Genomic DNA, 128,438 nt, shown 5'->3' with positions numbered 1-128,438 from the left:
GTATAAAAGAACTATATACTAAATGGTAAAATAAATAAGTGAGAAATTATTCTATTATTAGATGGCGTAATATTATCTATTCTTTTTTTCCGAAAGGTGCCATTTTAGAACCGTTACCATACCTTCAAACTGAGTGTTGTAAGATTTACAATTTTACAGTTTATATTCATTTGACCTGTAATTATATTAATGCTCAAGTGTTATTTTTCTTTATTTACAGTTTTACAGTCTATTTAATCTATTATGTAGATTTTATATTCCCCCAAAAAAGTGCAGCCAAGACACCTGCTCTCTTACGAGGATCATAATATCACAAATAATAAAATAAGCAAAATATAGTATACAAAAATAATAAAAGAGGAACATTTTGAGTATTCTGATGGGAATTTATAAAAAACTGTGTGTAAAGTACATTAAATTTACCTTACAACAGAAAAGTAATACTTTCTCAAAACATGAGCATTTTCAGAGCACATCGTATATGAAACTATTATGTGCAAAACATATTTGCAAGGTAGCTAAACACAAAACTTTTACTAATCATCGTGACTTTGATTCATAACCTCCTCTTAAATTTAAAGAAATTTAAAATCAGTACCAAGAGACACTGCAATAATAATGTTTTTAAAAAATCCACTTATTGTAATGCTTAAATTACACAAAATTTTCATTAGGACCTGTCATAGAAACAATACATTATATATGCGGTAAAGGTAAGCAGAACATGATGTGGATCTGTTCATTTAAAATGATGCCAGTCGTTCTGAGGATGCATGTTTTTTAGTAGTTTTAAGGGTGAATCTCAACATTGACTGTACCTGTGTTCTTATGTACCCACTTTGCATCATCCATTGCCGAAGACCGGTTCCGATACTAAGAGCACAACTACAGAGAACAGTAAAAATCCCAGGATGTTGATCTTGCTCCGGCCCAAATATCAAGGATACGTTGGTTGCACCCTTGCCAAACAAGACCAATCCCATGATTCATAGCACCCCAGGTTTATTCTTGGAAGGCACATTAACAAGACTGGTCTTGCCAAAACCACAAATATGGTTTTTGCATTCTTGGAATTGAGATTCACCCTAGTGTGACGGATAATACCATCTCTTTGCTAGATACTGTACCAAGCAAACAATCATTACATTTGTATTGTTGTATATTTTAGCTGCTTGGTAATACAACATCACTTACTGCAAAGAAACTGCTGTGCAGTCCTCTCTAAAAAGAAATAAAAGCCTTCTAACAGGTACCTTGAATTTGCAGAGTTAATGAGTGTACCTATCCTCTCCGCTAGCATGTAGCAAAGCTGAACCAAAAGTCACGCATGAGGATGGTCGTATTTTTAACTTATGGTGGGCTTCAATGGTCTTTCTCATCTTTCTCTTGCGTGTCATTCCCCAAACCTTCAGTGTCAACTGCATCTCCTGTTTTCCATGGGTCAGCCTACAGAGCACCACAAAAAAAGCATTGCTCTCCTGTCCCAAGTCTCTTCTTAACCTCCTCTGCTTAAACAGGACTGTTAGTCCAGTGGGAAGTTCATTATTGGATGGTTGTCTAGGTCCTGATGTAAAATTAGAGCTGGGTCCCAAAAAATGTAGTCCATATGTAAATACTTTATTACCCTTCCCCTAAACCCTGACCAGGATAAGTGGTTAAAAGATGGATGGTTGAATGAATAAAAATCCAACAGCAATGTCCCTTACCAGAATTCATGGCCTGGTTACTCAAAATAATCCACAGACTTTGTAGTGAGCAATTTAATGTACAAACTATTTTCTTCTACTGAACTCCACACCAATCACATCACAGCACAGATAATATCGCTTGGGTGCTCATGCTCGTATCTTCTGCGTAGTGATACGATTGGTGTGTGGAGTTCAGTATAAGAAAATAGTTCCTATATTACTACCACAAAGTCTGTGGATTATCATTAGTAACCATGATATGAGTTCTATTAAGAGACATTGCCATTGAATATAGACAGATAGACAGATAGACAGATAGATAGATAGATAGATAGATAGATAGATAGATAGATAGATAGATAGATAGATAGATAGATAGATAGATAGATAGATAGATAGATAGATAGATAGATAGATAGATAGATAGCAATAAAACCCCTCTGTCTTTTTCAGCTTTGGCATGAACTGCCCCTTTAATTGGGTAAAGTCAGGTAAAAAAAATTGTGATCCTTGAAGCATATTTGTTTGAAATATGTCACCTACAGCAAAATATGTGTGCTATACCTCTTCTAAAACTGAAATAATAATCTTAGAAAATATAACAATAAAACATCTAATAAAATATAATAAATATACATATAAATATATAACATACATACCATAGAGAAATATCTATAATATAATAAAAATATAGCCTTACACCTAAACACATTACAGTCCATTTGAAAACATAAAATACATAAAAAAAATACAGTTTTTAAATAATTCCTAGTAATAGTATTTTAAATAATAGCACTTCTTTGTGATGATGTATTTTTAAGAGCCACAAATGTGTCTGTATTTACAGTAAGTTTTTTTTCCCTGTTTGTAGACTATAATACAACCTGCTGTTATCTTGGCTGTAAAAGCGGTAACCTAATATTCTTCAGCTGTCATAGTACTGGACATGATATTTTTTGCATGTGTGCTAGCAGCATTTTCCTGTTGCATCTGTTTCTGTCTATTTCTAAACGTTTTTGCAGGAGGTCTCAGTGCATTACTTTGTATGCCGAAGCACCCTAAACATAAACTATAGGCCCAGTAATGCTGATAATGAATTTTGGCAGAATAGACAGAAGTGGGGGATCTGTCTCTACCCCTGACTTTGCCCCTGAAATCCCACAACACAGCTATGCTATCAACCTTTTGCTGTGATAGTTTATGCCTCAACTCTTAGAGCAGAGAGTTTTGTCATAACAAATCCTCTCTTCTCTGAATTTGAGAACCACCTATTTAGTGACAGTACAGGTTTGCTTTTCACAGTTGACTATTGTGGGTTTGACTACCATATGAATTCGTAGGGTCATATTTGTTTTCTTTCCCTAAAATGCAATGATAGTTCTTAGAATTTTAATTAGACACATTTAAAATACAAATGGCTCTGTCACTAATTTGTAATCAGACTAAGAGTAAATATCATTATTTATCTATTGTTAGTTTACAGTACTTCCTGGTATTCCCAGTATTCCCCCCCCCCCCCATAATGTTAAATTTTACCATTATAACCCCACTCCCAGTAAGGGAGCTTTGAAATTAAAACTGCCCATGGGCCTCTAACTATGTTAATGTACCTCTGAATGTGCTGATGAATAATCACACAGTTCTCCAATTTGTCATCTACAGAAAATGTCAAGAACAGGATACGTCTGTCCAGGGTAGTTTCCTTTGTCACAGACAGGCTATTAAAAGGAGACTGCTGAGTTTGTCACATATGGACAGGACATGCATCTGTGCCCGTACTCACATTTCCTGAAATATCACAAACCACAGCTCGTTTTCATGGCCCTATACGGAGACCCACAATCAGAACAGGTATCACCTCAGGCTTATGTTTTAATCCAGATCTAGATTATGATTTGTCACACCACAAGACATATGTAATACAGGGAGAACCTGCAAGCCTCACACTTACATAGAGCGGAGGCCATATTCGAACCCATAACCCTAGAGATACAGTATGAGCCAGCATGCTGCCCTACGATTGAAACATACAGAATGAAAATAGCATCTTTGGTTGCTGGTCTGAAAGTTTAACTACTATGTTTTGTCCATGCATTATGGTTTTAGAAACTTAGTCAAGAATTGATCAGGAAATCAGATGAACAGATGATGAACCCAAACTATGCAAAAACATCGCTATGCAGTTTCAGCTTGCCTAACCCAAGTGAGCCAGCCAGCAGCAGCACTATCTAGCCTGTGAAGTTCATTGCCTGATCCCTGACACTGGGCACAATCTTGCACATAAGTGGCATTTGTTTCCATCATAGTTCATACCTGTTGCTGTCTTTCACCCACATCAGCGTTTTTTGACGCATCCCCTCGCATGCCTTCTCCTTCTCTTTTTGTTCTCTTCCTGCCTTGAGCAGCGGATCTTTTTTCGCTCCCTTCATCCTGCCACAAATAGATGCCCCACTATGTCAATGAACGACAGGCTACTACCACTCTGGCTACTACTAAATAGTCGCTCAGCAGTGCCCCCCCCCCTCCACTGGGGTGAACAAGCACTGAGGAAAGTAAAGGAGACGATACCCATCGCAACAACATCACTGGTCATAACATCTACTGCCAGTGGCTAGGACTTATGCTTCTTAAATATTTTAAACAGCATATTTAGAGCATAGTCATGAGTTAAAAGCACAAGAACAGTTTTAAAACATAGATGTTAATGATATATATTTTTTGTCCCTCCCTTGTTTTGCCCCCCCCCCCCCGGCGGTGTGCCCATATGCACCGCATATACTGCATACCCCATTTTTGCACCACTGGTGCCACGCCTCATTTATCTCGTCTAGAATCGCCATGTTATCAGCTCTTTCTAGTTATGTCAATTGCTGTCATATATTTAAGTGCCATCCATCCATCCATCCATTTTCCAAACCGCGGGGGGTCCGGAGCCTATCCCAGAAGCAATGGGCACGAGGCAGGGAACAACCCAGGATGGTTCGACTTTCGACTGAATATTCCAGGTTTCCATCTCTCATGCATCTGGTGTGACGTGTTCTCAGACTCTCAGGCTGGCGCAAAGAAATCTTACGGCCATTGCAGGGCACACTCACACACCATTTACTCACACATGCACACCTACGGGTAATTTAGCAACTCCAATTAGCCTCAGCATGTTTTTGGACTGTGGGGGGAAACCGGAGTACCCGGAGGAAACCCCACGACGACATGGGGAGAACATGCAAACTCCACACACATGTAACACAGGTGGAGACTCGAACCCGGGTCCCAGAGGTGTGAGGCAACAGTGCTAACCACTGCACCACCATGCCGCCCCGTATTTAAGTGCGTTTCAGTCCAATCATTTTGTCAATCCTTCCGGTTGTTCCGTGCTCCTGAGTGTGTCTTACCTTAAATAAACCCTACATTCACCCGGCTTCCCGTGCTCCTGCTTCCCCACTCCGTAACCCGGAAACGTGACAGAAGGACTGGACTCCTCGCCTGACTGAGGAGGACTACCTCAGTCTGGTAGATGAGGTGCTTTATTGGCTGCAACAGCCCTTGCTGCTTGGTCGTGGGATATATTGGAGGAGATTTCCCCATCCAAAGATTTGTACCTTGCGGAGGAGGTGCGACAAAACCTGCTGCAGCTGAGAAGCGGGAGGAGCTTGAAGCATATCCTAGGCAGCACAGGGCACAAGGCCTGTGCCATGAATGGAAAACATCTGTTACATTATAAGTAGCTGAGGCTGACCCCTAGTGAGCCTCAAACCCTGGAGGATAGGGATGCCTGTCTCATAGCTGCAAGCTCAGCCCTCTGAGCCACACAGTAGCCTAGGTAACAAATGCAGACACTAGGAACTGAAACAAACTTTTGAAATAACAGGAGGCAGGATGAACAGTGACACCTGATGGTCAAACAGGGACATGACACATTGGACCATGGCAGGACAGAGACCAGACCTGACAAGGGGAAAATAGCTCACTTTTCTAGTTACAGTTCTAGTACGTGATAATCCAGATAATCCTAGTCTTCATTATGGACACCTGTGATGCAGTAATGCAAGAGAGGGCTGACATACTGCCACATCCATAATGGGGAATGAATTCCCAAAATGTCTCTCCACCCCTCCACATGGCACCCAGAATCTAAACATCTAGGGCTGGTTGCACAAAACAGTTAAAAAAGTTAAGATTTTCCGAGTTAAGGTTTCCTTAAAATAAAGTTGCACAAAACACCATTAAGTCTTCTCCTGAAGGTGTCCTTAAACTTTATTTAAAGTTTAAGTTTTTAAAAGTTTTTCCCTTTATCTTGGTCTTTTATTTAAAGATTCCCTTTAAGTTCCTTTAACGGTTGCACAAAAGACCTAAACAGCCAAAGTAAAGAAAAAAAACTTAAGGTACCTCTGACTATCTTAACTATAACACTGCGGAGTTTATGGCAATAAATAAAGAAAATGAATCCTGAGAAGAGTGTTCTGTGACTGGGAGAACCCAGTGAAGATGATTAATGATGATCAACTGATTTTACCTGACTGACAGTCAATTTAAGGTTTTATTTATATGGCCAGTGACATTTTTATAATTCATTATTAAATCTGGCTAACAGATTGATCTTTTGGTTTCACAAAATAAAAACGATATAATGTTATCCCACTAATAAGTGCTGACAAGTTTCACCCTGGGCACCGGCAATATTAGACAGAAGTGAACTGGTTATGGAACAAATTTTCCGATACAGAAATATGGAGACACATGCAAAAATACATTTAATGTAACTGAGCTACAACAGTAGTTCTGTCTGCTCAGTTGTTCCTATACGACTTCTCTTTACTCTCTTCAGCAGGACAACATGGCAGCGCATATAGACACAGCGGCTCCAAGCTCTTCCTTTTGGTGTAGTTGGAGTCACCAGACGAGGCCGTATTACATCCACTTGCCCATAGCAGCCATTCACAAAGATCTTCACAAAGATCTTTTTAACCAGTCCCTAACTCAGTCCATTCCACCCTGCCTGATGGTCTTCAACCATCATCCCGTCCCAGAAAAGACCCCTATTAGCAACTTGAATGACTTCCATCCGGTGCCTCTCACTCCAGTCATTATGAAGTGTTTCAAGAAATTGGTCAGAAACCACATCATTAAAACTCTTCCATTCACGTTTGACCCACACCAGTTTGTGTACAGGAACAATAGGTCTTCAGAGGATGCCACAGCCACAGCTCTCCATAAGACTCTGACCTATCTGGAGCAGAAGGGGAGCTATGCCAGACTTCTCTTCATTGATATCATCTGTGCCTCCAATACAATCATCCCAAGCAGGCTGGAAGCCAAATTATATTACCTCGGTTTCTCACACCCTACAAAAAACCTTTTTACTGACTGTTGACAGAGAGTCAATGTAGGCTCCCACCTCTCCTCAGCACATCCTGGCTCCCCGGGGGGATGTGTGCTGAGCCCCCTACTCTACACTCTCTATACCCGTGGCTGCATCTCCAGCCACCCAAGTAATGCCATCATTAAATATGAGGACACGAACCATGGTCGGGCTCATCTCGAGGGGAAATGAGACCACATATAGGGATGAAGTAGCAAGACTGTCAACATGATGCAGCAAGAACAACTTGAACCTCAACACCACAAAAACTAAAGAAATCATTGTGGACTTCAGGAGAGACAGATCTGTCCCTCAGCCCATACACATCAATGGCGACTGTGAAGTGGGTCCCAGCATTCAGGTTCCTGGACCTGCATCTGGATGAGGATCTGACCTGGAAAACCAACACTACTGTGCTGATAAAGAAGGCACAGCAACGCCTCCACTTCCTGAGGATCCTCAACTAGAACAATTTATTTGAGAAGTTGCTGCTGTCCTTCTACAGGTGCTCTATAGAAAGTGTATTGACTTCACTGCATTGCCGTGTGGTTTACCAGTTGCACTGCAAGAGGAAAAACTGTGCTGCACAAGGTCATTAAATCAGCCTAGAAAATCATCGGCCGTGCTCTCCTGTCCTTAGAGGAGCTCTGCAGGTCCCGCTGCTACAGAAAAGCCAGCAGTATCCTGAAAGATACATTGCATCCAGCACACCATCTGTTTGAACTGCTACCCTGAGGCAGGCAATACAGAGCAATAAAGGCTTGTACAAACAAACTAAACAACAATGCATATCCCTGGGCCATCGCTGTTATAAATAACAAACTGAAACAAATGATTGACAAATCTCTCACTGTGTAATTCTGTTACTCTGTGCAATTTTGTGCCTTCACTGCAATGTCTGTCTTTCCATATACATTACCTTATCTCCATGTGCAATATGGATTACAGTACAACTTCTCACAACTGTCACAGATTTCGCATAATGCAGTGTAGATATATATGTACAGTGTTGCCGTGGAACAAGGTGGCATGGTGGTGCAGTGGTTAGCACTGTTGCCTCACACCTCTGGCACCTGGGTTCGAGTCTCAGAATAAAAATCTGTCAAGTTGTTAATGTGAAGACACTGCAATTGTCATGTAATGGTAATTTGAAAGGGGACTTTTATTTTGAGACCTGTGGCCTGAGTTTCTTGTTTATGGTGTGTGCAGCCATTTTAGTTTCTCTCACAGAAGAAAAATGTAATAAGTTCTCACAACACAGAAGTTTGCAACACAACTTTATTCCTTTGTTTTCTTGCAGCATTGTCAGTAAGTGAAGTTTGTTCATGAGTCTGAAACTGAAAGAGAAATATAAGTTAGATAGTTAAGGCTATATTCGCATATTAAGTTAATATACTTACCTGTAAGATAAAGATTGTTAGTATCCTTTGGATGATTTTAAATATTTGTATACTTATCTGTGTTATTTGGATTTATTTCAGTTTTACCTTTTCTTCATTAAAATTGTCCAAATTCAACACGGAGCCTGTTCCTTGGAGATGATTATGGGGAAATGAGTTTAAGTATGTTGTTTCATAATCAATGAGAACAGTACAGCAATGTTGTACTCTGTTTTGTAACTGAGTTGGTATTCAGAGTGGTAGTTGCCCTTACACATACTCATCACAAATACAGTATTACACATACTCATCACAAATATAATATAACACAAAGTTCTCCAAACTCCATGGACTGGTCATTTTTGGATACAAGGAAATGGCCTTTTTTATATGATGTACCATGATATATTATGTCTGTGGAAACACTAGTATTAAGTTCTGAAAAGCCAAACTCTCTCACTGCATGTTTAATTGCATCACTGTAAAGCTGAAATAGAAAAGACAACTGTCCTTGACTTGTGGAAGCTGACTGCCGTCTGGACCCGCTGAAGGATATGCCTAAAACATCTGATCTCTTTCAGATAAAGTGTGGCAGATATTTTTGAAGTTCTTCAAGTGCCTAGCACATCTCTTGAAGTAGCCGTGTTTACTTTCAAAACGCATGGTCCATACTCTGATCAAGGGTCCACATTTCAAAATTAATGCTAGATGAAATGATGTTTTAGCTTTAGAGGAGTCTCAGGAAATAAACACTTTCTTGATTCCAAACATTCTTGTATCATAGCATCAAGATTAGGCTCCCTGAGGCAATGAAATATTTTGTGCACAAATCATGTCAACAATATTTTTAAGCTGCGGAGTTAACTGCCACACTTCATTGTCTGGATATTGCATTTTCTCACCAATTGATACAGGCAACAGCGAATTTTGTTACCGAGATTTGTATTCTTATTAAATAACAGACAATTAGATTCCACTTAATGGGAACAACATCAAATCGGTGTTTACTGAAGACTGAAGATAACACCACATGACTCTTGTGGAAAAGGGGGGCCACACTCCCCTGGGAAAACTGTACGAGTTGCTGCAGGAGGGTAGTACTCGCTGCGGGATATCAATTACGATGCAGGGTAGACAAGATGGAGGGAGGTTGTTACGAGTTTTATTTCCTGTACGTATGAATGGATGTATGTATGGTTCTATAACAGATAAACGGAAAACCAATTACTACAATGCTTACAAAAGAATTACCATAACACACCAACACAAAACATAATCGAAGTAAAGGGAATGATTGGATAGGAAATCAACGTAAATACCTTCCTAAGGTATAACAAAACACTCGTCAGCGATAATTGCAACTTATTCAATAAACTCAATACTTACGTTCATCAGTGACGCATACATAACCCACGGAGTGTATTACTTTCAGGAACAACTAAGTTAACTAATTATAAGTTACCGCTCGCTGACTTGCTACCTATCTCTCCGGCTCTCCCGCGCTCTAGTCCTGCGTGCACCCATAGTCCTTTGCACGCACCGCCGTTTCTTAAAGACACAAGAGCCTTTCTAACAACTCTCTTTGCATATTTCTCCAAGACACTGATATCATACTGCTGGAGTGTCAATGAAGCACCATTTGGCCACTGGATGTCGCTGTAAAACAAAAAAATAAATTCCTATGCAGTTTTCCTTGGTCAGTAATACATATTATTTCACACAGTGAACAATTATATTCATTATAGTAAATCAGTTATATTAACAAAGTATTTGTTATATGATGAAACAAGAATAATTGGTTATGAAAGCAGAAATGCGTAGGGATCCATGACATGCAGTACAAATGACAATATGCCTTTGACAACAGTATGATAAGCAGTAGAACTTTTGTATACCAGCGAGTGCAGAAAATTAATAGTCATGTCACTATTTCTGTCTGATAACGATACTGATATCGTACATTTGGATATCTGACAATCCGATGCAGTCTTTTTTTAAACAGAAAACAAAAAATCCGGAAACATTTTGTATACTTTAACACAAATTCAAAAATTATAACTGTGATATTGTCATGACCCGGCTCGTCGGCTCCTCGTGTGTGCCACGCCCCCTGATTACCCACGTGTGCTTCCCTGATCGTCTCCAGCTTTGTCCACTTACTTTGATTAGTCCTGTCTTATTTAAGTCCTAGTCTTGTTTGTTTCCCTCGTCTGTCATTGAAGTTGTTCGGTGTTGGATGGCTCTTGTCCTGCGTCTCCCCAGTAAATCCTTGTTTCCCCTGAATCCAGCCTGCTTGAGTGATTTCCGCTCGCTTGCCTGTCCGTGCGACAGCCCGTTCACCTGCCGATCCACGCGTAGCGTAACAGATATAATAAGGAAGAAACATTGCACAGAGAACATAATTTAGTAGAATTTATTTCTATTTATTTTTACTATATATATATATATATATATATATATATATATATATATATATATATATAAATTATTTTTTTTTTAATCTTTTTATTTAAATGTCCTCAGTACTTATCTGGAACTGCTGTCTCTGAGATAATGTCGGTTTGGTAGCGCGTAAGGAGACTCCAAATGGTTCATTAAGCGCTCAAGCTCAGAACAGAAAGGGGTTGATCATCAAGCACAACAAACTCGACAATTTTCTCTATCAGCTTTGTTTTGTTGCTTTCTGGTAGGAGTGTCTCACGTTTCTGAATTGTTTCAAACAGTATTTGTTGATGCAACACAATTTCCTTATTGGCGCTCGTGGAATTATTAAAAAATTCTGTGTACTCCTGTCCATGATATTTCTGCAGGTGTTTAATCAGATTCGTTGTGTTAAAGTTTCCAACTCTGTTACCACCCCACTGCACCACCATGCCGCCCACAGTTAAGACTTACATTATATAATGTAATACCCCCCCCCCCCCCCCCAAAAAAAAAGTCTTGACAAAGAATACAGACCATTATTTTCCCAAATATATGTATGTTATGAAGATATGATTTTAATAGTTCCCAGAACTGCATGATGTTACGTGCCCTCGGTGTAAAGTCTAGGGATGGAGGGGGAGCAATAACATTTAAGTTTTGGACAGTGGACGAACAACCCAAACAGATATTCCACACACACACTCACACATACACCCAGGGAGTAAAAGAAGGGAAATTTATTTCACCGGAAATACACAACCGGTTGTCAAAGGAAAACAAAGGGAACAATGCAGGGCATTAACTAAACACAAAACTCGCAAGAAAAAAGGAGAGGGGGACTGGACTGTGGGCAGCGCAAAAGTAAAGAACACAATAAAACCAAACAGCTTCCCTAACAAGGCTAGTCTAACTATTCTAACCTTACCTATGAAAACATAAATACAGAAGGTTGCTCCTGCTCCTTTACCAAGGGTGTCTCAACACAGGCTCGAACCTACGTGGTGCAATGTATAGGGGCGACCCTGCTTCCTTGTCCAGTCCTCTGAAACAAAGCTCCAACGAGCCGTGACAAACGTGAATATAACAAACGGCAGGCAGCAGAAAAAAGCAGGTCCTCCTGGGCAAGATTTAAGATGGCGGCTCCTCCTCTCCAGCACGATGGTTGGCCGATGGAGACGTAATGCGGACAGATGAGTGTGACGATTGGGTGACAGAATTGGACAGGACATGATTGCCTGCTAGAGTATTGAGCACTGTCCCTTTTAACAAAAACAATTGAAGCGTGCATGTACAGAACATACAGACACACACCCACACACAAGGAGTGCAGCTATGGGCTCCACACGTAACACGTGAATATACATGAATAGCTGGTAGATGAAAGCTCTGAGAGATGATCTTGAATTGCAACAAACAGGACAACACTAATATGTCAACTATCAGCACACTGTTAAATTACGTGAATTTACATTATGATGCACATTGTGTCTATCAATACTTTATTGTTTTCCAAGATGATATGTCAATTATGCCACAGGGAAATGTGTATATCTCTAGCACACACATAGTGTCTATACATACAACCTTTTTCTCTCCTAGGTTAGTCATTTGTAGATGAAGTCACCATGACCTTCATTTGGCTCAGCCTCGCCTGCACTCTAGGTCCCAGGTTACTTGTTTGAGATCTTGGTTTTAGTTGTTGGTGTTTTTGAGTTCTGTGCAAAAAGAAGGTGTTGTGAAAAATTTCAACCAAGCATTTCAATTAATCCGCACTGATCAGTACAGAGTTGATAAAAATATATGTAAACCTTGGAACTTGGTAGAGTTGTATGTGCTTTAAAGTGTATTATATAATCAGCCATTTGATGGATTTTTTAAATTTCTAGATTATTTGTTTGAGGTCAAAATTCTATAATTTATTCTTTTGAATTACTTTCACAACACTTGGATTTGAATAGATTTTCATAAATTCCATCTTTTGTAACATTTATTCAGTACAGGGTGAAGGTGCTATTTCATTAAATTTAACATCACTAAATTTAACGGGTCTCTAAAAGACAAGCATGCAGAAAGTTACGTATTACCTTTCATCTTTAACTGTGTCCAGTTTGAGTTGTCTGGGCTGGTGTCTTTCAATAAGAGGAAATTTAGCTCTTACCATCGCAGAGGTAAGACCCACATTTGTGCTCCTGGATCAGTTTAAATTAAACAATTCCACAAGTTAAATTCAAATGAAAATCTGCACTACAATCAAAGTAATAAATTACATTTGCTCAGTTATAATTTAAAATGACATCATTCATTGTACTGTTGTTGATAGAACCAAACCTAAAATGATTGTCAATCGTAGTAATGTTTATAATGTGAAAAACACGCATGATTAAAAGTTTCATAACATTAAAAAAAATTATGATTAATGCTTCTTGAAAAATATTTAGTGCCTTGTGTTGTTTTAGTTCATACACTTCTATAAGTCTGTGGTTCTATCAGTGCTCTTTACATTGAGAGCTCTCATTGCAGCTGTGCGGCCCACTGGAACATGTTGAAGGACACTGCTACCTATGGCCACCATATTAACAAAGCATCTGTCACTGCTCACATAAGTGTTTCTTGAGGACCATGTGACTGTCTCTAAGACATTATTTATTATTGTTTACTCTGTATACAACCCCATTGTTTCACACTGTCTTGTATATTTATACTGTTTGTACGTTGTGCCATGGTTTTGGGGCAGTTTTATCTTGTGTCACTGTATATCTGTATGTGAACAGTATAACAATAAAGAGCACTTGTCTTACAGCCCATCTTGCAAATCCTCCTTCAGATCCTCAGGTATTCTTTCCATTGGAGGAGGTGCCATTGTAGGGAGTATATCTTCATTAAAGAGGTCAGACCTTAAAGAACAAATCAAGTTAATTAACATATACCCATGTATCTTGAACCATCATTAAACTTTTAAGATTAAGAAAATTAAAAGACCACAGCACAATTTTTTGTTTCACTTAATTCTCAACTTATGGATGTGCATCTGTGAATATATATATATATATATATATATATATATATATATATATATATATATATATATATATATATATATATATATATATATATATATATTGCAAACTGCAGCCTGGTTCTTGTCTGTTTCTCCTTAATGGAGGACTCCTACCTTGCTTTTTGGAACTTCAGTTCTGCTTCTAGGAGCCTGATATGAACTGTCCTAGCAGAGCACATCACACCTGCACTTAATGTTTCACATTGCCTTTGAAGGTCACTCCTCCAATTCATGAGAAACTGTCAAATAAGTTCATCTCTGGTATTAAAATGTTGCTTCTGCCCTTTACCTGGCTGGTTTTTGGTCATTCCCAGGATTATTCCCTTCACCTTATTTTCATGTCCTGCTGTCTTAGTAATTTTGAACCTGAAAGCATCTTGCTGCTCAGTGTAGCCTTCTGCCAGCAGAACCACAATTAAATCATGATTTAAAAAATGCAGATTTCTTTAAAAATATAGAGTTGTCTCTTAATTTTTTCCATGACTGTATATTCAGGTTTCAGTTAAACGAATACTGTTTAAATTTTTTACGGATCCATTTTCCATACTGCCTATATTAGAGCCGAACCAAGGAAGCAATGGACACAAGGCAGAGGAAGTACAGAATGCAATGCAATACCACAGTAAAACTTTCAGAATCCCAGATTTGAAATGTCAGTTTGCTGAACTGTGTGTTGTTGGACTGCGACAGGAGACTAAAGTACTGTACAAACCCTTTCTGCCTCATCATGGGGAGCATAAGATGAGAACAAGATGAGGTTAATAGTCTGCTTTAGAGAAGAGCCAGAGTGAAGTAATATGTGCATTGCAGAATCGTGGCTACAAGGTGACACACCAGATGCTGCTATTGGACTGGAGGGCTTCCAGTTTGTGAGCACAGACCAGAATACAGTGGAAAGGTGAAAGGTGGTTGGTTAGCTTTGTTATTAACTCTAGATGATGTAACCCAAATTGAATGACTTTGGCAGAACAGATCTACAGCCTGTGTATTGAACTGTTTGCTGTGAGTCTGAGGCTGTACAATCTATCAAGTATTCTTTCCAGTTGTCACCATTACTGTTTACATTCCACCATTGCTAGAGATGGTGTGACATCATACACTTGGTTTTAAGGACGCATACTCAATCAGTCCCTAGTAAAAAATGTTCCTTCCCTTTTTAAACCCTCCAGCATAGGCCCACTGCCCAAGAATGGAAGAAGAAGGATTTTCAATAACCCTAACACCACACATTAGGAAGACCTTTGAAAAGCTAGTTCTAACACCCCTCATGCGAAGTGAAGGACTACCTTAATCCTCATCAATTTCCTTAGCATGCCCATATGGGCATGGAAAATGTCATTCTGTTCCCACTCGACAGAACATACTCACAACTGGACCAGAAAGACAAGAAAGTGAGCCATGACATAGGAGAGAGTTTGATATTGGGGGACACAGCTGAATAATTTATATACAAAGGCCTATTTATTGGGGGGGTGGTGAATGAAGCCAAATGAAATTAATTATTATTGTAGGGTGTTAAACCCCCCCCGTCCCCCCGGTTCTTATGCTACTGGCAATGAGAATGCTCTTGTCTTCTCCGGTTTGCAGATGGTACTGTGGTTTTGGTATAATCAGGACCTCCAGCATACTCCTGAATGGTTTGATGCTGACCTTGAGTACTCTTTACTCTTTTTTCCTTTCTGGTAAGGGGTTGGTCTGTCTGTCCTGAGTGAAGTTATTCAGTTTCAATTTCCTCAAGATCTTGTTCACCATTGATGGTAATAAAGAACATGAGACTGACAGGTGGATTGATTTGGCAGCTATACTTTTGCAGGTACTAAACAGAAGGTGAAACGGAACAGGACTCGCCGTTTACAAGTTAATCCTTGCCTATGGTCATCAAGCTGGAGGAAATGAGCAAAAGAACAAAGTTTTGAGTACAAACGGCCAGAACGAGGTATCTCTGCAAGGTTGCTCTATTCACTGGCAGTTTTGGTCCAGGGGGTCCTTGAAATAGAGCCACCTTTGGATTAAGGAGTCAACTCAGTTGGTTTGGATGTATTATCAAGATGCCCCCTGGTCAAGTGCAAGGGAGCAGGTCTGGGCATGTCTAACTGGACCCAGTGGAGGGACTAAATCTCCCAGCTGTATTGGGAATGAACATGCAAAAGCTTGTGTCCTTGAAAAGACAGGACTGGTCTAATATGTCACCACCATGACCCTCACTAGGAGTCAAAGTGAAGCTGAGATGAGGCTTATTATTTAAGCAAGTAATTCAATAATTCTTCAATAAAAGCAAAAAGGCAGAACACTCCAGATCACTTAACATGCTACCTAATGCAGGACCAGTGTGAAGCTACAGCAACAACTATATTACTAAAACATATTTACGGCTACATTCACAACATGACATCTGCCTCATCCTCTAATAGGAAACTCTCTACTGAAACAAACCAATCTTTGCCTCTGTAATAACTTTCCTTTTGTTTATACCTTCCTTAAACAAAGCGGTATGATGTAGAGCCAGCTGTTAATGACCTTAGGCTGGCACATTCCAAAACATCCTTAGATTCTGCAGAAATACATCACAGACAGGCGGTCACAGTCTTCTGCCCTTTAAATGACTTCTAAATCACTGCACTGTGCAGCTAGGGTGTCTGCCTGTTCAGATACGGTGAGAAAGCAGTGGGGACTCAAAGACACTGTTAGTGTAGAACCAACAGTTCACACTACAGCTATACAGGTGCTAATTGAATCTTTTTGTCTTTTTGTATATAAGTGGTAAATATTGGACTGTGTGTGGGCAGTGGTGTCTTAATGGTTAGGGAAGTGCCTTTGTAATTGAAAGATTGCAGGTTCCTGACTAGCAAGGCACCACTGAGGTACCCTGAGCAAAGTACTGCCCCCATCCACTGCTCCCCGGGCGCTGAATTAGCTGCCCCCTGCTATGTCACATATCAGTGTTGTGCACTGTGTGCTGTGGTGTGTCAACAATGACAATTAACTACTAAATAAAATGCTTTTATTCAGCGCAAACTACGCACCAATAATCTGATACCATTTAGAATGCAACTATTCTGTGTTTTGTTCAAGTCAACTTTAAACATACACATTTCAAAAACCTATTTTCAGAGGTGCTGAAAAATTGTAAAAAAAAAATCACATTACAGATGCTCCTTTACTTACAAACTTTCAACTTACGAACTTTTAGACATATGAACGAAGAGGACTGTAAGTCCAAATTGCTCCCGTTTCTTGTCTGCAATATCAGTTTTTTTTCTGCACACCAATTCCGCCTAGTACGACTTCTCCCTGCTATTCCCACCGCGCAGCAGCGTAGCGTGCGTACTCCCAGCATCCTAGTTCTTAGTACTTGCATATACCCTTAAAAAGATGTTGAATAACGACTTACGAACATTTCAAGTTACGAACTCCCACACCAATCAGTTTGGAAAAGCAGTGTGAATTTTAAGAAGTGACACTAATAGCCTTTTTACAGTTTATAACATGTAACAGATCAAATACTGACAATTAAAAAGTGCAGTCGCATTTTCCTGGAATAATACAAAACAATAAATGAATATTAGCACAATAAATTGTCAGTCATGACCAAGCTGCCAAACTGCAAAACAGTTTATGTTGCACAACACATGCTTTACACTTCCAACAGGTATTTGTATGTGTAATAATATCCTTGCCTCCGTGATATGGTGGCATAGTGGTGGAAGCAATAATTTGACTGGAGAAGGGGTCAATAATGGTGACAATAAATAATAACGTCCATAATGACCCACAACCCTGAGCAAGACAAGCAGTTATCATTATGAATATTTAGTTCACAGAAGATAAATACTCTAAAGCAACAGTCAGTGGCAATAAATAGGTTCTACTGACTACTGTAACAGCAACTGCCTTACATGCATGGGGCCCAAGCAGTGGTCTCAGGGGAGGTGCTGGACAGAGTTGATAAAACTGCTGACTCAAACTTCTTCCAAGTCATCACACCACGGATCACTTCCTGAATTCAACCAAGAGAGATATTAATTAAGAAGAGGAAAAATCTTGTCAGCAAATTGCCCACCTGTTTACATTCCACCATTGCTGGTTCATTTAGAATTAGCATGGTTGCAAATTTGTAAATTGATTTGTACCTCTTCTTTAAGACTTACCGTTCTGTCCAGGAATTTCCTCTGGCTTCTAAGTGAATAAGTGTTGCCTGTTCCCTTGCCAGAGATGCCCTTCAGAAGTGGGCACAGGTAGAAATCAAGTTCACTCTCTAGATAAGGAAGTGGCGGCTTGAAATCATGTAGTCCTGGGGCAGGGTTCTAAAGGATCAGGCAGCATAAAAACTGTTATCCCCAATGTAAATTATTGTTCATACATTAACTTGCAGATATTCCACCAAATGGCCCGGTCTTCTGTTATTGGGAGCCAGTGAAACAAGAGTAAAAATCAATATACAATGGTATTTATGTGAATGAATTATAGTACTGGATAAGACCAAATAAGACATTTGACTAGATTAATAATATCCAAGAACAATGAATTAAAAAAGAATCACTTTCATTAAACTGTAGGGGAGGTCTTTTTAAATAAAGACTTACAAAAACTCTAAGTGGGTGTGCATCTGGTGAGCAGAATATGGCTGTAGGGGCTGTAAATGTCAGGTAAGAACTTCCCTCCAATAATGAAGAAGTCTCATTCTTTTTTTGGTCTTGAAGGTCATGCTCAGAAGGCCTGATTACTGGGGGCAAGAGCTCATCCTGCAATGTGAATATGCAAAGGAACATCAACGATTTGACAATAGATGCCTAACTGTAATCTGTATTTACTTCTGACACCAGGTCTTTTGCTTTGTGGCCACTTGAATCTGCCTTGTGAAGTTTCTGGGTGGGCAACTGGTTAACCAGATATGTTAGTCTTGTAATTAGATATCTCATATCTCAATTAGTAATTATAGATGTCAAATAAGGACCGGCTGAGGGACAACAATCAAAACTGGTAAAAAAAAGAAGTAATTTTTACATACAACAATAACTACAAACCCATGAACACAACGGTTACAGAACTGGTTTTATTCTTATATCATGCCAAGCACAGGGGTCTTATTAATCCCAACAGTATTTGTAAATTTCTATAGAAATTCTGAATGCTTGGATTCCAGTTTAAAGTGGACAAGCTTACAGCACACATTTAATTGGCAAACTACTCTGTCCTGTTGTTTCTGGAATAGAAATCTTAATCATATTTACTACATACTTTCCATTCATTTTATAAAACTTTTAGTCCAAAACTGAATATGATGGGATTGTTACAGAGTGGTTAATGCTGTTCTACATTATAATTTTTTTCCACATATTAAAATGGCCATGTTAAGTGGCATTTTCTTGGACTGCACCTGCTACCTGGCAGACCGATTAACATGAAGCGTAGTCATAGTGCATGAAATGAGAGCACTGAAAGCTGTAAACTGCACTGTACTATACCTGAGCTCCAGTTCTTAGTGGTCTTGCCAGGCTATGGGGAACAAAGCTTGTGAAGGCTTCAAAGGCAGAGACTGGTTCATACCCCTTCAGCTTGTATGGAAGAGGTACCTTCAAAAGCATAATTGATAAAAGATAGTTCATAAAAGCTAAGCAATAATTATTATTATTATCATTGATGTTATTATTTAAATACAGAAATGCTAACCACATGTCATAACCATTGTAGGTCTGAACTTGATTTCCAAGTCATCTACTAATCATGTAATAAGACAATAGCTTTCCCATAGAGTTTCTTGTGACTCATTATGTGATATACAGGTGCAAAAATGCCCATACAAATGGAATAAATAAACTGAAACAACTAAAAGATTATTTTTTTCTTTCCAAATAAATTTACATTTTTAAATAGAATAACTTTACTGCAGCATATGGGTCACAAACACATCCTTATTTTTTGGTGGTGTGGCAGAGATTCTGTATTTGCACACCTTCAGTGGGAAGAAGGGGATTTGCATTTTAGGCTGAGCATTGTTAGGCATCACAGGCACAACACCCAAAGCAGCTGTGTCCTAGGAGGAAAATCATATCCTTAATATATACATTCTTAATTGTTCATTGTTCACAACAGTTTTTCATATCCAACTAAACAGTAAACACTCATTAAGATTAAAACCCTAATATCAGTTAAATGAGTTACATGTTCATTCACCTGGCTGGGGAGAATTTCCAAAGGAAATGTAAATGGGAGGAAGTTGTCTTGGGACAATTTTAGTGGAACTTGCATCTCATCTGGAACTCGGGTCAGGGAGATGACTCCTGCTTTTGCTTTCAATGTGATAGAAAAATACTGCTAACAATTCCAAAAATAAACTATTTCCAGTAAAAATGAGTTATGGGAATATAGTGCTTGAGACAAAACATGCATCATGATTTATTAATGATGAATTAACACGATATCAGTGTGTAACTAAGACTTAGTTTGTGATTAATTAATAGAGAAGTAATAGCATAATGCTATATTATTTTCACCCCATCAAGTAAAGTGTTACCCATTTTTAAAATACATTCTAGCATTTATAGCCAAGACATTTGTTCCAGCACAAACAGACCAATAGATTCCGTCAACATTGGAGTCACAGTACCTTTCAAATACGGATTCAGAAAGAATCCAGTGGGTCCAGCTATAGTGAATGTGTCAATAAGGTTCTATAAGGCACTCACCACTGGACAGTCTCTTCATACTCTGAACTAGTGGCCTCAGAGATGCAAGCATGCGTTCCATACGGCAGCGCATAAGAACCTGAATTTAGGCACAGCACAGAAAGTCAAAAGTTAAAGAATTAACCACACAGAAAGTATTTTAATTTTTGCCTTCTGACTGGTTTCAGTAAAACATTTTTTGTAACATATCTGCCAATACAGCAGCTTTATTTATTGTCTTTTCGCTGTGTCCATTATGTTCCTGTGTGATCCATTTTACTCATGCAAAGGAAAAACCTTTCCACAAATGATTTTCCTAATATTCTCTTTGAAATTCTCCTAGATATTTTGTTTCTTATTTGCCTTATAAAATAAATAGCCAGGCTTATCATCCATCCATCCACCCATCCATCCATCCATCCATCCATCCATCCATCCATCCATCCATCCATCCATCCATCAATCCATCCATCCATTTGCTTATCAGACTGTGTAAAACTTAGCTACAATGCTACAATCATATGCATGTTGCCATTTTACCACTAAACACTACAGCATGCAGTCTAAAAAAAGAATGTTTCTTCGGCTTCTTCACTGCACTTAGCCTGGGAGAAATTTAAACATTTGTGGAAGGAAATCGGGGTTTAAACATTTATGAAGTAGCACCAGTAAAGCTATAATACATAAGTTAAATAGAGGTGTACCTTACGTGCTGCCTGCTGAAAAAGGCACAGACCTCTGTGTCTGATTTCAAAGGAGCTCTTGTGGTAGACAGGGTACAGCGGAACACAGACAGGAAGCTATAATTCACAATGGCTCGTGTTATCAAATAAATCAGCTGGAGGCATAGCAGAAAAGAAGCGAACAGCTACAAATTCAAATCCAGTTCACATTTGCTCTTTTCTGTTCTTTCTTCTGTTAAATTTGAAACAGCTGTCAACAAAGTGCTTGCATACAGTGTCAAAATGCAACCTCTGCATGGAAGAATCACACACCGTGTGTGTATCACAACAAAAAGTAGATTTCTTGAGAAAAGAAAAGTGGTACCTCTTCTTGACTGCGCTGAACACGTCCTGTAGATAGCCAAGGCTGGATCCTGACAAAGTCTTCCTCAAGACCAGTATCTCCCTTTTTCATCCATAAATAGACAGTTTAATAATAATTAAAAAACATTGTTTTGGCTACTAAAAATGCATTAAATTAAATATCACATTGGAATGCTCATCAACCTAAAAGGGGTGGAATTTTGCTATCACCCATAGTTTTTGATGGATGTCATTTTTAGGCTATATTGATAATATATAATTCCTTTTTATGTTATGTATATTAATATTTAATTCAGGAAAAATGGCTTTATTTCTATTTGTTGAATATTTGTAAAACTTTACAGAAGACTTCAAAGTACTGCAAGTCTGTTTTGCCAGAGCTGTAACATGTTTGGGCGCGTTAAGATAGGATCCTGCTCCATCTCTAATATGGGAGAATTATATCAAAGCATATGGAGTTCCAGAATGCTTCATAATTTCTGCTAGACCCTTAAGTGGGGTCTTCCTGGGGCTAAGTACACTTCTATGTTTTAGATGAGTCACTTCTACCATGCGCTTATACTGTATATATATATATATATATATATATATATACTGAACAAAAATATAAACGCAACACTCTTGTTTCTGCTCCCATTTTTCATGAGATGGACTTAAAGACCTACAATTCATTCCAGATACACAATATTACCATTTCTCTCAAAGATTTCTCACAAATCAGTCTAAATGTGTGATAGTGAGCACTTCTGCTTTGCTGAGATAATCCATCCCACCTCACAGGTGTGCCACATCAAGATGCTGATCTGACATCATGGGTAGTGCACAGGTGTACCTTATACTGCCCACAATAAAAGGCCACCCTGGAATGTGCAGTTTTTTGCTTTATTGGGGGTCTGGGGACTCAGAACCGGTCAGTATCTGGTGTGACCACCATTTGCCTCATGCAATGCAACACATCTTCTTCGCATAGAGTTTATCAGATTGTCAATTGTGGCCTGTGGAATGTTGGTCCACTCCTCTTCAATGGCTGTGCGAAGTTGTTGGATATTAGTGGGAACTGGTACACACTGTCGTATACGCCGGTCAAGCACATCTCAAACATGCTCAACGGGTGACATGTCCGGTGAGTATGCTGGCCATGCAAGAACTGGGACATTTTCAGCTTCCAAGAACTGTGTACAGATCCTTGCAACATGGGGCCGTGCATTATCTGTCTGAGTGGCTGGTCTCAGACGATCTTGGAGGTGAACCTGCTGGATGTGGAGGTCCTGGGCTGGTGTGGTTACACGTGGTCTGCGGTTGTGAGGCCGGTTGGATGTACTGCCATATTCTCTGAAACGCCTTTGGAGACGGCTTATGGTTGAGAAATGAACATTCAATGCACGAGCAACAGATCTGGTTGACATTCCTGCTGTCAGCATGCCAATTGCACGCTCCCTCAATGCTTGTGGCATCTGTGGCATTTTGCTGTGAGACAAAACTGCACATTCCAGGGTGGCCTTTTATTGTGGGCAGTATAAGGTACACCTGTGCACTACCCATGATGTCAGATCAGCATCTTGATGTGGCACACCTGTGAGGTGGGATGGATTATCTCAGCAAAGCAGAAGTGCTCACTATCACACATTTAGACTGATTTGTGAGAAATGTTTGAGAGAAATGGTAATATTGTGTATCTGGAATGAATTGTAGATCTTTAAGTCCATCTCATGAAAAATGGGAGCAAAAACAAAAGTGTTGCGTTTATATTTTTGTTCAGTGTATATATATATATATATATATATATATATATATATATATATATATATATATATATATATATATATATATAGCTTAAAGTGTAATTGCGTGTCACTCAAAATCCTTGCGTGATCGTAAAATTAGATACTGAAAAAAAACAAAATTTTGTTTCATGTGAAAAAAATAAAGTAAAAATTTGTTGACCAGTGTTATCAGTATGTCCCAGCACTGTAATAGGTGGCTGACATATACCCACACAATCAGGAAAATTAAATATGGCCTTCAAGACATAAATGGGGCAGCACACTACTTTACATGCTTTAAAACTGACTCTTGCCTTAAATTCCCGATTCACAATATTTCTTTCCTCCAAAATCTGCCTTTTGGTTTGTGGGGAAACAGGGTCCTTCCCACGGTGAACCTGCCTGAACAAATTCGAATTTGGAAAACATTATTATGATGAAAGCTTTAATATGTGTTTTATTATGTAATTTGCTTTACTAGCATGCCAGCAATCATAATGTTGTTTCACTAAATAACTGTTTTTCAAAAAAAAAAAATCTGAACGGCCTGCAGAATAGTATAACAAAGTATTCAAACCATGCTAGATGATTAGCTTTCTCCTCCAGGACATCCTCGTGAACTTTGTTTGCAAACACAGCTTCTTTCTCCTGTCTTCTTTGGGACCCCATCTTGATTTGTGACATGGCTTTGACAAAATGCAAAATGCAAGTATTTAAAACTATAAGGATCCACAATTAATATTATTGCAGTATAGAACTCAAAGCATTTACCAAACATAGGAAAGGTTTCTAGTATACAAGATTAAGATCCTTTAAAATCCATCTTAATAAGCCTATGGTCTCTGTCCTTTATTTTATTTGTGGCTAAATAGTAATTCAATTATGAATAGCTTACATTTTGGCAACAAAGGGGTTCAACTGAATGGCTCTGTTGCCTCACATGTCCTGGTTTATGAGGCCAAATCCCAATCCTGCTCTATATGTGCACATGATCTCAATCCTGCTCTATATGTGCATATTCTCTTTGTTTCATGGCTTTTGGATATTCCAGTTTTTTTTCCACAGTCCAAAAACATGCAGTAAGGTTAAATGGCATCAGTAAATTATTCATGATGTGACAATGTGTGCATGTGCGTGTCCTTTCATGTACTGGCATTCAGTCAATTGTGTTCCCCTGTGTTTTGGTGTATGCTGCCTGGGATATGCTTCAAGCCCCCCTGTAAAGGATTAATGGCTGGAACATAGATGGATAAATGAAGTGTCATACAAATGCTCCAAGTCAATATCAAGTAAAAACTACATATGTTGTGTACCCACATTTATAATACCAAAAATTTACAACACAAAGCATGCTTCAAGCTTGACCAGGAACACATGTGACCATTCGCCCATTTCCTAAAACTGCACATCCAATATAGGACACACAGGGGACAGGGAAGGGGTTACTAGATGAGATGCTACTCAGTTTATCACAGGGTAGCTTATTTCTGGACTGTGTGACCTGTGACCCCATAAATAATTTGATATCGTGCAGATGCTCCTCACTTTATGATGGTTCGACTTTACAATGGTGTGATAGTGATGCACATTCACATAGTCAGCTTTGAATTTTGATCTCTTGCCAGGCTGGTGATATACCATATGATGGTACTGATACCGTGCGATGGCAGCATCCAGCTTCCATCCAGCTGTGCTTCCAGTCTCTGTAGCATAACAACGTGTCATAGTGTTTTTTTTTTTTTTTTGCTTAACCTTTCTCCTATGTTAGCTTTACATTCCTATCTCTTATGTTAAACCTCGTTAGGCTTCCTTATCCATGAAAAGATTGATTTTAATATTTTTGGTGTGGCTTTGTGGACCTTTCTTTTGACAGCATACCTCTTGTTTTCAATAAAAAAAATAATGGTAAAATAAACCTCGAGAATTATATAAATAAACTGAATTGGTTTTATCTTGCCTTACATGTCTTACATTTTTTAAAAATTTATTTTATTTAAATAGAGGTTCCTGAAAAGTCAAAAAGCCATGATTCAGTACACAAATCTATGTGGTGCTTTTATGCATTTTAAACTTACAAATGGACCGGTGCCGACCCTAACGTGACAGCAAAGTTAACCAAATTCCCAAGTCCATTATCTATACTAAACACCTTGGTGTGTCATATAATATTATATTCAAATTTTACTTGAGATATTTTCAACTTATGATGGATACATTAGAACATAAGTTGAGGAGCATCTCTATTGACATCTAAGCCTGTATTTTGCTAAATTTATTGACTCCACTCAGTAATATAACATCCTCATTTATTAAACATTACACAGTTAAACCATGAATGTGTTCTATATTAATTAATAAGTGTGCATGACATTTTTAATTTTTTTATTTTCAGGATATCATATACAGTTTGAGAAATGTTCTTGCTAAGAATGCAATTAATTTATTGAGCATTGCATAGCAGTTCTGTGCTCCTAGACAAAAACAAAGGTGAATTCTGTTACCCTCATGGAGATGCTTTGACTGCATTTTCTCTGGCTGTTGGATGAGAACTGCCACAGTGGTAGGAGCAGACACATCTGCCAGAAGCCTCTGATCCACCTTTCCGGACTCTGGCTGTAAAAGCCAACAGCAAACTGTTACAAATTAGCACATCACCATGATTACTTAAAGACTATGCAATTTTAGTACAGTAAAGCAAATTGCTTAGAATTGGACTGCAAATTGGACAATCAAATTGGACAATCAAATGTTAGCACAAATATAAATAAAAATAAACATTTTCAGTAACACTTTATATTGACTTTCGCAAATATTATATAACACTTAACAGATTACTAGTTCATGTACAGAGGCAACCTACCATCAACTTTCAGCACTGGATATCTTAGTTCTTTAATTATTTTCAAATTATTACGACACAACTATATCTTTCTTTTAATTATTTGATTTTTCAAGTAACAGAGGTTTAACTTGTGAGTTAGCATTACAGCGAGTGTATCATCTGAAGTTTTTTTTGTGGAAAATTGCACTTGTAAAATGCTTGTTAATTTGTAGAAAAATTTTTGGTTGAGGCAGTAGTAGTCTGTAAATGTTACTGACAAACATGGAGTTTTGCTATGGTAGTGTTCTTTTTTGTGCTATTAGCATGCAGCTAAAGTTTTTAATCAACCATTCCTAATGACAGATTGACCCCTTGACTGGGGCACAAACTTTGTCACTTCAAAACTCAATGCTAATCAATTTACTAATAGATAGTAAACTTTTACAAACCTTCATAAGCATAGTATAAATATTTTGCTTGAACATTCATAACTAAATAGATTTTTATTCATAAATAAAAAGATTTGTGAACCTTCAGAAACATGTTTTGAATTCATTAGTATTTCAGTGTCTACTAAAGGTACATCTGAAATACCGTCTACTCAATTTGATCAAAGTCTTTGATTTATCTGTGACCTTTCAATTACTCTTATCAGACATTAGCACATATTCCCCTAGGTAATCATTAACTTCACTACAAACCCAAGCGTAAAACACATCTCTTTTTACTGATTGTTTGCAGTCACTTTCTCATGGGAACAAAGTTCTGCCTGAACAATTCAGGCAGAAATTAACCCTAGAGTGGAATGATCTTGAATTCCGTTTACATATATGCAAGAATTAACAGGTTCTTGTTTTTTTTTTTCATTTCAATTCAGGTATATTCATATTTTTCAGTGATCAGCACACAATAAAGAACTATGTTGTGTTTAAAAAGTCTATCTATGGAAGTTCTGCTATCAAAGTCGTTCTTGAGTCACTATTCATCCATCCATTTCATCCTGTCGGGGTCATAGAACACTGTATCACAGTACAAATACATTATGGGATATTCAGTAATACCTACCTATATGCCTAGGGAATGTTGTGTGAAACCACACAGTGAGAATATGCAAACTCCATACATACAGTGGAGGTAGAATTCAAACCTCCATCCCAGAAGGCATGCCGCTACCCATTGAGTTACTGTGTTGCTTTTGGGTTGGCAATCAACTAAGAATATTAATGACAGACACCAGTTGCATAAATGTCTCACTTGCTGGAAATGGTTTGATAATTGACCCTGCAAGTGGATTTTCAGCAGTTTTTCTGTAAAGATGTAAATTATAGTAAGTTTAAATGATAAAGAAGGCTTTATGTTGATAAAAGTAATTCCAATAAAATCCAGTGTGCAAGCTGGATGGGATGCCATTCCACTGCAGGGCATGTTCACATTCATACTGCATGCACAATTTAGAGATGCCAATTCATCTAATTGCATAATCGAAAAATCCAAAGACACGCATCACGCCAGTTGAAAATTCTAAAAGTGACTGGATGTCACTGGATTAGTGCTTAGTGCTGGTTTGCAGGTTCAGGGTCCCACCCCATTCATCTGAGGCAGAGTCCAGTTTAAGTAAATGGCTAGTGAAAATGAGTGTTATTACAACATAAAAACTGTTTTGTCAAAGAGGCCCCACAGTTACTTACCATAAAGTTGACCCAGTTTCTAAACACAGCAAAATAATCTGATGTACAATTACTGCTACAGAACGCTTATCTAAGGACAATGACTGCGCCAGTGATCTAATGTTGCAGCTGCTATAAGGGAGCTAGATTATTTACAGTGAGTGCTATAACTTCAGCTACAAAACGTATTGAAGCACAAGCCACAATAAGTTATGTAGGAAAATAAAATAGCAAATACATTCCCGTGGGCATCCCCTTGACCTGCTTGAGCCATTTGGCAGCCGAATAACCCTCAGGGAAACGCGCCACATGGCCATAGTGCAGTAACACTCCCTCACAATGCAGGTAATGTGCCTCATTCAGCAACTGGTCATCCAACACAAAGTCAAACAAGCGGTACCCAAGGATTCTCTGAAGAGACACAGTACCAAAGGAGTCCAGTCTTCGTCTCAGCTCACTGGATAGCGTCCATGTCTCACAGCCATACAGCACCAGGACTGTAAAGACTAGGACCTTTGTCCTCTTGCAAAGATATCAGGAACGCCACACACCCCTTTCCAGCGACCTCATGATCCCCCATGCTCTTCCAATCCATCTACTGACTTCATAGGAACAGTCACCAGAGACATAAATGTCGCTGCCGAGGCAGGTAAATCACTTGACAAGGTCGATATTCTCCCTGCAGACAGACACACTACTGATGGCTGTACCTAAGAAGTCATTAGATGCTTGGATCTTGGTCTTTATCCAGGACACCCACAATCCCAGACACTCAAACTCCTTGCTCAGTCTCTCAAGAACCCCAATCAGAGCCTTCATGGACTCCGCTAAGATCACAGCATTGTCGGCAATCAGTAAATCTTTCTTCGTCACTGGACACCTCACAGCTGCTGGACCCCACAACCTGCTGTAAAGAACCTCTGCCGATATTTGTGCTTGCGCTCGCTGAGAATCCTCAGTGGAAGGATACGGTCGATGGGATGGGTAGTTGGGATGACGCTTGACTCCCAAATGGAAGCAAAGATTGCCTGCAATGCCAGGAGGACAGCCATACCACCAGCCTAGAGAAGTTCACCCCGGATACCACAGATCCCTGTAGCCTTCCCTGATCCCAACTGATTCACCACAGTGAGATTGGGAGGTTCACAGCTGATTGGAGGATCAGCTTCGAGAACCTTAGACCCAGAGATGTTTAACATCTTGGCTGGAGGGTCAGCTTTAAACAAATTGACTTCCGTAAGGACCGTCCCATCACCCACCCTGACTGCAGGTCTCCAAGGAACAGTTTCAGATGTGCGTAATGCTTCGATTCCTCTGTAAGCAGGATGTGGGTCACTAGACCACAGATGGTGTGTCACATGCTCGGAAATTTCTCTAACAAACGCCTCCTTATCTACCCTTAGAGCTTTCACAGCTGTTCTTCTCAGTTTCCAGTACAGACTGGAACTGCCACCAAGTCGTGTGCTGTGACACCCCTCGATAATACCCAGGGTGCCCAGTGAGATGAAGCACCTCCTTCTGGGAACACTGGCAACACCAGCACAACCCTCGGCAACCTTCAGGGTCTTATCATGGAAGGTCTCCCACATCACATTAGAGTCAGCAGTCACACCCAAGTCTATAAGTTCCTTACAGAAACTACATGCAAAATCATCAGAAACTGCTTGATCTTGGAGTCTGGCTAAGTCTAGCCCCATTGTCCTAGTAGGTGGTAGCCTACTGGGTCTAAGCTGAATCTTCAGAGTCTGTGGTCAGATTTCATAAACTGTGCATTTCTGTAGACCCTGCAGTTCTGCAGGAACCTCCAACGTCTGGCCACGAGGATGTGATCGATCTCCTTCACTGCACCACCAGTATTGGAGTACCAAGTCCAACCATGCAGCTCAGGGCGTTGGAACCAGGATCCAGTGACCCGCAGCTCCTGACCTTTCGCAATCTCAGAGAACATGGAGCCACTTTCACCATGGTCTCCAGACCCATGGGGACCGACACAATCCTCATAGCCAGCCTTGTCAGTGTCAGTGACCATTAGACCATTAGACTGACCAGATCAAAAGAAGGTACACCCACCTACAGAGATCTGGCAACTCCTTAGCCTGTTTATCTCAGAGAGTGCTGCCACTGAAACGCGGAGTTTACGAAGCTCCCCCAACAGCAGAGGAAGATGGTCATCTTGCTAGAGAGACAAAACAAGAATAAAAGAAAAAACAGTACAAATCAATCACATTTGAAACTACTATGTCTTCCCCTATGTTATCTGTTGTTTCATGTTCAGCCTCTAGATGAGGAAATTTTGGAATGAGTAATTGGTTCATAATGGAAATGCTTCAACTGTGGCTAACAGTTAGAAAACTAAAAAGCTAGCTAGAACAAACTCATGGTGAAGTGTCAGTCAAGGTCAGAGATGCTGGGTGATGTCACAATCCTTTTAAAATAAATTGTCCCAGATACCTTGTTCAGAAATTAAATATACAGTATTTAGTATATGAAGCATTATATGACTCAAAGATTTCACAGACATTTTACGGGTGCTATGGTCATTGTAGGAGGAGCGAGATATAAATACAATGTTAAAAACCCATTACAATATTAACTTAAGCTTGAAATAACTTTACAAAAACAAATATTTATTGTAATCACTGTGCTAAACTGCCAAACCTACATGTATATTACAGGAAATTAAATACAAGACAAAATTTACCCATATGACCAATGCTTTTACAAATTTGACTTGCTTCTTTAAAAAATCCATAAAAGACATACTACAATTGAGGATAAATTATACCTGTCATGAGCCCAGCATATATCAATTTAGTGATCTGGACCTGAATCAGTGGACCATGATCAAATTATGTATTCATTCAGGCCTGCTGATTTTCAAAATAGACATGTTTTCAAGCTTTTTCCACAGTTTAATCATGTGCTCAACCTATCTTGGTCTCCAACACCGTATAGTGTATTTTATTTTCTATACTGCTGTCAGAGATAGTTTTACAACTAGACTATGCAGTTGGGTACAAATGAACATGATATACTAAAGCACACAGAAATTTATAATACAGTTTAATTAAACAGGGGTTTTAAATAGAAGTGCATATAGTTTAAATACTTCATAGTTGCTAAATTACAATGATAACGTATTCATATCCTACATATCCCATATACTGTTATCAGACCTCTGGCCCCATGGAACAGGAGACAAGCTAATGTGTGACAGTTCATTGACGGGATAAGCATGAACAAGAACGAGAAGATTTATATCTTCATGAATAATAAAAACATTAACTCCATTGAGAATATTCATTAAGATGGTTTTATTAGGCTTGGCTGTCCGGTGGGATTGCAGATGCAGCTGACAGGTACTGGCAGACCAAGCGTAGTGTGGCTTTGGCAGCTGCTGAAGCAAAAAATCGGTTGTGAGTGGAGATTGGCAAGGCCATGGAAAATGACTTTCGGTTGGCCTCGAAAAAATTCTGGCAAATCATCAGGTGACTCTAGAGGAGGAAGCAGGGATTTACCCATGCTGTGTACAGCAGGGATGTTGAACTGTTGACCTCAAATGGGGATATGGTCTGATGGTGGAAGGAGTACTTTGAGAACCTTCTGAATCCCACTGATACGTTTTCCTTTGAGGAAGTACAGCTGGAAGAGGAGGACTTTTCCATCTCTATGGGTGAGGTCACCAAAGTAGTCAAAAAATACTTCCCTGGTAAGGCTCCAGGTGGTTTACCCTTAGATTCTGAAATCTCTTGATGTTATTGGGGTGTCTTGGCTGACATGTCTCTTTGCATGGAGGTTGGGGACAGTGCCTTTGGCTTGGCAGACTGGGGTGATGGACCCAATCTTTAAGAAAGGAGACCAGAGGACAACTTTAGGGAGATCACACTCCTCAGCCTCCCTGAAAAGTTCTATACCAGTGTACTAAAGAGAAATGTCTGCCCATTGGTCGAACCTTGAATACAGGAGGAACAAAGAGGATTCTATCCTGGTTGCAGCATGCTGGACCAGCTATTTGCTCTCACAAGGATACTGGATACATGGGAGTTTGTCCAACCAATCTACATGTGTTTTGCGGACTTGGAAAAGGCATATGACCTATCTTGGTATGGGGTACGGGGTCCATTGTTGTGGGCCATCAGGTCCCCATACAAATACAAGGACAGTTTGATTTGCATCACCAGCAGTAAGTCAGAAAGATTCCCAGTGGGTGTTGGACTCTGCTACGGCTGCCCTTTGTCAACAATTCTGCTAATAACTTTTATGGACAGAATTTGTAAGCGCAGCCAAGGGGCAGATGGGGTTCAGTTCAGGGACTGCAGGATTGTGTCCTTGCTTTTTGCAGATGATGTGGTCTAGTTGGCGTTGTCAGGCATTAACTGCATTAGGCACTAGGGTGGTTTGCAGCTGAGTATGAAGCAGCCAAGATGAGGATCAGCACCTGTAGTTCTGAGGCCATGGTTCTCAACCAGAAAAGGATGGATTGCCCTCTCCTGCTGGGGATGAATTACTGCCTCAAGTGGAGGAGTTTAAGTTTCATGGGGTCTTATTCAAAAGTGATAGAAGAAGGGAGCAGACAGATCAGTGCAGCATTGGCAGTAAAGGGGACACTGTACCATTCTGTCATGGCAAAGAGAGAGCTGAGCCGGAAGGTAAAGCTATTGATTTACTGGTTGATCTATGTTCTTATGCTCACGTATGGTCACCTGCTTTGGGTAGTGACTGAGAGAATGAGATCTCAAATACAAGCGACAGAAATCATATTCCTTTGCTGCATGTCTGCACTCAGCCTTACAGATAAGCAGCAGATAATGGATGGATGGATGGATAGACGGATGGATGGATGGATGGATGGATGGATGGATGGATGATGGATGGATTTTACTAGCTGTGCATCCTACATTAGTCCCTCACTCATACATTAATACCCAAAAATTACTTAAGGTAAAGTATACGAAAGACAGATGTAAGCAAAAGTTATAAAGTTTAAACTTGAAATGAGTTACAAATACAAAAAAACGTTAATAAAATAAAAACTGAATTAAAAACATACCTTTTCTCCTTGAAAAGGAGACCATCTTTTCAGTCCGTAGAATGGAAAACTCTTCCCCTTCTAAAAATCTTTGACTGCAATCAAAAACCTAAAAATGCCAAAAGTATTGTGTTTTGTTTGAGTACTAATGCTTAAGGTTAGGGTTTGGGGTAGTTAAGGTTGTCCCTGCAAAGATATGAATACAAACGTATGTGTCTGAGTGTAAGTGCGTATGTGTGTGTTATACACTGTCTTGGAATGGGTTCCGGACCCCCACAACACTGCACAGAACAAGTGGTTACAGTAAATTAATGGATTGATGGATGGTTTTAAAGTATTTAGTCTATGCAAGAACAATATAAATATTAACAGCAGACATAAATCAAAGCATATACAAGCATGAAAATAAATCAGCGAGTAGTGCATGTGCATTTACGTAGTGAAAGTCCAGTGCTAGGCCAGTGCTATTTCATCTATTGTGAAGATGAAATATCGTCCTGACTTGTGTTATGGCTAAAATTAAATAAAATATGCTTTAGTTTATTATGACCAACGTACCATAAAAACAGCTGATATCAAATTTAAAAATCATACAGTATATAAGCACAGTGTGTGTGTGTGTATATATATATATATATATATATATATATATATATACTGAAACTTTTCATAACGAAGGAAGAAATGAGGCTACAGAACATTTCTTTAAAAAAAACTATACAATTCATTGTCATTGTAAAAAGTAACAATAAACAGATGCTTGATGAAGCATCACGATAATCACAATTTCACAATACCGTCATAGAATTATTCTACACAGCCACTAATCATTTCCGTCGATTTTCACTAGTTGGTTCAAACTTTAAGAGTATAACAACATATAACATAATTTAACTAAACTAAACTAAACTAATATATAATAACTAACAGCGACTGACTAGAAAACAAAGCTATTAAACGTTTGAATGACCAAGCTAGCGATACATGCGATCTACTCGGTTATATAACCACTCGCTGCACTGCAGAAGAATATCGTATGTAAACATAAAACATACAAACTACTGTTTATGTTTTTAATTAATTAATTTATACTCGATTGGTAATACAGAGAAAAATACTTGAATACCTGTCTAGTAGTAAGACCGCGCTAACCCATAACAGTGTACACTACCGTCACCATGGTAACCTTCAGTTTTCCTGGGCGTTTACCAAAGCGCTCTTATTCAGTGTTCAACAAACTTATTTTAACCAGCTAAAACCTCCTTAAAACTTAGTGCTTATGGTGCCATTGCACAATATATGTATAATTCGGATTATACCGATATAACATCCCCACTGAGACAACGTCGCCGTCGTTATTATCAATACCATATGTTATAGCAGAGGTGGAAAGTTCAGGTTCAGAAAGTAATATTTCGACCTACCAACTGAATACTCTGTTGATGTGACCCTTTATACTGAACTGGTTAGTTGAAAGAAAATATTAATCTGGATTTGTACTTTCTGAACCTGAACTTTCCACCTCTGCGCAATAGCTTATTCATTTTGCTCAAGGATTTGAAGGTTTTACTTGTTACTGTACGTGCAACGTACATAGTCAGACTATAACCTGCAGTCAAATGCAAGATTCTTGTAAATACATATATCATAGTCTTATTGCTCAGGAAATATTTCTCAGGGAACTGCATATTGCATGTACTTGTACCTATTGTGTACAATTACAATTCCATGTCTATTCAAATCTTTGAAGCACAGAAAAACATAAATAAATGTCACGATCAAAAATATACATTTGTGAATAAATAAGGTCTTTATTATTGAAGGATGGCTTACAGTGGCTAAATATAAGTATGAAGAATTACAATGGACTTACAGTGACTATAAATAAGTATGGATAATTACAATGTAATCAAATTTAAATCTTGGTAAAGCCCAGCGTAAGGCACCGTAAGGGGTGTGCTCTGGGCAGACCGACAATCAAATTGCATTACATATGACATGACGTGAGTTACACATAACATAATTTAAGTTTTCTGCAGCAAAATGCGTTAAGAAATTAAATCAGAAAAACAAACTAGCCGCGGTTCTATTCTGCCAAATGCATACTGTATGCTTCAATGTCGAAATATTAACCTCCGCATTTAAGCAAAATCAATAAGTCAAGAATAAAATATATTCTGGAAAGGACTGATTGCAAAAATAAGATTCCATAAATGGAAGTACGTATGCATAGCCTGAGGCAACTGAGAAAATCGATGCGGTGTCTTTATGGTTTTCTTATAATGTAGTTTGAGCGACTATGGACGCAAACTCAGTATTCCGTAAATGATGGCACGAAAGTTGTAGGCTGTTCATCAGCGAAGAACGGTTGTCGGGATCTACACTTCCGTAAACGCGCAGTTGCTTCAGTATCAATAATTGTTGAACAACTTCTTCTGTCGGTTTACTGAAGGTACCATTAAGTATTTAATACGCAACATAGCATGTATGCGTAGATGAAAAGAAAAAAAACTAGGCATTAAATCGCTACCCAGAGTAAACCTGTTTTTTTCCAGCGAAAAAAGAGAAGATATCGGGCATGATGGGGAAACTTGCTCTACTGACTGTTATTCTTGACGTTTATGCACAGGTAGGTATATTTCATTCAATAAATGATACCTGCGTTTGCTTGTTTGGTTCCTTAGGATTTAAATTCTCCGTAGAGAAAAGGGGGATTTAATTGTTTTGTTAAGTCATATTTTTGTGCCTATCTGATGTCCATTACTACATCAGCATAGACAAAAATCTGTATAGAAATTTACTCGGTATTTAAAATTTATATGTGACAATGTGTGTTTTACAGTTACTGTTTAATCGCGCCTGTACTGCATTATCTGTATTTCATAACTGAATTTGTAGAACCTTTTTTGAAATTAATTTCTAATCATACATCACAGATAAAAGCTCTTCCCCCAGAATGTGATCCTTATATTATTCTTCTCAAAGAAGAGGAAAGCTGTCATAAGGCGTTGTGGAAACACAACACATCAATCTCTGTCGATTTCCAAACAGGTATGTATATAAGAACCTTGTTGAGAACAGCAATGCCATTGAAATGACAAAATGTATTTTGTTAAATGTTTATGAAGATCATGTTTCTTACAAGATTATTAGAAACGTTCATATGGACTCACTATCGACATGGATATGTTTGAAAAACATACATACAGACAATTGATAATTTATTGAAGGATAACATTCTGTACTAAATAAGGAACTATTGAACATGATTTGTAAAACAAAGTTTAGAAATAAGATGGTTTTTTTTTTCCGTATGGAACTGACTCATAGCAGTTTCACTAGATTAAAACAAAGAATATTATATTCTGCAATATAGCATGTTTTGGAAACCATTATTTTTTTATTTAGAGTATTGCATGACATAGCAATTGAGAGTATGTGATATCATCCTTTGCTGGGACTGCAAACCCAACCAAGTAACACAGAAGCTTCACAATGAATGAAACGTGTATTGTTGTAGTTTGAAAGCAGGCACTTTCAAATCAAAGTTTATTTATAAAGCACTTTTAAATAACCAAGGTTGATCAAAGCGCTGTACAGATTCACATGATTAACAATAAAAAACATCAAATAAGAAACATGAAATGAAGAACAACAGACTTTTTATGCCAACTCATCCTAAATTACATGCCATTGAGAAAAGATGTGTCTTAAGAGAAGATTTTAAAGTTTCCATTCCAAAGTCTAGGGGCAGGACGCCCCAAAGGCTCGGTCACCTCTGGTCTTCAACCTGGACTTAGGAACTTTTAGCAGAAGCTGTCGGGACGACCCAAGTGCTTTGGCCGGAGTATAAAAGTGTAGCAGTTCAGTGAGATATTCGGGTGGCAGCCCGTTCAGTGCTCTAAAAACAATCAACAGCATTTTAAACTCAATTCTAAACCTCACAGGTTTACGAGCTGAGGCGTTTTGCACTAACTGCAGACGATGAATTTGTGATTGATCAATTCCAAAATGTAATGAATTGCAATAATCCAACCGGGAGGTTATAAAAGCATGGATAACCTTTAAGGGGGAGATGACCTTTGACCTTAGCTATAAGTCTCAATTGATAAAATTGTTTTTATGACAGAAGCTCATCTGATTATCACTTTGACAGGGAATAAAACAAATTCACCCAAACCTGTCATATGGGTTGGGATGAATGAAGCATACTGTACACTGCAAGCAGTGACTACAGGAGCCCGGATAGTCATTAAGATTGTTGTGCTGGTTACTAGGGGAAACGCAAAACAAATCAAGCCAGTATATACAAATCACCTCACGAGAGAGGAAGTTATAAAAAAGTGAAAAAAAAACTAGTGAAAGCCAAGTAAAACAACCATTACTGTCCGTCATCCGACGGAGACACTGAAACAGGGTTTGGCCGGAACAGATGGCAAAGAGCCAATGAAGAGATTATTGCATATGGACAGAACTACTCATTTGATGGCTAAGTATTTATATTTTACGATGATGTCCCAAGTTAAGTGTGGCAAGTTATGTATGACTGAACAAATGACAATTACAGTGACCCTGTTCAGAGATATACCTCAATGACCAGCAACACTGCTTGGCAGTGTTTCATCCAATGGAACAGAATTGGCGCTCATTTTCATTTTAATCCAAATTAATTACCTGCTTTTTGCAAAACTGATGCAAACAGGCAGCATTTTCTACTGATTTATTCTATGAGGATCCCCAGATATTGTATCAACAACTGGCAAATTACACATTTCACGGCATAGAGAAAGTCAGTCTTATTTGTACTGTATTGGGAGTACATTTCATGAATGCCTGTGGCCTGCATGGTGTAAGTCTGTTATGAAGTTGATTTTGTTTTCAGGATGCAAAGGGATGTGGGACCATCTTAACTGTTGGCCCTATGCAAACATAGGGGAGACCATATCACAGCCCTGTCCAACATTCCTCCACACCAATGGTAAGAAAGAAGCCCCAGAATGCATTGTTGGGTTTAAACAGTCCACCAGGTTCACATTTGGCTTTTATTTTGAAGTCATTAAGAGGAAGCATGTAGTTACATTTAAATCCACTTAAATTCTGTAACTTTTGTTAAATTTACAGCCTGACATCGCAACATATTACATTGTTCATGCATTTATACACACTTTAACCAACAATAATTAGTTCATATTTTCAAAGTTCATTGAAAACTAATAAAATCTGGTCGAGTAATTGTATACCATCCCAACAATAATTTTAATGGGAGATACAAATTTCTGAATACAAAAAAACTATTTTGCCCTGTGCCAGAAAACTGAAATTGGGAAAGAAGTTTATCTTTGCAAGATTTTCTCAATATGCTCAGTAAACAGATCTGTTATATTAGGGTTAGAGGAAAGAATGAGAAATTTTACTTAGGGTAATAGGTTTCACAACACGGATGTATACAGTCAGCTCTCTATATCCATGGGGGTTTGGTTCCAGGGTCCCCTGCAGATACCAAAATCTGCGGATGTTGAAGTCCTTTATATGAAATGGTGCAGTATTTGCATCTAACTAACACAAATCCTCACTTATACTTTAAATTATCCCTAGATTTCATATAATACCAAATACAATGCAAATGCTACGAAAAGAGCTGTTATACTGCATTTAGGGAATAATAACAAGGGGGGAAAGTCTGTACATGTTCAGTACAGGCACAACCAGATACACCTAACTACGTAGCACACGTCAGCAATAATACAACAAACATACAAGCCTTGTTGTTTCAGAGAGGCTCTGACCCAGTCATCTGGCCATAATAATTTGGCTTATCAAAGTCACTCAGATCTTTATTCCTTCCCATTTCTTTTGCATTCAACCTGTCGACTATGAGTACTAAATGTTGGCTGACCGTGTAATATATCCCAGACCTTGAACTGAGCTGTTTTTAACAAGATAGTCAATGTTATTCATCTCGGGTGTGTGGGTGGTCATAATATTTTGGCTCATTGGTGCATGAATGTATGAAATGCTTTCTTCCATTCCCAGGGGAGGTTTTTAGGAACTGCACTGCCCAGGGCTGGACAGAACCCTACCCACCACATGAGATAGCCTGTGAATATGCCTTCAATGAGAACTTCAACTTTCTTGGGGAAGTAGGTGGCAAATTTATTTGAAGAAAAAAAAATATTTATTAAAAATTTCTAATTTATGCAAGCAAATTTAATATAATTAAAGAAAGCAAAATGAAAAGAAGGGGAAAATCATTACGTGCAGTGCTTCCTGTTGTTTGCACTTCTGACAGACTAACAAAAGACAAACTAAATGTTAACAGAGCATTAACAAAATAAAATAAGCATGTTAAATGAACCATTAAACATAATTAACGGCTCCTGTCTATATTTTGAAACATTAGCGTTTAAACAATAATTCTCCACTTCCAATGTGATTTCGTGCTGGAGGCAGTAAAATTTTATTAATTGAATAAAATTTGAAATTTATTCTGAGTAATATGGGCGAATTATCCAAGATGGTGTAAAGCAGCAAAAATAAAGCAGAGGGAACAATGGAAGATTCAGAGCGCAATGCCAACACGCTCATCCATAAGACAACAAACATGTTTTCTTTTCTTTGTGACAGGTTCACAGCCAACTCTATTTTTTCTATGTGAAGACCATGTACACAGTGGGCTATGCCATCTCTCTTATGTCCCTGAGCCTTGCCATAGTAATACTTTGTGTGTTTAGGTGAGCCGTTATCAGTCTTGTTTTGTTTTTAATATTCCTTTGTTACTATTCAGCTTGTCATCTCTTTCTGCAATGGTGAAATAGACGACTAAAAGTAGTTCCATAATTTTTTCAATACAGGAAGCTACACTGTACGCGTAACTACATTCACATCCAGTTGTTCCTGTCCTTCATCTTACGTGCAGCTTTCATCTTTATCAAGGACTCGGTCCTCTTTTCTAAAGAAGACTTTTACCACTGCAACTACTATCCTGTATGTACAATCATTTTATATTTAACTCCATCGGGCCTTCAGTCCACATATTGAACATCTGTGTTAGGAAACAACACAATATTCTGTAACTTTCTGATTGTGTATCAATGATGTTATAACAGATTGATAACTGCAGTAGATTTTTACTAATAGTTTTTCTTTGAGCAAAGGACCATTCAGGAAGACAAATGAGTTGACTTGTATGACACTCATACAATTGTATGACCCCCCCCCCCCCCCCCCCAGGTAGGCTGCAAGCTTGTCTTGCTGTCATCACACTACTGCATCATGGCCAACTATAGCTGGTTGTTGGTAGAGGGTCACTACCTTCACACTCTAGTCTATGTCTCATTCTTCTCCAGGAGATTGTACTTTTGGTTGTACATGACCCTAGGCTGGGGTAAGTTGACTGGTCTTCATTTAGGCTATTTTTATGACTCTACTCCTTTCTGTTCTGCCTCTTTGAGAACATGAGTTTCTGCGTCAAAATTAGATTTATAGAATTTACATCCAACATACTTGTTCAGAAATTCTATTTCTTTATTCCTATATCTTTTCTTACCCTTTGATTCATGTCCACTCTTTCGTTGATATCTCTTAACCAGTATTTTTCAAGTATGGTAATCTAATGTCTGTAAGACATCTCTTAAAATAATCAATATTCAGAAAGTGTATCTGCATCAATTATCTGCAGGGTCACCGGCAGTCATTATAGTTGCCTGGGGCTTGGCTAAATACTTCTATGAAGATGAAGGGTAAATTTCGAGCATAACACTCATGGTTTCAGGTATCCTTACATGTGTTCAATCAAGAATGAGCATTACTTGTTTTCTGTGGCATGTCACAGATGTTGGGAAACCAGGAAACACACCGGGATCTGGTGGATTCTCAGAGTCCCTGTCCTCCTGTTCATCATTGTAAGTATGGGAAATTTCATAATTTTACACATAAACTATGCATATACAGACACATAAGGAAAAAATTTAAAACACCTTTGTTGTTGGATTTCTTGATCTAAGTCGTAGAGAAAAAAGAACATGAAAACTAAAATACATGTTCACAGGTTAAAAAAAAGTTTTTGAGAGATCTGGAATATTTTTACTGATAAGTACTATGTATTTCCCATTTTTCTGTAAACAAGCTTTTTAAAAATGTACATTTTTGTAAACTTCCAAAAAAATCATACAACAAAACCATGAAATCATATAATTATTTACTTTAGCAATAAAGGGGTGTAACCATAAAATGTTTTTGTTCCTTTGTCATATGTGTAAGTTCATAAATTGACAGAAGAGAGAGAGAAGGAAACACAAAAAAGAGGAAGCAACATGCTTGCATAAAAATGGTCGGGAATTATCTTTATATAAATATTTGTTCATTTAAACAAACCTGATTGAGACTAGAAACACTTGAATGTTTACACATTTTTAATGTACGCTGGCAAATGTATGAAAATGGTCGGGAATTATCTTTATATAAATATTTGTTCATTTAAACAAACCTGATTGAGACTAGAAACACTTGAATGTTTACACACGTTTAATGTACGCTGGCAAATGTATGCCAATGGAAGCCCAAAAGACGTTCTGTTTAACAGTTCAAATTTCTTTTGTTTGCAGATTAATTTGTTGTTTTTCATTAGTATTACAAGAACACTAGTAGGAAAACTCAGGACCCCAGATGTGCGTGGGAATGAGTACAATCAGTATAAGTAAGTATTTGCCTGTCAGGCGTTTTGCATGTCACATTTTAATGATATTATATTTTTTTTCAAATATTCTGCTAAACATCGACAAATTCATAGCACAACAAACCGTTTACGTTGAATTTCTGTGTATTCAGAGTAAGTTTCTTTATTTTGTATTTTAAATGAACAGTCACTACTAATGAGGATGTGTGTACGTAAATATTCGTGGCTGTATCATATGCATATATATGCAGCAATTAACCTGGCAACCTGGAGCAAAATTATTTGTCAAATCAATTTGAACAGCCAAGCAGTATGAATATGTGCAAAAATTAAAGATTAAAAATGATCGAATTCAGCTTTTAACACCTTAAAATTGTCAGAATAAATGTCCTAAACACTAGTTCAAAGTATCCATTGGATTATTGATGTTCTGTGACTACATAAGTGAGTAGATGAACTAACCTCCAAGAGGAATTAAGTTAAAGATGAAAAAATCTTTTCAATATTTAATCAAGATTGTTGCATTATTTTTGTTTTGAACAATTGTATAGGGTAAAAAAAAAGGAAAAGAGCACCATGCAAAAGTTTGGGCAGCCCGAGAGATATGAGCTTTGCAGTAACTTTTACCAAGGACTTAATTAATTAGCTGTTTAAGGCTATGGTTTGTTCACAATCATCATTAGGAAAGGCCAGGTAATGCATTTATGTAAGCTTTATAAATACTCTGATTCCTCAAACCTTGCCCCAACAATAAGAGCCACTAGCTCCTCTAAGCAGCTGCCTAGCATTCTGAAAATATAAATATGAAGATAGCAAAGTGTTTTCAGGTAGACAATTTCTAATTCATAATGTAATTTAAAAATGCTAGTTAACAGGAATGGTGGCAGCTAAGTTGAAGGCTGGAAAACCAACAAAATTTTCACACAGAACTGCTTGTAGAACTGGTAGGCAAATCAGACTCCCTGTTTAACTACAAGGGAGTGTCTGGAAGATTTAGCAGTCTCTGGAGTGGTGGTGCACTGTTCTACTGTGCAGTGACACCTACACAAATATGACCATGGAAGAGTCATCAGAAGAAAACCTTTCCTGTGTCCTCAGCATAAAATTCAGCATCAGAAGTTTGCAAATGAACATCTAGACAAGCCTGATGCATTTTGGAAACAAGTCCTGTGGAGTAATTATGTTTAACTAGAACTTTTTGGCTGCAATGAGAAATTTTATGTTTGATGATGCAGAATTTTATGGAAACAACACGATCTCTCCAACTGTTAAGCATGGGGGTGGATCCATCATGCTGTGGGCTTTGTAGCTAATGGCATGGATGGATAGATGGATGGATGGATGGATGGATGGATAGATGGATGGATGGACTAATCTTCTATTAGTTTTGTCAAATAAAATTTCTTAATTACTTATCTTTTTGAAAAGTTTCTTTAGTTGCTCATGTAATGTTGTTCTTAAAAACTTTTAAATAATATTTACCAATATGATTTTGATAGAATATATTGCCACATTAAATAATTCAGTTCCGTCCGGTCCTCCACAAAAATCATTTAGTTAGATTTAATTAGATTAAAAATCTTCATATTCCTTAGATTAAGCATAAAAAGCTGGATTTCTGGTGGTTCATCATCAACCTTTTAATTGACAATATTAAACATTTATGATTGCAATATTTTTGGAATTGACTATTGACATTATGGTGCCTGTATGTGTCCTTTTTCTAGAAAGCTTGCCAAGTCAACCTTCCTCCTTGTGTCCCTCTTTGGTTTGCAATACATTCTCTTTGCATTCTTCCCTGAGAAAGTCAGCGACTTAACATACAAGATATGGAACTTTGTGGAACTTGCCCTTGCATCTACCCAGGTACAGACTGTGAATATTCTTCCCACAGATAATGAAGTGCTGTTTGGATATTTACTTTGTTCTTTTCTTTGTTCTAGGGATTTGTTGTAGCAATTTTGTATTGTTTTTTAAACGGAGAGGTAAGTTGTCATTTTTATATTTTCTCCAGTACCTTAAGGAGACTAGGCCCTTTTTTGTTAAACATTTTGGGATAGATATCAATATCCAGACTAAAAAAAGACATTTCCCATTTACCCTGATTGCTCACCCTTCTCCTGCAAGGTGCAACACGAGTTCCAGAGGAAGTGGAGAAGATGGAGGCTGATGCAGTCACGCCAAGGAGGCAGGCAGTATAATTTTTCCCTTAGCCAAAGTGGTACCCCCCTTACACAAGTGTCTCTGCTAACTCGAGGTCCTGCTGCCAGTCAGTCCTAGTATGAAGAATACAACTTGTGGCAGCCTGAAAAGCCGTCACACAAAGTTCTAAAAACTGGTAGACACTGAAACAATCTCCTTCTATTGATCTGTATGCCATTTTCCCAGAGCTGTTGTATGAACTTATAACCTAGTTCTTCAGATTTTTTTTTTTAAATCTGCTCTTTTCCTATATAAATCTCCATTCTAGTTTTATATTTTCATATCAAAGTGGCACAGTGGTACAGTTAGAGCACTTTTGCCTGATACCTCGAGGTCTGGGAGATTAGATTCCACTTATACTCTGTGTGTGTCTGTGTGAAGTTTGTATATTTTGCAATACAAATTATAAGGAAGGCAAACCTTTTGATTCCTGCACCACATTAAAAATGTCTTTTATTACATGTTTTTCATGCATGGTTCCCCAATGACGGTCCAAACAAATTAAGACTACAGCGTCCCTTACAACCTTCGAGAATGCACCAGGAGACCTGTCTCTCCTGGCACCACTGCTCCTCACTAGCTCACTCTTTGTTGATTGTTCTATTGAAATGGCATCACTTGTCTCTTCCAAATGCTCAGTTTTGTATTTAGAATTAGTTCCCAATAGATTGTCTCTTGATATTTATTTGTATTTTGCACTGGCCACTCATTAGAAACTTAGTTTAGCAGCACTTGTGGCTCCTTGATGGCTGTATGCTTGTTATGTATTATCTATGTCAATTCACTTTGGAAAAAAGCTTCTGTAAAATAAAATGTATAAATTGTAAATTTAAATGTGTTTCTTCCTCCAGTCCAAGAGCATGCATCTCTGGATTGCCTAAAGTGCACATGTAGAGATGGACTGGAATCCCATCCATGCACTCTGTAGAGAATAGGCTCCAGCTCCTACTTGCAAAAAAAAAACTGCAATTTGAAAAGCCCAATAAAACACCCTTCATACAATCTAGAACCTCTTAAAAGCAAAATTATTTATAAAGAAATGTCTATATCAAGGGTAGGCAATCTCATCCAGAAAGGACCATTGTGTGTGCAGGTTTTTGCGGAACACCCCTAATTTTATTACTAATTAGAGGACTGCTTAGCTAAAGAGTTCTCAGGCCTGGGTTTGAACAGCTGACCTAAAAGTTATCCCAAAAATCTACCCCTGGTCTTTATGAATAAACAAAATGCATAACTGCATTCTTTGCAATCTAGAATCTAGAATTTCGATGCACAAGTTTTCATCTATTGCCTGTTTTCTGAAACCATGACAGGGTCAAAATTATAGCTATAGGGTCAAAAATATACATACACCTACTTAGACAATTGATGTAGTAGTGCTTACAGTCTTTTAACTCGGTGCCTTTAATTAAATATTAGTGATCATGATTGACTAGAGTAGCTTCTCTGTGCAAACATAAAAAGGTCTCATTTGACATCACTCATTGATTTGAACAAAACGTGTTGCAATGGGGAATTTCAAGGAGCTCAGTGCAGATCTGAAAAAGAGTAGAATGGTACCAAAACATCCTGTGAGCGCAACTTCTCCCAACCATCCAAGAACATTTTGGTGGCAAACATGCATGATGGAGTACCGTGCCATATGGGAAAAGTGATAACTAAGAAGCTCAGGGAACAAAACACCGACATTTTGGGTCTACAGCCAGGAAACTCCCCAGGCCTAAATCCCACTAAGAACTTGTGGTCAGTCTTCAAGAGGCGGTTGGACAAACAAAAACCCCCAAATTCTGACAAACTCCAAGCATTGATTATGCAAGAATGGGCTGCTATCAGTCAGGATTTGGCCCAGAAGTTGATTGACAGCAGCCAGGGCGATTTACAGAGGTCTTGAAAAAGGACCAACACTGCAAATATTGACTCTTGCATAAACTTATTGTAAATGTCAATAAAAGCCGTTGACACTTATGAAATGCTAGTAATTATACTTCAGTATACCATAGAAACCCATCCATCCATCGTCCAAACCGCTTATCCTTCTGGGTCACGGGGAGTCCGGAGCCTTTCTCGGAAGCTACAGTATTGGCGCGAGGCAGGGAACAACCCCAGATGGGTGGCCAGCCCAACACAGTACCATAGAAACATCTGTCAAAAAGATCTACAAACACTGAAGCAACAAACTTTGTGAAAATCAATACTTGTCATTCTCAAAACTTTTGGCGATGCCAGTACAATTCATTCAGTGTAATGGCATTGAATATATTATTATAGATATATATCTAAACCACTGTGACTGTTTTCATTATTTATACTATCCCCCAAAGGGTGTGGAGGATCCTGACTGGCCTGCACAGAGCCCTGACCTCAACCTGATAGAACACCTTTAGGATGAATTAGAGCGGAGAGTGTGAGCCAGGCCTTCTTGTCCAACAGCAGTGCCTGACCTCAAAAATGCTCTCCTGGACGAATGGTCAAAAATTCCCATAAACACCCTCCTAAACTTTGTGGGCAGCCTTCCCAGAAGAGTTGAAGCTGTTATAGCTTCAAAGGGTGGGTCAACTCCATATTAAAGCCTATGTATTAAGAATGGGATGTCATTAAAGTTCATGTGTGTGTAAAGGCAGGTGCCCCGATACTTTTGGTAATATAATGTAGATCGTCATGTATAAGTGTGTAAATTTGCATGGTGTTACTGAGGTTCAGTTCAGTTAAAGTAATGGTTGTTATGGGGGGGGTGAGGTTCAGAAATGTCACTGGGATAGAAGCTGTCTTTCAACATGGTCATGCAGGCATACAGGGTTCTGTAGTATTTGCCGGATGGTAGAGGAGCAAAGGTGCTGTGGCTGGGATGGGTGGGGTCTTTGCAGATGTTCATGGCTTTGTGGCAGTACTGGATTCTGTGAATTTCTTCCAGTGATGCTAGCTGTGAGTCAGTGACTTTCTGTGCTGCAGGGCTTTCCTGTTCCCAATGGTGCTGCCTGGGTAACATGCTGTAAAGCAATATTGCAAATTGATCCTATTGTGCCTTTCAAGTGGTAAATGTAAAAATAACCTAATCATGGGTGTTGTTGCGTCCAATCCCTCGGGGGTATAGCCTGAGTTTTTCACCCCCGATGCCAGTCTTCTTGTAAAAAAACAAAAAGCCCTGGGTAAACTTGACACAGCTCCTGATATTTTTCAATAGCTAGACATGCCCCTGAACCAAATATACAGCTTGAATACTTCAAATTCCATACTTTGCTTTCACTCTCCCACTTATATCTTCCACAATATATTCCTTCATGCATATATAATAAAAGCTATGAACAGACGTTTCCTTCAATTCTAATTAAATATTAAAGCAATAAGTTGTTATTCTGTCCCAAACTGAATCAATTTCCTTCCATCCATCCATTTTCCAAACCGCTTCTCCTACTGGGTCGCGGGGGGTCCGGAGCCTATCCCGGAAGTAATGGGCATGAGGCAGGGAACAACCCAGGATGGGGGGGGCAGCCCATCGCTGGGCACACTCACGCACCATTCACTCTCACATGCATTCCTACGGGCAATTTAGCAAGTCCAATTAGCCTCAGCATGTTTTTGGACTGTGGGGGGAAACCGGAGTACCCGGAGGAAACCCCACGACGACATGGGGAGAACATGCAAACTCCACACACATGTGACCCAGGCGGAGATTCGAACCCAGGTCCCAGAGGTGTGAGGCAACAGTGCTAACCACTGCACCACCATGCCGCCCCTATATATATATATATATATATATAAAAACACATACACACACATTTTACTTTTATAATGCATCTGTATCTGTATTTATAGTTAATTAGTTTATCCTTAACTAACGGGTTTCTACAAGCTTGTTCTAAATGGTATCTTACTGTATTCCTACAGTAACAATAAAGATATCTTTTCCATCTTATAATAATCAGCATGGCCCTAAGAGATGAAGTTTGGCTGGAGTGTGGTCTCTCAACTCCCCACTGTACATGCTGTGCACCCTGTGAAGCAATGGCTTACTGATTAGAGTGTTCCCTGCTTGTGCCCTTTGGTTTCTGTGAGGCTACATACTCACTGGAAACCTTGACAGTACAAGCAAGACAGATTACATGCAGCAACGCAAACATAAAAAGATCCCAATCTTTTCACAGGCTACTGGAATTTAAACAAATAAAATGACGAATCTTGAAAGACAGACAAAAAATATATAACTCCTTGTTTTCAAACACTTGGTGGTATTCCAGTGCAGGACAAATCAATTCAAAAGTCAAGGGTTACGTCTTAACAGGCAAGACTTTATTTGTAACCGCAGGTTTAAAGTAAAACATTTGTAATCAGAAGTGTTCCATGGCTGTGGAACCTTGAGGTGTTTAAGGCATAGTAATTAAGGTAATGAATGAACAAGGAACATTCTGCTATGAGGGTGGTTTCTTCCAATCAGTAATACTTCAAAATCCATGCTTTGTTTTCAGCTCTTCCACTTTGGCGATATATTCCTTCACTGCATCTTCTTTGCTCATACCTACAGAAAGGTAAATATGAAACTCGATGAAAGTAAAACAGATACTATTTTAAATAATCACATTCAATTTCAAAATGCCATTAGATTAATGTGCTTTAGATCTTGCCTTTCTTTGAAGACCAAGCATCCCATTTAGCCTTGCCTGTGAAGTCAAACATACCAGGACGAGCTGCAGAAACAAATCCCAGGCGAATGTGATCAAAAGCAGCAGTGAAAATCAGTCATCGAGCTTCTTTGAACGGTTTATGCCAACTAACAATTGCATCAATACCTTTATAGATAAATTTAGGTGAAGAGCAGCATAAATGCAAAAGTACTTCACATCAGCTATGAACACCTCATTCAGTTCAAACCTAGTATTAAAAGCGAAGAGTAGATTCTGTGCCAAACTGAACCAACTTCCATAGAGCTTAAAATTTACGCTGCTACAAAAACTGCATGTAAAACACATCTAGGACTAGGATTTAGGGTTAAAAGTAATGTATAATGTATGGCAGGGGTAACAAATCTCATCCAGAAAGGGCCGCTGTGTATGTAGGTTCTCACTACAACTCCTTAACTGACTGGCTGAGGAGTCCTCACACCTGGATTTGAACAGCTGACATAAAGGTTACCCTAAAAACCTGCATACACATCAGTCCCTTGCATACAATATTGACCACCCCAGATGTATGAGGTAATGAATGTTTCTAAAGCAAACAGTCTATAGATGGTTGGATGAGGAAACCAAAAACTTAAGCACATACATGTGTTTACGTCACCAACTGTAGCCTGTTTGAATAGACTGTAGATCTCAAGCATCTCTTCATCATTAGGTTTTTCCTTTAAATTCTTCACCTCTTCTGCAGCCTTGTCAAAGTCAGCCTAGAGAAGTTCAAACACGATTAAACATAAAACAAAACACATAGCCTCAATAATTTACAGTACTTTCCCAGGCAACAGGAACACAATTAAAATAAAACCAGAAAATAAGGTAAGCAGGTAATAAGCATAGCTGCCCCCCTGGGAAAAAGGAACAAAAAAACATGTAATTTGAAAAGCAAGTCCACCATTCAAACCAAGCGTGAAACCTGAGTGTTTTATGTCATAAAGCCATACCACTGGTATTTAGCATATATGGGGAAAACACATAGCACACCTACAGCACATCCTTAAATCATTGAAGATTTCCTGAAACTGAGCTGAAATGTTCAAATTGCAATTAACCTAGTCAGGGTCACAGGTCTGAAGAACATACCAGGCAGCATATGGAAGGAACATCACAGGTGTACTCCCAGCATGGGATCGCGCGCACGCACGCACGCACACAATGGGCAATTTAAAGGCACTAATTAACCTAGCTGCATTTTTGTACTGTGGAAGAAAACCCACAACACAAAGAAAAAGACACCTCCACACACATAATGGATGTGAGATTCAAACCCCCAACCCCAAAGGTATGTGAGAAGAGTGCTTAAATTAGCCATTTAATTATTTCTTACTCACACAGGTTTCAAAAAAGGCACAGCGGAAAAATCCAACCTATCAATCATTTTTTTATGCCTGCTTGTCCTATGCAGGGTCATGGAGATCTGGAGCCTAACCCAGAATATTATGGGTACAAAGCAGGGAATAACTCAGGATGAGACCCCAACCAATTTCATTACACACATACACACATTCACACCAACAGACAATTTGGAAACTCCAAATCACCTAAGCATGTTTTTGGACTGTGGGAGGAAAATGGAGAACACAAGGGAGACCCCACAATGGCGGAGAGAACCTGCAAATCCCACATGCTGAGACTTGAACCCTGGTCCCCAACAGTGCAAACTACTGTGCCATTGTGCTGCCCCCACCCTAAGAACAAGCACTTTAAAATGATGTTTTTCCATTTCTTAAACCCATCTGTATTGGTGTAGGTGTCAAACTAGCTGTAAGGCAATGGGAGGAGGTATGCAGCTCTCTGAACAGAAGAGGAAGCAATTTATATCATCCCACAATGAACTTTTTGATAAAGACAAGCTCAACTTGTTTCAACTGATGTGCCAGTGGGGAAGTTTTTATTTGCAATTTAATTTGTTAAGGATATTTTTTTCAGACAAACTGACCATTAACTAAACAAGCTGGTTAGAAGCAGTACATAATTTCTGGATGATGTTGAATAAAAAGATTCTGAAGGTATCCTAAATTAAATATACAAAGGACAGAGGATTCCCAATAAAGCAAAATAACTGATGATAATAATTATTAATTAATAATAATAATAATAATAATAATAATAAACAATAAAACACACTAGTGCCTCTGTTCACGACTAAGGACTAGTGATTCAGCACTACTAATATTGGTGAACTTTTGGTAATGAAATGCGCATAGCCTAATTCAGGGCACAAGAGCAGTTGAATTAATCTCTTAATTAAAAAAAAAAAAAAAAAAAAAAACAGACTAATATACAATAATCTACTTGCAACCCCCTCCAACTTTGACTTGATTTTCGACTTTTTATAATAAAAACCAACCCACTCCCTATCACGACGTCCAGAGTATGAAATCCTGTATTAAAAATGAAGTTCCAATAACTCAGAATTAAAACATTCAGTTAGAACCAAATTTCATTTCCTTTTGCTTACAATAACCTGTCGTACTACGAACGTTGCAATGTGTGATGAAGAATCAGCATTACGATTGCAGAACAAGGCTGCAATCTAATCTTACTTGCACAACATAATGCACTTAAAAAAATACAGACTATTGCTTTGGGGTGTCGCGGTCAGTCTAAAACAGATATATCTTGTGGGTATTTCGACATAATTACACATAAATTCATTCTCTATGCCAAAATGCATTTACAGCATATAAATCTGTCATACGGAACCGGCGAAGAGGCATCTTAAAAAGGCAAAGCTTTAATATGTTGGCGAAGACGGAATGTCGCTATCAGGTTCAGTCCATCTTTCAAAATCGATTCCAGTGCCATCGCACATTATGGGCAGTTTCGAAATAGGAGTTCATCTAACATGCAGTCTTAGGTTTGCAGAAATAAACCCGAAGTATCCGGAGAACAACCGCGCATCACGGAATGCACATACAAACTGCACAGGCACACAAAGCAGATGAATAGAAAGCTCCAAACTGACAACCCCACCCGTAACACAACTGTCAGACATAACGCAAGCTCAGTCACTCAAAGCAAAACGAATCAACACTTTTGGTAAAGTTCAATGAAAAATCTTTGGTCATAGATGACATTTTATTTTAATAATAAAATTCGGATCAAAACTACCATTAAACAATACAAATTCATTTGGCCACTTAAAAACAGAAACGTCCTGAGCTCCTTTACGAAATGCTTTCACCGCCCGAAAATTTAAAGCGGAGCTAATATAAAACGTGGTTTTCTAAAATCTACGTAACACGTAAAAACGTGAGACAAAGTTCTTCAGTCGAATCTTGATTCCAGCATGATGAACATAAAGGTCTGTTGCAGTTCGCTTAGTTTATTAATATTTTACGGTACAACACGCAGCTAAAGCAGACATAAACATACTGCTTGTGGATATGTTTAAAAAGAACTTATATAACATGCAGACCTGAGACATGTTTCTTCCAATCCTTTTTGACCGCTATACGTTGACTGTTACAAAACACGATTCTCCTCCTAGTTCTAAACCCACAAAATCGTTACCGCCTCTCTTTATATACTAGAAGTAGCATGGATATCTTCTAGAGGCCAATCGTAGTTATGGCATGTTCAGCGGTAAGATCACGCAGTTTTTCGGGATTGGCTGTACAACGCCCTCAAATCTCCTACGGGAGATCTGAAAGGATCCTACAAAATACGCGGAAGTTGGTCCGGCCAAGTGGGGCGTGAGTTAAAAAAAAAAAAAGTACTGAAATATCTCAGCCTTTTAACGCACATTGGGTATGCCTGTTTATGCAAAAAAAAAAGTATTTTCATATAGGGGAGAGTTAAATAACGACAAACAACTAAGCATATGATACAGTTGCAGTTAAAGTGTAAGTTTTGTACTGGTGGTTAACGTAGGAGCGAGCGTGTTAATTGCAACTAAGTGCAAGTAACATCCGGCATACAGAAACGATGACCTAGTTGGGCTTGTGAGCATACCATTCAGCCGCGGGTAGGACAAAACTGGGGCTAGCCTAACTTACGCACTTATTAGTAGTAATGGGATTTCCGGCTCTTTTCTGTGATCCAGATCATTTGGCTCAGCTCAGCAATAATAACAGGCTTTTTTGGCTCCCAAACTGTTTCTTATTTAGAACAGTTGTTGTGGCTTTTATAATTAATTGCTTTGACCTATGATTGGTGTGCACGTAATTACTTAAATTATTCAATGTAGTTATACTAAACCGTATAATTTCCAGAATACGATGATTTCACATTATGCTTGGTATAAAAATATTACTGTAAAAACATCACACACTATCACAGATATACATATTGAGCGTTTTATTTGTATTGTATTGATATTGTAAATCATTTAATTTATTTATATTTTATATGAGCTTTTTGCTACAAACTTTAAACACAATGCATCTAGTCCTTGTGCATTAAGGTATGTTACAATTCTAATGCTACTGTGATGTTCATATAAAATAAAATTAAATAATTAAATAAATAACAACCTATATAAAACGCAAACCATTCCAAACACCCATGATTGAACACTCTGGCGAAAAGATCATCCTATGCATTCATGAAAACAATGAAAAAAGAAAGAAAAAAATTAAATCGGTTTTCAGATGGATGAGTATTAGCGCTGACTTGTTCGTGACTGCAGTGAGCACTCCACAAGCCTTGCTGTTTTGAAGATGCTCTGACCAAGTCATCTAGCCACAACAGTCTCGCCCTTATCAATTTGTCCTGCGTCAACTACAAGTACTAAATGTTGGCTTATTGTCTAGTATATCCCAGACATTGACATGCACAATTTGTAAGTCAACTTTATTCGTTGCACACGGGCTGGTCGTAATGTTTTGGCTCATTGGTGTAATACACTATATTTACAAAAACATTGGTACACTCGTCTTCATCACTGAATTCAGGTGTTTCATTCAGACCCATTGCTAAAGGTGTATAAAATCAAGCACCTAGCCATGCAGTCAGGTTTGCAAACATTTGTGAAAGAATGGGTTGTGAAGAGCTCAGTGAATTCAAGCATGGAATTGTCGTATCATTCCATCTTTGCAATGAGTCAGTTTGTGAAATGTCTTCCCTGCTAGGTATTCCACGGTCTTATTCCACGGTAAGTGGACTTATTGCAAAGTAGAAGTGTTTACAAATGACAGAAACTCAGCCATGAAGTGACAGACCACTCAGAGTAACAGTGGGGTCACCAAGTGCTGAGGTGCATAGTGTGTAAAAGTAGCCAATGATGTGTTGAATCTACAGAGTTCCAAACTTCCTCTGGCATTAACCCCACTACAAAAACTGTGCACTGGGAGCTTCATTGAATGGGCTTCCGTGGCTGAGCAGCTGCATGCAAGCCTCCCATTACCAAGTGCAATGATAAGCGTCAGATGAAGTGATGTAAAGCAAGCTGCCACTGGACTCTGTAGCAGTGGAAACATGTACCGTGGAGTGACGAGTCACACTTTTCTACCGGCAGTATGAAGGAGGATTCTGGACTTGGTGGATGCCATGAGAATGTTACCTGCCTGACTGCATGGTGCCAACTGTAAAGTTTGGTAGAGGAGGGATAATGGTATGGGGTTGTTTTTCAGGAGTTGGGCTAGGCCCCTTAGTTCCAGTGAAGGGAACTCTTAATACTTCAGCCTACTAAGACATTTTGGGCAATTATATGCTTCCAGGTCTGTGGGAACAGTTTGGGGAAGGTCCTTTTCTGTTTCACTATGACTGTGCCCTAGTGCTCAAAGCAAGGTCCATAAAAATATGGTTGGGTGAGTTTGGTGTGGAAGAATTTGACTGGCCTGCATAGAGCCCTGATCTCAACCCTATCAAATACCTTTGGAATGATTTAGAATGGAGATTGGGAGTCAGGCCTTCATATCCACCATCAGTGCCTGATCTTACAAATGCCCTTCTGTAGGCAGGACCAACTTGTTATTGATGCCTATGGATTTAGAATGGGATGTCATTAAAATAAACCTTTGTAAGCACCAGTAGGTGTAATGGGCAGCTGTCCCAATACTCTTGTTCATATAGTGTATATAAATTTAATTCAACTGCAAGGCAGCACAGTCACACAGTATGTAGCACTGTGGCGTCATGCCTCCTGGGTTTTAGAATTTGATTGTTACTCTGGCTGTGTGTTTTCATGTTCTCTCTGTTATTCATGCTTTTGTATCTAATTAAGAGAGAAAGAAACTGATATTAAAAAAGTGAGTTTCATATGGATGTGAATTCTCTCCTAAAAAAAGTAATTTAACGTTACCCCATTAGGTGGCGCAAGATACACACTGTTAAGCTATCACTGTCATGACTTTCCAGCCCACCTGCAGCAACCGTAGCAGGTTAAAGTTTCTTCTTCATCTGTCTAAAACGCTTATTCTAAAAATGTACATTAAACAAATGAATGATTAAATTGTTCAGCAGTTGACCCTCCATGGACCACTTTTGACAGGTACGCTGAATACTGTATACTAACACATCAACTTCAAGAACTGACTGTTCACTTCCCTAAGATAATCAGTGGAAAGAATGTTACTATATCAAGATAATCAATGTTATTTACTTCACCTGTCAGAGTTTTTAATGTCATGGCTGATCTGTGTATATCCCCCCTATAATATGATCAGTGGATGGTCTCCTTGGGGTCAGAGGGCACCACCTTCCTGTGTGCCCCGATGGTAGCTTACCCTGAACCAACAGCTGGCCCAAGGAGGGCCAGAGCCAGGACAAAGATGACTATAGACATACTCAAGGCCCAGTTCCAGTGTCTGTGTGGGTTCAGTCACCCCGGAGAGCCATTACTGTGGCCTGTGTAGGCCACACAACACAATATTGTCAGTAAGGTGAGAGTCCCATCCTCTTGTACTACACTGAGCAAGAGGAAAGTACTCTCAGATAGTTATCCACGTCGGCACTAATGATGTCCGATTGAGGCAATCGGAGATCACAAAGGCAAATTTTAAAGAGGTGTGCAACATTGCGAAGAAGATGTGTGTGTCAGTAACGTGCTCTGGCCCCATCCCTGCTAGACGTGGCGATGAAATTTACAGCAGATTATCGTCGCTACATCGCTGGCTGTCGGAATGGTGCCCGATAAATGGTGTAGGTTATATAGACAACTGGAGGATGTTCTGGGGTAGGCCTGGGCTTTTGAAGAGGGACGGTATTCACCCCTCGCGGGCTGGTGCCGACCTCCTGTCTAAAAGCATAGCTCGTAGTCTACAGGCAAATCGCTGACTAACTAGAGCCAAGTCCAGGCGGCAGGCAAACCGGCATAACCGACCGCCTGCTAGTCGCTTAGAGTCGTCGCCTAGGGTTCATTTCATTGAGACTGTGTCTGCTCCCCGCGTCTTTAATCATGGAGGACTATTCCACCGTGGAGTGTGCCATAATAACTTAATTAAAATCACAATGAATCCGTTACTAGAAAACAGTTGTGATGCAATATTTAAACTTAAACTTGGACTTCTGAATATAAGATCACTGGCCCCTAAAGCACTATTAATAAATGAAATAATTACTGATTTTAGTCTTGGTGCCCTGTGCCTTACTGAGACCTGGCTTAAACCAGATGAATTCATGGCACTAAATGAATCTACTCCAGCGGAATACAGTTATAAGCATAACCCGCGACCAAATCGCAAAGGTGGTGGTGTTGCTGCAATTTTTCAGTCCAACTTAGGAGTGTCTGAGAAATGTGGTGTGAGTTTCAGCACATTTGAAACTCTTGTTCTTAGCCTTGCTGGCTCATCTCTTTCTAGTTCATCACCCCAAATCACCATGGTTATTGTGTATAGACCGCCTGGGCCGTACAGTGATTTTCTTAAGGAATTTGCTGATTTTTTAACAAACCTGGTGGTCAGTACTGACAAAGCCGTTATTGTGGGTGATTTTAACATTCATATGGAGAAGGATAATGATCCCTTAAAAACAGCGTTTGCAGCTATTCTTGACTCTGTAGGTGTATGTCAGAATGTAGTCGGGCCTACTCATGTCTGTAACCATACCCTTGATTTGATCATTAGTCATGGCATCCTGGTAGAACATGTGTCTATTATGCCACAGAGTCCTCTGCTCTCAGATCATTACTTGTTAACATTTGAAATCCAGTATAGCCTCCTGTTGACCACCACTCCAAAGTATAGAATCAGACGTTCTATTAAGGCACTAACTACAACAACATTTATGAAACAACTTCCACAGTCCTTTAGCCTTACATCTGAAGCATCGTGTGTAAATGAACTTGAACAGGCAACTTCAAACATGGAAAAATCCCTTCGCAGCACTCTAGATCTTGTGGCTCCACTTAGGAGTATAAAGCATAGCAATAACAAACCTGCCCCCTGGTACTCTGATAATACACGTGAACTCAAACAGGCATCACGCAAGCTAGAGCGAAAATGGCGCTCAACTAAACTGGAAGTTTTCAAATCTGCCTGGAAAGAGAGCCTCTCTAAATACAGACAAGCACTAGTAACTGCTCGGTCTGTGTATCTCTCCAGATTAATAGACATGAACAAAACCAATCCTAAATTCCTATTTGAATCCGTGGCTAGGATAACACAGAATTCCTCATTAAACTTGCAAATCCCACAAGCTCTTAAGAGTGATGACTTTCTTACATTTTTTAATGGTAAGATAACTACAATTAGACAGACTATACAGTGCACACCTTTACCTACTTACGGCTGCCTGCCTCCTGCTAGTCTTATGCCTACCAATAATGAGACCTTTGAATCATTCATTCCTATTACACACTCAGAACTTTTGAGCTTAATTTTCTCCTGTAAATCCTCTACTAGCCTTGTAGACCCAATTCCTACAAAATTCTTCAAGGAAATTGCACCACAGATTGGCACTACCGTGTTAAATGTGTTAAACTCTTCTCTTAGGCTTGGATATGTTCCAAAACCTTTTAAAATGGCTGTTATCAGACCCGTCCTAAAGAAACCAAATCTTGAACCCAGTGTTTTAGGAAACTATAGACCTATCTCAAATCTTCCTTTCATTTCAAAGATCATGGAAAAGGTTGTAGTTCGTCAGTTGTCCTCTTTCCTACAAAAAACTAATGCCAATGAATTATATCAGTCTGGCTTTAGACCAAACCATAGCACAGAAACTGCTCTAGTCAAAGTAATGAATGATCTACTTGTGGCTTCTGACCGTGGCTGTGTATCTCTGTTGGTATTGCTAGATTTAACTGCAGCGTTCGATACTGTGGACCATAATATCCTCTTGGACCGGTTAGAAGGTGTAGTTGGCATTACAGGGACAGCGCTCTCTTGGTTCCGCTCATATTTGTCTGATCGCTATCAGTATGCCCATGTGAACAATGAATCATCCAAGGCCACTAAAGTTGAATATGGTGTCCCACAGGGATCAGTCCTGGGCCCGCTACTGTTTACCCTATACATGCTACCTCTTGGTAACATTATTAGAAATCATGGTATTGGGTTTCATTGTTATGCAGATGATACACAGTTGTACATATCTGTTAACCCTGATGATATATCACTGCTATCTCGGTTAGAAGACTGTCTATTAGATATCCAGTGCTGGATGGCAAAAAATTTCCTTATGTTAAACACAGAAAAAACAGAAGTTCTGGTAATTGGTCCCAAGGCTGCTAGAAATAAGTTCCACCACCTCAACGTTGGTAACCTTCCTACACAACCTAACATGGTAGTTAGAAATCTTGGCGTTCTTGTCGATTCAGATCTATGCTTTGATGCTCACATAAGAAGTATTACTAGAACTGCATTTTATCATCTACGGAACATAGCCAAGCTTCGTAAGATGCTCTCACTTAATGATGCAGAAAAACTAATACATGCCTTTGTAAGTTCCAGACTGGATTACTGTAATGCCCTCCTATCGGGTTGCCCGTCTGGATCCTTGCATAAACTTCAGATGGTACAGAATGCTGCAGCCAGAGTTCTAACAAACACTAAAAAATTTGATCATATTACACCGGTCTTATCCTCTCTTCATTGGCTGCCAGTTAAGTCTCAAATTGACTATAAAATACTGCTATTAACTTATAAAGCACTAAATGGCCTTGCACCAGAATACCTTAGTGAACTGCTGACCACATACAACCCTCCACGCTTGCTTCGCTCTCAAGCCATGGGATATCTGTTAGTGCCTAGGGTAGAAAGAGCTACGGCAGGCTGCAGAGCTTTCTCCTACAAAGCTCCTCTGCTGTGGAATGGTCTTCCCCCGGATGTGCGGGTTTCAGGTTCACTCTCAATATTCAAGTCCAGACTAAAAACACACCTGTTTAGTTTAGCGTATAGGGACACTAGTTCTAGCCCTAGCTAACTCTTCACTCCCAGTCAGACCTGTAGTGTGAGGTGTAGAGCTGGGTGGGGATCGGTGCCATTGGCTTTGGATGAACTGGATTGTCAGTGCTGTCACTCTAGCTTTGCAATCTCTTGTGGAACTGGAGTGCTGACATTTCAGGGACTCCCCATGCCGGCATTCCCATTTGCCTCTCCCTCCTACTGATGCTGCCATAGCCATATCTGCCGGAGCTTGCAGATTGCACTTCATATTGTACTCACCTAGCTTTTAGCACTGCCAATAGCCTCCTCTACTATGCCTAATTGTACATTTATTTCCCCTACTCCTCCTGGGGGTGATGCCTGGAGACCTCAATCTATCAAGATATCCAGCACACCCGACCACCACCAGTGACGTCCCTGCATCCAGCTCGCCGTCCTGATCTTCCATGTATGACCCGCTGCCTTACCTCTGGTTGCCTGGCAATTGGAAGAAGACTCGGCTTCGGCATTGGCTTATCTTCCTTGCTCTCCTCTCTCTATTTGACTATCCCTGCCGGCCCCTGGAGGATGGGCTTCCCCTTTGAGTCTGGTCCCTCTCAAGGTTTCTTCCTTCTAGGGAGTTTTTCCTTGCCACTGTCGCCTATGGCTTACTCACTGGGGGCTTTGGGTGAGGATACTGTAAAGCGCTTTGAGACAATGCAATGTTGTGATAATGCGCTATATAAAAATAAATTTGTTGTTGTTGTTGAAAGGCAACCCCTCCACCTTTCAGACCAATAGCAGAGTTCTCAGGGATGTCTTTACAAATAACCATTTTTCTTTGTAATCACTCACAATCATCACGCTGTCAGAAAAAAGGATATAGCCTAGTACAGTATTGTTCCCCAAGGTACAAATAACATTAATGTACCTCCAATGGTACAAAATTCTTCCTCAGTCTATTTCTGTACCTTAAATTAGACTAAAAGGTACATTTACGTACAGCTAGGGTATAATTGGCAGAGCCTTGATGTTACAGCCTGAGTGACAAGTAATTGTACCCTCAAAGGTATAGACTGGTACTTTTTTTTCTGACGGTGCACAATAAATAAAAGACAAATTCACCATAGTGTCATTCATGCGCACTTTATTGCCTGCACATAAAAATGACAAACAACCTTCTTGGTCATTTTACAGCAATTAAGAAGCATCCATCTTTTGACAACCACAAAATCCAGATTTAACAAGGATTTGAAGCAGTTCAATTTATGAACTAATCTTTCCTTTTAAAAGGTGAATAAACTCCATTTGCAGATCTTATTTGCTTCTCCTAATGGACCTTGCGTATTTCCTTAACAGACAACTAGGAAAAGAACATTTTGTTAATCTTGAAACTATTTCATACTTTCACTTATGCACATAGGCATATATTCATACTGTACTCAGCAGTGTTGCTGAGGTCGATAGACCCTCACCATCTTGGGATGGGTCAGCTAAACTCTGTTAGAGGACAATATGGAAGTGCACATAATCATACAATGATATGCAAGACACTCATGCATGAACTTGTCACAGCAGTTCTCCCTGTATGCCCCCTCACTGCAGCTCCTCATTTTCTTTATGTAATGCATTTAGCACCATCAGGCAAAATCTGAGGAACATTCAATCACCTACAAAAGCATGGGGCTGTACTGTGACAGGAGAACCCACTGGGTAAATTTACCATTGCTCACTGGAAAAAAAACCACTGTATACATTGTAAGTCAGTGTTAATAATTTGTGGACAAAAATTTCGGACACCTCCCTCCCACATTCCAAAAATGACATTTTTTTAACTGTAAATATGACAAATCGAACATTTATGTAGGAACTTGTATCCTGGGGTGTTACTACCTCCTGGTTTTCCTCCAATTATAGGACGCCGCGACTGCAGTGCTCCTTTTTTTCTTTATAATAAATTCGATAAATTCATACTCTTCATACGCTACGCTCATATGTCTGTTTCCATTTTCAACGACGTAAAGAGCAGAGCGACGAAGTTGTTCAGAATGCAGGTCTTGCAAACTTTTTAAATTAAAGAGGCCGCAAAAACCTGTAGCTCACCTGGAACACCAATAATTTCAGACACCCTGGTCCACGCTTCGTTTTTATGACCCCAAACGCAAACAGGGAAAGGTCATAAATAACTGGGAACCCCGCTACTATAGTTCCCAAACTGTGCATAACAAGTCCGCGTCGCATCTTAAATTGCGTCAGACACTGCCGATTGATTTTTCACAGCGTCTGCTATTTATTACATTCGCGTTGTGACGCCCCCTCCCACAGAAAATGAATGACTTTGGTCGACTTGCTACCGTAACACGTGAAAGGAAGTTGAATTATTTTATCTATGGTATTTTGGAATAGTACTTCCGGGTACATCCTGTTTATAAAGGTAATGATGATCAGTTATATTGAATTGTTACAATAACTCGAAATGTCATTATAGTATATTCCCCTTTCGTAGGCATGTCAAGCGAAGCTGTACTAACCGTACGTTTGGTGCGATCTTTCGAGCATTGCAATTTCAAACCTGTAGTTTTCTGTGGCGTAGATCTCAATCAAACAGTGGACGAATTCATTGCGCACGTGAGGAAAGGTAAGCTCTTAATATTCTTGGGGTCATGCGCATGCCATGACATGTTTTAAGAAACATATCTTCTTAACAGCTAGACAAGTGTTATTTACACCTGTTTTGCTATACTGTCTCCTTTAGTTATTTCTTCCAAAGATGGACTCCCTCCCCCCTTCAAGAAATTTGGATACGGTAATACTGCTATTATTGTTGTCCCTTTTGTTGTATTTTGTTTCAAATATTGCTATAGTCGGTACATTTTATTGGTAACTATCTATTTGACGGGGCACAAATACCTAGTACTGAATCAATTACCACTGAAGTACACAATTACGAACAAATCATGAATAAATATAGTCGCTACTTGAAAAAGATGCGCCATGATTCATTAATGATGAACAAACATGAGATCAGAATTTCACCTGTGTTACTCATGACTTGTTCCTTCAGTAGTTCATAGAAGTTTACAGAATTAATAGACATAGTAAAGTAACTGCTTAAGATGAAACATGCATCACGATTCATTAATGATAAATTAACATGAGTATATATACATAAGATTTAGTTTGAGTTTAATTAATACGCAAGTATAATACAGTACTATATTATTTGTTCTCAAATCCATCAAATAAAGTGTTACCTCTTATTCTTCAAGAGATCTTTGCAGGACAGACTTTTTCAATGCACCATATCACAAATGTTCTTCATAATGAAAATAAGGATCTGACTGTGGTGCAGTTGAGTTTTCAGTCCTGGTTTAGTTGTGGTAATTCTTTCAGTAATTGCTTCAGTATTTCACAAAGGTTTCCAGAATTATCAGATATAGTAACAAATACAGTTACTCCTTGGGATAAATATTGCGCCCCATTCATAAATTATGAGCAAACATGAGAACAGTATTTAACTTATGACTTGTTCCTCCAGTAGTTTACAAAGTTTTATAGAATTAAGATATAGTAATAAATATATTAACTGCTTGAGATAAACCATTTGTCATGATTCAGTAATGATGACATGAGATCAGTATATAACTAAGTTTTAGTTTGTGGTTAATTAATGCATACGTAATAGCATAGTACTATATTATTTGTTCCCCGTCAAGTTGAGTGTTACCATTTTGATTTATGTGATGCATTCACATGATACATTGCTCTTGTAGACACACTGAAGATCATTCACCAAGCACATGGTGCAAAGGTAAAATGCTATTTCTTTCACCAGGAAATGTTTTCCTATTTTATCCAGACAATATCTTAAGCTCATGTTTTGCAGTATATGCCATATTACTATTTTCTTTTTCAGACAAATGAACTGGTGATGAGTTTGGATGATGATGACAAGCTAATACTGAGGCAGGGAACCACCCTCAAATCATCAGGAGTAGGTGGGGCATCATTCACACCTCTTATACAAGCTTTGGTATATAACTTATTGCCTTTTTCTTCGTGTATGGATTTTTAGTATGCGTCGTTTCTAAATTAATAAATTCATGCACATTGAGAAATTGTAAAACGGGTAAACCAGTGCAGTCTACCACATTTTCTTCTTTCCCGTCCTGATTGCAGCCCATGAGACAGAGCTGGCCTTCTTTCACAATGAGGATTATGAAAGGTTTAAGGCCAACCCTAAAACGTTTTGGTGAGAGACCGCACTCATGAAAACCATGTCTGAAGTCATGAAAGATGAAGACACTGGTGCATTCGGAGATTATTTTTGAACATATATTTTTTTCCAGAGACCTCTTTCATGTACAGTAAAAATATTTAATCATCTCTTTGACTACTGGTTTATTATTGCCTTTAAAGACGGTGTGGATTTGGATCGTGAAACAAAGGAGGAGGTCGTTTTTTTATTTAAGTAGAAGCACTGCAGAGGTGTGTTACAATTCAGTAAACCACAAGTCATTTAATGCATGAAAATCAACATTCAATGTAACAAAATTGATGAAATTACATTTCATCTCTAATATTCGATTGGCGATTCATGTAAAGTTGTAGAGTGCTGCTTTTAGAAGGAAGTAATACCATCTAACTACATCACAACAGCTTTTCATAATTTTGGTTGTTGTTTCAAAGACAATAACCTTGGCAGCAGAACAGACAGCAGAATAGGTGTCTGACAAAGGCACTTCCATTTTGAGCATAAAGAAGGAGAACTTTAAATTTCCAAAAACTTGTATGTACAAATGCTGGTGACTCTACATCCTGGATTAATTTGAAAAGGCAACTGTCACACAGTGCTCACACCCTCTAGGCTAGAGTGGCACCCCTGTTGCTGAAAGTGTACTCGGGGGCCCATCTCCCAGCCCCTACGAATCCTTTCCAGGCGGTGTGAGACACAGGGCAGGGCTAGGCTGAGGCGGGCCACCAGCACAGCACAAGGAAGAATAAGCACCAGCACAAAGGTGGGTGGGAGGTAGAACCTGTACTGGGTTTTGTCAAAGGCGCGACCCCAGCCAAACATCAAGGTGTGCAGGATGGCAACTGTAAGGGCTATGCACCCCAGTTTGGACTGAAAGACATAGAACGAAGTAAATGAATCAGCATAACTATTCATAAAAAGTAAAAAACTAAAATATAGATGGAGAAAAATCAGTAGGAGATAATGAAGACCAACATGTCTTTATCAACATAATACAACATATCACCAGTCAACATTTTCATGTACTTGTGACACCTTGTTCTGTAGCTTGCATGAGCACAAATATTCACTTTATATTGCAAATATTTATTTTGACACTTGTTTTATATGGCACACTTTAAACTTCAATATACTTGTGCTCTTGTTTGGGTGAGGGTAATTTTCTACGTTTAAATGAGAATTAGAAAAGCATTTGTCCATCCATGTTCCATAGTTACATTGTGCATAGTGCCGGGTTGAGCTGAGTGGGAGTTTAAAACATAGAAACATGCACACTATGGGTGATCTAGAGTGAAGAATATTGTCCTTGAATATTCTCACAGTCCAAAGATATTCAGTTAGCTGAATTGCTGTCTCTAATTTGCCTACTTGGTGGGAGTGTGTGCCCTTTGAGGGGGTGCTACTCTGTAACGAGTCACTCCATGACCTAGACTGGAAAAGTAAGAAGGTTTGAAGAACAAACCCTGAACGTGAGCAGGATTACACTTTTCATAATAATTAGACTTCAGTGATGTCACCTGTGACTAGAAGCAGCAGCATGTCCTTCATGGTACAAACTGAGGTGAGAATGTCATTGAAAGCCATGGTTGTTATTGGCTCAGTTTACCTTTCTCTTGGGTTTGTCTGATTATTATACCATATATGGTATGGCTGAACAATTTATCAATTTCAAATCGAAATAATTTTAAATGGCGCAGTTAGCAAAACTGCAAAGGCTGCGATTTAGGATATGCCTTATACAGCACGTATGACCCAGGGTTTATAATTGTCATGAGTAGAGCTTTATAAGTTCATGCTGACCTCCTCGTGTGACAGTCATTCTGACCAATCAGAAGTGGCCCAAGGTGACTGCGTGTACATCCATAAACAGCAAACATGTCAAACCCAAGGAAAATGTTACATTCAAAGTGAGAAAAAACATTGATTCCGCTCCTGAGCGATAAGTGAATCAGCTACCTGTTTCAGGGTCAGATATTGTTTACAGTAAGGTTCTATTATAAGGGGTCCAAGCAGCAGTAGCTATAATACCATATGTAACGGTTTTCCTTACTGAAATAGTTTTATTTTTATTACTTTAAGGCAGTCAACTTTAGTGATAATTGCTTTATGTTTGATTGTTCTCTTAATTTAACCTTTGTTTACATGAGACATTCAGGAAACAGTTGTTTACTAAAGGTAAAAATGCAGTCAGGCACCGTTTGCAAACACAACACTTAAAATGTGGATGTAAAAATACCATGTTCAGGTCACTAGCAACCTGGCACTTGTTTGGCAAATAAATGAACATAAAACAATAATTTTAAGCTGTTTTGCCTTAAACATAGTACATTGTTGGGAGTAAATCAGGGAGCCAGCTTCTTGTGTATAATTAAAATTCCTTTTACTTGCAACGATAATCAGCATGAAGAGTTCTCAGGTAGCTGTGACTGTAAACTAGTTTGCACCTAATATACCCCAGTTTAGTCGGTTTTCAAGAAAATAGTTGCTTAATTAAAGACTTGAGGTAAAACTGAATTAAGGCAACATTTCTTTAAAAATCATCAATCTGCCCCCTCTTAGGGTTATTACTACTGAGGCAATCACCTTGTACATGGACATTCACTCAACACAGGATCTTATTGGGGAGGGCCTTACAGGGTATATACTGTAGGAGGGTATCGACCTGTCTGTATGTTGTATTTAGCTGCCTTTCGCTACCTGATGTTTGACTACACTGTATCGTGAATTACTATGCTGTACGATAAAGTCATTTTGTTGAACCCATTTTAGTGAAAGATTCTGCAAGTATATTCCTCACACTCAGTAACTTCATTTATATAAATGAATAAAAATGGATCTCCTTGGGTAAGGGTCCATTAAGCAAACAAATGATGGTTGCCCACCATACCTGCAGGTTCAAATTGTATCTTGTTATGGTTCAAAGGTTCACTGCTGACTCCATGTAGAATGGACCGATGCTGAAATTTGATTGGAAACATCGGCTTCTTGATTTCCCAAGCATACCTGGATGAAGCTGAACTCTCTCCAGTTGAGTGAGTTTCCAAGAGAGGGCAGGGAGGTGACTGCCAGCAGGGAAAGCAAGCCCAGTGCCAGGATGCCAAGAGAGACATACAGTTCCATCCTCCAGACTTCCTCTTCTACCCAGGAATTTTCCTGCCGCTCCTTCACCTATTGAAAACACACAGAAGTGCAGCTATTCAGCTATTCCAGCTATTCCAGCAACTGGAATGACCCTTGTCAGGGCAGACTCTGTATAAATTCACGTAACTTATTTGCAAAAGCTAACATGAGACCTAAACGCACATTATGATTACAAAATGATATACATCCCTGTCTTTCCAAACTTCCTGAGAGTTAGATACAATACATTGCTTTTCAAAGTTAAAATCAGACAGGAAAACATGAAACTCAGTAGGAGATGGGACATTTGGATGTATTTTGTCTCTTAATGAGTAAAAAAATGTACTCTGCAGTAATCATGCTGTTTCAAAACCACATGGGGTGGGAAGATCTTGAGTTCCCTGCTGGCCAAGAAAAGAAACCGATATATGGAGAAAGGCAAAGGAAGTTTCTCTATTGGAGAACAGTGACAGATTAAGATCTTCCTAAGTTTTCCGAACTTAAAGCCTATCACCACTGAATAAGACACACTACATAAATCTTTGGTAGCAACTTTGCAAAAATGCTTCCTGGATTTCTTGTCAAAAGCCCCTGGTGATGGACACCCTTACATTTATCTTGGCAGAACTGAAGTAGAGATAAACTTAGAATAGGTGCATCTGTATTTGCATTAGTCAGCTATCGGTATTGGCCGACAGAGCAACAATCGGCCATTGGTTAAAAATGGGGCGATATTTACCACCGATAATTCCTTTTAAAATGATAACCCATATTTCTTTCACACCCACATTCTAAACAGTTAAAATAATTCCACACAGCAGACATTTTTCAAAATTTTCTGCAAAAATTTCATGAGGAGTATCTACTAATAAACGTTAACACAACAAATTTGATTGGTCACCTGAAGGCGAGACAGTGAAGTTTCTGAAAAACAAATCCGTTCCAATAAAGGATGCTGCATTATTGCAGGATAATGTCTTTCAGTAATGGAAGCATTTGACAGCAAAAGAAAAAGATATTACTTGGAAAATTACTGATTTTCACATTTGATGATCAGCTCTTCTCTGTTATAAATATGATAAATATGTAAGATGTACACAGTTATAACAGAGTGCCACAGTGTTTTCTTACCTAAAATATATTCCAAAAATACGAAAAAAGTAATTTTTTTTTTTATTTATTTATTTGGGTGGAGTCTCCCTTTAAAGCTATTTAAGCAGAACCTCCCAAACAACCGGTATCGGTGTCAGATTTCAATGATTCCCTATTGGTATCAGCCAGAAATTTTCTTATTGGTGCTTCACTACTTGGAGGTTACACCTCAATAAGCTGTACAAAGAAAACCCAAAATTGATTACATTTGGTGTTCTGCATTATATGACATACTATGCAAGGGAAAGAAGGATAAAGCTCATAATCTAGTGAATTGCTTTACTTTTATTTTATTATTAGTGAAGCAACAAGAAATGTTAATGTACATTTTGCTTAATGAAACGAAGTATATCTATGTATTTAGTATATAGTATGCTTCAAAGCAGTATACAGGTGAGGAAAGAGCAGTGTTAGCATCTCTAGAACAGTTTGGGTAAAAAGACCAACAGTGATATGGTTAGTCTGCCAACCATAGGATCCGAACCCACAACCTTATCGACATGGACACCAATTTCTAACCCATAGAGCTGCACGCCATTTCATATGGCCATATCTATAAACACATACAACTATTAAATAATCTAGGAGAGTATCCTCGCACCAAGTGATTATTATGTGTAAACAAAACCTTATTTGATAATGAAAGTTTGCCAAGAACGATCTTCAGGAAAGGTGCTAATTAAACTGTCAGACAAGCCAGCACTGCAGCATACAGCAGGGAATGAGCCCGAACCCCTCTGCAAGATCGTGTGGGAGTGTGAGAAAGCTGGGACAACTTCTGGCCGGAAGGCTGCCGTTAATAAGCATCCAGCATAAGCTTAGTCAACATGAGGATAAAAAGCAGTAGGAGAAAAGGTAAACAAAACGGAAAACATCAACAACACTTCCAGTCATGCATTCTGGAGGAACAACCTGCTGGCTTAAAAAAAATTTTAAAAAAAAGGAGAGTGGAAGACAAACTTTAAATGATTGGCAAAATCATTTTTCTTTATGATTCCTAAATAAAGAATAAAGAATTTATGCCTCTTGATGACAGGTTGTATGTGTATTATTATTATCACATGATTATACTATTCGATTTGCTTGCTCATTGTTATGCTTATTCTATTTATCCTGGCATTCAACAGTTCATACATTAGCTATATTGATAAAGTGCTCAATGCATTCTACTACAGGGAAAGTTACCACATCTAAACCAGGACTGAGAACCCTCAACTGCAGTGCAATCGGGCCCCTATTTTCATTATGAAGAAAGTTTGTGATATGGTGCCATGAAAAAGTCTGTCCTGCAAAGATCTCTTGAAGCATAAGAGGCAACACTTTACTTGATGGAGCACAAATAATATAGTATTGAAGAAACAAGTAATGAATAACACAAGTGAAATACGGATCTCATGTTTCTTCATCATTAATGAATCGTGACCCATCTTTTATCTCAAGTAGCAACTATATTTGCTCATGATTTTTCCATAATTTGTACTTCAGTAGTAACAGAGTTATTTACGTATTTGTTTCCTGTCAAGTGAAGTACTACAGAGTAAGATGCCCCAAATGATTCATAACATCACGTTCACTAGGTTCATATTAGTGAGTGTGGCACACTTATTTACCAAATGAGTACCATATACGAGTACCAAATGAGTATCATGAACCTCTCCCATGATCTCCAACCACCTGGGCTCGGATATGATCACTGATCATGTGATCCAATCTGTGATTCTTTTTCTTAAAGATTCTACTTTGGTTCTTTATGTTAAATGAAATATGAACTGTTACACCTTAAATGCATTCCTATTCTAGAACCATTAAATGCTTCACTTTTTAGTTATCAACAGTGAAATCAAAAGGGAATTCTCACCTGCTTGAAGGCAGCATTAAGCAGCGCATAACGTGCAGACCTGCGCATGGGCAGGCACAAACTATACACAGCATGCAGGGCTGCAGAGAAGAAGCTGAGTAACCCAAGTTGTTTCCGCATACACAGCCAGCGATCTAGCCAGTCAGGGAACTGCTGGTACTTAGTGCCCCGTCGCAGCTGCTGGACAGAAGCCAGGAGGCCTGGAAGATATACTAAGCCCAGCATCACCAGGGACACCGAGGGAAATGTCTCATTGACAGTTTCCACTGGAAGCTTGTAGAAGACATTTTGGCCTTTGACGACATAAGGCAACAGAACACTGCGGACAAAGTTGTACATGTAAAAGAGAGAGAAGAGCCCAATCCAGCAGAGGACAGGGGTACTCCATGAGGGGAAGAGGCGGAGGGGCACGTTCTCAATATTCCGGGCAGACGAAAGGCAACCCATATCCACAGGAATGAAGCCCATCGTACGGGCCAGAATTATCACTGTGTTTTTGGCCTCACAACTGTCACTGCAGATCAAGACCTAAACAGAAGGGCAGGCTGTAACTCTTCCATCAGAAAAATAACATGGCAGAGGAAACAACAATTTCAACACTGAAAAACGTGATTAGTATTTGCCAGATATATTTCAAATGCTGATACTTTCCAACTGATTTTATGTTTAACATGATACTTAGATCATAGTTTCAAACTTAATTAAAGGTCTGAGCTGCCAGCAGGTTCAGTACTATTTTAAATAACATCTACTATCAGCCCAACCTTAGCAGTCCCTATCATAGCCATGATTAAAAGAATGTAGCAACATTAATTTGTTTATTGCAATTCAGCAATATAAGCTATAATTTGATTTTCATTTTGACTTACAGAATAGAAGTAGAATGCTCTTACCTGTTTGTTGCCATCATGTGGTCTGTTGAGCAAGGCCCAGGCAGATACTACATTAAAGCCCTTGACCACTGTGCTCTCTGGGAAGACGGTGGCTAACAGCTCAGCATTTGAGGGCCGATCATGGTTCAGCTTTGAACTGTTGCTGACATCTACCAGCACCTTGCCTGCAAGCACCCCCTTCAGGGAGACCAGTGTAGAGTAATGCTCAGGGAAGAGGGCTACGAATATAACATGTGCCTGTGTACTTGCCTCCCAGTGAGAGGTGACTTCCACCTCCTCTGGAAAGAGTCCGGTGCTGCGCTTGGGATCGCGGCTTCCCACAACCACACGCACACCTGAAGCTACCAACCGCCATGCCAGTGAGCGTGAAAAGTCTCCTGATCCCAGAATACCCACTGTACAGCTGCCCAGATCACAGAGTGGTTGGTTGGGCCCCCTCAAGTCTCCCAGTAGGGGTTTTCTCATCTCCCCTTGTGGCATCCTGACAGAGTAAGAAGGGATAAATAACATTACAGAACACCACTGAGCTTTTTGATTAGATCCTATTCAGGAATTTTAACTGAGCTCCATAAAACTAAAATATTTTGAAGATGATAAAAATAACATACAAAAAAACTTTCATACAATGATACTGCTGTACATTACTTTAAAATGTGCAAAGTAACTAACAATATTAATAGATAATTAACTTGTAGTCAAGAACTATAGCTGTTTTTTTATTTCAGTGTTTTGCTAAAGATCTTGTCAAATGAATGCCCTTGAAGAAAATACCAAATAGCCAAACGTGTTACCTTGGAAAAAATTTTCCAAAAAAAAAGTGAGAGAAAACGTCCAACAACTCAACGCTGGTAACTGTGCACAGGGAGGTTAAAACTGAAAACTCGAAGAACATTTAACGTACGGCGGGAGGCAGAGAACAGTATCTGAAGAGGCAGATAAGAAGTAAGGCTAGGAGAACCACCCACTTCCTGTTTAAATGCTTTCAAAAATAGGTTACATAAAAGTCTTTATTTCAGGAAAGTTCATACAATTGGCATTGTTCATACAACTGTAAGAATGCAATATCTCTACTGTAAATAACAATTGAATCCGAACTGTATATGTTACAACCGTGTGCTAAATTCTCCATAAACACATGTATACCTTAAGTTCGTAAAAATAATACAAAAACCACGCATAAAAGCATCGAAACGGTTATCATTTCCGACCAGTTTCGAAACACATTTTTATGTTATTGTTTTGTCGTATTAATTGATTATGATTCGTGAGAGCGCATGATTATAAATTCGGACCAACGATTTCTAATACTTTAAAAGGGCTTTAATTTTGAAATTACTCCCGGGTGCACCGGAAGGTAAACCTTCGATTTACTTGTACCCTTATAAATTACAGTAAGGAGAATAATGAAAGATTCTGCAACAGCATGTTACAAAAACAGGCCACACGCGTGTCTCTTGTGCATTACATGCCACAAATATGTCATGTCCCTATTTCTACAGCTTGTATCACTCACGTCCCGAATGGGTTTATCACCAGGCTTGGGGAGTGACTGAATGCATGAGACTAGGTTACGTATTCGCAATACAATAAAACAACACTAATCTATTTTGTTACTGTTACGGGGGGGAACACTAATCTATTTTGTTACTGTTACGGGGGGGGATATGTAATCATATTATCGATACATTTTGAATCAACGGGGATTATTACGAGGATTACACTAAACAAATGTTAAAACGAACAAAAACTTTTCAGCAAGTACAGTACAGTACACGTGCACACAACACCTCTCTCAAGAAATCACTCTTCACCATGACAGCCACTACAAAAAATGCTTTTACTGCGTGGAATTTTACCACTGTTTATATCGTTGCAGATGTGTGTCTGTGTCTGTTTGCACGTGCCGTCGTGTTGCAATGTCCACGGTTTTAATGGTAAAAAATAGACATGTGTTCGTATGATTTTTGTGATCCGGAAAACGCGGGACAAATCAAACACAGACAAATGAAATGAAAATTGTCGGTAAAACGCGAAATCTAATAACATGTAACATGTTCTAGTTCAATTAATCAAAGGCCATTATAAATTATTGTGAATGTCAGTTATCCTCTGTGGTTTCATTAATTGATTCCTAGGTTTTTATAAAAATCCTAATGTCAAACAGTTAATAGACAGCATTTAGATAAAATGCAAAGGTATGGAGCACAAAGGTTAGTGCACAGCAGGGGTGCTGTGCCAACCCAGAATAACCCAATTAAGTTAATGATATTTTAGGACCTCTAACTAACTTTCCCTCCTATTAGAATTTGTTGCAGGTGCTTCAGTTGGTAAATGATTTCTGTACCTCATAACTGTGTAACCCTGCAGCTTCATCCCACATTTATTTTCAGGGTTGGCTTGTGTGAGATGCACTCTGGTTTCCACACTGAACAGAACGTTATAATAAGATTTAATTTCCATGTTTAACAGGAACTGGGTCAAAACAAACACAAAGAAGCTGTTTATGTGAATGTACCCCTGGAAAATCAGTCTGGGGGGTTTGTGCCCCAGGCTCAGCTCTTGTCTGGGAGCCTATGATTTCTTCCCTCACTCCTGCCCCTGGCTCCCAGATTCCCCCGGTTTGTAGTTATTATACATTTATTTGATATGTTAGATAAAGGATTTGAACTGCCATAGTACCTAGAGAAAAATTGTGTGACTCTTAGTAATGCACTTTGTCTTTTCTATTAAATATTTCTCTTATGTTTGTGATGTGTTTGAATGGAGTTGTATAGCTCTTCCTCTGATGCATGGGGGGGGGGCATCCAGCCCCAGGCCCATTACTTTAGGGGGATGTAGCCAAATTTTCCCAAGTGCTCCTTTTGTTAACAGACGATCACGCTAAATTTGTAACAATTTACCAAGAACCAGTTGGCTCCTTGGTAGTTGTAAGCTTATATCATGCCAAGTGCCTCGCTTGTATGCCGCTGTGGACAAAAGCCGTGGAGATGTAAGGCAGCAGCAGTACTCACTGCTCATTATGCCGCCCATTTCTGTGACAGGCACTCTGATACTTTACTTTCAATTAATTATTATGCAAATTAAGGAAATATAGCTATTCTTGGTATTATACTGCATTACTGTGGAATCAAATGGACGCTCATAGGTTTTCAGAACCTGGGCAAATACCAGTATGTGTCGAAATTTCTTGAAATGCCTTCAGCTAATCCACCCGCTACAACAAAATTTGTGAAGTTCTTAGAAAAAAAACCCAACTGGCTAGTCATTTTCATGTAAAGTTTTTTTTATGTTTTGTCTGAAATCTGGCACCAAAATGTACAGCTTTCCTGTTTGCATTGTGAAGCATTCTCGACAAGCAGTTGTTTTGTCTTCAACAATCACTCTCCATTTTTATTTTTGAAAGGCGTACTTTTCTCTGTTGGTATGTTCTGTCAGTCTGTGGAAACAAGGCACGTAATGTTCCAACTATAAAGTATAAATGAAAAACAAAAGAAGCAGTAAAACCGAAGGTCACAGGCTGTCAGCTCCTTCTCATCATTCTGCCTTTGCTGCTTGTGGAAGGTTAAATCCTCCAGGCAAGCAGCTGCACTGGTACTGCTTTCACTTTTTTCCTTTCTTTTATTGATGGGCAAACAGAAAAAGGTGATTTACCTAAATATGAGATCAGTATAAACCTTGTGTGTGTGTGTGTGTGTGGGGGGGGGGGGATTAGGATTGGTGCAGGTCACTGAGTACCGCTTTTTGATCACCAACAATAGTAATGAAATGAAAGAAAATGGTGTGGTAGTGGTTGCAGCTCAGACAAGTGAACCTGAAGCTTATGTTTTTAAAGCTAGAAAATTATTGTCAAATTGCTGTTTTTCTAATTCCACCCCTTTAGACATACTATTTCTGATAAATAGGAAATTTTACATTCAGGTTCAAACTTCCATTCATAGCAATAGATAAAATACGGGTGCTTCTCTACTGTATTTATGAATGAGTTACATTCTGTACGGCCATTCGTAACTTGAAATGTTCGTAAGTCGTTATTCAACATCATTTTAAGGGCAAACGCAAGTACAAAGAACTACAATGCTGAGAGTTCGCACGCTATGCTGCTGCGCTGTGGGAGTAGTGGCCAGAAGTCGTACTAGGTGGGAAATTATGTTGCGGACAGGAAACGGGAGCCCAAGGAACACAATTTGGACTTACAGTCCTCTTCGTTCGTATGTCTGAAAGTTCGTAAGTTGACCGTTTGTAAGTAAAGGAGCGTCTGTACCTATATATTTTAATATATATTATTATACCATCCATCCACCTTCCAGTTGCATATCCTAGACAGTGTCATGAGTAAAATATATAATTTTTCCCCTTAAAATTCAATTTATCATTAAATACATATATGTCTATAAACATAGTCAACAGCTGCTGTTGCCAGTTAGTGGGAAAAACATCTGCCAAGGGGCCTGTGTTAGAGTGACAACCTTGTCAATACCTTCAATTCATTGAAGTTCATTGTTCCATCCGCTGGGCAAGGATTTTTTTTTTCTAATTTAACACTGGGATTGGGGAAAGGTAATAAAAACCAATTATTGAGTGTTTTCACTGTGTGCTTTCACTTTAATATATTCTGCAGATCTGAGCTGTGCATTATGTGAGTATTTGAATGCATATGTATGTTTGTATGTGCATTTTAAGATGGAAATAAAACATGTCTTTTGTGTATAATATTGTATGTACTTCTAGGAATATAATAAAGCTGGCTGTAAATCCGGCTATATCTTTTTTGTTATATTTGCATTGTTACAATAGTTACATTAATTGTACCTACATAATGCCTTTAGAATGCATTCGTAGAACATCCAGTATACCTTTACAATGCATTCATAATGCATTCATAGAACATTCATTTAAGTATATCGTAACATCCTAACATACCTTAACATCTTTATTATACATTAATAACAAACATTATATAATAACAAGCATAATCGTATATGGACGTATGATGAGTCATAATATTTGTTATTCTTTCATGATAAAGTTGTTTCCTTAGATCAAACAATTGTTGTAAAGAATCAGATTGTGCTTGACCTATTATATCTATGATCTAGCCTATTCAGACAACCATTCTATTTAATAATAATTAAAAGTGTAATTTTGTTTTGTTTAGCTCTAAGACACACGTGCAGATCCCATACCCTTCCCTGGACCTAATGACCACTTTGTTTCCTTTTTTATTCCACCTGTACAACAGCCAAAATGCTTGTATTGTCTTCCTCTCCATTGTTTTATAAAACCTGTTCCTGTTCCGTCCTCTTGTCCCCTAATCTATTTGCAATCCTGGTTGGGGAAAGTTTTACAAAAAATGAACGAATAAATCTTCATAGTTTGGAAGGTGTTTAATTAAATTTAAACTCTTATTAATTACTCCTTGTTTGAGGCAGTCTTAAGGGCTGCAAAGTAGCCATTATCTTTGTCAGATAAATACATCTGGTGTTCTCTCGCTCTATAAATCATCACAAATCTGAACCTTTGCATAAGGTACCATGTCGAGTTAATACCAGATGGATATAGCAAAGACTTTTTCTCTTCATTTGTTGTTATCATCGTGACAAGCCATGGTGGCACCAGAAGTAACCTTTCCATAAAAGAGGTGTCAGTCACCATTATCCTTTTGCACAACCATTAGTTGTGTTACATAAGTTGGACATTTTGAGCTACATTGATCTGCCAGATCCAATATTTCAGCTCAAGGATTGTCTTTTACTCAAATCATTCTCTCTGTAATTCCACACAACTGATAACACCATGAAAACTAGAAAGTGTGCTGCACCTTTATATTATTTATATTCTTGATATGTCAACACTTCCAGTCTCTGCAATTGCTAGAATTCCTGGATGGATCAACTGGAAATGAAAAAACCAATAAATGTGTTTTTTCTTGAATCTTCTCATCATAATTTTCACTCGTGATATGTAACTCTGAACATACACATTAATTCGTTGCACATTCCACTGCTATGTGTTTGCAGAATCTTATGTTATTCTTAACATAAGGCCGTTCTGCCTGTGTCATCTTCCATGTATGACCTTACCTCTAGTTGCCTGGCGATTGGAAGAAGACTCGGCACTGGCTTGTCATCCTCCCTGCTCTACAGTTATTTCTCAGATCTTATGCTTGGGACAGTGTGACTTTGCACTTAACCATCTCTGGCACTTAACCATCTCTCCTATTTGACTATCCCTGCTGGCCCCTGGAGGATGGGCTCCCCCTTTGAGTCTGATCCCTCCCAAGGTTTCTTCCTTCTTGGGAGTTTTTCCTTGCCTTTGAGTTACTCACTGGGGGCTTTGGGTGCGGATGCTGTAAAGCGCTTTGAGACGATGTAATGTTGTGATAATGTGCTATACAAAAATTAATTTGTTGTTGTTGTTGTTGTTATTTTTTATGTTTATATGTACATTCTATTAATGACTCATTTGCGCTATTACTAACATTTTCCATTACATAAGATGCGGTTACACTTGATGTATTTATATAAAAAATTTGCACAGTGACAATGGAAACGTTTTCAGCTTTCTTTTCATCATTGATTTCAGCAAAGGTAAATATGAATATTGAAGCACAGAGAGGTCTTTAGTAACTGTAGAGAAATATTACATCTATCAAAAAGGTTACCATCAGCTCACAGCTCTGTCCTTGCTGATTAATATTAGTCTAGCAACAGGCCACTGAAATCTGCTCACCCGTTCCCCCCATGTACTGTTTCCATGTAGGTGACCTCATACAATCTACTGAACCCACGGGCTCCTGTAAATCACTACCTATTCCTTCACAGAAAACTTGCAAAGGGAATCATGCCTAATTTAAAACAGAATGGGTTGTAGCTCGATTACCTTTTGGAGCATGCCTGGATCTCAGAAAAATAATCAGGCCAGGTTATGACTGTCACGATCAGGGAATACAGGTGGCGGCGATCGTGCCAGAAAACAGGCAAGGGAAGCCAGGTACGGGGAATAACGGGGTTTTATTAAGGAAACGAGGGTTAGGGAGCATCGGACAGGGATCGACAACGAATCCACAATGACGGACAAGGCAAACAGGTAAGACCAGGACTTAAATAAGACAAGACCAATCAAAATAAGTGAACACAGATGGAGACGATCAGGGAATCACACGTGGGTAATCAGGGGCGTGGCACACACGAGGAGCGTATGAACCGGGTATCACAACGACAAGACTGCAAACCTGGCTAAATTACTTTCTGTCATATCTTTGTCAGGGCACTGTTGAGGGAGCCAGAAGGCACCAGGGAGTAACCAAGAGTATTAGTCTTCTGGAAACGTCCATTTTAGGATGTGACCCCATGAACACATCTGCAGACAATCACCTGCTCATTGGGCATTATTGGAGTTTGCAGAGTACATGGCACTTTTTTTTATAATTTTTATATTTTTTTAATCTTGAACTTGATTGGTGACAGATTCAGGCTATTTTGGACCTATGTTTGTTGTTGCTTCTGTGGGGATGCATTTGGATTTGAAGACCACTGTGAACCATATACAGACGCTCCTCTACTTATGAACTTTCAACTTACGAACTTTCAGACATACAATCGAAGACGACTGTAAGTCCAAATTGTGTACATTGGGCTGCCGTTTTCTTTCCGCAACATCATTATTTTTTTCTGCTCACCAATTCCGCCTAGTAGTTCTTTGTACTTGCATATACCTTTAAAATGATGTTGAATAATGACTTACGAACATTTCAAGTTACGAACGTATCTCGTTCGCAAGTAGAGGAGCGTCTGTACTTACCTCTGAAATTCTCCATAGTTTGTTGCCTTACATTTTTAAAATGCTTAATCTATGTCAAAATCATACCTGGCAGTTCTTTGTGACTGCCTATATGCATAAGAACACAAGAAATTAACAAATGAGATTTGTCTCAAATTTTTGTTGCTTTCTGCACATGTGCTTGGAAGCCCTATCTGACACTTCATTAGAATGTCACCCAAAGAGATCTATTGTGAGAACTTTAGTGTTCACATTCAGAGGAATATAGTTGCTTCAGAAAAAAAACAGATTCAATCATTCCTGTGCAGCAGTGTTTCCTAGAGCAAGACACTGAGGTATTATATATGTTGTTTTTCTGTAATGTTCATTGGAATCCTAATTTTAGAAAAGACTGTAAAACTGTAAAACTATGCCTGAATGCCCTTGTCTGCCTGGAGAGAAGTAAGCAAACAAAGGGGCTTTTAGGAGATCAGAAAAATAATTCTTTCCAAGCCATGAAACGTCACATCACAGTGACACCTGGTGGCCGAATGCTGCTTAATAAAGCACAATTTTTCAAGACGATCTGCCTAAAAGATTCAGCGTGACACCACTGGAACACTGTTTTGGAGAAACAGAATGACTGTAGTGTTTTTAACTAAATATTCAAACATTGATTTCATAACATGACATTCTGTTGGGTCTTATGTAATTCTTTGCTTAGAAATTGAATATACTGTATATTCAGGCAGGCTTTATTGATGAGAAACATAAGGCTTTATAAGTTAATGTGACCAATGCCAGTTGGGGGGAGTATTTCAGCAATGGATAGGGGATGAGATGGGCAGCACTGTATTTGGTATCACTACCTTGGGGAAGAAGCTGCTGCTGAACCTGGCAGAAATGCTTTGGATGGTCGTGTACCTTCTGCCAGAGGGGAGCAGGATAGATAGTCCATGGGAAGGGTGTGAGTGTGGGGGTGGGGCTGGTTCTCCACACTGCTGGAGGCTTTATGGGTGCAGTGATTGAAGAATGTGTCCTGGATGCAGGGGAGGGAATTCCCAGTGATTTTTGTCCTGTTCCATGCACTATCGACTGCAGGGACTTGTGTTCCTGGACTTTCCATACCCAAGGCAGACAGTAATGCAGCTGCTCAGAGCACTCTCTACAGTGCCCCTGCAGAATGTGGTGAGGATGGGGGTGGAAGTCTTGCACTCCTTCCTCAAGAAACGGGGATCCCATTGTGCCATATTGACTAAAGTAGTGGTGTTGAGAGTCATTGATAGAGTGTTGTTAGGATGAGGTGTCGACAGTTATGTTTGTTTATTGAAAGGTTTTCATTTTTTCATTATCAGTTATGATTTGTAGGGAATATGCATGTGAGTTTGAAGAATTATCAAGTTTAAGAAATATGATCTGTTCAACTGCTTGGGCTAAGACAGTTTCTCCTCAAAAAGTCTCCTGATTTTTGTGAATACTCTCTCACAAGGCTCTGAGGTTATTAGAATAGAAAGATGTTTTTGCCGACTGAAACAGATCAGGAATTATTTCAAAGTGTCTGGCCCAGTCATGTCCTCTGGGCAGATAGTGTCCTTCGCGGCGGCACCAGCAGAGTCACTCAGAACCACGATGGCTTCAGCCACTCTGCTGTCAAAAAAAAACAGAGACTTCGTCCTTAATGTCACAGTCCTGAGGTGACAATCTGCTGATTGCTGACAAGACCTACTTCTGCATGGAATGTTGAATGAATAAGGTAACATTTGCCCATTTCTGGAAGGTGATATTCACCGTACTTTCTCAGATTTGGGTCTGGCTGTAGTATTCGATTGCGACAAGGCTCAACATCTTCATCGCTAGAACCAGCCATTTCACCAATTCCATTCAGTCATTCATATCTCCGCCCAGGGACGGATTACGGACCGGGCCAGCGGGGCCGCTGCGCAGGGGCCCTTGGGGTGCAGGGGGCCCGTGGGGCCCCTAGCCCAAAACAATTTGCAACGCTTATCAACAATGTATTTTCGTTTGTCTATTTTAGAGGGCCTACATTCTTTGATCCTCTGCCTACAAGGGCCCCTGACCCTATAGGGAGGGCGTTTGGCTGCCAAGGGCCCTTGAATTGTGGTGGTTGTAGTGGTGGTGCTGGAGGTGGTGCTGGTGGTGGTGGGGGGGGGGGCCTCGTGAACGTTTTGCCTAGGGGCCCACACAACCCATAGTCCGTCCCTGTGTCCGCCTCTGTGTTATCCTTTGCTATGTCAGTGTCATGGAGAGAGGAACAACGCAGGTGCAGCCTTGGAGCAGGTACAGTATGAGGGGGTTTTATTAAGGCAAACAAAACAGGACCATGCAGGGTGTAACAGGGAACTAACGGCAGAGGAAGACATGGACCAAATACAAGGTGGTATTGGAGCAAAGAAGCAGGGATCACACAGGCAGCAACATGGGTAACGACAATGACTGAACTGGGCCTGAGGAGGTACAAGTCTAATGACTGCATAGCGAGCAACAGGCATGGCTCATTACGCTCATGTCAGGGAGGAGATGGGGGTGCCAGGCAGGCACACGATACTCAGCTGGTGTATGTGCTTCTATGGTCTTATTTTCAGTATAACTTTCTGTTCGAAATTAATTGAGTCAATCAGCTTTAGTCTGATTTCATTTTAAATAAAACCCTCTTCTACATCTTGTCAGTCCTTAGCACAGCACTTTCTGCAAAATAATTGAAGACAGGACATTTTCAGTTATTAATTTCTGCTACTGATTAAATTTCCCCTTCCTTGGGCAGAAATGCACACATCTGAGGTATAATTTCAAAAAATCTTCTTCACATGACAAATTATTTTAGTTAGAAGAGCAAAAATACGTTCCTTCATTGAGACGGCACGTGACGCCTGCGACCCGATTTATGTGATCATAAATTTAAATGAGTCCTTATTTTACGTCATATAGTCTCATCCCTCCCTGCTATGATTTTCTCAGTATAGTTTAAAGTGATTTTCATTACTAAGATCCATTTTTTTTTATCGTGGAATATGAGTAACATCAATCATGTAAAGAAACATTTGGAAAATAAATATATAATTATGAAATTAGAAATTCATGCTGAGATAGTATGGGGCAATATGTGATTAGAATTAGAGAAATCAGAAATACAATTCAATAAAACAATAATCTAGATCCAGATCAATTTAATGCCATATATTGGATTTATATAACATATAATGGTCAGGTATGTAGTTTTACCTTCTGATATTTTTCAATTTGTTAACTGAAAATTGGTTGAAATTTAATTTTACACAACAGTTATTTCTTTAGAATAAGAAACAAGAAATAAACTTCCTGTTTTGGGCAGACGTGACATGAAAAGCCAAATCCCATCACTTTATAAATTAAAGATTAATTATTATTAGGTCTATTTAAACAAACTTAATTTGCAACAATTTTTACTCTGGTCTTATTACGTGAGCGTGTCTTTTATCTTTTCACCTGGATACGATCCCTTAGCGCTTCTTTTTTGCCTCAGCATCACCATCTTTCGCTGCTACAGTATGTCATGTCAAGATTATTTTACGTCTCTCTCTCTCTCTCTCTCTCTCTCTCTCTCTTTCTCTCTCTCTCCCCATCTCTCTCTCTCTCTCTCTCTCTCTCTCTCTCTCTCTCTCTTTGAAATGTGGCGTTTGTAGCGCATCTTAAACAGCACAAGGCAGAAGGGGTTTACATTGAAAATAATTCCATTTTTGGGAGAAAAACACAATACATTACGTTCATCCACTTTCTTTCTACTGGAATTTTGATGCACTGAACATTCCACCATTACTTCCCAAAGCAAAGCAGACTTTCTAGCGCTTTCTCCTCGGTTCGTCCAGAGGAAGCCATTCGCTGCAGCTGCAGGTATCGTCATGGTGTTGGCTATCATTATAGTATTACTACTCCTGTTCGAAACTTCAAAGACTTCGGCTCATTATGAGATGATGGGAACCTGTCGAATGATCTGCGATCCATACAACCCTAAATCCAGCTCTACTGCCATGGAGGTGATGCAGGATCTGAGTGTCATCCCGCCAACCTACGTTCAGGGAACTAGAGGTGAACCAGGGCGACCGGGGAAACCGGGACCTCGGGGTCCACCTGGCGAGCAGGGTCCGCCCGGTCCAAAAGGACCACCGGGAGAGAGAGGCGAATCGGGGAAGCCAGGGTTTACAGGTCTAACTTCGGGGACAGCGAAGACGGAAACGGGGGACGTTAGTGCAACAGTGTTCGGAACAAAAATAGCTTTTTATGTCGGTCTGAAGAACCCTCACGAAGGTTATGAAGTTCTCAAATTCGACGATGTAGTAACAAACCTGGGAAACCATTACGACTCGTCCACCGGAAAGTTCTCTTGCCAGGTGCCTGGGATTTATTTCTTCACATACCACGTTTTAATGAGAGGAGGCGATGGGACCAGCATGTGGGCAGACCTTTGCAAAAACGGACAGGTAACTGTTCATGCTCAATCTTGCCAAAAGTGTATCGCGACTGGATGCGTAACTCTAGTAGTAGTAGTAGTAGTAGTAGTAGTAGTAGTAATAATAATAATAATAATAATAATAATAATAATAATAATTTGCACCATCCAAACTAAGACATGTGGAATATTGCCTACATTAACTTTAATTTCCTTTGTACTTTAAGAACTTTTTAAGTTCAGGTTATGAATGAAAAAGATTAAGATAAGCCTACTAACATTTTAAAAGCTGGGTTAATTCCATTGAACATATTCTCTTTCTGAAACATTTCTATGAAAGGCATTTAGCGGAAAATATGTCACTATAGGAAACTGCTCATTTGAATATTTGGTCAGCACCTCGAAACTGCAGTCATTTTTCATCGGTTATCATATGCAAGGCTCCAGATTACTTTAAAATATTTATCATTCGCGTCTTGCCGATTTTATAATTTAAAATGTAACCCTATCATGCATTTTTTTAAAAACTGAGTTTGATTTCACAGGTCCGTGCTAGCGCCATTGCCCAGGACGCTGATCAAAACTATGATTACGCTAGTAACAGCGTGGTCCTGCATCTGGACTCTGGGGACGAAATATACATCAAACTGGATGGTGGCAAAGCTCACGGAGGCAACAATAACAAGTACAGCACGTTTTCGGGCTTCATTTTGTATCCTGACTGATGATATCGCCGACATCTCAGACTCTTACAAGTTAATGTGCTCGTGAACAAAATGATTTATATCTAGGCTATTATCTGTCTACAGAATTTTTTGGGGACAGTAACACATCACATGCGTTTCTTGTCCACTGGTACATGCAAAGACATAGTTTTGAAATCAATATGTTTGGTTGTGGTAATTTTTGTTTTGGTATAATGTGGTGTGAAAACGAAAAAGCAACATATGCAAAATATAGGAACTAATTATACAAATGTAAAAACAAGGAGATGGATAATTTTAATGTATAGCCTAATACCTCATGTGTAGTCAATGTGACAGATAAGTCAGGTAGATTGTCTGCGTTATTACATTATTGTCCGTAAAGTGTTCAAATAAAATGATGTTATTGGAGTTTATTTTTATTTATTTATTTTTTTGATATTTTAATTTATTGGCTTGCCTGTATTAAATCAGTGATTCATTTAAATCTTAACAAATGCTAAGTTATACACAAAAATATAGAGGGAAGCATAGAGGTAACATGCATTGTAGATGTATTTATTTATTTATGTATTAATTTATTACTTTCTTATTTTTCTTAATATTTAACTATATCATTCTTTTTATTTTATTAAATGTACATTAAACACATTTTCCTCAGGAAAAAGTACCATTATTACCATATTAAGCTTTGTTCTTTTTAAAACTAAAGAATGTATTGAGTCGGTCAATTAGTCGGTTCTGAATCACGGCAACCTTTATTGTGCTTTTTTGTAAGTAGTAGACCCATAGTTAATAATGTCTTAACATGACCATACTTCAGCTTCTTATGCAAACTTCCAGTTTTCACCTTGGCAAATGGGAAGTGATGTTCCAGCCACTAGGTTACATTTGCGAAGTGGCAGCATCAGACAGTCCAGTAAGGGTTGTATTTCTCATTGCTACCACATTTCACGCAAAGCTGTGTTTCTGTCTCATTGGATGTGGAAATGATTACAAAGATAAGGGGTGGTGTGTGGTTCAGTGGGTGAGGCCATTGTGCTTGTGATCACAAGATTTCTCCTTTGAATAATATCCTCAGCAGAATAGTCACATTTCTGTTGGGCCTCTAAGCCATCCTTAACCCCCTGAAATGCTCCCAGGATACTGGATAATTGGCTCCCCTGGCACTAGCACCCAAAACTCCACTTTCAACTGTATATATGTCTGTGTATCTCATAGGAGCACAAGATGGGAAGTGCAAAAAAGCATAGCAGTGTACCTGCAAATGGCAAATAAAGCAGAATTTCTACCTGTGGAATTTAGGACCGGTGACTCTCTCTTGCACAGATCTCTGAGGGAATTTAGTAATATTTACCTTTTTAGCACAAAATGTCGGTCTTTTAGAGTTGGAGTTGGCTCCCAGTAAATTTGTATCTTGTCTTTTTTATGGACAGGATGTCAAAGTTCAGTATGTTTCATTCTTTAATGCATTTGATATTCAATCCCATTTCAATTTTGAAACTTGAAAGCTTGAAAAAAATTACTTGATTTTAGCTGACAATAAAAGCCAGAGGCTATGGGCAATTTCATTTAGTACAGACGCTCCTCTACTTATGAATGAGTTACATTCCGAATGGCCGTTTGTAACTTGAGATGTTTGTAAGTCGTTATTGAACATCATTTTAAGGGTATACGTAAGTACAAAGAACTAGGATGCTAGGAGTACGCACAGTACGCTGCTGCGCGGCGGGAGTAGCGGCCAAAAGTCGTACTAGGCAGAATTGGTGCGCATACATTTTTTTTAAATGTTGCAGACAGGAAACGGGGGCCTAAGGAACACGATTTGGACTTACTGTCCTCTTCATTCGTATGTCTGAAAGTTCATAAGTTGAAAGTTCGTAAGTAGAGGAGTGTCTGTACTAGCTACTGTCTCTTGGCCAAGTTCAGCAGTGAATGAATACATCTATTTGTCACTCCTTTTTATTGGTTATATCAAAATTTAACTAGATGTTTGTCTCTGTGATACCAAGTCTGTGGTATCAGTAGTGGAAGAGCTTCACATTCCTAGTCAGTCTCCCCATTCTCCGCTTGAGCCAGGAGCTCTGGGGGCTTGGCATGACATATTGGTTGGGGTTCTCCATGGCTTCACTGCAGGGACTCTCTGTTGGATCCTCAAAGCCAGGCCAGTCACACCCTAGCAGAAGTGCCACTGGTAATTGTGACAAGCCACTGTCCTAGGGGGTCTGCAAAGTGTACTGTAGCAGCAGGGATAGTTATCACACCCCACGTGGACAGGGAAGGGAGGCCTCCCTCTGTGTGGCAGGAGGGTCGGGCTAGGTTAATGATTCTCCTAGAATCAAGTAAGGCCAGGGTGACCATGAGGATGTGAACCATTTTCATCCCAGAGCTAGCCAAATAGGCTTTGGGTCCAGTGCACACACTGGGGAAGGGGAGTATGGGTTCATCCAACAGAAAGATGTGGTTCTGGGTCTGTCAAGGCTCTTCACAATGGTCTTTCTTGGGTCCTTGTCATTGTTGCAGTCATTGGTCACTGTTGCAGGGTTGCTGGCAGTTTGTCTTGTCTTTTAGGAACAAGATCATGGCAATGGCTCAGTCCCCGACATGGCCTATTTTTGGTAGGGGTTGGTCGTCTGCCTGGCAAGCCACCGTTTGGCACAGGGAAAGGGACTGCAAGAAGCAGTCGAGGGGCTCTGTTTTTTCAACTTGATGTATGGCGCTCCATTTGCAGTCATCACTAGGGTCTTTCTATGGAACTGGAGTGCCGCAGATATGTGAGAGCGACTCAGCCTTTGAAGGTGTCATAATCTTGGAAGGCCAGCCAGGACAGCAAGCTGTAGATAGTATGTGCTTCCCCTGTAAGACAGGCACCAGGACTCAGTCCTAGACTAGGTGCAAGCCACCATTCCCTCTTGAGTCCTCTGAAATACAGAGAGATATGCTTCAATGTCATCCCCAGCAATGAGCTTAGTAAGAATCAGGTGAATGGTATGCTGGGTTTCTTAGTTTTTCTGTAGCCCAGGACAGGGATGGACTGAACTGTCTGTCAAAGTTGGGGACCAGAATCAAAGCCCACAGGCCTGGAGGTGTGAGACCACAGGGCCATCCACTGAGACACTGCATCAATACTACTGACTCTTTTCCACTGCCACCAAGACCTGAGTCTTGTCCAAGCCATACTGCAAAGGGGTGGTTCTCCATTGTAAAGTATGCGAGCCGTACCTGAGCTATAACCATGCTGACATGGCCCTGCTTACTAGCAGGACTGAAAGCGTGACCAAACTGAGCTGGTTGCACCAGCACCATCTGATTGGTCTAAATGCATGGAGATACCAGTGTTCTGCACGTGGATTATTTGAAAGAAAAAGGGTATATTCTGTAATTTATTCATTATTAGTAGTATTATACATCTCGATGTATTGATGCATTCCTGATAACTCAGAACATGAAAATCTCCTGCTTCCTAATTAAAAAAAGTACTATAGAACTACAAAATGGATTCATAATGCAAATTTACGCAAGTGAATGCTATTCCTGCTAGTGTTGGATGCTTGCATAACACAGCGATTCTCACAGATGTGCTAGAAAATTAGGATATTGTAAATCACAATGCGCATCGTGTGAACACTAAACAAGCGTCTCTTCGGTTTTATGTCGCTGTCGCTCTCCAAACCCAATAATACCTTCTGCAGTGGAAAACCAACGCGAGCTACAACCATGCTGGAACTAGTTTCTCTTCACGGTACAGCTCAGGTACAGCTTGGTTCCTGAATACCAGTGGAAAAGCATCATGAGTAGTAATGATCTTCTCCGTATACCTATTAATGCTTTCATACATTAACTATTAATAATTAGAGTTTGCATTTGAGAATTGTTTCATTAGTTTTATCATCAAGTTGGAAATATATCTTTTATTGTCACTTTTATTTTCTCTGCCACCTTATCTGGATGTCCCTCAACCATATTCAAAGCAGATAAACATACTTCTGCTGCTTTTGACCTGTGGGGGGCACTGATTATTAAGGTTAAAGCCATGTAAACTGTTATGGTGGTACTGATGCATATTTCTCCAAAAGCAACTTTTTCTTTCTGAAAATCAAAAGTTTAGCTCATTTACACTTTAACACATTTAACGTCACTATAACAAGCATCCTGAACATAAATGCAGAAGAAAATGTCTGTCCCTCTATGAAGGTCCTGAACTGTATGGCCATTACGTGCAAGCTCTTTATTTCCCGATGGGGTGGGTGTCACTTGCCTTTGCCCCAGGCCTCTGGGTGGTGGAACGTGCTCGCTCAGCGGTCACTGACCAGCCCATGTGCTGTCAGCTGCATGACAGGCGCGAGGAGACGGTCAACACCATGGAGGCAGAACTCAGGAACCCACCATCTGTCCCTCCATTTCACCAGGACCTCCTTTGACCTGAAGCTGTCGGGCTATACGTCAGTTTTCCAACAATTAAAGGCTAGTGCTGCAGCGTTAACATTCAAAAGTCATACTGCACTATAGCAATTTAGCCCCAATGTTCTATGACCATATGAAAACAAGTCTCTAGGATCAGAGATTTTAATGGCACTGAAATATTGTGGAATAATAGAAAATGGCATTAAATATATAAGTATGACAATTAATTAAACCCGTACTCAGACTGATCAGGGGTCTGATGTCAACACCAATGAACACATTTGTTTGTCCTCTATTTCAAGTCCGTCAATGGCTGAGGTTAGTAGTTCCATCTGTAAGCATATGTGAGACAAAGATACTTTTAGACAGTCAAAAAGAAAAAAAAATATCCTCAATCCTAGAACAAAATTTGTTAGATTTATAAATAAATGATAGCTACAACCACTTACGCATTTTTAAAATAGTTTTTCTGCTATATTGTTCAATGGTCATTTACACAGATATGTTATATGTTTTATATTGCTTGTTTCTCTAAGTGTGGCATGGTAAGCCCTTGGATAGCATTGTGGCCAGACATCTCAGAAACTGTGTATTTGTCCCACCCTTTCTGTGTGTGGAGATTCCATGTGTGCATGTGTATGTGTGGGCAAGGGGATAATCCTCAATCCAAAGAGATGCTGCTCAGATAAACTGGTGTCTCTTAATTGTGTGTGTGGGGTGGGGTCTGTACACAATGACCCAACTTTTCTTTGGGGATAGGCAGCTCCTGAATGAAATCTTCAGGAATGTCTTAGTCTTAAACCCCAAGATTTTAGGTGTGGAGGTTCCATCAATGATATTTGTTTGGTTTTTACATTCAGCACTGAACCCCTGCCCCTGCATCATGGTACTCCCACAATATTGCCAGGGACATTTCCCTATGATCTATACTCAAACTTATGCCCTTGGTTTGCATGCTCTCCTTCCATTTGTGTGGGTAATTACAAATAATATAGTATACAGATAATTAAGTATGTTTCCTATTATTATATGGAAGCAATAGACTCATATAATAAATTGCAACAAGAAGGAATTGACTATGAAACACATAATGGAACATGGCAAATTTATTTTAACCTTTTATTTTAACCTATTTATTATAATGTTCTGCAAAGCCCTTCTTTCATAGTTGTTTGACATTTTAATTTTGAAGGCACATATCATTTTGGTGGCATATTTTTATTTACAAAATGGGGCTGGTTTTTATGAGTTCCATTGGTTACCTTTGAGACAGTGACTATCTCAGTTCTTTCCCTAGCTGCCATTCTAAAAATGGGCAAATAGGCTGTTGTTTACAACAGCCATCTCAGAGCAGTCAAAATGTCCCGTCCATCCACTAAATTAGATGCAGCAGCTTTTACTGTGATGAGAGAAAAGCACAATAAATGTACAAACTCATTTGTTGTCCCTCACTCCATTTGTTTGCCAAGCCTTCAGCAGAAATGGAGTCAGGTGTGTTTTATACCACTCTTTGACACTTCTGTGATGACTTGACAGACACTGGTGTCCCTTGTAGGCCTGACTAATAAAACAATAAGATGTCTGTCACCAGAGATGTCCTCTCTCTCCGCTCTCTCACTCCTGGAAGTCTGATTAGAGGGTGTTGCTGTGGGACTGCAGATGGATAGATGGTAAGACCAGTATTTTTTTACACACACAGACACACACACAAACACACACACACACACACACAAAATGTAACTGTGTTATTGTATGATGACATTGAATGTCAAAGTATATATATGTATATCATACATATCATATATAGTACATACATTACATATATATGAAGTATGTGTGTGTGTTTGTATGTATATACTGCATATGTACAGAGCAGCGAAATGTCATTTAGCAGCACTCAAGCCAGCAGTTACAGCATATACAATATGCATAGACAAGAACAGTAAATATAGAACACACGGATATACATAGAAATACATAATGTACAAAGAAATGTGAGACCAGTAATACACGCACAGTGGTTGTCTTTTATAATAATCTAAATAATTAGAAACTTGAAATGGGTGTGTATATATATTTTACAGCTGAACATTCCTGTTATTGTCTGTTATCAGAAACATATTTTGTATTTACCAGATTTCAAGAGAAATTAGCAGGAACATGTGTCCCTGGGTGTGGACATTGGTTCAAGCTGTGACCATGGAGCACTGATGATGATTATTACACAGTGGCACAGTGACAGCTGAACCATTTCCTAATGAGATTGGGGAGCTCTACTGCAATGCCAAGAGCTTCTGTTGCATTGATCTGGCAGTGTATGAAAAAGTAGATCTGTGGAATTATCATCACTTACTACTGACACATACACAGTAGCTCACTGCTAGTAACACCTCACTTTTCTCTCTTTGAATGCAATGACAATAAAACACCTGTATATTTTTTCTATATAGTAACTTTCTTAAATTATATAGATAAATCATTTGTTCATTTTGTCTTCTTTAATTTGCCAGTTATACTATTCAAATAAACTAAAAAAACTGTTTTGCTACATATACTTAAGTACAATGCCCTGTTACTCAGGCAGTTTAATACTTTGTATACTCACTTTAAGAGTCCATATGTTGTGTGGATTTTCATTTAAACTACATTGTATTTTCCAAATGGACTAATAATAATGAAAAAACCAGTGGTACATTATATTAAAAAAATAGACCAAGATAATTGTACCTATTCTAGTTGTAGAGAGTAGCAGCAACATAGACTGGTTAAATAACCAAAGGGTTTGTTTAAATGTAGTTACTGAGACATGCAAAGCATGCAATTACTACATATCCAGGAGGACAATCTCCATAAGAAACAAGAATAGAGTACAATGATAAATGAATGAGAAAAAAATAATGCTAAAAGATAATAGTAAAAGATATATAAGTTTTTATAACATTAAGGCAGTGGGTTAAAATATAAAGGCTGGCTAAAGGGCAAACTTTTTTATAGTAAGGAAAACACAACCCAAATTCCAAAATAAATGTTGATGTTCTCATGGCTTCTTAAGTCTTGTAGGGTTGCAACATCAGTCATAAATGCATTGACCCTCCTATGATATGGTGCATTAGGATATTCTGTGGATTAAAAAACAGATTGCATGAAGCCTGCAGTACTCTTCCATACACAGGTTTCTCAGTTATAGCTAGAGGTCAGTTTCAGTGAGAAGTGTCAGTGAGTGAAAGAGTGGGCAACAGTGCTCTGATGTGATGTTTTCTGATACCTTATCAGGGTTATTACAGCACATACCCACCAGCCATTCCCTGATACTGGCTTTAGCCAAGCATAAAAACATTGCTCTTATCATCCTTATTGAACATATTCCTGCACTACTGAGGACAAAGGATTTTGATTATTTCTTAAATGTTCTGTATTTCATGAATTACTTTGCAAAAGGGACAGAGCGGTGGCTACACATGTCGGTATATACTTGGGTTAAGTATATTTAATACTTGGGTTACACGATATAATTCATTTCAACCCACCAGCTAGAAAATATAAATTGCGAACATCTTCTGTGACCTCATGCCTCCATGGTTTGGGGTTTGAATCTTACCCCTGGCTATATGTGTACATTTTTCTCCAGCTACTTTAATTTCTTCCAGCAGTCCAGTGACACATAGTTAGGTAGCTGCTGTTGAGTGTGTGCCCTACATAAAAGGCTGGCATCTCCTGTCTTATGCCTAAGTTTCCTGGGATAGGTTGACCACACCCATGTGCTACGGGATGATGGATCTCCTTTGGACAATGTGGAACTGCAAATCAAACCTGGACAATTCAGAAAGAAATTAAGTTTTATTTTCCAGGTACAGGTACATTGGAAGGCTTCTTCTTGTGTATCCCATCTTGCTCTCCGTTGGGTCGTACACACAAATATACAGCTGCAGAAAAAATTAAGAGACCGCAGCACATTTTTTTGTTTCATTTCTCAATTTATTGGTGTGTGTCTATGAATAATATATATTTTTCTGCAAACTGCAGTCTGGTTCTTTCCTGCTTCTTATTAATGAAGGGCTTCTTCCTTTATGGGACTTTAGTCCTGCTTCTACACAGCAAAATTCGAAGTGTTTAAATAACACTTATAGAGTTAAATTTAACACTGTTCACGAGTCTATTTGGTCCCATTCGGAAGTGGTGTTAAAGTCACTCTTTCCATAGTGTTAAATATTTAGAGTAAAATTGACTCTAAGTTGAGTAGAAATTTAACACTGAGTAACACTGCATAGTGTTACTTCAATGCAACACTACTAGTGGTGTCATATCATTTACTCTTTCACAGTGATAAATTACCTCTATTTGAGTAAAATCCCATTGATTTTTAACACTGAATTGAGTTATTAGAAATGAACACTGGAGGTTCGAATAATTCTGATGAGAGCTGATGTTACTCTATACTGTGTTATTCATACACTAATCTCTGAGTAAATTTTTAAAATCATTTTACATCAAGTAGTGTTATTTCAACTCTTCCTGTGGTTTTACCTTTACACTTCTGTCACTGTTTTGCAGCATGAAAAATGTTGTCTTTAATAATGCTTTTACATGTAAAACAAATGAGCAAAAACCACAACTGACTTCAAAATAGGTTTAACTGCTTTATTTTAATGTCAGGCTAAAAATATTAAAACATCTCATGTAGTATATAAAACACTTTAAAACAATGACTTTAGTTCTACATAAAATGACAATATGGAACAACATACAGGGAGGAATCTGACGTGCCATACTTCAGTTGAAGATCAAGTGGTTTGAAGTAACACAGCTCATTTATGTTTAACACTTTCAGAACCATATTGGGATGCATTCTGACCCTAAATGCATGGTAATGGTCATCCAAACACAGGGTTTCCATCAGTTTTCCGCAAAGCAATACAATGTCATCTTTCACAGCAATACTCTTGATCTTACAAAACACAGGCATCTCAGACACTACCTCTGTACAGATGATAAAGTCAGGGCGGTACTCTGTACCATGATGTTTTATCCATTTAGCTGAAAACACACTGGTAGACAATACAGCTCCAATTTTTAAGGCAATTTCTGGACCTTCTTTCAGCTCTCCAAGTGTCACCATCTTTCCTGGTCCTAAGGCTAATTTTTCCAGACTAAAGGACTCCCAATACATTGCCATACAACTTTGGTGTTTTTTGGCCAATGTCTTTGTAATGTTTTTAAAGCTTTTTAATTGTTTCTTAAAGAAATTATGTTTGGCTTCGTATCTCATGCACCACATGTGCAGAATTGGGCCAATGTTTCGGATACTGCGAGGGTAATGTATCATGAAGTGATGCTTTGGTAGGAGACTGATTGTAGGAAATAACTGCTTAAAGAGCTGATGATGATCAATAATTAAATGTTTGAGGTAGATGGTCATACCTTCTGATAGCACTGGTGAAAATATAATATTGACAATTTGTAGAAGCAGAAGTAGAAGATGCCAAAGCTTATCATCTGTCTGTACTAAATCACCAAACAGCAACGGAGCGTTACGCAATAAGCACCAAGACTGAATTGCATTTAACCCTAAATCATTACTGCCATCAAACAACTTTACCCTTGGAGGGCGGTTTCGTCGCTGATTGTAGCCATAGTCAAAGGCATGTATTCTACCAGCAAGCTGTTCAGCACTTAGGAAGTTCTCCTGAATGTACTGCAGAACAAGTTTCACCTCTAACTGAGCAACTCCCTCCAAAATGTCATGCATGATATCTACAGAAAAATTGTTAGCTGTGTTGAAATATTTAAGTGAATTCAAGAGACAACTGCGTTTCACACCACATACATGAGGTAGCGTAGGATCTCTTTGTAAACTTTCACAGTGCTGCTTATGCATATCAAGAGTTCTTAGTACAACACCAGAATCATCTTCACAGAACACACTTTGAAAACAATCTTTCTCAAGCAGACAGAAACGACAACAATATCGAGCTGCAAACGACTCCACAAACCCAAACAGACTATGTAAGCCAAGATTATCCCCAGTGACCTGGACTACAGTGCCATGAATCAAGTGTTTAAACATGGGAATTTTCAGGCCCTCTGTCTCAAGTACTTTCAGATCATTGACAAGTGGCTCAAGTATTGAATTAAAGCCATAACGCTTGGAATCTTGTGCATGAAAAAGAGCACACAAATGAATATTAACCAAAGAGGAATTAAAGATTGGGGGAAAATTCCTTAGTGTAAAGTATATTACACCTAACTTATGTACACCCTTTTTAGAGCCCAAGGGATTTGCAGTTTCAAAGTCGTCATAAAATAGTTGAATTTGTAAGGCATCTTTTTCTGTAGAAAATAGGGGACTTCCTTTAACATAGGCAGCATCGTGTAAATCTGTATACACACCTTCTCTGGGTATATTCCTGGACTTGAATATGTCAACAACATGGTGGTTTTGAAAGATTTGTTTCAGTGTTTCCAAAATGGGAACATATGCAAACCTATCAGTTACAATGACTTGATCATAAGTCCCTGTAATCTTGTTTCTTCTACCGTCAAATCTTGTGCCAAGCACAATTTCAACAGGGTCAACAGTTGCCCATTTTTGTTTAAAGTGTTTATTTCGTTTAGCTTCTGAATTTAACAGTGTGAATGGGTTTTCAAAGTTTTCGAATGACTGCTCAAATTTGTTTTTACTTGTGGTGTCCTGTGAAGGTAAGCTCTGTAAGGCTGTATCTTTAGCCTGAGTATGAATCTCAAAAAACAGTTCTTCCATTGAGGAGACAAAACTATTTACAGTAGATTGGCTTAATCCCGCTGCCCTGAGCTGTGCAACAGCAGAGGCACACATATCCAGAGTGCTTTTATTTGACTTCAATATTTCGGATGTTGTGGGTGTCTCTTCTACATTAGTTGACACCACCTCCCCTGCACTGCTAACTTGTTTAACTGCCACATCAGGCTGGAGATTAACATCAGTGTCAGCCTGTTGGTCAAAATAGTTAAGGTGTTTGGTATTTAAATGTTTTCTAAAACCAGAAAAAGTACCAAACACACAGCCACAGCCACGCTGGGCACATTTAAGGCGAAGATTTTTTCCAGGTAAATAACCATGAACTAACCGTAAATGCCTAACAAGCATTTTTGAACCAGTAAACTCAGCCTGACAGACAAAACACTTCATGGAGGAATTCAATGGGATTCAAACTTCAAGCACTAATGAAGCAACCTTGCCCTTACTTCAGCAACTCGGGGACTTTCTTTGACTTTGCCAACATCTATGTTGTACACAGTGGTTTGGATGAATGTGTACATGTTGTGAAGCATGGTGTTGTAAGATGTACCAAACACAAAATGTGCTTTAAACAATTCATCAAAAGAACCTAGAGAAGAGGTTGACTTGCATGGTATGGCGTTCTTGTCAAGAATAATGAAGTACTGGTGGATGTCATTCTTCTTCACCCCAACAGCCAAGAGGTAGGGTTGAGTGCTAGTAGTGATGGCATCAAGATGCTCTTGGATATTTGTCCCAGTCTGAAAAGATAAATACAGACAGACAATAAGAACCAAGTGGTTATAATACTTAAACTGGTAATTCATACCCTAAAAAGAGAAAACACAAACCTTTTTGAAGACCACAAGATGCTTTTCCGCTTGGGAAGCTGACACCTTTCCTGGTCTTTTCCGACCCTGTCCAGATGGTGGAATCAGATGTAATAGCAATAAAATTGTTGAAAGGTCACTGTCCCAACCTGCAAAAGATTTGTTTTTAATAAAGTTCAGTGCATCTGCATTGACAAAATGTTTAAGACCCAAAATACAAAAAGGATAGCTGTTCTGTGACAGATTTTCTCCTATTTAAAAAAAAATATTACAGCTGATTCAATGCCTGTATCTCCAGCAAGTTTTAAATATTATATTGATATGTAGATAATGAAATTTGATGCCAATACATTTCCTATCAAACAGTATGTATAAAAAATAAGCAGCCACACAAAATCAAAACGGGTAATTTTTGATTTTGGTCATTTAGAGCAGCTTCTGTCTGCACCCTGTGAATGTGCTAATCAAATTAAAAGAAAATATACAAACAGCTCACCAATGTCAGCATTAACTTCAGTGGCATCCTCAGGAGGGTCAGCTGCCAGCAAGAGTTCTTCCAGGTCACTGGCAGAAGGAAGCTTTCTGCCTTGTTGGATAATCTTTCCTTTGAATGTTGTTGGCCACCTCTCCAGAAACCTGCCTGATACATCCTCACCAAACATCAGTACAAAATCCTGTTCAATCTGTAACAGGGATAGATGGAGAGTTATACCTACTGTCTACAAAATATTAAAGTGTATTTATATTGTCAAATTAATGACAAATATTTACCAAGCCTTTGATATCTTTAAAACGTGGAAAATAGGACAGTATGTTGCTTGACAGCAAGGGGTCAAGGACCATGTTGCGGCGATAAACTGCTGTCAACTTCATCTTCTTCTTGACTGTGTCTTCATCAGCTGAATGTTTCATCAGTGAGATTGCTTCCTTGCACTCATCCTCACTCAGCACCTTCTCTGTAACAAACTGCAACTCTCGTCTTCCAGTTGGTCCTCCACACTGGTTTTCACCCGATGATCCATCTCCTGATGATAGACAATATGAAATACACCTTTACCAAAACTGATGACATTTGATATACATTATTTATGCAGAACCACAATTTGGAACTGCATTGTGCATTTCCACTGAATTACAAATGTTACCTCCAAATGATAATCGCCTGTCTTTAGCACTGCATCTCTGTATGGTTTTAATCCTCCAGGCCAAGTACCCAGTGCCACTCTCACCATCATAATAATGTTCCTTGGAGGGCGACATGTATGGACATTTTGTTTGCTAGCAAGTTATGTTACAATGAAGAGTTGATAAGGACATGCATTTTGGCAGAATTTAAAATGCTTAAATCTGATTTTAGTTGTATCAGTTATTACTGTGAGCTACTTACATAGCCATTTTTGGAGTACGGGTCACTGAGGTAGGGGAATAAGGTTACAATTCCTCTGGCATACATTTCTTTTACCTGGCGTGGTGGTGATGTTCTGCAAGATCAAAAGGCAAAGAACTTGTCAGCTTTCCTGGAATTAATACAGATTTAAAATAATTTAACAACTATAGTAAAAGCAAAGGGCCTGAAAAAAATTACCCATTTTTTTCTGTCATGTCAGCTACCAGTATGTTCACCATTTTTCTTCTGGTTTCATCCACCAAGGACTTGGTTCGAATGTATTCATTTATTATACGTTCTCCGCCAGATTTGCTGGTGAGAATGGATTCCACCAACTTGAAAACATAATAAAAACATTCTACATGTTATCATAACCAATGCAGTTCAGAGTACATAAACTACTCACAAAATAAGGTGATATAACAATGACGCTGTTAGAATATATAGAAGTCAGTTAACTCTTACTTGCTTAGCTTCTGCGTCCAGCTTCCTGCGTTTGCTAGAAGGGCTGTCTGAAAGGATGACCGTGTCCTGTGAATCTGAAGAATGTGACGATGATAACTGCGACTGCTCAGGAGACACTTCTGTAGCAGCTGTTTCCAAACCTCAAAAACGGGAGCAAAACAAATCAATTTATACTGTATGGTTCCTTCATAGACACATTTTAAACACTCAATAAACAATATAAAACTGATAAGAAAAAAACTTGCTTTTAATGAAACAGACATCACTCAAACAAACCTGTGTCATATTTGATGGTTAGTACCCCAGTTGAGGGATCCGTTACTATATCTTCAAATACATCATCATCCAACTCAGTCCCTGAACTGTCAAAAACTTTCACACCTTCTATTATGGCTGGCACACCAAACTTTGCAAATGCTGGAAAAGACGCACACAAGTGTGTGTAAACAAAAGGATTACATGACATTTAATAATTTTACTTTACCTAAATGAAAATCATTTCAAGATACATTTTCAAAAGTGACTCAGGTAAATAAAAACAAAATGAAGAACCACTAACAGATGCTTGATACGTGTATAGATGGGCACAAGATTAAAACGGTGTGACTCAGATTATGCTGTTTTTCCACTAAATACACATTCATAACTAAGAAGAAATTAAATGCAGATCATTTTCAATTAATCTTAAAAAGCAGTTTGAGGAAACTAAGTGACTAAAAGAACTTGAAGCCCCTTGTACAATGTTGGTTTCTTACCGGCAATCAAAAATTCCTTAAGGCTTGGCTCAGAAACTCTGACAAATTTCTGCACACCTCCGAGTTTTGCTTTAAGCAGCATGCTTCCTGTAGACAGTAATTTCTTATAGTCAGTGCACTTCATTGAACAATAAACAGAAAAAAGTGAATATTAACAGTCCCATAAATACGAGCAAAACAGCCCTGCAGTAACCCCTCCCTATGTTTATGGTGTCTTCCATGTTACATTTATTTGAGTATAACAGGTGTTTCAGCTCTCTGGCTGTAGTTTGCGGTGGTTGGCTAACTTCATTGGCCTATACTAACTGAGTGTTTCATCTACATGAGAATTACTATCCATCCATCCATCCATTTTCCAAACCGCTTATCCTACTGGGTCGCGGGGGGTCCGGAGCCTATCCCGGAATCAATGGGCACGAGGCAGGGAACAACCCAGGATGGGGGGCCAGCCCATCGCAGGGCATGAGAATTACTAGTACTTCTAAATAACTACCGAAAATCCTGCTTCACTGTATTGAAACCATGTCATGTAATGTTACTCTACTCATAACTTGAAACTAGAGGTCGACCGATATGGGTTTATCAATAGCCGAAGCCGATAATTAGGAGTCAGGGTCAGCCGATGGCGATACATGCTGCCGATTTTTTCTGGCTGATAATTGGACGTTTTCCCCTCTATTTGCATGGTAAAATATCACACTAACAATAACAAACGATACAAACAAAATCTCAACTCGGCATTTATTGAATACTGACTTGAGTAAATTTAAATATAAACTTAAATAAAAACACAATACAACTTGTAAACAATAAAAATAGCAGGATCAGAATCTCTTAGTGCACAATATAGCGGCAAACTCATGTTTTTATGTTCATGTTATCTTCAGTTTTAATCACACTTCCAGTCCATTTTTGTTCAGCCATCAGACAGCAATTACTACAACAGAAGAAAAAAATGCAACATTAGCATTTTCATTATAGTGCCTTCATCTTCAATTCATTCTACAATTCCAGTATTCCATGCACATTAAAACAATAACACTCATATTTTGAAAGAAAAAACACTAGTAACCAAGTGCATCATGGTATGATGAGTAGTGTACAAGGCTGTTGTTAGCAGACAGACAGCTAACAAGCCAAATTCACAATCATAATGCAGCCATCGCAGAAAATAATATAACTGTTGTATTAGACAGCCTTGTATGCAAGGACAACGTCGGCCCCTAGAGATAGTTTCCGTCGACAACGTCACAAACTACGCAAACTCGTGCACTTTTTATCTAGACATCTGACAAATCGTTCGAATCTACGCTGTCAGATGTAAACAAGTTGCAAGGAAGGACCATTGTTAGCCTCGGCTAAAGTGAAAAGTTAAAATAATTTTTGATTAAAAAACGTCCGTGAGCCCACCAACAAGTCCACAAAACTGTCAGTTGGTTGAAGACTCATTATCATCACACCAGTTCCCCACAGCGTAATTCACGCTCTATTTCAGTAGCGCTCCCGTTTCTTTTAGATCAACATTCCATAGCAAACCAGTTAAATAAATAGGTCTTTGAAAGATCAGAATTTAAGCCTTACCGTTTTCTCCCTGGATTCTTTCAAAACTTCTGGCTGGGGCCCTGCACGAGGCAGCATGGGTCACGTGTTCCACAGTAACAATAACACCGGGATATCCGCAGACTTGCCTGTCTGTAAATCGGCGTACTACACTCGCATATCGGCCAATGCGGATACATTAAAACAATGTCAAATATCGGCCCGATATATCGGCCGATATATCGGTCGACCTCTACTTGAAACCAGAGCAAAAAAACAAAAACACAGTTAAATTACGTTTACCTTCTTCAGTACAGTGGTGCAGCAGCCTCCCCAAACCTTCCCCATGTGTCTGTTCTTACCACAGTCTAATCGCTAATTTATCTAACTTAGCACTAGAGAGTCAGCATTTCCTTCAACGTTAGCTTAACATACTGAAGTCTGGCAATTGCAAAACAGCAAAAAGGAACAGATAACGTTACTTGTGTCAATATCACCATTCAACATTAGTAACGTCACCATCAAGTCAACTTATTACAGATACAAATGCTGTCATCTTAAGTTCAAATAACTAAAAGAAAGCATTATAAAATGGATCCTGGACCTTTTTTTTTTTTAACTTTATCAAGCTTATATCGCGTGTTGGTTGTAACCACGCATCACTAGTTGAAATAAAACAATAACCCTACTCAAAACGTCCTCCATAGAAACCAAAAACAAGTGAAAAAGACGTAACGTTAGTGTAAAATGTTAACTAGTTAATCGTTACCTCATTTAAAATGTAAAGGTAACGAGCGGACTGCCCGCGCACCTAGGTTAGCCAAAATGCTAGTTAGCTAGTTAATGTTAATACGGAGCTCCCAACACATGGAGGGTTTAATTTAGCAGAATTTCGAACATGCTAGAACACAACACAATCTCCACTACACACTGCAATAATTTTCGAACACTGGCCTTACAGTCTTAGCCAACACCGATAGCAGCCAACTTGTTTAGCTAATTAACGACTTTACGTTTGCAATTAGACACGGTCACATTTGCTTCTGGAACAAAATGAAATATTTCAGAAATGTGGACAGTCAGATTGTATCGTTATTTTAACATGCTGCCTGTTGTTGAAAATGTCCAATTGTTGGTTTAATAACCAAATATGAAAAGCTTACCGTTGTAACTCGCCTGCAAAAATGGCGCCGTGAAAACTCCTGTCGGTTTGAAAATGAGTCTGTGGTGGGAGGAGCTTTCCAGCTCCAGATTGCAATAATTTATTCAAAGTTACCACTATGTCAATAGTTTTCACTCAGCTGCGTGACTTACAGATGTTATACCAAGCATTTCTGTATGTAGCATAGTCTTTCCATATTGTGGTTTTCTTTGTACAGATCTCTACTCGGATTTATCTAGACCATTATTTATATTGTTCTTGTGTCTCTGTGTCTTTGTGTGTTGTGACAATCATCACATAAGCAATTTCCTCCGGGATCAATAAAGTTATCTGATTCTGATTCAGAGTCATTCTGACACTGCGTCTTTTAACTCCGCGAATTAACACCAGCACTGGGGGGCGTTTTACTTCAGCTGTTGTTATAATGACTCTGATAGAGTCAATACACTTTAACACTGCAAATTTAACACTGGGAATTTTACTGTGTAGGAGCCTGATACGCACTGTCCTAGCAGTGCACCTCACACCTGCACTTAATGTTTCCCGTTCCTTTTGAAGGTCACTTGATGTCATCCTTCGATTCATGAGAAACTGTCAGATAAGTTAATGGTCATCTCTGGCATTTCAATGTCACTTCTTCCCTTTACCTGGCTGGGTTCTGGTCCTTCCTAGTGTCTCCTGCTTCACCTTAATTCTTGTGCACTGAGGTCTTAGTAATTTTGAACCTGAAAGCATCTTGCTGCTCAGTGGAGCCTTCTGCCAGCAGAACGACAATTAAACCATGATTTAGAAATGCAGATTTGTTTAAAAATATAGAGTGGTCTCTTAATTTTTTTCCAAGGCTGTACACCATTTTTCAAAAGTTTGAGGTCACTTAGAAATTTTCTTGTTTTCCATGAAAACGTACATGAAATAAGTTTGAATGGGAAACAAACAAACAAATAAATAAATAAATATGAAGTAATCATTGAAAATCATTTTTGAAATTAAAATAATAATTGTGTTCTTCACTTTGCTTTAGTCAAAGAGTCGTCCATTTTCAGCAATTACAGCCTTGTATACCTCGGTCATTCTAGATGTAATTTGTTTGAGGTAATTTGATGAGATTTCACCCCATGCTTCCTGAAGAATCTCCCAGAAGTTGGATTGGCTTGATGGGGACTTCTTGTTGCTCCAATAACAGCTCCAGAGAACTGAGACCTGGTGACTGTGCTGGTCACTCCATTATACACAGAATACCAGCTGACTGCCTCTTCCCTAAATAGTTCTTGCACAGTTTGGAGCTGTGTTTGGGTTATTGTCCTGCTGTAGGACAAAACTGGCTCCAATTAAGCGCCGTCCACAGGGTATGGCATGGCGTGGCAAACTGGAGTGATAGCCTTCCTTCTTCAAGATCCCTTTCACCCTGTACAAATCTCCCACTTTACCATCACCAAATCAGCCCCAGACCATCAGATTGCCTCCACCATGCTTGACAGATGTCATCAAGCACTCCTCCAGTGTCTGTTCATTTGATCTGTGTCTCATAAATGGTCTTTGTGATCTGAACACCTTAAACTTAGATTCATCTATTCATAGCACTAGTCTTCCTCTGTCCAGTGTCCATGTTCATTTGCCATCTCAGTATTTTCTTTTTATTTTCCACTCTGAGATACAGCTTTTTCTTTGCAGTTCTGCCTACAAGGCCAGCTTCCTGCAGTTGTCTCTTCACTCTTGACGTTGAGACTGGTCTTTTGCGGATACTGTTTAATGAAGCTGCCACTTGAAGACCTATGAGGCGTCAGTTTCTCAAATTACACACTCTAATATATTTATCCTCTCGCTCAGTTGTGCACCAGGGCCTCCCTCTCCTCTTTCCATTGTGGCTAGAGCCAGTCTGTGCTGCTCTGTGAAGGGAGTAACACACAGCATTGTATGTGATCTTTAGTTTTCTAGCAATTTCTTGCATGGAAAAGCCTTCATTTCTCAGAACATGAATAGGCTGACAAGTTTCAGAAAAAAATCTTTGTTTCTGACCACTTTGAGCTTGTAGTTGAACCCACAATTGCTGATACTCCAGATACTCAACTAGTCCAAAGTAGGCCAGTTTTATTGCTTCTTTAATTAGCACAATTTTCAACATAATTGCTAACATAATTGCCAAAGGGTTTTCTCATGATCAATTGATCATTTAAAATGATAAACTTGACATAGACATTAACAATGCTAATGTCAATCTGATGTTATTTTAATGGACAAAAAAAAACGTTTTTTTTTTTTTTTTTTATGATCAAGGAAATTTCTAAGTGATCCCAAACATTTGAACGATAGTGTATACAGTTGAGAGGAAAGCTTTGGGTCCAAGCACACAATCAACCATTTATCTGGTGCCCCTGCAGCATTTTAGGGAGTTATGGGGCTTACTCTACAGACATATAAATATTCTGCTGACGACAGGATTCAAACCGGCAACCTTCCGATCACAGACACAGAGGCGGGATGATGTACAAAGTAGAAAACTGCAGAACTTAAAAATGTATGAATTTAAGAAAGTAAATACATTCATTTTGGGAAACATTTTAATGAGCTACCACATTTATTTGATAAATGTTCCCTGTTTTGGAGTAAACAGATTCTCCAGTAGGTCAGGAGTTTTTTTTTCTTCTCAGGATTGCCTGCAGATGGCGCTGTTTTAACCAATGGAGGATTTTATTTTTTCCTCTAATACTATATGAAAAGCCATACATTATGCAAGTTATTGCGATGTCCTAATCAATTAAAATCTTTCTTCGCTGATATAAGATATAAAGAGTTTTTTGCCTGAAACAATATTTTTTGATAACTGGGTAATTGTCTTTGCTGTACAAAATGCCAATATCAGTAGTATGTAACTGAACATATATGTTATCGGTTCACAAGAGGTTCTAGAATAGGTTATTAGTTTGTTAATAAGTGCAATAAAGGCAAAAAAAACCCATAACTTTCAACAATTTTAACACATGGGTGTGAGTCACAGATAATGAAAATCTTTAATGAAATTACACTCAGTTTATTGACCTACAGTAGTACAAGCAAACAGACCTAAGAGACAGGCTTTGGGAGAGCCAGTGTGAAGTTTTCTCTTCTAGCCATTGCCCTCCCCCCATTTCAAATAAAAGCTTTATGCTGCATCACAAGCCCAACTTTGGCCTTTTCCTTCGCCTCCCATTTACCTTTCACTGATGAAACCTTCCCTTGCATTCATGCAATACATTTTAATAAGGGTTGAAGCCCTGTTAGGTGCACAATGACAGATTTTTAGTGGCTCACTGGCATGCATATTAAATGAAGATAACCCAGCAAGTTACAATTAATAAGCCAATGAATACAATTATCATGCCTTATTTACGTTTAAGTTTATACATGTATACAGACACACACATGCATACACAGTCACATAGATACATTCTGACATGTATTAAAACCTTCATGGAGAGTAACATTAAAGGGAAGCTCCCTCCGGTGTAGAAACCCTAAAAGTCCACTACTGGATCATAATGAAATTAATGCCTGTACAGCTACTCACTTCCCATTAATGTACTGCTCCTAATTTAGTGAACATTTAATTGACAAATGAACTATTTCACCAAAAATACCTCAGGGTTCCTCAATCATTGGTTTATATTGAAATTAAAATATTCTGTCTGGCTTCATATATACTAATATACATCTCTGAACTGCTTATCCACTCCAGGGTTGTGATAAAAAATGCAAAGAACACAAAGTTAGGTAAAGTAGCAACTTTTTTTCCATTTATTCCATTTTACCTTTCCTTTGATGGATTGGAATATTGTTGTTGGCATCCTCTATCAGGGGCATCAGAAATAGGGGGGATAGGGGTGATGCACCCCCTTCTTTCCCAATAAATAAAAAAGGAAAAACAAACATGCAAATAATTAAAGTACATATATCTATTCTTTTCTTAATTTATGTAAATTATATATTAAATCATGGACAGTCCTCCCATTAAGAATTCCATGCATTACTGAGGCCAAATCCCTTCACATCTTCACATTCAGAATGTGAGGATGAAACATACCTAATGAAGGTTGTAGTCCTGTATCAGACAAAATCTTTTTATCATACAGATCAATTTTTGTTTAGTTAAGTTATGTTTAGTTGCAAAACTGCACCCTGTACCGTGTTAGTAGTATCTTTAATCATGAAATCTTTATTATTTCAAAATTACTTTAAAACACATCACATCCTTTGTGTCAGAAAATACAGCATCCACCCCCCCTCCCAACCCTCGCTGCTGGGGCAAATTCAGCACCCCTCCCCCAATGTCAAGCTCCCTCTGACCCCACTATGCCCGATGCTTTCAACGATAGGCTCACTATGGTCCTGTGTAAAATGGACGGATATGGAAGCTATAAAATTATACAAAAAAATAAAAAATGGGTGTCAAAGGGACAACTCATGTGTTCACCTGAAATTATGAACTTTGTTACTGATCACTTTTCCGAGGTGGTGCACGATACAGTATATGTGTTACAAGCTCACGGCCAGGCATGTAGATACCATCGGTTGGCAAAATCTACTGGGAGGGACATATCGGTGTCTAGATCAGCTCCTGTTGTTCCACTCTGTGTCCCTTCCCCCCCTGTCCTAGTCTGTAGTGTTTCCACTTCTCCCAGTTAGCTGTATGGCTCGATGAGCAGAGCAAGGGGCTACCTGTTAATTCCTCTGTTTTGTGTTTGAATCCCGCCTCTGTTTTTGGATTTTTGTTCCCTAGTGTTTCATTTGTATGAGTTTTCTAGTTCCCGTGTCTTGTGATTTGTACTTGGTTTTGATTTCATGCTTTGTGCCCCTGCTTGTGTTTTTGCCTGTCTGTAATTCCCCAGTGTTAGATTCTATTTTCCCTGTTTCTTGGTTAGTTCTTAGTTTCCCTGTCTAGTTCCTTTGAGTTAATTCACCTGTTACCTGTTTTCCCAACCTTGTTGATTAATCTCACCTGCCCCTTGTTAGTCTTCTTAGACTTGTTACCCTTCTGAATTTAAGTCCCTGCCTCTGTTTAATTTGAATTTTGTTCATCGTGGTTGTTTGATACTGATGGTCTTGTTGCTGTGGCTGCCGTAATTTTTTTTTTTGGTAGTTAGTTTCTCTTTGTAGATCATTTAGTTTTGTTAGTTACTTATCCCCTTTTTAGTTTCAACTCCTCGTGGTCTCATTTTGTTTTTTACTGTTTCCCTGTATTCAGTTCTGTTAAATAAACTCTTGTTGTCCCGTGAAGGTGCAAGTGGGTTGTCCACCTTCGTATATGCCTGCATCATGCCTCGCAATCGCACCAAACCCATCCGGATCCCTAACAATCGGTGTAGTTGCCAGACACCACATGGCATTTATTTCTGACTATGGGGCTGCCATAGCTCTTTTAGTCCTTCTTTCTAAACAGATGTGTCCAGTGAATTTTTGTTATATAACATTTCTATTTATTTGTTATAAACATTTATGAACCTATACAGGATTTTTGTTAGGGAATGTTTAGGGAAATGGAAGTTAAAACAGTTACCAAACATTCATGAATGGTCTATGACCCCACGAGAAATGTTGAGTTTGCATTAGTCAGCATTTTCAATTTTATGCATGATGTTGTAAACAAAGTGTTTAATATTACGGTTCTTGAGGATAATTTGTTAATTTAGAAAACGGAAGTGTTTCAGAAGGTAATTGTTGCAGATTATGTTTAAATGTTTTTGGAGTTTTTATGGAATTATGAGCTTGATTAGTAATTTCTTCAGGAAGAAGATTTACATCTTGATGTGAATCTTAGATTTATATCAGGCCATCGAACTCATTTCTATGGGAATTTTTTTACTTGTGACATAGTGAAATGCTGACAATGCTCAATGGATTTCAATTTCATCAGACAATACTACATAAGAGGAAAGAACTCGGCTAAATCAACACTTTTCAACAGAAGAGGTAGTTTCTGCTTTTGGTAATATGTTCTTTCACAGGAAATGATGCACAGCCACATCTCTGTTGACCTGATTTACATACATATTACTTAGCAGCACATTTAGGGATAAGAACAAGGTTAAGATATGAAAATGGCTCAAAAGTAAGACAGACTTTACAGGGAAAAAATATTTTCCCCAAGTTCTGAGAAAATAAGATGTCGTTTGCTAAATATTCTTTAAACCTTGATGTTTCAGCAGATATGTCAGGAAGCACAATGAGGAAGAATAGGGCAGTGCATATGAGGATTTGCCAACAATTCTGTCTCTTTGTTAAAGGACATTCAAATATTCCACCACAGCACGGCAAACAGGACACCTTAAATGTAATTTTAGTAAAAGCAAAGGCCTAACATTGTCTCTGACATTTTCTGCCCTTCAAAGTCAGCTCTTGTATGTTTTACCATCTATTGTGGATGTGGTCACCAGAGTATTTGGTATCTCTCAAGTTCTCCATAGTATTTCTAATGGTGCTTTAATGTGTGGAGGGCCGTTGCTTTAGAAATCACTGGGGACTCTTCTGAATTCATTATCCTGCAACGATTTCAGGATCATAGCGCCTTCGTGAGAATTTAAATTCAGATTATTGTTGCACTGCAGATGTTCACCATGTCCATTTTCTGTTTGAGGGGCTTCAAAGAATGTGTCACTGAAGATTGTAATACAATCAAATCCAAAGAAACACATATCTTCAAAAAATGACTAGTTTATCTCCTTCACATTCACTAACTGACTGAATGTAAACACTGAACGTATTTGTGTCAAACTAATCTATGACGTACTTCCAGTGACAACGATTTTGGTATGTCATTATGATGTTAGCTTCTCCTGTTGTGTCAGGAGTAGAATACTTGCAGATATGTCTCTTTTCAAGTGATTTTCAGAAACAATAGTGAATATAGTAATTAATGAATAAAACTAGCCTCTTAAGGAATTCTACAACAATTAATATTCCTTGGTCATTTTATGCAGCGGTCTAAAGTGAACTGAATAGGTCAAACATGACTTAATTTGAGGGTAACTGAAATAAAAATAGCAAACAAGTAGCTCCACCTTGCAATTTTGACACAGCAAAAAGAACTTTTTTGCTTGATTTTCTTATAATGCAATATATAGGCAGCCAGAAACTATTAATGTTATATTTTGCTTGACCCTTCATCACTAAATCACTCATTTAGCATGTCCTTGGCAATGACAGGCTTTTGTTGAGGCAGTGCTTTGTTGATTTTTTGTAATCTCAAACAAACAATATTTTATAGAAAAAAATGCTCACATTTGCATAAGAACATACTTTGTCCTTTTTGTGTGACCGCAAGTAAATGTTTTTGTATAAAGGCATTGACTTCTAGGATTATTCATATATGCGGAAAAAACACACTGTAACCTCTGTGTTAAATTTGGTAAGGTTGTTCTTGTCGGGTTAAGCACAATCAAGAGAAATGACTTCCAAGCAGAAGATTCTGTTACAGTAAAAAATTCTTTTGTATATGATTTAATACATACATTGTACGATATAAGTATTCAGACAATTTAGCTGAGGTCCATCCCAATTGATCATCTTTAAGGAGTTCATATTTGGTCAAATCATTTGATTGGACATGATCAGAAAAGGCAGACAATATTTTGTACATCTTAACTGTTACTTGAGAACTGCTCCAAAGCAGGTGAGAAAAAGTCTAAACCGCTCACTTTGGGTGTTTTACAAAATTTTGGGACATTGAAAAAAAAAAAGTGGTTAATGTTGAAGGTGACAGAACACTGGCAAGGTTTGCCATAAGGAGACGGACTATGTCTATATTTATATTTTTAAGGCCTGTGTGTGTGTGTGTGTGTGTGGATTATGTTTATGTCACGTTGTGGGGGGGGGGGGTCAAATGGCCCTCACAATGTGAGAAAAACCTGTCATTTTGATGTTGTGGGAACCATTTTTAATGTCCCCACAAAAATCTGTGAATGCGAACAAAACAAAAAAAAAGTCAAAAGTGTCATATTTTGTTTGGTTACTTATGGTTCAGGATGCTTATACATATATAAATCCAAGCCACCACCTCATATTTTTATTTAAATTTCATATGCAAAGCACTGCCATGTGCCATAGACCTTTGTCAGGGACTAGAGGCTCTTTTCAGTCAGGCTCATTAAATTATGCCTTTCTTACGGTGGGATCAGCATTAAAATTCTGGGACGCATTAGCATTTTGGCCTACAGTGAGAGCATTCATCAAACGCACACAAGCCCACTCTGGGCATCTTAGGATATAATGTCCCCACTGTGTCCAGTCCTGTACTGCTCATCTTCTGCTTGACTTATGTTTCTATTTCTCCATATTTAAATTTGATTTAAAATGATGATCTTAAAATTCATAGGCCTGAAGAGAACTACATTACATGCCCAAATGTCAGAAGTATATTATTTGTCTCTTCGTGGAACATGCATTGAAATTAGTCTTTTCAGAAAGCCCTAATACACAATTGTATTATTTTTTAGATAGAGAAGACTTTAATTTCTTCTTGTATTTTCACATCCTCCTTTACTACTTTTCACAAACTGAGAAATGTTATGCTCATTCTACAATATCAATCAGTAGACATAAGCATTGAGAGTTTAATGCTGTGGCACTGACCCACGAGCTTTCATTTTTTTATAGATATCAATATTCCATGTTCATGTATCTCATAGTTTCTGAATTTAAAAGACTAAACAGACAAAAAAAATGGAACAACTGGAACAAGAAAAAACTATGACTGTGTTTAGAAAAACATTCTCGGTAATGAAGATCCAGGACTAGAAAAGCATACTATTTATCCACATGATCATGTTGTATCCCCCCCACAAATATAACTAATGATATCAGAATAATGCAAGGGTATCTAAGGCTTTGGGTTGAGTTAAAAAATAACATTAGACTTGCTAACAGGAATGATGAAAGGAATACTGCACTCGAAGCTAATGGTAACATTAAAAGTTTCTTCCGATACTTTAACTCCAAAAGAGCTCTAAAGCTGAAATCACTAATCTGCAAAATCGTAAGGGTCTTAAAATTGAAAATGAAATAGTTTAAATATGTGATATATTGTTAGTAATAGTGATACAGTTATGTGTAGTTAATGAGTGATATATTTAATGAGTTTAATGATTGTAGAGGACACGGGTAACATACTGACTTTTATTCCTAATCCAGCTTTGTCTTTGATAAATATATGTATAGTATAACTGAAGCTGATGTGCTACAAAACTGAGCTAAGCTCAAAATAAGTAAAACGCACAATGTCTCAGTGGGCCCACATTCATAGTGGGGTACCCTAGGGTTCAGTTTTAGGACCACTGTTTTTCTTATTTTGCATTAATGAAATTGACACCAATATATACTGTAAATTGGATACATTTGCATACCATGCCAAGGTGGTTAGTGTAGTATATATTGTATTAGCAGCTTAGAGGCTACAGCAGGATCTTGATTTAATCAGTGACTAGGCTGATACCAATCAGATGAAATTTAATGTAGACAAACGTAAGGTACTCCATCTAGGGAGCAGAAATATAAAGTACAGGTATTTCATGGGTGTCACTGAAATAAAGGTAGCTGATCATGAGAAAGACCTTGGTGTGTATGTTGATGCTTCCATGACTCACTCTCTCCAGTGTGGGGAAGCAATAAAAAGGCCAATAGGATGTTGGGTTATATCTCTAAGTGTGTGGAGTTTAAATCAAGGGAGGTGATGCTAAGATTATACAATTCCTTGGTAAGATGCCACCTAAACTACTGTGTGGTCACAATATTGTGTGGATTGGTCACCCTACCTTAAAAGGAACATTGCTGTCTTAGAAAGGGTGCAGTGTAGGGCTACAAGAATGGTTCCTGGTCTTAGAAGAATGTCATATGAGGAGAGGTTAGCTGAGCTGAATCTGCTCAGCTTCAAGCAAAGGAGACTACACTAAAAAAATTAGTCGTGACCCTAATAAACATTAATAAATAGTAAGTAAAATGTAACAAATATTATCTTAAATCAAGTGTATTAATGGAAAGCACATACACATAATGTGAATTTAGTTAACCCTTACTAAATCTAAATAAACCAGGTAAACTATATTCGACTGGATCACATAAGGAGTGACATGTATTACACTCCAGCACAGTAGGTGGCGATAACGCAGAAATTCTGCGGTAAAAAAATTATTGTTGCCACGGCTCCACGAACATCTGACATGATTTTGGCTGAAGCAGACGGGTGTCGAGGAGGTTGATTCGGTGAGTTTTTTTTTTTTAATCCTCTATAATCCTTGTTGTTTTTGTGTTAACAATATGTCTGTGTTATTTATGATACAGCTTGCATATTACTAAAAACATTTTTGTCACTTTAACATGTGTCTTCTCACCAACTTTGCTGATTAACGTTACCACCTGTGTAGTGATTGCTTTGTGGTCACGGGCGCACCTGTCGGTCTTAAAAGTTGACCTTGTAGCATTCAGAAAAAACTTACAGCACCAACTTAGTTTTTAATTATTAATCGGCTTTTGCTAGGTATGTGAATGAGTGTATGGGAGTGTAAGGTGTGTGGATTGACAGTAATAAGTAGATATGAATTACCTAAACATTGCAAGCTAAAACATGGCAAATATAAAAAAAATTAAAAGCTGAGTTCAGCTTCGGGTGGCATGGTGGTGCAGTGGTTAGCACTGTTGCCTCACACCTCTGGGACCCGGGTTCGAGTCCCGCCTGGGTTTGTGGAGTTTGCATGTTCTCCCCATGTCGTCGTGGGGTTTCCTCCGGGTACTCCGGTTTCCCCCCACAGTCCAAAAACATGCTGAGGCTAATTGGAGTTTGCCCGTAGGTGTGCATGTGAGAGTGAATGGTGTATGAGTGTGCCCTGTGGGCTGGCCCCCCATCCTGGGTTGTTCCCTGCCTCGTGTCCATAGCTTCCGGGTAGGGCTCCGGACCCCCCCGCAACCCAGTAGGATAAGCGGTTTGGAAAATGGATGGATGGATGGAGCTCAACTTCTTCCCTTCCTTTCGTGGCAGTGAAACAAGAGGGAGCCTTGAAGGAGACAGAGTAGCTAAGCTGACTGAAATTAAGAAAAGAATCAATGAGGCTGTGGTCAAAGAGAAAATGCAGACGATCTTCTCCTACAGGCGTCAGGAGATTGTCAAAGATGCATCTGTGATCTCTGAAATTGTCAAAAGATGGCCTGCTTTGGAAAATATTAAAATTTGTCATTTTATATACTTTCTTTTGCAGAGTGAGAGCACTGAAGTCATGAGGGCCTGTATCTACCTCAATGAAGACAGCAACACGCTCATCAAGGAGTACTTGGTCAGCAGTACCATTTTACTGTGAGATTTTAAAATTTTACTTTTAAAATGTTTGCTTGTTTTCTCCATGAACATGTTCGTTTTTTTCTACTATTAGGATGTCAATGGTGAGGAACATAAGAACATAAGAACTATACAAACGAGAGGAGGCCATTCGGCCCATCAAGGACGCTTGGGGAGAACTTAACTAATAGCTCAGAGTTGTTAAAATCTTATCTAGCTCTGATTTAAAGGAACCCAAGGGAAGCTAAGAGGGAGATCTCTCAGACCATCATGGGGATTTCTGTGAATCATAGTGAAGGTGCTGGTAAAGAGGATAAACCAGAGGATGTCGGAGTGGTGATTGAGGGTGTGGAGCTGCTTAGCAAACTGAGAAGTATTTCCTCTGGGTGTATCATGTTTTTTGGAATCATTTACACACTCAACCTGAGCTATCTCCAGGAACTTAAATACACATTTGAGTTCTTCCAGAAAGTGCTGAAGAACTTGGATGGCAACAAACTATCCCCAAAGATTCAGACACTTAAAATCAAGATGCTTCAGTAAGTGCTCACAGAGAACGCACTGTTTATTGTATTTGCCAAAAATGTCAGTGTTTTGTTTTCCATAAGATATAACAGAAGTTTTTTTGATTACCTGCATTACTACAAATGGTGAAATATCCTTATGCTGTTATATTAGTACTGTTAGGTTTGCTGTACTTGGAAAAATGTGTTTTTTATTGTTTTTGATAAATCTGGCGTTAAAGGTTATGTGTCTATTTAATTATTACACAGTTTACATAGGAATTTACATTAAGTTTATTTAATTTACTTAAGTATACTCAACATGATAGAAATCAGACCCTTTATATTAAATTTATCTAATAAAATTACATGGACAATTGTCATGTAGTTAAAATACATAAAGTAAGTTTTTGGTATAATTATTTTTTTGAGTGTAAGGGGGGACATGTTCCAGGTAAAAAAAAAGCTTCTAATTGGTCTGGATGCTGTTCAACCAAATAGTTACTTCATTATTTGTTCAAATGTAAGAACTCATGGCCATAGGTGGAAATTAGCAGGACCATATTTTAAACTGGATTTCAGAAAGCACTTCTTCATACAGTGTGTAGTGTCGGTGTACTGCAAGATAAACCCTTGAGTTCCTTTAAATCAGAGCTAGATAAGATTTTAACAACTTTAAGTCACTAGTTAGTTTTCCTCAAGCGAGCTTGATTGGTCGAATGGTCTCCTCCCATTTATTTTTTTATGTTCTTATGTTTCTAACCATTGACCTGCTTCAGGTGTCAGATCAGTAATAACTGCTTGTTTTAATCATGTGTGTAAAGCAGAAAGACCTGTGTAATCTACATTGACTAAAAAAGTAAATGCCTGACTAATGCCTTTTCATTTCTTTAGTTAGCTCATAAAATGTTGAAGTTTCAAGTTGAATTGTATATAAATGAGTAATAATCCCTCAGGACTGTACTCAAAGGTTAGTGGCAGCATTGTGTCTGCAGGCTTAAATCTTGAGTGTACTAATGAGTTGAAGCTAAAGGGTAAATCAATTGAAAAGCAATTTAGATCATGGTGCAGCTCCATAATTGTGGATGCTACAGTATCTTGAGTTGGTTTAAATAGCAAATTCAAAGGCATAAACGCAGGAGTTTATTCCCACTACAGCCTCTCCCAGCTACCTTGGGAGACCGACAAGTTTAATTCCCTATAGTAGAGAAACACAGTCTTGCCCCCTTTTTTAAAAAAGAGACAACCCTGTTCACGTATCTAGTGGAGTTTAGTCTACCTTTGCTGCAAGATTTAAATGATACGTCAACCACGTCACCCCAACAACATCTTGTGACGTCAACATTTCTGAATGGATTTAATGTACCCGTGCAACATTTCCACCAAAGAGGCATTTCAGCAACCAGATGTACTCTGAATGGTTTGTCATATTGTATGTTGGCCCACCCAATGTGTTCCTTCTATTATTTATTAAGTCTCAAAAGAGCATCAGCCAAACACAAACAAATTGCAATAGTGAAGAAGAACAGCAGTTACAAGTCAAAGATCACTGACAGGAATAGAAAAGTTGCTACGCTACACTACAACAGTACAGCTTCTGTACCATTGAACTGAATCAGCCCCTCTACATGATCCAGTCTCAACTAAAATTTTATAAGATTCAGAAAGCTGGAGCTGCTGTTTAGAAAATGATTGTATCCTTAGCCAATGCATAAAGATAAGTAAAGGAGGCACAAAGCCTGGATCCCTGAACAATTGAAAAAGGTCATATGGTCTGATGCATCATCTTTAAACGTTTTTTTTACATCTAGATGGGTTTATGTTTGAAGGACATCAAAGAATGCCTTCAACCCACAATGTTGGTGGGAATGGGTAGCCATTTTGTGTGAATCTATAAGTATGCATCCATCTGTCCAGCTATCTTTTAACTGCTTATTCTGATCAGAGTCATGATTAAGCCTGTAGCCTGTATACTGTATATCCCTTTTAAAATATTATATAATGAAACACTTTTTGTCTGTGAATGAGTTGGCCTGTTTCATGTGGGCTAGGTTCTGCTATTCGAGTTACCTGCTGCCAGTCCTCCCATGTGATCACATCCACCTAAATGGTTTCACTTAAGATTCATCCTTACCTGCAGTTTGGGCTCATGGACTTCAAATCTGAGTGGGGTCACAGGGTGCTCTATATATGTTTTTAAATGAAATGTATTTGCATTTTAAAGCCTGTGATGAACTGGTACCCCATCCATAGTACACCTCAGACTTATCCCATATTAGGGTTAGATATCAGTAATTGAAAGCATTTTATCAAATGTTTACTTATACTGTATACTGTATATACAAGGTTCCAGGGGTACTTTAATCATATTGGATGTTGTTAATTCAGAAACAAAATGAACAAATGTTCACCATAGTGAAATAAATTCTGACCACATTTGTAGATAGTAGAAGTGACAGATTTCAAAAATGCAATATAAAGAAACATGAAATAAAACTGGCTGAGATTTCAGTGAGATTCAGTATAACGAAATATTCCTGATTAACATTTTTGTCACGTCACCCTTACCTAAATAATTTATTTACATTTCTTTTCAATTATACATGGTGTGCCAAGGCCAAGGGTCATTCAGGGATCACCCCAAGTTTGGCTTGTTAATAAATGCCGAAGAAAGACCTTCATGTTTTATTTCCAGGATGTGCTAAGAACCGGGGCTCTGGAGGGAAGGAGCAGACTGTGGAATTATAATTGTCATTTTGTATTTAAATATCTCTGTGACTCCTTCAGCATAGTGATGTCTGCCCTTGCATTTGATGAATACATCTTCAAGTAAGGTAAAGGATGGCAGAAAGAGCAATTCATACATTCCCTTCAGCAGTGAGAAACTGGTGATGAATCAATTCTTGCATGTATCTATAAATTCACATAATACCTAGATTAGAGTATCATTACATAAAACATCTTAATACATATTATATTGAAGTTGCATAGCTTCACATCTCCGGAGCTGTGGATTTGATTTCCATGTACCCTGAGCATAGAAATTGCATGTTTGCTCTGGGTTTGTGAGGGTTTCCACTCTGGCTGTACCCTGGGGTGGTCCTGAAATGCAAAATAAACTTTTCAAAAGTGGTTTTCCATTTTCTGTTCCACTTATGGGGAAAATGAATTGGGCCAGATTTCATTTGATTTTGAAAACGTTTAGCACTGTCACCTTATGGCACCTTATTTCTTATCTAACTCTCTTAAAAGAACTAATTTCCTATCCCGATTCAGAGATTGTCGAAGCCAACAGCAAAACGTTTGCCAGTCATTTGTGGTACATCAGTGAAGAGCTGGCTGGACTTGTTTAGTTTGATGCAAGTGATGAACTTGACATCAAGTATATGATAGTAACTGCAGGTCCTTGTACGAGACCCTTACCCTCCTTGGATTGCTATTAAGTACTGACAAAGGACGAACATCAACGCCAGTACCTGCTGCAAATTGTTGAGTGGCATAACCATCAGTTTCCTGACACAAACAGGATTATGTATGGCTCACCACAAAACCGATTAATCACTGGACTGGATGACAGTGAATGGCACTGCCAGTTTATGCTGATTGTTGTGCACAACAGTGTTACTGATAAAGGATAGATTATAGTTGTTTGTGTTTTAGTGTTAAACAGTTGCACTGCTGCATTAATAGCATTTTGTGAGCATCAAGACTTCAAAATTGTAATTTTCAATCAAAGTGTGACAGTGGTTAATAAAGCCACATAGAAACAATATTTTACACCAAGTTATCTTACCAGCAAGCGTCTCAAGACAGTCCTCTGGTTTATGTGCACTTTTGAGGACCACCCTACTGTAATCATATTTTGTCAGTCAAATCGAATTATGCTGTTCAATACCAGTGCCAGTACCAGAATAAACAACAAATGGGGCCAAGATTTTCATGGGGGGGGGGGGGGCGGGCATGTGGAGTGGTGACGCATGTAGGGCAGGGCAATGCTGATCAAAAACCATACCTCAGTATTTTTAGGCAGAATAGCAGTACACAACGTATGTTACAGACACACACACACACACACACACACACACACATATATTTCACATTGCTTTTAAAACAGAAGGTGACTATTTATGAACATTTAAGTGCTTGGGTCTTTGACTCAGCAACCAGCCTCACTCAGGTGTTCCATGCTAACAACGACAAAGACACGTATCTCACGTTTCTTACAGTAACTTTTAAACTTATAAGTGCTATTAAGCTCTGTTGTTGCTTACAAACAGGAAGGAATGGTATAGTTTGAACAAATAATCATTTGTGTTGCAGTTTCCCTGACTAAAATCAGCTTTGTTGCAGCAGGTTTTGCCACTCAGTCCATCTGAGGAGCATGTTCTGGTGGGAAGTCCTGCCCAAAGCCAGTTGATTGACAACTTAGCCCTTCAAGAAAAAATAAAAGCAATACGAAAAAAGTAATATGGAAAAACAAAAAGCAATAGGAAAAGCATTTATTTTCTTATTCCTTTATTATTATTTGTATTTATTTTACTTTTTTATTCAACATTTTTGTTCAGATGTATTCATTTTTAATGACACTCCTGTGATTTAAATATGTTGCAGGTCGTCTGAATAGATTATAAATAAAAGGCATCTTGTGTCTTGTTTTAATCACAGTCTCTACCCACTAATAACTGACAAATAACTAACAAACGTGTTCCTTCTTTGTTTTGGGGTGGTGGTGTAGTTTTGAATTACATATGAGAAGTTTAGCCTATGACCATTTTTGTATATTGCATGCTTATTCAGCATAAAGTTTCCAGTTCTGTTATGTAGTATAAAAGCGACACATGAAAGTGGCCAGGAGTTTCAAAAGTCTGCCATCAAGACAACCAAGGAACTTGTAACCAAGGACCATGTTCCGGAACTTTGGTGTGAATGCACCTTTTGAATATTTTGTGACCTGTACCTGTTTGTAAACCCCATGTTCTTTCTGTTTATCTTTGCTTTTAGTGTTATTGTTCCTGGTTAGTCCTGCCTCTGCCCAGTTTGTTTCCATGTCCTGTTCCTTGTTGTTCCTAGTCCGTAGTAGGTGATTTCACACTGCAGGAGCTTTTTTCAGGAACCCAAACCTTTTTCCAGAACCAGGAACTTTTGCCGTATTCACAACCCAGTAATCATTAATGACCCGCACCTGTCCCTCACTACACCATGTTACAGGCCTAGATTAATTCCTGCCTGTTCGCAATTCCCTCATCAGCTATTGTCTGTGTTGCATGTGTTACCTGAGTGTTTGCTGTTAGATGCTCCTCCACTGAAAAGCTTGTTCTTAGTCTGTGTAACCACTCTGTGCTTCCTTGTGCTTAATTTATGTCTTTGTTAGATCTTGTGTTACTTGCCTGCCTTTCTTTAGACCCCTCATTGTCCCATTTGTTTCTGTTTCTGTCGAGGTCAGCGTACAATGAAGTTCCCCTTTTTATTTTATAAACCATATTGTGTATCCTCTTAAATGCCCAGAGTACCATTATCGTAACGACTTTGCAGAGATGGGCACAAATACATCAAAAAAGATCTTGTTATATATTCCAAATACTACATCAAATGTAACAAAATTAAATAAATTAGTACTGGTGTGAGAAAATGTATTTAATTGAAATCAAGCAATTTTTAATTTGAAAACACAAAAATACATGTAAAATAGTAACATTACGTATACCATTAAAGCCATAATAATGTGTAATGTTTACAAAATTTACAGCTTGCCCTAACTTTTACCAGAATCATAAATTTGTGTTAGGCTATAGTGTTAAATGAGAACTGAAACGGACTTTTGTAACATTGGTAATGTAATGAGAGCTCAGCAGGCTGCACCTAGAGGTACCACAGTACGACATGAACATTTTCTGAACATTTGTATCATGAACTTCTGTATCATGGTGTTGGTCTCAGTTTCAGAAGTGTTACACCCTTAATTTATACTCCAGTGTTTCCCACAGACAGGGTTGGCTGACAGGGGTACCAGTGTGTGCATGTGAGGCACAGCATTTCTTTCTTAAATTGATTACCATAATGTATGAATTTCATACTTTCCCATCTTACAGTAGGGTGCCAAACTTGCACAAACTCAAAGAAGAAACTTTTTTAGATAAATGCTCAAAAATTAAAAAAAAAATAGAACCTGCGACTGTGACTCATATAATATGTATTGTAAAGTTTACCGGTCGGTTCTCCCTTTGATGAATTTTGTCCATAAGGAACAAAAGCAGCTAGCCTGATTTATCGTTAATGAAGTCTATATATATATGACAAACCATAAGATACTACTGACTGAGCATGCCTGTTGAAATTAACTAGAATGTCACTAGCAAGCTAGCAAGTTAATTTACAAGTTCTAGAGCACAACACTGCTGTTTGCTAATTGCTCTATTTTTCTGTCCTATAATGACATTCAGCTAACAATATCTGATGGATGGATGCTTTATTGTCATTGTAAGTACAATGAGATTTAGTTTGGAACTCGCCAGCAGATCTGCAGTATATTTACAATTAAATAGATTCTGAGGCATACATAGAATCGGAGGTATGTACAGGAACTAATATACATACATATATATGGGGCGGCATATTGGTGCAGTGGTTAGCACTGTTGCCTCACACCTCTGGGACCCGGGTTCAAGTCTCCGCCTGAGTTACATGTATGTGGAGTTTGCATGATCTCCCCATGTCATCATGGGGTTTCCCCCCACAGTCCAAAAACATGCTGAGGCTAATTGGAGTTGCTAAGTTGCCCGTAGGAGTGCATGTGTGAGTAAATGGTGTGTGAGTGTGCCCTGCGATGGGCTGGCCCCCCATCCTGGGTCGTTCCCTGCCTCGTGCCCATTGCTTCCGGGATAGGTTCCGGACCCCCCGCGACCCAGTAGGATAAGCGGTTTGGAAAATGGATGCATGGATATATATATGGGGGTGAGCAATTCACAGAGGGAGAGTTTATCAAGTGGTCTGAATACACATAAATATGGATATTGGACATGTTGGGGTATTGCATCAGAATGTTCGAGATCAGTGCTGTGAGTTCAGAAGTGTGATGGATGTAGGGTACAAACTGTTCCTCAGCTGTGTTGTGCAAGTGTACAGGGTTCCGTAGCATCTACCAGAAGGCAGAGGTATAAAACATTTGTGTCCAGGGTGGGAGGGGTCCTTGGTTATTTTTTCAGCTCTGCAGCCGCACCGGGTGCGATGGATTTCTTCCAGTGATGGAAGCTGCATGCCAGTGATCCACTGGGCTGTCCTGATGATGCGCTGCAGGGTCTTCCTGTTCTCCGACGTGCATCCAGAGTACCACACAGTGATGCAGTATGTGATCACCGACTCTATGGTGTGCCTGTAGACGTTCACCAGGAGCTGCTGTGGAAGTTGTGCTTTCTTCAGGCTCCGCAGGAAGTGAAGCCTCTGAAGTCCTTTTTTTGCTATGACTGACGTGTTTCTGGTGCAGCTAATTTGAATCCCGAGGAATCGAAAGCTCTGAGCCACCTCCACCTTCTCACCACCGATGCTGATGGGGTGGTGGACCCCGTGCTGCTGTCTCCCAAAGTCCAGGATCAGTTCTGTAGTCTTTTTTGAATTCCGGGCGAGGCTGTTGTCCTGGCTGCAGTACTCCAGGTTCTTGACCTCTTCCCTGTAGGCTGACTCGTTGTTTGAGATCAGACCTATCACAGATGTATCATCTGCAAACTTAATGATGATGTTAGAATCATGGGTGGATTTGCTGTCGTGTGTGAAGAGGGAGTAGAGGAGGGGGCTGAGCACACAGCCCTGAGGTGCTCCAGTGTTGAGAGTGATGGAGGTGTGGTGAACTCATGTGCAGTGTCTGTGGTCTATTGGTCAGAAAGTCCAAGACCTAGTTACACAGATGTGTGTCCAGTCCAAGATTGTGCAGTTTGATGGCCAGCTTGGTAGGATAGTGTTAAATGCGGAGCTGTAGTCGATAAACAGCATCCGCATGTAGCTGTCCTGCTGCTCCAGGTGTGATAGGGCAGTGTGGAGGGCCAATGTAATGTCATCCTCAGCTGACCTGTTTGACCGGTAGGCAAACTGGTGTTGATCCAGGGAGGGAGGTATGTTATTCTTGATGTGTGCTAAGACCAGCCGCTCAAAGCACTTCATAACAATGGGGGTCAGGACCACTGCACGGTAGTCATTCAGGGTCCTGACCGCTGCCTTTTTAGGGACAGGGGTGATGGTGGCAGACTTGAGGCAGGTGGCCTTATTATTATATTTTACTACATACTTTACTGTAAGACAATTTGCACCAAACACCAAAGCAGCTTCTTTGTATTACTGGAGAACAACGTTTACAACGAGCAAGTTGGACCAACAGAAGATGTGACATGATTTACTTGCATCTAGCCAAAGATGGTGATATGACAGCTCTAAGTGGCTGGAATAAATTTCCTCTGCGGGGTGTCTGGGCTCAGCCTTAGAGATGAGGAGGTGAGGAGTTCGGACATTAGGGGGGGGCTTAAAGTAGAGCCTCTGCTCCTCTGGATTGAATGAAACCAGTTGAGGTGGTTCAGGTATCTATGTGGGATGCCTCTTGGGTGCCTATCTGGGGAGTTGTTGCAGGCATGTCCAACAGGGAGGAGGCTCCAGGGCAGACACAGGACACGCTGGAGAGATTATACCTGGCCTGGGAACACCCTGGTATTCCCTGGTGGAGCTGGAGTAGGTGGCTGATGAGAGGGAGGTCAAGGCATCCCTGCTTAGACTGCTGCCCCTGTGACAGGACCCCAGATTAGAAGTTGAAAATGAATGGATGGATGGATGGATGGATGGATGGATGGATGGATGGATGGATGGATGGAAGTTTTAATACTAGGTGTGATGAATTGTGATTAATCACAGAAAACTGCGCAATTAGTTGATTTTTTTTAAGCGATTCCCATGTGAGATAGTAATATTTTTTATTATTATTACTATTATATTATTATTAATAATGATAATAATATTTTAATACACATTTCCTTTTATACAGCCCTGTATAAACCTCTTAATTCCATTTAAAATTAATATTTAACCATCATCCATAATCACTTATTTTGTACAAGGTCATGGTGAACCTGAATTCTGTTAGGCCAGAAACACACTCACACACTATGTGCAATTTCCAGATGCAAATTTATTGAAAGAACATGTCTTTGGACTGCAAGGACAAAACAGAATATTGGGGTCAAAAATGAAGGCACAATGGTACTAACTGAGTTACCATACTGCACTACCCACCTACCATAACATAACACTCACTATTGTAATGGATACCATCTTCCAGAACTTCCTGAAGTCAAATGTTAGGGATGGAATTTTTTCAAAAATCTTTTGCTCTGCATACACCCATTTCAGTAGTGTAATGCTCTGGATTTTTGTGGAACCTTTAATTAAACAGAAATGACTGTGAGCTCAAATTGTTTAGCTCAGTATTATGCTTGCAGAAGAAGAGTTGTGATGGTGATTCTATATGAGGCAGGAGGGGAATTTCATTGATATAAAATTATATGGGTTTTTAAAAAGCAATTCACCTGATTAAATGTATATTATTACCATTATCAAGGAATATAAAGCTTATCTTTAGGTAGATAGTGAAGGTTATTGAAAGTGTATTTTACTTGTTTTTCCTGAGCTACTGTAAGGCTGCTGGACACATAAATATGACTCCTTTGGTCCTGCACTAACTGTCAAGTCAGCTCTCACAATGCTGAGCTCACATGCATTCTGGCATAATAGTTGCACCCATCTTAACCCCCACTGAGCAGGAAAAATTGCTAAACCTAGTGCATTTTTCTGGAGTGGTGCATTTTTCGCAATTCCTACATTGCTAAATACTAGATAATTAGTTGTAAGAACATTGTCACAATCTAGTGACCCTATATGTTTGGTAAAATAACTTGGATAGTTTAAACTGAAGGTGAGCAACATTATTTCAGATACTGATTAACTGCCATAAGGCATTGAGTCCAAGGCAAGGCAAGTTCACTTATATAACACAATTATGAAGCAAATTGCAAACATGCTGAGTAACCATGTAGCCTCTGACTTGAATCAATTAGATATACTGAAATTAGGCAGTCCCTGAGTTAGACTGAATAAACAGGCTGATATTGTGCTAATCTGTAGCTTCTCTTTAGTCCCTGAACTGTGACCAAAACTGATTTCACATTTTTTTCTGTGGATATCAATGAATCAACCAAAAGCAAATCCTGTGCAACATTACAGTCCAGAATGAAAGAGCTTAGAAGTAGGTTGTCCCAGATTAACTCAAAACTATGGCTAAATTGTTCTAAAATAATCCCTGAAGCAAGGTGGAGATTTAATTCAGTTTAAGTAACATTTTCAGAAATGCAGGAAAAGAAAATCTACCCACAATCTATGCCTTTGACTATTCATTTTAGAATCTGTTTTTGGATCAGTGGGTGGTTCTTTACTCTTTAATGCAATAGATTAGTTGTCATAGCTACAATAATAAAGCCATATTGTCTCTTTACACATATATATTTGAACTTTTTTCATTTTATGTGCAGAAATAACTGTGTGATGTTTACACATGACGTGATTGTAGGTTTCCTAAAATCATGGATGCAATAGGCTTAATTCTTAGTTAGATTATGGTTAAATAGTTTGCTAGATCATTCAGTTTGTTCTGTCCATTATGCAGGTTTGTGTCACTAATTTTCTCTCAGAGAAATGAAGGCAGGCCTCCTAGCCTAAAATACTGTATGGTTTTATTGCTGAAATGTTCCCTTTTATATGGCTGTCACCATTGAAAATTTTGGGGAAAGGACAGCCATATAATAATATAATGTGAATTCTTCATTTATCCTATGAAATCAATAAAAAAAAAAATTGATTTTTTTTTTAGAATCACTTTACGAATACTATCACTCAATAGATCAAGGTGCATTCACTTTAAACATTACAGTTCTTTCTTTAAATAATTCCTCACAATGGAAATATGTCATATCTGATTAATCTTTTAAGCATTACAAAAAATATAGCTCAACCAAAAAAATGTCTAAAAAGCGTGTGACTGATTAAATGAGCAGGGGCATTAAAGGGGGCATTAAACGTGGCTTTGTAAGCAATAGAGCAATTTACTAAAGTAAAAACCTGACATAAAAAAACAGTATAGAATGCCTAGCAAAAAAATAATAGTGGAATGAAATGTATGAAGAAGCAATTTAAAATATGATGTATATGTATGTATATATGCACATACAAACATGCATGCATACATACAAATACATATATAATACACATTTATATATTAGACACATGACACGGCAGCATCTTCACTATGGGAGCAGTTATGAGTTGTTGTGCCCCTGCAGTCAAAAATTGAGGATTCACTACCAGTGCAGTTCAAATCATCCAGCCAGATTCTTCCAGACCCTAAAATTGCAATGGAACATTTCATGAGATGGTAGGAAAGCGATGAGCTGAAATAAACCTCAAGCAAAGTAGAATTATCAAAATTCAGACACTTGAGAAATTTTGCTTAAATAGGTTCTGAATGTTTCTTAATATATCCACAATGAATGTTTAAGCATTTAAAAGTATATTTTGAGAATATAGCTCAAACAATAGGGTCCCCATTAAAAGATGTACCATAAAGCGGATTAAATCTAATGTAATCTTAAATCAAATGTTACAGGCAGTTCCCAGGTTGCAGACGAATTCTGTTCCATAAGTCAAACCAAGTCGAATTTGTAGGTAAGTGGAACAGGTTCATGCTATTCTTATTTAGCACCAAATAGTCAGATGGTTGTCTTAGTGTATAGTACATATTCTTGAGCTGACGCAATGTTTTCATATACGTTACAAAGTAATGCTTTCGTTATTCAAATTTTTAATATCAGGCTTCATAGCAGTCCGTTCTTAAGTACGAGTTGTCCGTAAATCGGACGTTTTTAACCTGGAACTGCCTGTACTAGGGCTTATTTTTTCAACCCAGCCTCAACTAATTGCAATTAAAACAGTGTTTAAAACTTTGCTTCACTGTTGACTCTATTGAAAACAACAAATCTGACTTACTTAATATGACAATTATTATAAAGCATTGGAGTAAGGTAAAATAGCAAGTATGACAATTCTCTTCTGATAATAGTTTTTTGTTACAAAAAAACACATGAAACCAATTGATTATTATTGTAAGTGATAATCTTTTTGACCTACCTGCTGGCCCAGTAGACACAGAGACGGCTCTTTGGTAGCCTAACATCCGACAGATTACTCCTCCATCTGTGATGTCGAAGCTATCATCACAAATAGTACCCCACTCGCCTTTGTAAAACACCTCCACTCGTCCTTGGGAGCCTCCACCGACAATTCTTATATTTGCTGCTGATATTAATACAGAACATTCACAAAGAGTCACAAAGACTCTTTGACTGTTGTCATACACGCAGTATACACATACCTGCTGCTTTGTTAGGTCATACAGGTACAGGTCACAGCTGTACACCTGCTTGATTATAAACACATCTAAATCAATCAGTCTTGTGGCAGCAGCTCAATGTATAAAATCATCCAGACTCAACAAATAGTCTACATGGCTATCAAACTCAATAACATGGCTCAAACTTCCCCAGGACACTAATTCGCCCAGCATCTGATTTATTTATATATACTGGTTCTGTATGACCAGGTCATTATTTATTTTAATCTCTAATGTCTTCCTTTTATTGCTCTTTTGCACAGCTTCAACCTCTTTCCTTATTATCAAATTTTCTGGGTGAAACTATTATCTATTGTATGTTTCTTTAGTGTTGTTATTTTTCTTGTTTATATTCTTGTGACTGTACTGACACACTATGACAAATTCCTTGCATGCACATATGTAGCTATGCTAAATCTTACTATCATTCTGATACTTCTTTGAAGTATTGTATATTACTGTACTTCTTGGTACTTCAGAAACTTGAAAACCATTTTTCAATATAACCATATAGCTGTATCCTGAAATTACTAAATGCAGCTATATTTTATCTTGTTTCTCCTCAACACAGACAACATCTCTTCTTATTTGTGATTGAGCCTAGAACTGAGGAGAAAATTTCCAAAACTCACTCAGTCCACGTTCTGTTTTTGACATGAAATGTTAACAGGGGGTGTTCCCCGAATTCTAGTCAACATTATGTAAACGTCTTCTCAAAGCTGGCAGAGAATCTTCTTACTGTGATGTTAATGGGATGTTATTTCCACATTTTACATTTTAACAAAGATTCTCTCAATGTTAGCACAATGACATTATTACCTGGACATCCTATTAACATCCATCCATCCATTTTCCAAACCGCTTATCCTATTGGGTCGCGGGGGGTCCGGAGCCTATCCCGGAAGCAATGGGCACGAGGCAAGGAACAACCCAGGATGGGGGGCCAGCCCATCGCAGGGCACACTCACACATCATTCACTCACACATGCACACCTACAGGCAATTTAGCAACTCCAGTTAGCCTCAGCATGTCTTTGGACTGTGGGGGGAAACCAGAGTACCCAGAGGAAACCCCACGACGACATGGGGAGAACATGCAAACTCCACACACATGTGACCCAGGCGGGTCTCGAACCCGGGACCCAGAGTTTTCACTAAATTTCTAAAACTGTTAAAATTTCTTTGGAATCTTATTCTGTTGACTGTACGTGTGATATTGGAAGTTTTCCACATTACACCCCTTGGCTAGTATAAAAAAATCCTGTGTCTTAAACAGCTTCATTCTTCATTATGAAAAGCAGATCCTGCTTAGACTTACCCGGCAGTCCTCTCTGTCCCGTTTCTCCCTTTTCTCCTTTTACTCCTTTCTCTCCTTGCAAACCTCGGGCCCCACTGGTGCCACTAATTCCCTTCTCTCCTTTGGCCCCTGGAGAAAAAGAGATGCGCTACATTGAATCCAACCTAGAGGTGGGGTTATGTTACACCCTCTGTGTGTCCCTTTGGAAAGTATAGTATATTATACAAATCGATGCTTACGCCTCCTCCTGAGATTTCGGAATTATTTGCATTTTTCCCATCAAGTTTAATTTGATAAATATGGGATTTTAAGTAAAAATTTCCTCCACACATTTTGGACATCTTTATGCGCGTTCGCAACTTCAGTATTTTACTTTATTTCCCCTTATACTCTTGCAGACTCACTAGCAAGACATTAACTACACTGCATTAAAAGAGAAAAAAAATTCTAAAATAATTTTCTGTATTTATCTCAGTGTTTGATAAATACAATATCTAGATAAAATGTGCTCACCTGGTTCTCCACGTAGCCCTTGTAGACCTCGATCCCCTTTTATGCCTGGAACAACATCAGTAAACACTAGACCATCAAAGAACCATCTCACATAGATATATACTGTAAGTCCTCACAGTATTAATGGCATTGTATTGTATGTTGGCATTAGCACATTAATAAACATTATCCATTTTACACATATACATAACATGGATGGAGAATTTAAGATTTCAATTGGCTGGCAGGATTCTGTGAATTCGCTAATTAGCAAAGATAACTTTCTTGTTAAAAGATTAACGTTCCCAGGGTTGCCAGTACTCACGGTGTGACATTCCATGCTTTCAGACTCTCATGTTCGTACAAGAAATCTTATGGCAAATCTATATTATTCCATTATAAACCTAAAATTAGGTACGTCAAAAGCGCAAACCTGGCAGACTATTTACAAGGTAATAATACTGTTACATACAGACATACTTGGTATTTCCAAGATGTAGCAGAGATGTAATTTCTTTCCAAGTGAGCCTTTTTCATTCCCATTCAATTCAATTCAACTTTTATTTTGAATAGTGCATTTTTACAATATTCATTTCTTAAAGCATCCATCCAACTGTTATCCAGTACAGAATTGCAGGGAACCTGGAGTCTATCCCAAGCAGCAAAACATCCTAGAGTTTATCACATGCTCTCACCATGTGCAATTTAAAGATGCCAGTTCAACTAGCTGTTTGTCTTTGGATTGCAGCAACAAACCCACAAAACTTCACATACAAGTATGGAAAGGATTTCAGCCCATGGCCCTGGAAGGTAGGAGGCAACAATGCTAACCACTGAGACATGGCATCACCCCTAATTCATCATATTTTTTTCAGATTAACAGTCTAATCTTTTATGGAAATGACTAAGCATTGAAGGTCATCATCAGGTCTGTAACTCGTAGCTCACCTTGGTTTCCCTGTTGTCCATTCTGCCCTTTGATTCCTGGAATCCCCTGACGTCCCTCAGAACCTTTCATACCTTGATCCCCCTTTGGACCACGGACACCTAAAGCATGAAGGCAATTTCAAAACAAAGGTTCAAATACAGGTTGCAACAAATCTTGGGTTGGTGAGTCATTACTAATCTGCAATATACAAGGCAGTTGTGTAAAATAACTAAGTATCTCAGCAACAGTACTTGTTCTATGGAGTAGAACTTGTTCAACAGTAATATGAGATTAAGATTTGATGCATACAGCAGCAAGAACATAGTACTCAGGACAAATATACAGTCATCCCACCCCTCCCGGAAATTCTGTGAGTCTTCTGCAAATTAATAGCAGCTCCCGACACCTGCATATGACGCGCAATGTCTCGGAAATCTGTTGTTCTGCTATTCAGTGGTGGTTAAATGAGCTGGACAACCAGGACGGCACACCAGCCCATCACAGGGCACATTCACACACCATTCACTCACACATGCACATCTATTGGCAATTTTATAACTCCAATTATCCTCAGCAAGTTTTTGGACTGTGGAGGGAAACCAGGGCACCCAGATGAAACCCCATGATAATACAGTACATGCAAACTCCACACACAGAACCCTGGCAGAAAACTGAACCCAGGTCCCAGAGGCGTGAGGCAACAGTGCTAACCACTGCACCACTGTGTCACCCCCAGTTAGGACATGTGAACAATAATAAAAATGGTAAATATTCACCTGTAACTCCAGGAACTCCTTTGGGTCCCATGGGTCCAGGTGGACCTACAGTGTCACACATAGCTATTAATGAGGTCACAACTTTATAATTATGTGCTTTTTAAAGTCTCCTTAAAAGCAAATATCACCACACACAGAATAATGTGTAGTTTTAGGGAAATGATGAACAAACATTAAGTAAAGCAAAGTTCTACTATGATTACAAGGCAGACCGAAAGGTATCACACTGAATTACCAGGAACTACTAATCTTAATACCCGTAATAATCAAAACAAAATCTTTGCAGATCTTGTTGGTAGGCATTTATACCAAATATACCAGTTACCCATGTCTCACCTGATTTGAGGCTCAGACTGTCAAGTCGGATCTTCAGGAGTTGGGTGCTTATATTCACATTACCTAACTGGAGTTTTAGCCAGTTAATCCCTCCTGATCCTTCACATAGGTCAGTGAAGCGAACCTGCAGGTCCTGTATGTCTCCACGCAGAGAAGATCCCTCTAGTCTGCT

At 38.8% G+C, this 128,438-nt stretch overlaps 8 protein-coding genes across 13 annotated transcripts in view; 3 read left to right on the top strand and 5 right to left on the bottom strand.

Moving 5' to 3' along the window:
• Positions 1-11,470: 11,470 nt before the first annotated feature.
• Positions 11,471-34,124, bottom strand: cfap221 (cilia and flagella associated protein 221). Of its 2 annotated transcripts, XM_049006016.1 has the most exons (18): positions 34,026-34,124; positions 32,921-33,008; positions 29,941-30,046; positions 25,884-25,995; positions 23,960-24,068; positions 23,697-23,784; positions 21,621-21,701; positions 21,278-21,373; positions 20,595-20,673; positions 20,083-20,198; positions 19,862-19,942; positions 19,374-19,481; positions 18,492-18,650; positions 18,057-18,212; positions 17,805-17,905; positions 13,649-13,744; positions 12,935-13,039; positions 11,471-12,565 (listed from the first exon to the last, which is right to left on the bottom strand). In XM_049006016.1, exons 4-18 carry the CDS (start codon positions 25,906-25,908, stop codon positions 12,451-12,453), a joined length of 1,515 nt encoding a protein of 504 aa, XP_048861973.1. In that variant the 5' UTR covers positions 25,909-25,995; positions 29,941-30,046; positions 32,921-33,008; positions 34,026-34,124; the 3' UTR covers positions 11,471-12,450. The 2 variants fall into 2 exon arrangements, with proteins under 2 accessions (XP_048861973.1, XP_048861974.1); XM_049006017.1 differs by lacking the exons at positions 23,697-23,784; positions 29,941-30,046; positions 32,921-33,008; positions 34,026-34,124 and having other exon boundaries at positions 25,884-25,902.
• A 629-nt stretch (positions 34,125-34,753) lies between these two features.
• LOC125733201 (secretin receptor) lies at positions 34,754-44,517 on the top strand. The gene is made up of 13 exons (XM_049006025.1): positions 34,754-35,528; positions 35,836-35,950; positions 37,782-37,877; positions 38,933-39,039; positions 39,524-39,630; positions 39,751-39,883; positions 40,130-40,283; positions 40,578-40,638; positions 40,731-40,800; positions 41,503-41,594; positions 43,301-43,439; positions 43,517-43,558; positions 43,701-44,517. The coding sequence occupies exons 1-13, from the start codon at positions 35,478-35,480 to the stop codon at positions 43,851-43,853; spliced, it is 1,320 nt and encodes a 439-aa protein (XP_048861982.1). The 5' UTR covers positions 34,754-35,477; the 3' UTR covers positions 43,854-44,517.
• Positions 44,518-48,040: 3,523 nt separating this feature from the next.
• On the bottom strand, positions 48,041-52,064 carry dbi (diazepam binding inhibitor (GABA receptor modulator, acyl-CoA binding protein)). The gene is made up of 4 exons (XM_049006037.1): positions 51,864-52,064; positions 49,035-49,152; positions 48,395-48,457; positions 48,041-48,288 (listed from the first exon to the last, which is right to left on the bottom strand). Exons 1-4 carry the CDS (start codon positions 51,870-51,872, stop codon positions 48,215-48,217), a joined length of 264 nt encoding a protein of 87 aa, XP_048861994.1. The 5' UTR covers positions 51,873-52,064; the 3' UTR covers positions 48,041-48,214.
• An 8,943-nt stretch (positions 52,065-61,007) lies between these two features.
• c1h2orf76 (chromosome 1 C2orf76 homolog) lies at positions 61,008-63,075 on the top strand. 2 transcript variants are annotated; one of them, XM_049006036.1, is made up of 6 exons: positions 61,008-61,123; positions 61,196-61,327; positions 61,445-61,495; positions 62,463-62,500; positions 62,606-62,687; positions 62,869-63,075. In XM_049006036.1, exons 2-6 carry the CDS (start codon positions 61,198-61,200, stop codon positions 62,943-62,945), a joined length of 378 nt encoding a protein of 125 aa, XP_048861993.1. In that variant the 5' UTR covers positions 61,008-61,123; positions 61,196-61,197; the 3' UTR covers positions 62,946-63,075. The 2 variants fall into 2 exon arrangements, with proteins under 2 accessions (XP_048861993.1, XP_048861991.1); XM_049006034.1 differs by having other exon boundaries at positions 61,053-61,327.
• A 64-nt stretch (positions 63,076-63,139) lies between these two features.
• On the bottom strand, positions 63,140-70,919 carry steap3 (STEAP family member 3, metalloreductase). Its single transcript, XM_049006006.1, has 5 exons — positions 70,759-70,919; positions 69,968-70,448; positions 69,075-69,602; positions 65,948-66,112; positions 63,140-63,814 (listed from the first exon to the last, which is right to left on the bottom strand). The coding sequence occupies exons 1-5, from the start codon at positions 70,857-70,859 to the stop codon at positions 63,533-63,535; spliced, it is 1,557 nt and encodes a 518-aa protein (XP_048861963.1). The 5' UTR covers positions 70,860-70,919; the 3' UTR covers positions 63,140-63,532.
• Positions 70,920-81,618: 10,699 nt separating this feature from the next.
• Positions 81,619-83,137, top strand: c1ql2 (complement component 1, q subcomponent-like 2). Its single transcript, XM_049006038.1, has 2 exons — positions 81,619-82,200; positions 82,715-83,137. Exons 1-2 carry the CDS (start codon positions 81,622-81,624, stop codon positions 82,892-82,894), a joined length of 759 nt encoding a protein of 252 aa, XP_048861995.1. The 5' UTR covers positions 81,619-81,621; the 3' UTR covers positions 82,895-83,137.
• An 8,764-nt stretch (positions 83,138-91,901) lies between these two features.
• Positions 91,902-100,651, bottom strand: LOC125732969 (uncharacterized). Of its 2 annotated transcripts, XM_049006005.1 has the most exons (11): positions 99,050-100,651; positions 97,469-98,405; positions 96,990-97,130; positions 96,714-96,853; positions 96,447-96,583; positions 96,249-96,342; positions 96,007-96,106; positions 95,633-95,886; positions 95,358-95,544; positions 94,883-95,010; positions 91,902-94,792 (listed from the first exon to the last, which is right to left on the bottom strand). In XM_049006005.1, the coding sequence occupies exons 2-11, from the start codon at positions 97,590-97,592 to the stop codon at positions 94,475-94,477; spliced, it is 1,623 nt and encodes a 540-aa protein (XP_048861962.1). In that variant the 5' UTR covers positions 97,593-98,405; positions 99,050-100,651; the 3' UTR covers positions 91,902-94,474. The 2 variants fall into 2 exon arrangements, with proteins under 2 accessions (XP_048861962.1, XP_048861961.1); XM_049006004.1 differs by having other exon boundaries at positions 97,469-100,651.
• Positions 100,652-121,108: 20,457 nt separating this feature from the next.
• The window catches only part of marco (macrophage receptor with collagenous structure), a 13,727-nt gene continuing 6,397 nt past the window's right edge, over positions 121,109-128,438 (bottom strand). For 2 of the 3 annotated variants that reach the window (XM_049006021.1, XM_049006023.1), the window contains exons 6-12: positions 128,267-128,438; positions 127,931-127,975; positions 127,175-127,273; positions 126,248-126,292; positions 125,756-125,863; positions 124,176-124,343; positions 121,109-123,392 (exon numbers count right to left, since the gene is read on the bottom strand). The exon at positions 128,267-128,438 is cut by the window's right edge and continues 29 nt beyond it. In XM_049006021.1, the coding sequence (XP_048861978.1) occupies positions 123,268-123,392; positions 124,176-124,343; positions 125,756-125,863; positions 126,248-126,292; positions 127,175-127,273; positions 127,931-127,975; positions 128,267-128,438 (762 nt within the window). In that variant the 3' untranslated portion in view covers positions 121,109-123,267. The remainder of the gene's footprint in view (positions 123,393-124,175; positions 124,344-125,755; positions 125,864-126,247; positions 126,293-127,174; positions 127,274-127,930; positions 127,976-128,266) is intronic. The other variant, XM_049006022.1, reaches the window with a different exon arrangement.

This window comes from Brienomyrus brachyistius, chromosome 1 (genome assembly GCF_023856365.1).
Source record: "Brienomyrus brachyistius isolate T26 chromosome 1, BBRACH_0.4, whole genome shotgun sequence".
In the NCBI taxonomy this organism is placed as follows: Eukaryota; Metazoa; Chordata; class Actinopteri; order Osteoglossiformes; family Mormyridae; genus Brienomyrus; species Brienomyrus brachyistius.
This window is presented reverse-complemented; position numbering and strand designations above follow the sequence as displayed.

Excerpts from the sequence above, each read along its gene's own strand:
- cfap221 (XM_049006016.1), bottom strand. The coding sequence starts at position 25,908 with ATGCAGTCAAAGCATCTCCATGAGG. Across the intron at positions 21,702-23,696 it reads TTGTGAATCGGGAATTTAAG|GGAGATACTGGTCTTGAGGA; the intron begins GCAAGAGTCAGT and ends TGGATGAAAAAG. Across the intron at positions 17,906-18,056 it reads GGAAATTCCTGGACAGAACG|GAAGTGATCCGTGGTGTGAT; the intron begins GTAAGTCTTAAA and ends GGTTGAATTCAG.
- steap3 (XM_049006006.1), bottom strand. The coding sequence starts at position 70,859 with ATGTTCTTCGAGTTTTCAGTTTTAACCTCCCTGTGCACAGTTACCAGC. Across the intron at positions 70,449-70,758 it reads TTTGGAAAATTTTTTCCAAG|GATGCCACAAGGGGAGATGA; the intron begins GTAACACGTTTG and ends TTACTCTGTCAG. Across the intron at positions 63,815-65,947 it reads GAGAGTTCAGCTTCATCCAG|TCCAAACTGGGGTGCATAGC; the intron begins GTATGCTTGGGA and ends TATGTCTTTCAG.
- LOC125732969 (XM_049006004.1), bottom strand. The coding sequence starts at position 97,592 with ATGAAGTGCACTGACTATAAGAAATTACTGTCTACAGGAAGCATGCTG. Across the intron at positions 96,584-96,713 it reads TGGACGCAGAAGCTAAGCAA|TTGGTGGAATCCATTCTCAC; the intron begins GTAAGAGTTAAC and ends TATGTTTTCAAG. Across the intron at positions 95,011-95,357 it reads TGAAGTTAATGCTGACATTG|GTTGGGACAGTGACCTTTCA; the intron begins GTGAGCTGTTTG and ends AATCTTTTGCAG.
- dbi (XM_049006037.1), bottom strand. Across the intron at positions 48,458-49,034 it reads AGTTGGTGACGTAAACACAT|CTCGTCCTGGTATGTTTGAC; the intron begins GTATGTGCTTAA and ends TTGTTTCTGCAG. Across the intron at positions 48,289-48,394 it reads TGCTTGGTCTTCAAAGAAAG|GTATGAGCAAAGAAGATGCA; the intron begins GCAAGATCTAAA and ends ACCTTTCTGTAG.
- c1h2orf76 (XM_049006036.1), top strand. The coding sequence starts at position 61,198 with ATGTCAAGCGAAGCTGTACTAACCGTACGTTTGGTGCGATCTTTCGAG. Across the intron at positions 61,496-62,462 it reads CTTCAAGAAATTTGGATACG|ACACACTGAAGATCATTCAC; the intron begins GTAATACTGCTA and ends TTGCTCTTGTAG. Across the intron at positions 62,501-62,605 it reads ACCAAGCACATGGTGCAAAG|ACAAATGAACTGGTGATGAG; the intron begins GTAAAATGCTAT and ends TTTCTTTTTCAG.
- c1ql2 (XM_049006038.1), top strand. The coding sequence starts at position 81,622 with ATGGTGTTGGCTATCATTATAGTATTACTACTCCTGTTCGAAACTTCA. Across the intron at positions 82,201-82,714 it reads ACCTTTGCAAAAACGGACAG|GTCCGTGCTAGCGCCATTGC; the intron begins GTAACTGTTCAT and ends TTGATTTCACAG.
- LOC125733201 (XM_049006025.1), top strand. The coding sequence starts at position 35,478 with ATGATGGGGAAACTTGCTCTACTGACTGTTATTCTTGACGTTTATGCA. Across the intron at positions 37,878-38,932 it reads AACATTCCTCCACACCAATG|GGGAGGTTTTTAGGAACTGC; the intron begins GTAAGAAAGAAG and ends TTCCATTCCCAG. Across the intron at positions 39,631-39,750 it reads GTAATACTTTGTGTGTTTAG|GAAGCTACACTGTACGCGTA; the intron begins GTGAGCCGTTAT and ends TTTTCAATACAG.